The 144,179-nt window shown below is 43.8% G+C and overlaps 2 protein-coding genes across 5 annotated transcripts in view; both read right to left on the bottom strand.

Moving 5' to 3' along the window:
• TRAF5 (TNF receptor associated factor 5) overlaps positions 1-33,325 on the bottom strand; it is a 61,573-nt gene extending 28,248 nt beyond the window's left edge. Inside the window, exons 1-4 of the mRNA XM_083175860.1 lie at positions 33,026-33,325; positions 18,051-18,275; positions 5,045-5,102; positions 872-973 (exon numbers count right to left, since the gene is read on the bottom strand). Coding sequence (XP_083031986.1) covers positions 872-973; positions 5,045-5,102; positions 18,051-18,268 — 378 coding nt within the window. The 5' untranslated portion in view covers positions 18,269-18,275; positions 33,026-33,325. The remainder of the gene's footprint in view (positions 1-871; positions 974-5,044; positions 5,103-18,050; positions 18,276-33,025) is intronic.
• Positions 33,326-61,706: 28,381 nt separating this feature from the next.
• Positions 61,707-121,454, bottom strand: RCOR3 (REST corepressor 3). Of its 4 annotated transcripts, XM_083175858.1 has the most exons (13): positions 120,964-121,036; positions 120,785-120,841; positions 120,095-120,253; positions 110,716-110,793; positions 108,426-108,478; positions 106,199-106,360; positions 105,046-105,170; positions 100,834-100,912; positions 81,726-81,947; positions 76,518-76,595; positions 76,374-76,431; positions 63,574-63,815; positions 61,707-63,265 (listed from the first exon to the last, which is right to left on the bottom strand). In XM_083175858.1, the coding sequence occupies exons 4-13, from the start codon at positions 110,756-110,758 to the stop codon at positions 62,921-62,923; spliced, it is 1,407 nt and encodes a 468-aa protein (XP_083031984.1). In that variant the 5' UTR covers positions 110,759-110,793; positions 120,095-120,253; positions 120,785-120,841; positions 120,964-121,036; the 3' UTR covers positions 61,707-62,920. The 4 variants fall into 4 exon arrangements, with proteins under 4 accessions (XP_083031984.1, XP_083031982.1, XP_083031983.1 ...); XM_083175856.1 differs by lacking the exon at positions 120,095-120,253 and having other exon boundaries at positions 120,961-121,452; XM_083175857.1 differs by lacking the exon at positions 120,095-120,253 and having other exon boundaries at positions 120,964-121,451.
• Positions 121,455-144,179: the final 22,725 nt, after the last annotated feature.

The following is a 144,179-nucleotide window of genomic DNA, read 5'->3' as shown; positions in this document are numbered from 1 at the left end:
AAAGTGAGATCTATATTGCAGTGTAGAAATAAAGCAGCCAGTATTTACCCTGCACAGAAACAAAATGACTCACCCAAATCTAATTCTTTCTGCACATTTTACATCTGCCCTCCTGCAGTGCACATGGTTTTGTCCATCTAAGAAGGATTTTGTCAGAAAGAGTGAACTTGTTTTTTTAATCAGTTTCAGATCTAATCTAGATAAAGTTGTGTGAAGAGTTTAAGCTGTCTTTTCTTGAGTGTGGTTGCACGTATTTACTTATTAAAACACAGTTTTTGTACAATGTTAGGAGAACACTCAAAATATGATTACTTTTAAAGGATAGTACCACCAACCATGTTGAGACTGGTAGGGAACATGCCTGTTGAGCAGAAAGGGCCTCAAAAGTGCACTGGACAGTTCTCTGTAATATCACAGTTGTCAAGGCCCCTTCCGAGGCCTGGCACAAGGTTTTTATGCACCCTAGGCAAAACCTTAGCTTACTGATCACACTACCACCCACACACCAATACCGACTTTCCGGAACCTCAGGTGAACGTATGGAAGTGGCATCTTACAAGTTCAACAAGGATACTTCTCTCTGAGTCATCCTTAATTTTGTGATAGCTAAACTGTAGGGGATCCCCCAGATTCTGCAGCCCATAGGCAGCTGCCTATTGATAGAGCCGGCACGGTCTCTTCCCCATTAGCTTCCCCAAATAAGGCTAGCCAGATTTACAGAGCCCAGGCAAGGCATTTATTGTTCTCTCAACAATAAATGCCTTGCTTCGGGTAAAGTTGTCATTAATACCGTACAACCATCATGGTTAATATGTGAAACTGTTGGGGTTTAATTGGTAATTTGGTATTCTCAGGTGATAAAACCACTTACCTGGAACCTTCCCAGTGTTACCTTCACATCACAGTCAGGAGCATTTCTGCAATACACCAGTAAATTTAGGACTTCCCGTTTACAGCAATTGTCTTTAAATATCTGGAAAGGTCATAAATATTTTTACTCTTCAACAGTAGTACAATATGTAGCTTGGATACATTCATCAGATGTTATGTTTAACTGTATTATGTAGCAAAAATGGCTATGATTGTGGTATTATGTCCAGGAAGTCTGCAACACCTGCCGCTTGCAGCTGACAATGTTTCCAAGCACTGCCTCCTCCTCCATAGTCTGAATAGGACCAGGGCCGCCCATTCATACTGCACAGCAACTCAGTTCTGACCTAGAATTAACTCTTCTTTTAACCTGGGTCTGAATGCCGATTGCTGGACCCAGGTTATAGGTTTTGGTGCTTTTACACCGCACCATTGAGTACCAATGTTTCAAAGTACTAACCAATCAGCTCTGACCACAAACACAGCCTGTAAAATGACAGTTAGAAGCCAATTTATACATTAGCTCTCTCCACATCATCTCTCTTCAAGTTTTGACAAATTTCCCACCCAAAAATTTTGGGGAAACCAAATGCAACAAGCAATTCCAATGATCATTTTTAAACTTGTCCGGTAAAAAAAAAATAGATCTAGTAAAGCAAATAGATCAATATATAACAAATCCGTCTTAAGGCCGGTCCGACAGATGGGTGAAAGTTTGCAATGTTTGATCCACCTACCCTTCCCAACCACAGCAGGACAGAAGCTGCTGCAGCAGCCAGAGCAGGTCTCCAACTATCCACCTACCCTTCCAAACCACAGCAGGGCAGAAGCTGCTGCAGCAGCCAGAGCAGGTCTCCAACTATCCACCTTAGAGATGTGTCGTTCGCGAACGATCCGGTTCTTTTGAACGGATCCATCAAAAGAACGAACGAGCCGCCGATCCCAAAATGGTGATCCGGATCGGTTTCGCTTAGCAGTACATACAATACAATGCACATTGCATTGCTTGAGCTCAGCACTGCCCCCTTTGGCAGCTGAGATATTTTCTTCTAATTGGCTGCTTGTGCTGCTGCTGCTGCTGCTGCTGTGTCACGTGCAGATCTAGATTCTTCTGAATCTGGAAGCCCTGAGGGAGGTCTGGTGACTACACATCAACAGCAGAGCAGACTAAGCAGAGCAGAGGCATTGGCACTGGCAGGCATTTCAAGATTGCTTCACCTGAGTTCACCAGTAGTATCACAGAAAGGTGTGTAGTAGAAGTATGAACACACAGACACACAGACATAAATTAGGCAGTGCACATGTGTTTTTTTTTTTTTACTAGATCTGTGTTTGCTGGGCTGTGTAGTACATTTAACTTTAATTTGGAGGGGGAGGGGGCCTTCTTTTAACTTTCATTTGGGGGGGGGGAGGGGGGGCTCGGCAATGAGCAAATTTAGTCTCCCTTGGCAGCGAGCAAATTAATACCCCTTTTACACCGCTGCAAAACCCCGGGTCTTCAGCGGGTCAGACCCCTGTCAGCGGCAGTGTAAATGGGACACGCCGTGTCCCTTTACACGGGACTTCTACCCAGGTCCTGGGAACTGGATTGTTCGTCAGACAAGCGTTGGTCAGACAGTCACTAGGTCGACATGCAGAAAGGTCGACATGGGAAAAGGTTGACATGGGAAAAGGTAGACATGGACGTTAGGATGACATGAGGAAGGTCATAAGGTCGACATGGGGTTTTCGCTGTTTTTTGACCCGAATGTCAACACAGTTGACATGGACACAGTTGGAAGTGAGAATCGGACCCTCGCATCGCTCGCAATGCTTTGGGCACAGTGTCTCACTTCGCTCGCCACACTATTATAATCTCACTCCATGCCCTAGTGGAAGGTAGGGCATGAAATACCGCCTGTCGGCACATGTCGGCTCAAAAAACAGTGAAAATCCCCATGTCGACCTTATGACCTGTCGACCTTCCTCATGTTGACCTATAACCATGTCGATCTTGTTCCACGTCGACCTTTCAGCATGTCGATCTAGTGTTGTTGACCTAATGTCGACCTAGATCAGTCGACCAAACGACTATCTATGTTAAGTGCACCACCTAGGTCAGGGTTAGAGAACCTTTGGCCCCAGCTGTTGTTGGACTACACATCCCAGCATTCCCTGCAACAGTGTTATCATGGCCAAATAGCAAATTGTAGCAGGGCATGCTGGGATGTGTAGTCCAACAACAGCTGGAGGGCCAAAGGTTCCCCATCTCTGACCTACGACTTTGCTCTGTTTCTGGACTTCCCTCTTAACGAATGATTGCTATTACCTGTTCTAAACAGGTAAATGGATAAGAAAGGTGTTTCCACACAGGTAATAACAATCAAACATTAAGAGGGAAGTCCAGAAACAGAGCATTGTGTCCCTCCTGGAAAGGGTCATGTTGGGAGGTATGGTACACTAACTCAAACCATAAATAACTGTGTTTTTTACACAAACTGAGCCGCAGAGCCGCCCAAAGGATCTAGATCTTTTCACTGAACGACCCAGGTCGACCCGGGTCCGCGAAAAGATCCGTTTTGCCCATCTCTAATCCACCTACCATTCCAAACCACAGCAGGCAAGGAGCTGCTGCAGCAGCCAGAACAGGTCTCCAACTACTGTGTTTCCCCGATAATAAGCCCTACCCCGAAAATAAGCCTTACCCTTGGTTTTGGAAACTAGTCCAAAATAAGCCCTACCCCGAAAATAAGCCCTGTGGTGTTTTTGCTTGAAAAAAAAAAAAGACAGTGTCTTATTATCGGGGAAACACAGTATTCACCTTCCATTCCCAATCCCTGCAGGGCAGAAGTTGCTGAAGCAGCCAGAGCAGGTCTCCAACTATCCACCTACCCTACACAACCACAGTAGAGCAGAAGCTGCTGTAGCAAGTACAGCAAGTCTCAAACTATACACCTTCCCTTCCCAACCGCAGCAGGGCAGAAGCTGCTGCAGCAGCCAGAACAGGTCTCCAACTATCCACCTACCCTTTCCAACCACAGCAGAGCAGAAGCTGCTGTAGCAGGCTCAGCAGGTCTCCAACTATCCACCTACCCTTTCCAACCACAGCAGAGCAGAAGCTGCTGCAGCAGGCACAGCAGGTCTCCAACTATCCACCTTCCCTTCCCAACCACAGCAGGGCAGAACCTGCTACATCAGATACAGAAGATCCCGAAAACCCTAAATGAATAAGCAAATAATCTAGACAAAAGATAACTGACTGGGGACCGATCTCACATGGATTTCACAATGATATCTACAGTGTTCGATTCACAGACCACTCTGCTGCTTTTTCATTTCAGTTTGTCAAAAGTTTTGTAAAGTGAAAACATTTTTCATTAAATGGACCCTTATAGGCCTTTAAGGGTCCACCTAAGAGAGTCTGTTTATTATGTTGTATTCAGAAAGTCATACGCTTTCCAACAACATATCACAATGCATGAAAACTACAGAAATAGCAAGGACCTTTATGACAGCACCCTTAAGGGCTCGTCCGATTAAACCGAACTTAGATCGTCCCTTAAGATGATAAGGTAGTGTGCAGACAATAAGTTAAAGCATTCGAGAGTTATCGTGGAACATTCATACACACACACACACACACACACACACACACACACACACACAAACATCATTCAATTATACTTAGGTTTGTAGATGTAGCTGTAAAACAGAACTTTTATTTCCGCCCTGAAACAAAAATCTTTGAACTGAGGTTCCAAGAGGAAAACCCACACAGAAAAAAAATGACATAGATCACAAACGATATTCAGAAAAGAACACACATGAAAGAACGCCATAGGAAAATTGCACATGAAAAAAAAACACGCTCATAATGCAATTTCCCTGTGGGCTTAATTTTCAGGTTTTGTTTTTCTGGTTTCCTTGCAATAACAAGTATGGGTGTTTCAACCACTTGCCTTTGCCCAAATTGTTCTTTAAACCAATTTGTTTATATATATAAAAAAAGGAAAGGTTTAGCCATAATGAAGAATTGAAGCTGTTTAATGACAGATAAAATCTCTACACTGTATACTGTACTTCTTTAGATCTACAATAAATGAAATATACAGAAGCTACTTTCAAAAGATGTAATTTTATTTTATTACAGCAAAATGTTGATTTGCTTTTGAATAAAGGTACTTGTTTCACTTACCTCCTGTGGTTTAATGGTTTCCTTGTCTATGGGGCAGTGTGGTATCTCATACAATTCACTGCATAGAAGAATTTTATAAAGAATATTAGTCACATTCAAATTTCCACACTGTCATTAACATAGTTACAATGCAGTGCTGTACATTATTCTGGAAGCAGTAAGCCTTTCAGAACAAGAAAACCGCATTCTGCTAAAGTAAAAGCTACTGTACAGTAGTTCACACTATAGATGTGTCCTCACACATCTAGCCTCAATACTCCACCCTGCAGTGAGCCTGTTAGTGTCTGGTGTCTTTTTCTCCGATCTACATATCCGATACTATTCTTAACTGCTAATTAGTGACGCATTGGCTGCCATACATGGTGCCTCTTCTATCTTTCATCCAACACTCGTGATGAATGGGGAATTTGGTAGATTCTCTCGCAGCTCAAGGCTGAATAAACATGATATTCAGGATCTTGAACAGAGAATTCAAGATAATGAGGAAATGCTAACCCTTGCTTTCCTATTTGAACTTTACATATGGAAACTTGGGTATCTGATCTAGAGGATACAAAAAATGACTATGCAGATCTCTTAACCACCATGCAGGAACATTTTGATAACCAAGCTCATGAATTGAACAACACCTGGATGTGTGAAGTGTTAATAATAATTTGAGAATTTGCGGTATCCCTGAAGACGAAGTTTCTCCACAAGGCATTTTCGTATTCATAAAAATATTCAATGAATTGCTGGACTGCGATCCTGCCCATGAAAACGCTCAACAAAGGGCACCGGGCACTACACCATGCTGGGTTGCAATCATGCCTTTAAAATTTTCTTAAAAAGAGAATTTTATTGTCACCCTATCCAGATATTTCAGGAAGCAGAAGGTCAAAGTCAATTCAGTGTTCAGGTTCTTCATGATGGCACGATGGTCACGTTTTGCTCTATAGAAGACCCAAACACCTTCTTTAAGACTTCATCATAAAGTCTTAAAAATGATCATAAAGAAAGTCCTAATGCTGAATTGACTATCTTGTTTGCTTACCCTAGCCTTATGTAACAGGACAAGGCAGAGACATGGCAACGACTTCACCCCATTGGTGCCCCTGGTGTCATCATCAGCAGATGGGCTCTCCCAGCGTCACCAGTTACTGGTCACGTGATGGGCAGCGATCCCAGAAGTGGAGACGGGGGAGCTGTCAGACTTGTCTAATTGCTCAATCGCATGGCCAGATCATCAGGATAATGCAGGGAGTTCTTGGTTAAGTCATACTTGCCTACCTGACCCTCTCAATGAGAGAGAAAATGCTCTGTTCCTGGACTTCCCTGGTAATGTATGATTGCCATCACCTGTGGTGAGCTGGTTAAATGATAAGAAAGGTGTTTCACCACAGGTGATGGCAATCATACATTACCAGGGAAGTCCAGGAGCAGACACTTTCTCCCTCGTGGAGAGGGTCAGGTAGGCAAATATGGGTTAAGTTCTAAGGGGAATTACCATTATATAGACTTTAAGTATAGGTATGGGGAACATCATAAATTGTATATAGATATCTCGCCCCATATTCTGAGTCCTAGGGGCAGAAGTCACATGGATATGTTCTTGGGAAATGTAGTTCCTTTGAAAATCAGAATTAAATGGCGGAAATCACAAAAACATGTTTCCTGAGTTTCTAGGGAATTGTAGTTGTCTAATGGTGATGGTATATCTATAATATGTAAAAAAAAAAAAAAATCCCGTGTTGTCATACTACTGTATGAGATGAGCCTACTGCAATTCTACCAAACCATAAAATAAGAGAGAGGCAAATAATGAATTCATTACATCGGTTTTGCAATTTAATAGTAATTAAGATAACAGACTAAAATTAGATTATTTTCTTTCCTTTAAGGGAAGGCATACCAGATAAAAAATTTTTTTTATAGTACTTTAGCGCCCTATATTAATTGATAGGTAATATGTATAGATTTATACCTTCAAAAGATTGTCATAATAGAAGAGCTCATTATGATACAGAGGGAGAGTAATATACAAAGAAAAAGCATGATATATAATAATTCTAGAAGCTAACAGATAGCCATGTTCAGTTCAACCGTTTCATTTAGGCCTTCTGGATAGATAGAATTTATCAATTGCATCCAGAAGACCTCCTGTCTACAGAGTCTCCTGAACCTGTCCCACCCCCCCCCCCCCCTCCTTCTGAGTGGCTGTAACATGTTCCGACCAATTAGACTTAAACTTGGGTCACTGATGGTATTCGAGGAAATGCCAATATAAACTGTGGGTCATTAAACCGTTCTTGATATTTCTTCGGTGTTCCAAAAAGCGGATTCAGTATGAAATCCCGACAAGGGGGGGACGTGGATCGCCTCCCCTTGCGGGCTCGCTGTGCTCGCCACGCAGCGGGCCCAGTGCCTCGCTACGCTCGGCACGCTAATTTATTCTCCCTCCAGGGGTGTCGTGGACACGGAGGGAGAAAGTGTCGGGATTTCGGCGGTCGGGATTCTGAATGCCGGGATCCCGACCGCCGGAACTTTAACTGCATCCCCAAAAAGCTTATCCGTAATTTACTCGTCGTCCTCCCATCTCTCAGGGGTATACATAGGAACGGACTCTCCGGAACGTAACCAATTTGTGGGTACACTTGATTTTATTCATCATCATTATTTGTCATTGTATGTCATTTTTAATATATATATATATATATATATATATATATATATAAACACACAATTGTGGTATGGCGCCTAAATTGTGTTAGTTTAAAGTCCATAAATGGTGTTTATCCAAATTGACAATCAATGAAACTGCTGTTTTTCTCCAGATATTGTTTTATTGTTTCTTAGAAGTTCACAGGAAACAGGTAAAAAACTCCCGACGCGTTTCGTCTAGCAAGACTTCATCAGGGGAATACAATATACATCTAAAAATACATAAGTACTGAGTTTTAATACAATGTAAAAACCATTAAAAAACTGTTGTTTTTTTTTTTTTTTTTAACTTTTTTGCATATATTGTATACAGCGGTTTCACTTATCAGGTAAAAGATTATTACAAAAGAAAAGCTATTACCAAGAAGAAATGGAAAAAAGGAAAACGAGTGGTGGTGATGATGAAAAAGATCAAAAAAATTTATATAATAATTTATATAATAAAAGTGTGAAAAATTATATATATATATATATACATATATTTCTATTGTAGTTAAGGTAAGTGTACCTTCGTGGTGTTTAAAGGGTGTTTCCATATGTTAGTGCACTGTGGGGGTGTTTTTTTTTTTTTTTTATTTAAACTATTATTATTATACAGTCCATCGTGTGTCAAAACACAATAATAATAATACATACCGTTCTGAGTGTGTGTTTATTAATTAACACGTAGAAAAAAGATTTTTTTTAAAGTGCTTTGGTCACCTAAGTGCATGAGACCTACAAATATATACATATACAAATTAGAACTAGATAAGATGTACTCATAATTTAAAAATACATAAAATTAAAACGATATAAATTGATAAATATCCTACCATTAAAAATAATTGAAGACTAATTGTCTTCCCCAGTGGTATAATATCCAACAGAATCCTATAATGAGGTATTCACATGTAAATATAATTGTACTTTTTTACACGGTTGTAATTTATACATAACTGTAATGACACATACCCAAGAGAAGGTGTGGTGAATTCTCCTTTGCACTTGGGCTGGGATTATCGTCTACAATTATAATATCATCATATTAAAAATTATTGTTTTAAATTAAATACAAATATAATTAACTCATGCATATATGAACAAAGAAGAAGGAATATTTGGGTCTTTTTCCATAAGAACAAGTATACAGCTTTTAGTCCTACAGGTATAGAAATCCTGGAGTAGCATTATCCCTTACCTCTCTCTGGTGTGTCCTACTTCAACTGGGGAAGGCAGCTGAATGAGTGAGAGATCTGGAGGGGTATATATAGTGATTAGATGGTGACCTCACTTCCTCTGCAAATTGATTGGTTGGCAGTGTTAATGGTTAATTAGTAGCCATTTAGAGTGGTATTTATTCATTACTTTATATGCATCCTTCCTATTGTTAAAATTGTCATATCTAAATGGTCCCCCACTATATTATATTCTCTGCATATCCCTATTAAGTGTTAAATCTACCATTACCCATAATCCATCAGGTTTACCCATAATTCCCTACGTGGGACGGGTGTAAATAAATAATATCCAAAATCCCTGGAGGAAACTGTATTAGTATAAAAAGAAAAGCTCCATATGTAAAGGGGATGGCGGGGAACCTACTCCCCTGAGTTGATTGTGTACCTCACTCTCTGATCTTAGATCCGAGAGGAGCACAGTGTAGCGTTAAACCGCTATGCTAGCGGCCGCTTACTTCCGGCTTGCGTTTCACTTAGCCGGATATGCGGTCCAAACGGTGGCCATTTTAGGTCGCTACGTGACCGTCTCTTAGAAGCCGGCTGGAAGTTATCTTCAGGCTTGCGTTCCACCTCAATAGATATGCGGTTCATGCCTAATCCCTATTGGACAGCGGAAAAATTAGTGTTTCATAGGTACTGTGGTGCGTTCTACCCATTCTTAAAAAGCTGTAAATGGCTGTATCAATGATGTATAGCTGGAAAAAGGCTTCAACATGTTAAATTTAGGATGATAGGAAATATTAAGAGATAATAATTACTCTCATTCATACCTGTAGTACTTTACAAATTAATCATGTTATATCACTTTGCACATAATATACATATATATATATGGAGTACAGCATCAAGTAATAAAATAGTAGTGATTGAGTCTAAATCAATACAGAATCCATAAAGTCCTTTGATCTTAGTTTAGCACATTATAGTATATTGGCTAATTTTTGAAAACTACACAGTGGATCTAATAAAGGTTTTTCAATAGGCTATTTATATTATAATCTGAATTTTAAAGGAAGGCCGTCATTTCTATTGTCTCATTCAGACCATTCGGAATCAAAGAGTTTAGCGAATAGATCCAAAATGATTCCCTCCTAATAAGCCTTAAATCTCTATCCCCTCCTCTGGAGTCTTGTTTTACATGTTCTAAGGCGATAAACGTAAGGTCTTTAATATCGGAGTTATGTACTTTTTGAAAATGGCGGGGAACACTATGGTTATGTACTTTATTTTTAATGTTCCGCATATGCTCCTGAATTCTCAATTTGAGGTTCCTCTTGGTTTTTCCCACATACACTAGGTTACAGCTGCATCTCAGTAAATACACTATATGCGTGGATTCGCAGGTTACTATATCGGTACAGCTTGGAAGGTTCTTGAAGTTGGATTTGACCCAATTGTACAGTCCTCTGTCAATGTGCTTGCAGCATATGCACCTATTACAAGGGTAGATTCCAGTACGTTTACCCAGGAACTGCTGTTTAGGTGGTATCGTGGGTCCTGGTTGGGGTTTAAGTTTGCTAGGTGCCAACATATTTTTCAAATTGTTGGCCCTTTTAAAGATCACTGGTGGTTTCCCTGGTAGATGCGGCCCCAAAATAGGGTCCTTAAGTAGAAGATGCCAATGTGCATCTAAGCATTTTCTTATTTTTACATGTTCCTGATTGTATGTTGTTATGAATGGTTTATGCTCTGAGAAGACAGTTGATGAAGTTTTCACTTTATCAGCCAATAAAAATTCTCTTTCCTGGGTTGATGCCCTAAGTCTGTCCTTTTCTATTAGTGTCTTGTCATATCCTTTTTCTAAAAATTTGGTTAGTAATGAATAGGATTGTTCCCAATAAGAGTCTATAGTGCTACAATTCTTTCTTAAACGTAGAAATTGAGAATAAGGTACTGACTTCTTCCATTGGTTAAGGTGGCAGCTATCCACTGGGATGTAGCTGTTGGCATCTGTCGGTTTAAAAAATGTTCTCGTGATGATATTGTCCTCATTATTTGCTGTTAATACCAGATCCAAGTAATCAATTTCGATCTCATTCTGTTTATAAGTGAATTTGAGATTAAACTCATTGTTCTGGATCCCTTCCACGAATCGATCTGCGCTGGTCTTATCCCCATTCCAGATTAGAATGAGGTCGTCAATATACCGTTTGTAATAGACGATTTCAGGATATTTGAATCCACTATCTAAATAGAGGGACTCTTCCTCCCAACTGTTCATATATATATTAGCGTAGGAGGGGGCTACTTTAGTCCCCATAGCGGTTCCACAGCGCTGCAGGTAATAGTGACCTTCAAATTCAAAATAATTATGGTCAAGTATAAATTCTATTCCCTCCAAAATGAATCCACTTTCCACCTCTGTTATTTGGTCATCTTTCTTTAGAACATCATTGATTGCTCTTAGGCCATTTTTATGTGGGATGCAGGTATATAGGGCTTGTACGTCAATCGTCAACCATCTGAATGTGTCCCGCCACTGTAATTCTTTCATCTCCCTTAGGAGTTGGGTGGAATCCTTCAAGTGGGAGCGTTGATTCTTGACATATTTCTGTAGTTTCAGATCAAGGTAATGGGACAAATTGGAAGAAAGAGAATTGACTCCCGCCACAATGGGTCGTCCCGGTGGTTCTTCCCTATTTTTGTGGACTTTAGGGAGATGGTAAAACACTGGGATTTTCGGATTCGCTATGTAGATGTATAAAAATTCTTCTTTAAGGATTGCTTTATTCAAGTTGGCATTTTTCAGTAAATTTAGTAACTGGTTATTATAGTTGGACGTGGGGTCTCCCTCTAATTTAACATATGTTGTCTCATCTCCAATTAGTTTTTGGGCTTCGTTAATGTATTTGGTTTTGTCCTGTATGACCACTGCTCCTCCCTTGTCGGCCATCTTTATAATGATGTCATCGTTGTTTTTCAATTGTTTGAGTGCTTGCTTCTCTTGTGGATCCAGGTTACTGACATTTTGTTTACTAGGTTTGATTTTTCTGAAGTCGTCCTTCACCGACTCAAAGAAAATGTCTATGTGGCTACCTCTCGATTCTATTGGATAATACTTGGAGGGGGGAGCCACTAGAGGTTTTTTTCTTGTGGGATCTTGTTCGGAATTTTTTGGGGGGTTCTTCAAAAAGTGTCTTTTTAATGTTAAACTTCTAATATATCTGTTTAAATCAACGAATAAGTTGAATTTGTCCAGGTGCTGATCAGGGGCAAACTTTAAACCCCTGTTCAGTAGGTTTGCTTCTGATTTAGAAAGGTCCTTCTTGGATAGGTTAATGTAGTTAGTTCTGTTGAATCCATAGGGGCATGATTTGTTCTTTTCTTTTTTGGTGAGTTTACGATATTTTCCTCCTCTACATCCTCTGTTCTTATATATCGTTTCATTCCTTGAGGAGAATCTAGTCTTGTATGAAGGTGGTCCCTCCTTTCTATATTCCTGAAGCTTACTTTTTTTGACTCCCCTAAAAAAGATGTGGAGGGGCGATTTCTATCTGGAGTCGGTGACCTGTAAAATCTTTGACGTCTGGGTTGATAATCCCTATTGGGAGAGGAGTAATATCCATTAGATGATTTTCTTCTTCTTCTCATTTGTGGAGACTGTCTGCGATTTCTGGGTCTTGAATGATAGTGATCATCCTGGTTATTTCTGTAGACCGGTAGTTGAGATCTTACAAATACGTCATTGTCCATCCTTCTAGGTGGTCTCTCTCTTCGTTGTTCATATCTTTGCTCCCTTTTATCAAATCTCTGTGGTATATTTGATGTCCAGTCATGTATCCTTCCACTTACGTAATCATTCTTATCTCTCAAGAATTTTTTTTGTTTACGTATGATGATCTCATCCTCCAATGTGTCCAATTTACTTTGTAGGTCTTTGACATCTCTATGGAATTCTTCGCTTTTATCGAATTTAGTTAGGGACTTCTCCAATGTCGTAATTTGACCTTCCAATATTGTCAGTTCTTTCTTTCTTTCCTTGACTATTAAGTTGACCAAATTGTTACCGCAGTCCTCAAGGGCTTTATTCCAATTGGAGATGAATTCTTCGTTTTGGGAGATAAAAGTCGGTGTTTTATTAAGGCGAAGGCCCCTAGGGACTCTTCCTACCTCCAAATACTTCTCCAAGGTCACCATGTCGTACCAACATTTTAACTCTTTCGTCATGGATTTTTCCATGGAATTCAGGAGATTGTAGTAATCCAAATCATCATCACCATCCCGTTCAGTTAGTTCCATTTCTTCATCAAATATAATTTTATATTTTTGGGAACGATTAGTTCTATCCTTAAATAAGGGCATAGTAAAGCAGCGTGTAGGATTAACCCTCCTAGTTACAATACACACAGACCAATAATCCAATCGCGCTAGATACAGAAAGAATTAGACTATTGGCAGCCTTACCACAGTGTCCCTAGAGGGTTAGGGGACAAATACAACAATCTAAACACACAATTGTGGTATGGCGCCTAAATTGTGTTAGTTTAAAGTCCATAAATGGTGTTTATCCAAATTGACAATCAATGAAACTGCTGTTTTTCTCCAGATATTGTTTTATTGTTTCTTAGAAGTTCACAGGAAACAGGTAAAAAACTCCCGACGCGTTTCGTCTAGCAAGACTTCATCAGGGGAATACAATATACATCTAAAAATACATAAGTACTGAGTTTTAATACAATGTAAAAACCATTAAAAAACTGTTGTTTTTTTTTTTTTTTTTTTAACTTTTTTGCATATATTGTATACAGCGGTTTCACTTATCAGGTAAAAGATTATTACAAAAGAAAAGCTATTACCAAGAAGAAATGGAAAAAAGGAAAACGAGTGGTGGTGATGATGAAAAAGATCAAAAAAATTTATATAATAATTTATATAATAAAAGTGTGAAAAATTATATATATATATATATATACATATATTTCTATTGTAGTTAAGGTAAGTGTACCTTCGTGGTGTTTAAAGGGTGTTTCCATATGTTAGTGCACTGTGGGGGTGTTTTTTTTTTTTTTTTATTTAAACTATTATTATTATACAGTCCATCGTGTGTCAAAACACAATAATAATAATACATACCGTTCTGAGTGTGTGTTTATTAATTAACACGTAGAAAAAAGATTTTTTTTAAAGTGCTTTGGTCACCTAAGTGCATGAGACCTACAAATATATACATATACAAATTAGAACTAGATAAGATGTACTCATAATTTAAAAATACATAAAATTAAAACGATATAAATTGATAAATATCCTACCATTAAAAATAATTGAAGACTAATTGTCTTCCCCAGTGGTATAATATCCAACAGAATCCTATAATGAGGTATTCACATGTAAATATAATTGTACTTTTTTACACGGTTGTAATTTATACATAACTGTAATGACACATACCCAAGAGAAGGTGTGGTGAATTCTCCTTTGCACTTGGGCTGGGATTATCGTCTACAATTATAATATCATCATATTAAAAATTATTGTTTTAAATTAAATACAAATATAATTAACTCATGCATATATGAACAAAGAAGAAGGAATATTTGGGTCTTTTTCCATAAGAACAAGTATACAGCTTTTAGTCCTACAGGTATAGAAATCCTGGAGTAGCATTATCCCTTACCTCTCTCTGGTGTGTCCTACTTCAACTGGGGAAGGCAGCTGAATGAGTGAGAGATCTGGAGGGGTATATATAGTGATTAGATGGTGACCTCACTTCCTCTGCAAATTGATTGGTTGGCAGTGTTAATGGTTAATTAGTAGCCATTTAGAGTGGTATTTATTCATTACTTTATATGCATCCTTCCTATTGTTAAAATTGTCATATCTAAATGGTCCCCCACTATATTATATTCTCTGCATATCCCTATTAAGTGTTAAATCTACCATTACCCATAATCCATCAGGTTTACCCATAATTCCCTACGTGGGACGGGTGTAAATAAATAATATCCAAAATCCCTGGAGGAAACTGTATTAGTATAAAAAGAAAAGCTCCATATGTAAAGGGGATGGCGGGGAACCTACTCCCCTGAGTTGATTGTGTACCTCACTCTCTGATCTTAGATCCGAGAGGAGCACAGTGTAGCGTTAAACCGCTATGCTAGCGGCCGCTTACTTCCGGCTTGCGTTTCACTTAGCCGGATATGCGGTCCAAACGGTGGCCATTTTAGGTCGCTACGTGACCGTCTCTTAGAAGCCGGCTGGAAGTTATCTTCAGGCTTGCGTTCCACCTCAATAGATATGCGGTTCATGCCTAATCCCTACTTATGTATTTTTAGATGTATATTGTATTCCCCTGATGAAGTCTTGCTAGACGAAACGCGTCGGGAGTTTTTTACCTGTTTCCTGTGAACTTCTAAGAAACAATAAAACAATATCTGGAGAAAAACAGCAGTTTCATTGATTGTCAATTTGGATAAACACCATTTATGGACTTTAAACTAACACAATTTAGGCGCCATACCACAATTGTGTGTTTAGATTGTTGTATTTGTCCCCTAACCCTCTAGGGACACTGTGGTAAGGCTGCCAATAGTCTAATTCTTTCTGTATCTAGCGCGATTGGATTATTGGTCTGTGTATATATATATATATATATATATATATATTACACAATAGTGGAGTGGCGCCTTTCACACAAATGTAAGATAGTCCTGATATAATATCCAATTTTCAGATCCAAAGAAGCAAGAAGGGAATTCTTCCAATATTCATTTATTATTCTTCAGTGGATAAGAGTATAAAACAACAAGTAGATAACAGCCCAACGCGTTTCGTCTCACAGAGACTTCATCAGGGGAATACTTTGTATCAATCTTCTATAGGTGAATTCTACTGCTTAACTGCGTAACTCCTATTAAAGTATATGATAACGATGGTTTTAAGAGATAATCTCCTTGATCCTAAGTGTCCATTGAAAAAGGAAATTCTGATGGCCTCTCAGGTTGATCAGAAAATAGTGACCGGATTGTGATAAAATATCTTCCAGAAGAATAGAAATAAAATATGCCCTCCAGAGAGCTTCCTTTTCCTTCTGAAGAGACCAGCAGAATATCTGAGCATAGCGCGTGTTGGAATATTGGGAATATATATATATATATATATATATATATATATATACATACAGGTTCAATCTGCGCAAAGTCAGCTACTACGAATTTAGGAGAGAGATATCCGTCATCAGATGTATGGTGCTGCTCACTTCGATAAAGGCTTGTCTCAGCCTCAGGGTAAGGTGCATGTAAGAAGAAATGAGAAGGAGCGCACAATGAGTAAATCTTGAAACAATTTACTTAAAAAGCGTAATATCTCACATACATAGTAAAAAGAAACAATCAGCATGAAGATCACCGTGCGGGCACAGCACACTGCACTCTGGATGCGGGAGAGCGACTCGGGCAGATGGTAACCAGACGGACAGCGGCGTCAGCGTATTCCACCGGGAGAGCTAAGACGGGACAGCGTACTCAATCCTGTACGTCAGAAGACCCCGCCCCAACGCGTTTCGTCATAGGAGACTTCGTCGAAGTCTCCTATGACGAAACGCGTTGGGGCGGGGTCTTTTGACGTACAGGATTGAGTACGCTGTCCCGTCTTAGCTCTCCCGGTGGAATACGCTGACGCCGCTGTCCGTCTGGTTACCATCTGCCCGAGTCGCTCTCCCGCATCCAGAGTGCAGAGTGCTGTGCCCGCACGGTGATCTTCATGCTGATTGTTTCTTTTTACTATGTATGTGAGATATTACGCTTTTTAAGTAAATTGTTTCAAGATTTACTCATTGTGCGCTCCTTCTCATTTCATATATATATATATATATATATATATATATATGTTCGGAATAACGGGCGGCACTCGGAGACTGTGTAACACGTGAAGCAGTGAAGCTTTAATGGATCTACGTTTCGGAGCTCGTGGCTCCTTCGTCAGGATCACGACGCTCCGAAACGTAGATCCATTAAAGCTTCACTGCTTCACGTGTTACACAGTCTCCGAGTGCCGCCCGTTATTCCGAACATATCTAATAGGAGGCATTCCCCTCTCCGGGAAGGCAACGAGGCAGGAAACCCCTCCAGTGGGGGCATCAGGAGTGCCGGGGACCACACTACTCGTATATATATATATATATATATATATATATATATATATATATTTAGAAGCGGCCCGGCACTCTTCTGTCAGGGTACAAATAACCCAGGTGCCTTCTGGAGACAGAAAGTAGATTCGAACAAACCAAACAGCGGCACTCACGGGAAGTTTTTTTCAGCGTGTATTATAGAAAACCAATTCCAACGTTTTGGGGCTTGAAATGCCCTTTTGTCAAGGTGTGTGTTACCCACACCTTGACAAAGGGGCATTTCAAGCCCCGAAACGTTGGAATTGGTTTTCTATAATACACGCTGAAAAAACTTCCCGTGAGTGCCGCTGTTTGGTTTGCCACACTATATAAAATCAACTCCACGCCAACGTACTTGCATGAGTTTCCTTAGGGTACTCCGGTTTCCTCCCACATCCAAAAATATACTGGTAGGTTAATTGGCTCCTAACAAAAAAGTAACCCTAGAATGTCTGTGTTTGCGCATGTACATGTGGTAGGGAATATAGATTGTAAGCTCACTGGGCAGGGACAGATGTGAATGTTCAAATATTCTCTGTAAAGCGCTGCGGAATTTGTGTGCGCTCTATAAGAAACTATTAATAAAATAAATATATTTGATTATGCCCATCAGTCCTGTAATCCATCTCCAAGCTTCATACATTTACCCCTCAGTGTGACATGTATCATAACACTGGGGACTCATTACCAAAATAATTAATGAGTATGGTACAGTAACTGGGACATTTTCAACGCTGCAGTGACTATGTCAGGGCTAATGGCCGCTGTTCTGAGATATAGATCCTGCCATTGAAAAAAGGTGTAATCTCTTGTTTGGCTTGTCTGATGAGTGAATGGGTGTAGAAATTCTGGGCAAAGTTAGTTTATACCGCAAAACTCTTCCAAGAAGCAGAAGTTATCAAATGTGTAAAAGTGCTACCTGTAAAGACACATATAACGTAAAAGAGAGATTGATACTAGTCCTGGAATCACTCACTTCAGGCATAAAACACATTTCTCACAGAACCGGTGACCACATCCTGTTTGGTGAGGATTGTGAAGAACCAGATGGCAGCTCGCACACTTGTATCGATCTTGCAGATTTTCAACAAACACGTATTCCTGCTTTGGCTCAAAGTCCAGTGACATCACTGCTGTGCAGGAGCTCTGCCTAGCTAGCCCCGCTGGATGTAAGGTCGTATCCTCACATGCCATAGCCGAACTGTAAGAAGGCAAACAGGAACGCAGTGTTCATTTTAAATTTACATTTATCAATATATTCACAAGTACTACAGTGACCCAAGAAAAGATTATATATGGAGAACTTCAACTGATGCTTTGTTGGAACCTAGAGGTGCTTACCTAGAGGTAACTTGCAATGGAACCCAAACATTGAGTTTTCAATTCCCTCAGTTCACGTTATGCATTACAGTATTTGCATATTTAGAGTGTTGGAACAATCTGTATCCAATCAGATTTTCAGAATGTTTACAGCAGCATCTATGCTTACATTGTGGAATTCAGTGACCCGTCCACCAAAATTAGAGCATCACGGTGTGTGACATATGTAAAATAGAGCATCACGGTGTGTGGCATATGTATAATGGGCATCACGGTGTGCGGCATATTTATAATGAGCATCACGGTGTGCGGTATATGTATAATGAGCATATGCCACATACCATGATGCCCAATATACAGTACATATGTGGCTGTCTCTGTGTCCCTGCTGTCACTCTCTCTGTGTTCCCACTGTCTCTCTGATGTCACTCTCCCTGTACCTTTGTCCTTGAATTTTGTCTCATACTGTGTGGTACAATGTGTAAGGGCACTAGTACTACATAGTATAAGGAGTCCTACTAGTGTGGTGTATAAGTGGTATGTGGTGTGGTACACTTCACTTAAAGACACGCCCCTTTTCCCGTGGCCACACACCCTTTTGCAGAGTGCGCGCACAGAACTAAATCCTCTGGTTTGTTTCATACTCCGACTTTAAAATTCTCTCTCTCTCTCTCTCTCTCTCTCTTTATATATGTAGATTGCTGTAGAAAGCGTCACTCCAGAGCTTGTGATCAAGTGAAAATTTATTGTGTCAATGCAGTTTCGGGCCTCAGCCCGTCATCAGGAGGCCCGAAACGGCGTTGACCCAATGACCCAATAAATGTTGATCACAAGCACTGGAGTGACGCTTTCTACAGCAATCTACATTGGCGCACCTGAACACATGTACACTGAAGCAGGCACCCAGGCAAGCATATTGACCCAAACAGCAGAAACAGAGAGTGCCGGTCCACTGATCTCTATATATGTATGTATATAATGATGCTCGACGCTGCTCTCAGTGCATTTTGCTATCATCTAAAATGTCCCTCATTTTGCTTTTCAAGAGTAGGCAAGTATGACCTGGGGTATCACTTTATTATGGGGGGGACTGGCAGGGGACTAGGCCAGCGGTGGGTCTAGGGAAGCTGCTGGGGCCTCCTAGGGCAGAAGCCCCCTCACCTTGAGGGCCGCAGGTCACATCACGGCGGCCGCCACCAGGAGACGAGCAGCCGGGATTGTGGGCATCTGGTTGCTGAGCAACGGTCTGGCCTCCTGAGCCATTGTGTCGGCGTGTCGTCGTCATCCCGGGGGTGCTGGGAGCATGGAGCTCCTGGAACCGCCAGGAAACCAGAAATGACGCAGCCTGTGGGGGCCTCCACTGGGTCCTGCTCAGAGACCAACTGTCGGGATGCCAGGAGCAAGGGCGCTGGGTACCTGACAACGGCCGAGCTTTCTAAACCGTTGCGCCAGCGTGGCCTTATCCAGAGGGCGCCGGGAGCTTAGAGGTCTGGTGACAAGGATGCCGGAGATAACGCTAGGAGAAATGTATGCAGCTGTCAGTCTGCATGATAAAGCCACCAGCCGCGGCACCCCTGTGACAGCGCTGCGGCACCCCAGGGAGCCGCGGCGCACAGTTTGGGAACCGCTGGGCTAGTCTATGTTTTTGTTTTGTGACACAGGATATCTATTAACAAATATTCCTTTTTGCCTCTTCCTTAAACCACCCAACATTGCCTATAGGAAGGAGCAGCCATTTAGCGACCCGAGAATAAACTGAATGAAATGCAGCTTGTCAATTTAATTGGAACTAATTATATCAATACGATGAAAGAAAGATAAGACAGCTGCCATAGGAGACTTTACACAAAGTAACGGCGCTATAAATTCATATAGTACAAATTATGATAATGGAAGAGGAGAATAGGTATCACACAATATATAGACATTGTTTAATAAAGGAAGGTAATGGTAACTAAAGGCCCATACACACTGGGCGATATTGAGCTGAAAGCAGCTCAGTTTTGTCGTCTGAGCTGTTTTCAGCTTGAAAGCCGCCCAGTGTGTATGGCCTGACGATGAGCAGTGAGCGCTGATGAGCACTCCCGCATCATTGCCTGCCACCACCACACATCTGCTGGTATTACCAGTGGATGAGCGACGGGGTGGATTGTTTTCCATAGGGTCCTGCTATGGAAAGCCGCCCACCCCGAGGAAAATCGATTAGACGGGCAAAAATCGCTCAGTGTGTATGCACTGAGCGATTTTCAGCCCAGATATTTTCCGGGCAAAAACATCCATTGTGTACAGGTATATAGGGATTCAGTATTGAATCCCGGCGGTCGGGATCCCGGCGTTCAGAATCCCGACAGCCGAAATGGATCGCCCCCCCTTGCGGGCGCGCTGTGCTTGCCACGCAGCGGGCCCGGTGCCTCGCTACGCTCGGCACACTAATTTATTCTCCCTCCCTCCAGGGGTGTCGTGGACACCCACGGAGGGAGAATGTGTCGGCATTTCGGCGGTCGGGATTCCGGCGTCGGGATTCTGAACGCCGGGATCCCGTCGCCGGGATTGTAACTACATCCCCTCCATAGACATTGGAGGGAATGAGGTGATTGCAACTGAGAAGAGGTATTCTATAGTATACAGACAATTGGCGGTATTCAATATAGGATTCCCACAGTCGGAATCCCGGCTGTTTTTGCTTAACTTGCCTGAAACTGGGTGTGACGCCGAAAACAGCCGCAGATTGTCAAAAAAACAACAGTGATTTCGACACTCCGAGGCCGTTTCTGACAAAACAAATCCGACTTGTTTTACAGTTGGATCTGTTTTGTCGGAATTCGCCTTCAATGCTGTTCGATTCCGGTGGAAATAGCGACCGATATTGAATACCCACCAATGACGGAATGAAAATGATGGAAAGTGAGAAGAGACAGCATCCTGTATACAGGCATTTGAGATATAACGAAGATAGAATGGCTTTAAAAGGAAAGGACGTTTATTTTACAGATGACACAATGCAGCAGGAGGGGTAAAACAAATGACTAGAGGAATCATTAAGAAAGTGGCAAACTACAGTTCATGCCAGAAATGCAAAATTTGGCACATATTGTATTAACCCTTTGAGCGCCAAGTGAATATGTCAAAATTGGTGTGAAAAATGCCAAGCAAACATTTTTATTCAGCATAATGACCTGTAATGTTTAACTTATATAGGAAATAAAAAATGTTGTGTGTATTTGAATTTATATAACAAAAGTGAGTAAAGCTGGCAATTTTTAGCAGTTGTTTTGCACATCTCTCACAGAGATGTTGGCACTCAATGAGTTAAGGGGTACTATAATGCAAACTACAGAAGAGGGAAGGCATCTAAGATTCACTATTTCAGGTGACTTAAAGGCTCGTATTCGTAAGCAACTTAATAAAGCAATGGGGAAAGTAAGCCAGATGGTTGGTTACAAATTGGATTTCCCACATTATGCTCACTTACATGAAAGTCCTGAAAGGCCAATGGCCAGATGATTTTTTTTTTTTGTGATTACAATTTATTATTTTTATTTTTGAATTGGTTTGGGAGGAGAGGCATCGCTCAGATGTTGGTGGAAAGGGGAGGGGGTATAGTGATGCTTCAGCAGTCTGTAGGCCCCAACATGAAGAGGCAGTGACATGATGGTGGCAATTTAGAGCCAAATTTAGAGGTCAGACTGCCCGGACATGCCCTCTATATTCACCTCTAATGCCACTGTATAGGTCATTGTTAAGGCCTCATATAGGCCCTTATTCTGATCGGTGCGGTAATATCCGCGTGCGTTCGTGCCGCCGATGTTTTGTGTCTGCGCATGTGCAGAGGCGTCTCTGCGCATGTGCGAGCGGAACGCACGGCCACATTCCGCATGAAATGTGAACACTCCGAACAGGGGGTGGAGAGGGGTGTGAAGGGCTTTTTGGGCTCATTACCATATGTTTACACCCTGCGTTTCATGGGCGTTCCCATGAAAACGCTGGGCATACGTATGGTAATCCGGCCGTGACACACGTGTAGGGGGCGGACATATGACATCGCCGGATGTCAGCTGCCCGCCCAGATCCCTGCTTTTGCACAGAAAAATGTCTGTGTGGTCTGAGGTTGCGGGAGCTGGTGGACCACTCGGTCCTGCATTCGATGGTCTGCGACAATCGAATGATGGGGGAGGTTCCCTGAGATGGAGGAGGCGTATTCCGTGAAAAATACACGTGCGGTCCGTTCGGCCAGCTTCTTACCGCATACGGACGGAGTTGGCGATCCGTATGGAAGGCGGGGTTTCGCACGCACGGTCCTGGCCGCATATTCGGATCCGGCCGCACCGATCAGAATAAGGGCCATGGAGTATAGCTTCCAGTTTTGGAGGATAAAAACTCAAGGTACAGAAGCAAGTTATTTTTCAAAGGGAAAGAAGTATTAGAACAAATAGGGTAGAACAACGACATGCACAGGGTTGACCACTGAAGGCCAGCATGGCTTAGGTTGACCTAATGCTTGTATTGACCTTCCAGCCCTGTCAACCTTAGCCATGTCGACCTTCAGTGGTCGACCCAATGCATGTCAAGCTAATATGGGTCAACCGAATGACCGTATACCATAGGCATAAGGATATCCTTACAAAGAAGTGTGAGGTAGATGTATGAAACAGTGATAAGGGAGAAGAAAGGAGCCAGAGGAGAATTTCCCCTGGGAACCAATCAGCTGCTCTGTATAATTTTATATTATGCAAATTATAGATGTTACGTCAGTGTTGATTGGTTGCCATGGGCCACTTCTCCTCTGGCTCAATTCTCGTCCATTATCACTGCTTCATACATCCACCCCTAAGGGTTATATATCAAAGAACTAGATGTATGAAGCAGTGATAAGGGAGGAGTAGTGATAGTTACTAGTACTTTAAAAAGGGCCAGTTAGGAGCTGATTGGCCGGTTATAAACCCAGCCTGTAATTTCAGTCAGGAGCTGATTGGCCGGTGATAAAGTACCAGGAACTTTATCACTTCTCCCTTATCACTGCTTCATACATCTACCCCTCAGGATGAAATAATGTTGCAGTTACCAAAAGGATTAAAAAAAAAAAAAAAGGAGCAGACTAGATGGCCCAATTGGTTCTTATTCAAATTCTGTGTATCTGCTCAGTGTGCCCAGCCTATGAGATACATGTCACTGCGACAAGACTGCTATGAAATGATATACACATATACAATATACCAAACTCTGTGCTAGTATAACCTCACAAACTGAACTGAGAATACCACCACCTCCACAGCAACATATCCTGTCCCTAAAGTAGGAAACAATTATCAACTTGCTAATAGCACTAAACGGTTTCCTGTTGACATGTGAGGCTCTCCGTCCAAATTGCTCTGTGGTTGAAAGGTTAGAAGTGACAAATTCCACTGTGGAAAAGTGGAAACACGGCTGAATATCACTAATGTACGTTACATTGACAGATACCGTATGTGTAAATATTTCCATACGTCGCTGCTCTTCATATAGTGCTGCCACCGCTCAGCTTTGTGCAGGTGGAAATTCCAACTTCCTTCCCAAAGATTGGCTCAATAGCATTTTTATCCTCTATGCATATAATTGTTTATCATGGTAATATCACCAAGTGCACAGTTCAATTTATTTTTTACCATCACTTGTATTTTCAGTGCTGAACAAATTGATTGGAGCACTGTACTTCCAATAGGCAAAAACAAAACAATGTCATAATCCAACTCATGTAAAAGACAAATCCATCGAAAGTGAGGCGCTTCGTTCGGTTATATGTGTCCAGCTGCAATTTATTTTGGGACGTTTAACCCTTTGTAGAGCGTAAAAAACAAAGAAAAAGAAAAACGCTAGGAAGAATTTATTAAGCAATAAACATTAATTTAAACATTATTCAGTAATAAAATATATATAGACGGTGCAATTAGCACTAGACACTAAGGACAAACAACATGTAACATAACAGTCCTATATAATATTATTGGTATAGGTGGATTAGTAACACTGTTGGGATATTTCACATTAGTAGTCCTTCTGTTAATGGTCTTTAGTGTCACTGGGGCAGATGTATTACTCCTTAACAAGAGATAAATGCAAGGGTGATAAGGAGAGATAAACCTACCCTCCCGGAATGGCCGGGAGCCTCCCGGAATTCGGGTCCTTCTCCCGGCCCCCCGGGAAGGTGGGCAAGTCTCCCGCATTCTGGGATTTGCCCCGCTCGTCCCTTGCCCGCTGGTTAAAATTACATGAAATTGCGGGTCCGCGGAGAGGGGGCGGGGCTTAAATTACGCGATTGCGTCATTTTGCGTCATTTAAGGGCCAAGTGATGTCAGCATTTCTCCCGCCCCCCCTGATGTGTTGCCTCTCCGGGCTTCTCCCGGAGAGGTGAAGATGAAAGTAGGCAAGTATGGATAAACGTCCAACCAATCAGCTCCTTACTGATTTTTTTCATACACAGCCTGTAACATGGCAGTTAGCAAGTAATTGGCTGGATGTTTATCTCTCTTTATCACCCTTGCATTTATCTCTTGTTAAGGCTTAATACATCTGCACCACTATTAGGATCTCTTTTCAGTCCAGTAATTAATGGTCTTGTTTCTCTTTGATGTTAAAAAAAATTTTTTTGATCAATACTTGTTAGTGCAGTCCTTTTAAAGACAACTTCATAGACATAACTTACTGTCTGGCCAGACTTTTGTAGGAGGTCAAGAGGTCCAATATACAAGTGCTGGTACCTAAGATTGAAGAACTGAACAGTGAGCAGCGGCTCCTGGAGCGAGACGGTTCTTCCAATCACTGACAGTGAAGAACCGTCTCGCTCCAGGAACCACCGCTCACTGTAGTAACGATATTCAATGAGCCTGATTCGCCATGTTTTTATGGCGAATTTGTGCTGTTTGGCGAATTTTTGACAAAAACGGTGAATCACCCTATTCAATGACCACATGGCGAATACATTTGAAGGTTTTTTTCGCCATGATTCACCGAGTAGCAATCGCTATCTTTTTATGGAGAAGTGGAATGTGAACTTTTAAAATAAAGTGTTTTGTTTTTTACATTTGGTGTAAAAAAATCAGGAATTTTATTCTGAGGAGGGGCATGCTATTTTTATTCATGTGCTGTAAGCACATGAATATATATTTAATTTAAAAAAAAATATATATATATATTTTTTTTACACAGCAGCCAGCAGGGGGCGCCGGAGCCGAGCCGCTCATTACATATTCATATATTCACTGCACCCGATCGTTACGATCGGGTATAGTGAATATATGGTCCCCTGCTGGCACCCCCGGGGGGCAGCCTGTGCTGCCTGGCACCCGGGGAGCCCACCTCCCCCCCACAAACGTTCTGGGGCAGGCAGAGAGACTTCCATCTCTCTGCCTGCCACCGTCCTCAGGCTCCCTGCGGTATTCGCCGCAGGAGCTCATATTCGCCAGTCAGGGGCAGGGAGTTGAATACCAGAGCCCGCCGGCTCCGGAACGTGGCGAATGTGCAGCGAATCCTAAAAAGGATTCGCTGCACCTCGCAGGTATTCTCATTGAATACCGCCCTCACTGCTCGCTCAGTCACAGGCACAGCAGTCACACAGGCGCCGGGACGAAGTGCCGAATGAATCAATCTTAAAGAGCCATTTAAAAGAAGCTCTCAGAGCCGATCACGGAAAAGAGCAGCGTTGCCCATCTTTACTGTCACCTTCCAACTTGCCAGGTGTAAAGGACACCTCACTCGTCATAATAAACAGGCAGATGCTCACACGTATGCTTACGTTTACAATACAGGTACTGTGCACACAAAGGAAACTTTAATCCTCACTGTCCTCCACATAAGTAACAAGGGCAATGACTGAGTATCCAAACAATTATAATACAAATTCCTAAAACTTGGTGGCACACAGGATGGTATAATGGCACAAACGGAAAACACCTCAGACAGAACCCAGGTAATGGAACGCGTATAACTAAACATCAGCTGTGTTACCTCCAAGAACAGACACTATAATCAACGCGTTTTGACGATCTGCTGTGCCTTTTTCAAAATGAGTGTCCCAGTAATGATGCGTAGATGCTGACTGATGGCCTGTGCAGGCTCTCACTTATTATAGCCTCCCCCAGTCACGTGCCTATGGGAAATTCACCACTGATATAATATCTGTATGAGGCCAGTTTACAAAGCTGCAAATCATGTGCAAAAGCTGCAGACTGCAGTCCCCATTATTCTCAATAACAGCGAACACCAGCTGCTCTAACCTGAGAGAGAGTAATGCCGGAGAATCACCTTCAGATCCCTCCAGGAGAGCCTCCATATACTGTACCTCCTCTCTCTTTTAAATGCATGCAGTCAGTGGCGTAACTATAGTCCCGCAGCCCCCGCGGTGGCGGGGAGGCGCTAAGAAGGTGTGGGCGCCGGGGGGTCTGCGGGGCTATAGTTACCTGCTGGTGTCCGCCCACCGGCGCTTCTGGGTGCGGGGAGCCGGGCGGCTGGCTACTCCTGTGCCGGGTTTTCCGGCTAGCTGTCAGTGTGGCCAGGCCGCTCCCCCTGCTGCTGCCGGCCGCCGGGTAGGTGAGACGCGTCTCCTACTTTTAAACATGCTCCCCACACTGCCTGCCTGGCTTCCCGGCTGCCAGCGACGCGCACCCCGCCTGCTGTTACCTCCTGCCGCTGGCGCTTCTGTCCTGCCGGCTGCTAACAGAAAGTGACACACGGCAGCCATTTTCCGAGTGTCACTTTTTATTAGCAGCCAGAGCCGGGGACCCGTCAGAAGTGCCAGCGCTAGGAGGTACCGGCCGCGGAGGGTACGGGGGGGAGGGGCGCTGCCTCAATTTGTGGCAGGGGGGAGAAAAATTAGTAGTTACGCCACTGCATGCAGTATATGCACTGCACTAGCTGACAGGAAAGTGATAGCCATTGCTATATTGTAGAACTCTTATGTATAGGATTCTATCTGAGCTGTGTTTGATAAATATGGACAAAATATTATTTATTAGGACTAGGAATTGATACCGTCAGGACCTTCCCTCTGTTCAGAGCAAAAAAGCAGGCAACGAAGATAGTCAAGAACCAACTACATCCTGGCCATAGCTTGTGTAACCTGCTGCCATCAGGCAGATGCTACAGGGCCATTCCCACCAGAAGCCTAAAAAGTTTCTTCCCTCAAGCGGTTCACCTGGTGACATATGAACTCCTGAACATCTCGCTGTCTAGCCGCGCCATAACCCTCTGCACATAATCTAACACAGTGTCCCTGCGGAATATCTTTCTGTATGACATGTCCCCCCACCTGCTTATGGGTCATTGGGTCACCACCAAATGGTCGACACCACTAGGTCGACATGCAGAAAGGTCTACATAATGACCCTGTCGACCTAACCTATGTCGACCTTAAGTCATGTCGACCTAGTGCTTGTCCACTGATCCATACCCCTGTTTATACTGTATACTATTTAATTGTTACCCTCCTGGCTGCTGCACAGCAAACCAAAAACAAATTCCTAGTATATGCAAGTATACCTGGCCAATAAATGTGATTCTGATTCATTGCTAGGAACCACTTATAAATCCCACTGAGCAGTATGAATGATTAATACAGAGGGCGGGATGTTATAACATCCGCGGCCCCCCTTCGCCGGACATCGCATTTTTAATAACGGCATATGCTATAACATATGCCGTTATTCATGCAAGGGACAGCTCTTGCGGTAAGAGCTGTCCCTTGCGATGCGGTGCCGGCACTGGACTTCCGGGTCTGTGACCCGGGAGTCCATCTGCGCATGCGCAGACCCCGGCGCCGGCCGCAGGGCACGCTGGGAGGGATCCGTGACGGATCCCTCAAACAGCGCTGCGGTAAGAAGCCCATAGGCTTCTGCAGGGATTCGCCAGCTTTAGCTGGCGATTCCCTCCGCAGCGCTGACACTGCGGAGGCGCCATATAGCATATAGAAATGCGGTAGAAACCCCGAAAACGGGGTTTTTACCGCATTTCTGCTATATAGCATCCCGCCCAGAGAGTAAATAGAAGGTTAACCTATGGCCAACATCACAGTGCAATCACAGACTGACCTGTTACATAGCCATTAGTAACTGTGCCGTGCCATCTCTGTGACATAATCATAATACATAAAATACACATTGGATCAGAGACAGATGGGCTGCACATAAGATAAATCGTATGTGCAGCCGTCAGTGGCACATCACGGGGGCTTTTTAGCACCCACAATGCATCGCATCTAATCCCCGAGCAGAGAAGCACTGTGCAGAATAGGCGCTATGCCTGCTCTGCAGCTAATGGCAGGCGGCGGACAGCACGTGGCATTAGTTTTAAAAAACCCATTCAAAAGAATGGGCAGTCGCTGATTCGCTGAGAGACCTCTCTCAGCCAATCAGTGGCTGTCCATTCTTTTGAATGTGTATTTCTAAATTTTCTTGCCTCCCACCTTCAGCTCCCCAATATAAATCCCATGCAATTTATCACAAATAAAAATGGCACATCAAGTGCCAGATCCTACAGTATGTGAGCCTCCTGGGGAGCTGCCGGGGGAGCTTAGGGGAAATAGGGTCCAACTTGCCTTAGGACAAGTCTGACAAGTGTATTGGGGCCTTTAGGTTGACAGGAGTATTTCACGTTTTTTTGGGAGGTGTTTATATTGGCAGTTAGAGGCCGACTTAGGGACAGGATACCCACGTACAGTACAACGAACTTTCTTTAGGCTGGTAATTGTTCTATATTTGTGCTAAAATCTAGGGAGGGCAGCCTAAACCTCTTACTTATCTAGGGATTTTCCACTTCTTGGAACATGTTGTCATTTTATTCATGTTTATGTGTCAATATACTTAATCACTTTCCGTTCCTTTTTTGCCAAACTCAGTAACACTGTGAATGCTTTCCCACTTAAACACCTTTTACACCAGTGATTTTCAAATTTTTCCAACTCGAGTTACACCTAGAAGACTTTAAAATTGCCAAGGCACACCATCAGAACCCCACAGGGGAAAAACACACACAGTGGAACCCACAGTAATTAAACAAACAGTGCCCTCCACAGTAGTACAAATAAAAATAAGTACAAATACAAGTAATTCACTCAATGTGCATAATAAAAGGTTAATGCCAGGCCCTATGGTAGGTACAGTAGGTGGTGTCTTTAAAATGATGGGTCTATAAGCTTCTCCCCCAGTACAGGATAATGACAGTGCTGTTCTTTAAAAAAAAACAGTCCCCATGTAGCCAAGTGTACATATAGCGCTTACCCTTACCACTGGACCGGACTACACTTCCATGGTAAAAGCGCTGAATGCTTTTCTCATGTGTGGGTCCCAACTGCAGCAGCCTATCAGCTGGCTGAGCCAGGAGTTGCGGCTCCAGGTATTTGGTGTGTGCCACTGCCTCCTTCCTCGTTGGTGGAACACAAGTGGAGTGTACAAGCGGCTACTTTCCCCTCAATGTACAGCGGTATCCAGTTCCCACAGCAGCAGGAATCGTGTGTGGAAGGTTCCTCCAATGTATTTCGCTCTTTAGGCCCTGACCGGTCTTGCTGGTGGCAGCGGGTCTGTGCGGTGGTTGCGGATGGCGGCACACCTAGCAACTGCTCGCAGCACACTAGTGTGCCCCGGCACACCAGCTGAAAAGGGCTGTTTTACGCCATTGTTTAAACCTGTGCTATTGCTGGGTTGACCAGGCTGTGACTCAGTGTAAATGGTTTCACCTAAAAATAACCCAGGTTCAGTGATCCAGCAATCCAACTGGGGTAGCAAGCAGGTTTGCAACCGGGTTATAGGGCAATATAAATGGGTGACCGGGGTCATCCAACCTAGGACCTGTTACAGGCCTATAGAGAGCCAGCTTACCGGGGCTTGGAGATGATGTCAACTCCAAGTGCCTGCAGAGGGAAGATGTTAACCCTTTCAGTGGTGTTTTTTTTTTTTTTTTCAGGGAGCGCTCCCTACTGGGCGATGTTTTTCCTGGGGAGCAATCCCTATAAAAGCAGCGCTGCACGGCAAAAATACTGGCAATCCTGAGAATTTTCCGGGCTTGCCAGTCTGGGCATTAAGGCATAGACCTGAAAATTCTCGGGATTACCAGGGAAGGGGTTAATACGGTTTTAAGACGCTGTGGCTTGAAACCAGTGTTCATTAACCCGTACTGGATCCGGGTTGGTAGTGTAAAAAGTATTATTCATATAGATGGAACAATTGCCACTTTGTATATTTTAGGTTTGTAAATTTTAGGTTTGTAAGTCCAATCATTTTGGAGCATTTTCTATGTTATATTAATAGATGCGACAAAAGTTACGTTTAGGAATATCTGTCCCATTATAGGAACAGAGGTAGATTTCCAGATGTGATGTGTGATAAAATTGCCCCAATTCGCAATGAGATAATTCATTATATCACATGGATGTATCAATTATTGCACGCAGGGACAGAGCTTGTGAGAAACGCTGTCCCTTCATATGCACTCTGCAGACTTTTTATATATATTTATTTATTTTGTGAATGTATGTATTGTTCCCTCTAAGCTTCTTTTGCAGGGCATTATGGTGTGTGGTATAATGTGTAAGAGGCATTAGAGTGTGTGCCATAATGTGTAATTGTCATTACAACAGAATATGTAATGGGCATAGCAGAGTATGACAATGTTTAATGGGCGTAATCCTAGTGCAGTGTGCAATTTTTTATATCTGTTTTTGTTTTTTGTTTCTAATTTAAATTTTTAATATAAAAAGTGCCCTGCCCGGTGGTCATCAACCTGCCCTAAAAATATCCCAGAGTAAACACTAGTATGTGCTAAGCATATGCTGCTGCCAATTCTTACGTCCATCCCTGAAAGAGCCCCTTAATAAATTTCAGTAAAAAAAAAATAATGTTAATAAATATGTCCCTTAGAGAGTCAGAGCTTTGCCCTCATTCAAAAGATGTGTGTGTGCATGGAACTGCTGGCCCATAACTAGGAACCTTCAGTGGAGATGTACTGTATAAAGGTGACCAATCATCTTGTGAGTGGTATGTACCATTCTCCACTTACATTGCCGATACTAATCACATATGTACTAACAGTATCGCAAAGGGCAGCTCTCCTGATAAGAGCTGCCTTTTGTGATGTCTGCCGGTTCCTGGACTTCTGGGTTTATGACCCGTTAATGCATGGGCGCATGCACAGAGGGACGTCGTCGGGGATGCTGGGAGGAATCCGATCGGAAGTACTGATGCGGAAAGAAGCCCAAAGGGTTATGTAGGGTAACCCGGCATCTGGTTCTTAGTACATATGGAAAATGCTGCAAATCGCCGAAACAGGGTTTTTACAGCATTTTCTGGGTAGTACATCCCGCCCTGTGTCATTTGAAAGACACAAGCTCTCCAAGGCTTGATACATCTCTCCCACTGTCACCAGTTTTTTTTCTGTGGAGCTCACAGCATGTCAAGATCAGAGTTCTAGAGGAACAGTGTACAGGGCTCTGTGGTACAATGGGTGTGGATCATATTGTCTACAACAACTAGGTCGACAAGCAGTGGGTCGACACCACTAGGTCCACATACAGCAAGGTCGACATGGGTGTAGGTCGACATGGGACAAGGTCGACATGGGTTAAGTCGACAGGGTCATTAGGTCAACATGGGCAAGGTCGACAGTCAAAATGTCGACATGGGATTTTTCACAGTTTTTTGACCCGAATATCGAGACTGTCGACATGAACACATTTTAAAGTGCACCGCATCCCCTCACATCCCTCGGTACACTATTTTATTCTCCCACCATGCCCTAGTAGATGGTAGGGCATGAATTACCGCCTGTTAGGATGTCGGCTCAAAAAACTGTGAAAATGTCAACATTTTTTCCTGTTGACCTTGCCCATGTCGACCTAATGCTTGTGTCGACTTAATGACCTGTCGACCTAGACCCATGTCGACCAAGTTGTTGTAGACAATATGACTGTATCCCGGTACAGTGCCCTATAATGGTATCCTCTCTCAGAGGGGGACACATTTACATAAAGTACAGTAAGCAGTATCTCTACTCACAGTCGGTATAAGTACTATGGGAGAAATAAGACACATTTCATGGGACAACTTTGGGGATATATTTTTCTTTCACAATGCATGATTAGGAAGGAAGGCATACGTATAATAGTGAGGCGTACAATAGTAAGACGTATAATAGTTTCTGAATTTCCAAGCAAGTGATGAGCACAGCACCAGTACTGTACTGTACACCAAGAAGCGCCTGGCAAGGGGAAGCTGGTACATGGCAGTAGTGAACCATAGCAAGGATTAATGTACTGCACGGATTCATTGTTCTTGCCCAACCTGATAATATTTAGAGAAGAAGAGTAGTACTGTATAGTGGAAATACACATGAAATGTCTACATAATCATGTTCCAAATCAAACTTAGCTTATTATGTAAATAAAGGGTAACTGTGCATACTACAACGAGCAAACTTTGGTGCTGCAGTTTTTGGATGACTACAAGCCCCAGCATACTACAATGAGCAGTACTCTTGCTGTTGCATGTAGCTGGCACATAAATGAACAACAAACAAAATAAGCTTCTCTATAATATAAATGACGAGAGGGTTACATGTCCAGTTTAATCCCAGTCCTCACCAGGAGACAAGGGGTGTGGAGGGTAACCTTACCGTGTCGCTGTGTGGCTGGCTTGCACCCCGTTATTGGCTGTCAGGACTGATCAGCGTGTGTCACTCTGCGCTGCATTGTCGCACCAGCTGCGTGCGTCTAAGCGCAGCACTAACTAACTTTCCGACAGGTCTTATTTTCGCTTTCACCCTGATGAGGGCGGAGGATGGAAAGAAGCGCTCTGCTGCGATTGATTTGTAAGTAGGCTGCTCGGGGCGGGGGAAAGGCCATAGGAAAGGAAACAGAAATCGGCAGCAGCCTGGAAGCTATGTAAAGTACACCATCATCAGTGACAGTGTGCAACTCCTGACATGTACAACATGTACACGACAGTACAACTAGCCCACAGCAACTACCGAGTCACAGGGTCCAGTAACTGACTGCACCACTAGGGGGCACTAGTAACATGTTAGCTATTTTTATTGTATCTAGTTTGAATATGCTGAACCCATGTTATTTTTGTTTGTAGATGCTTAATAAGAGTACCACTGTGATATCGCTCATTATTATCTCTTATATATTTGGCTACATCTGTCAGTGTGTGAGTGTCTATAATGCTGGGTGGAGCCTCTGACTCCACCCACACACACTCACAAAGTGACAAAGAACCAGCCCACAGTGCCAGACACCCTCTGCCTCCTCATGCTGCCAGGACACTTCTACTCCACAGTCACCAGGTGAGCGGCAGGTCTGCCTGCACCCACCCCCCCCCCCCCTCTGCCAGCACCCCCCTCCCGCAACTCGCGTGCCCCCCGCGCCCCCCCTGACGATTCACGCCCCCCCCCACGACCCCCTCCCGCGATTCACGGCACTCCCTGCGACGCCCTCCCGCGATTCACGGCACCCCCTGCGACACCCCCTCCCGCGATTCACGGCACCCCCGCGACCCCCCCTCCCGCGAATTCGCGGGGCCACCGCCCGCGACCCCCTCACGCGATTCGCAGCACCTCCCCGCGACCCCCCTCCCGCGATTCACGGGCACCCCCGTGCCCCCCTCCCCGCAATTTGCGGACCCCTGCCCCCTCCCGCTATTCGTGCATCCCCCCTCCCGCGATTCACGGGCCCCCCCTCCTGCGATTTGCGGACCCCCCCTTCCGCGATTCACGGCACCCCTGCGGCCCCCCTCCCATGATTCGCGACCCCCCCTCACGCGATTCATGCCACCCCTGCGCCCCCTCTCCCGCGATTCTTTGATAAAGCTGCCTGGAGCAGCAAAACCGGTCAGGATTTCTGCCTCACCCACCCCACCACCTACCTAGGTGAACCACTCTGAGGATATTACTCCTTTACAGCCTGGAAGGTCCACCACCAGATTCACTGGCTTCCCACTCCGAGGAAATTATTCCAAATATTCTTTTTCCGGAAGTCCAACACCAGCTTCACTGGCCCTCCGCTCATTCCATTGGATTACAAATATCTCTGCACAAATAGTAGAGGTTGAGGACACCCGCCTATAACATCTGGCAACAGGAGTTGGTGATTCGTGCCATCTTTGGCCACTCCTGGCATCTACATCTCTGTGCCCTCCCTCCATACTGCAGCTTGGGGACCGTATCTACACCACCTCTTGGACATTCCGGTTCATCCCCACCACCAAGTGGGCGCCATCTGTGCACATCCTCTGGACATTTAGGACTTCCAGGGTCTTCCCCCCATGTGGTTCGGTATGGTGAGATGTTATTGATATTTTTATCGTTTACATTTATCATTGTTCATTGTTTTTAGCCTCTCTGGCTCCATATATTTTAGAAATTGTATTAAATTGTTATAGATCTAACCAATCTTCCATTTTTTCATTTTTAATTGCTCTTATTGCACATCAACAGTACCTCAATCAGCGCTGCCCACCCCCTTCTTTTTGTCTTTTTGTCTACCATTTTGTACAGGACTAACTACCCTGTCCTAGGGCAGCTGCTCAGAAAAACCACTCAGTCAGGCGCACCTGTTCCTGAATCACCCAGTGTGATCCAGGTTCACCCCCCCTTTTTTTCCAGATATAATGGATGACAACAATCGATGGTTATCCAAGTAATATTTTACTACTATCGATGGCAGGGTGCAAAATCAGCATCAATGCCAACCATCGATGGCGTCTGCACCAATGCCCATCCCTACTCTGCAACAGGCAAAAACCTTTACTACCCTCTCTGACTCAGGGCCACCGTCCTGTACTCCTGTGCTGCCACGCTGGACACTCACCCACTGGCAGAAGCTGCACAGTGTCCCCCACCCTCCTCTTTAGTCCCCCTTATGCCCACACACCCCTATCACTACCCAGCCTCCTGTTTTCCTGTGTCGTGACCTCCGCCAGTGGGGAGCAGCTGACTCAAAAACACCCTACTATACTATTGCACACACACACACACACATCTAAACAACACGCACCCCCCCACACCCACAAATGTCACTTTACCTTCCACACTATCAATGTACATCTTACTCTGTAACCGTTTTTTTATTAAACAAAACAATACACACCCCCTTCTAAATCATATGCTCTCTATTTAACACAATTCACCTATAACTCAAGTTGCAATACAGGCCATCTTTCAATTCTAACCATATTTCTCACAATACAAACGTTCTCAAATTAAGGGGGCGCAGTGACGGTGTGAAGAGCGCCCGTAGGGCGCGATGAATCACCTAGTTATAATATACCCTCCAACATGACCCATTGCATTCGGTACACAATGCTCTGTTCCCTCTTAATGTATGATTGCCATCACCTGTGTGGAACTAGGTAATTGACGAGAAGGGTGTTTCAACTCAGGTGACGGCACTCATATATTATGAGGGAAGTCCAGGAACAGAGCATTGTGTACGGAATGCAATGGGTCATGTTGGAGGGTATGTTATTATGGTACTTGTTTCCTAGAACGGCACCCAGATTTCCTACGTACGCAAACGTAGGGAAATCGCATTGCGTGGGCCATTTTAGTGCCGTGCGATGCGATTTTTTTCATGTAATTTATTCACTGCTCTGTGTGCCCCAGGGGATCGCATCGCATTGCACTCCCGCAAAATTGCATGCGATTTTAGAGGGTGTGCGATGCCATTACATTAGCTATACAATAATATCATTGTATGACATACAATGATGTTTTACACACCCCCCTACTATCCACGCCACCCCGAAGCGTGGCGAGTGTAGCGGAACGCGTCCTCCAACGTTTTCATACCCGCACTATCCACGTCGGCATGGAGTTGATTTTATATAGTGTCTGAAGCGTGGCGAGCGGATGCGGATTACTTTTACATGTATTCCGGGTGCGCTCGCTGCGCTCGCCACACTATGTAATATCAACTCCACGCCGACGTGGATAGTGGGGGTATGAAAAAGTCACAGGACGTGTTCCGCCGCCACTCACCACGCTTCAGGGTGGCGTGGATTGTGGGGGGTACGTAAAACCTCTTTTGGTACTTGTGGAGTATCACGGCTCCCACGATGGCCATCGCACGGGAAAAAATCGCATGCGATTTGATCGCATCGCATGCGATTGCATGCGATTTTTAACAGAAAAGCATCCAAATGCATTGAAATTAGTATGAAACATGTTCAATGGCCCCCAAATGTCATTTTTGAGGCTGTACCACCCCCACTATCAACGCGAACACGAAGCTTGGCAAGCGCAGCGAGCCCGCGAGGGTAGGCAGTACGCGTCCTATGACCTTTTCATACCCCCACTATCCACATCGGCGTGGAGTTGAGAATAGAAAGTGTGGCGAGCGCAGCGAGCCACCGAGCCCGAAGCGTGGCGAGCGGACACAGATACCTTCACAGGTATACGAGTCCCCTCGCCACGCTTCGGGCTCGGTGGCTCGCCACACTTTCTATTCTCAACTCCATGCCGACGTGGATAGTGGGGATATGAAAAGGTCGTAGGACGCGTACGGCCACCCCTCGCGGGCTCGCTGCGCTCGCCACGCTTCGGGTTCACGTTGATAGTGGGGGTGTTACAGCCTCAAAAATGACATTTGGGGGCCATTGAACATGTTTCATACTAATTGCAATGCATTTGGATGCTTTTCTGTTAAAAAACGTATGCGATCGCATGCGATGCGATCGCATCCGATGCGATCGTATGCGATTTGGTAAAAACCTGCAAAAATCGCATCCAATCGCATGCCACTATATATGGCATGCGATGACATGCAATGGGAGCCGTGATAATCCACAAGTACCCCTCTTTTTATTACATACAATCATATTATTGTTTTGCTAATGTGATGATCACATTGCTAATGCGATCGCATGCGATTTTGCAGGAGGTGCGATTCGATGCGATCCCCTGGGGCACACAGAGCAGTGAATAAATTACATTTAAAAATTGCATCATATCGCACGGCACTAAAATGGCCCATGCGATGCAATGCGATTTCCCTACGCAGAATAGTCCACTAAGCAAATAGCTTAGTAGGCGCCATTCTAGCAAACAAGTACCGTTATTATTATTATTTTTATGATAGGAAAGATAACCTACCACAATTTACACTGGTGGATTCAGACAGAAATCTTCTGGGGTGACAGCAGAAACGATACTTCCTCATCTTTGCGGCCACAGCTTACGCTACGGAACTTACGTAGGAATATTTGCGCACCACCAACCTGGGTCCACGCCACCACCATGGGTCCACGCCACTATCTATTATTACCTTTAGTAAAGTTGTGGCTTGCAAAGCGTGGCGAGGGAACGATGATGCTATTCTGAAAGCGGCTAACGTAACTGGCGTAAGCGGTGGCGGTAAAGATGAGGAAGTACCACAGAAACAAAGTACTTTTGACAGTAGGACAATAAATCAATATTCTTTTATTCTTCTTTCAACTACTGGATTTTCTATATTTTCATTGGAATAAAATGGATTCAGCATGATATTCCGCGGCCATGTTTGGCTGCACATGTTGCAACTTAACACAGTGGTGTGTGAGGGAAAATTATCGCTCGATATTACTGGCTGTGCAGTACAAAGCTTCGTCCGACCTTTTCAGTGGCACTTCATGGCCTGTGAATTTCCCCATTTTTAGGAAAGATCAGGGGCCAAATGTAATAGGGTGTGAGAATCAAAAAGTGAGAGATTTTGGGAGTTTTCCTACCTTTTTTTTAAAGCGGCAATCATTTACACTGAAAAAAACAACAACAGGTTGATATTGCCATGCAATTGATTGCCGGTTTAAACAAAAAAATGGAAAAACTAACAAAATCTCTTTCTGATTCTCACACCTTGGGCCTTATTTTGGTTCATTCTTTCTGACAAAATCCTTCTTAGATGGACAAAACCATGTGCACTGCAGGGGGGGCAGATGTAACATGTGCAGAGAGAATTAGATTTGGGTGAGTAATTTTGTTTCTGTGCAGGGAAAATACTGACTGCTTTATTTTTACACTGCAATATAGATCTCACTTTGAAGTAAAACCCCACCCAAATCTAATTCTCTCTGCACATGTTACATCTGCCCCACCTGCAGTGCACATGGTTTTGCCCATCTAAGAAGGATTTTGTCAAAAAGAATGAACCAAAATAAGGCCCCTTATTACATTTGGTCCTAGGATTCCATTAGGACTAATAATCATTTTAGAGTTTGGGTTAAGCTTATGATTATAAGGTTGGGTTAGGGCCCAAACTATGAATAGATTTAGAGTTGAATCTTGGGGCAGGGTTATATTTAGGGCTTAGGTTTATGGTAAGACTACAGAAAGGTCAGAAGATATTATTTTGTGCATGTTGCTATGTCAATGTGCATGGGGAACAATTTGCTACCCTCGAACCTAGTGGGTTCTTAAAAATAATAAAGCACTCACAGGGCTTTTGAATAATTTATTTTCTAAATCCCATTTCAGAGAAGGGTGAGACGTATTAGAAATATCTTTCAGCATAAAACAGCTATATATATATATATATATATATATATATATATATATATGAAATGCAAAAAAATAAAACAAATAATAAAATATAGACGACTGGACATACCCTTGACACTGCAATCTGTAAACAAACTTTTTCCACCTCAAGAACTAATACCTCTTTTTTCCATTAAAATCAGGATCTGATCCGGGTAACAATACGGTTTCAAGCCATGTCAAAGTGGCAGGTCTTCCTTTTGTTGGCACTTGGAGATGGCGTCATCTCTAGGTGCCAGTGGAAAAGGGGTGCCTTGATGTCGGTGGTATAGCAATACCACAACATACCAAGTGGTGGCTTGGTTGCACCGGCACCTGTTTAATGCAGATCCCATGTGTTCTGGCTGTCCACATAGTATCTGTTGAAAATCTACCTCTAACAATGTCCGCCACCTGTAAGGAGACAGATAGAGGTCCTATTTGACTGAGAAGACAGATGCTAGAGGTCCTCTAGCATGTCAACAAAGTGCAGTATGTGGAAGCACACATCTGTAGGGGTCAGATCGTAGTCCCTATTCATCTATACATGCCTCTAAGACAAATGGTTCTATGTACTAATTGTGCAAAGAGTTTTTGAAATCACAACCAGTGCGCACCCAGGTGTGCAGCAAATGTATAGAAGATACCTAGGAGGTAATTCCACAACCCCTCCAAAATAGAATAAATGGTACAATAGAGGTGATATCTTCAACACTTATGCGCACCACACTTTCATATGTGCAAAGTAAAAGCAAATTTTTCTGAATAGCTTATCTCAAATCAGGTGATCCCAATCTGATCTCTTCTTCAGATCTCTCAATTTAGTGCCATAAAAGAGAGAAGGATATAACAACCATAGCGTAAAACAGTTTAATACAATATTATACACATGGGTTAAAAAACATCAACACGGTCCTTGTAGTAGTTGCAATTACCATATAGGAAGAGAACTAACAGTGAGTTCTCTACATAAGCATAAAACACTTTAAAAGATGATCCACCCAGTCGCTTCAACAAGGAGAAAAGAAAGTCAACACAATTACCAGATCTTATTGAGAACTCAAGGTGGACTCGGTTCTCTGTATAGGCAAAATGTGCGGCTAAGCGCCGTTCCTGGAACTTTGCAGAAGTCCACAAGCGGTGTCAATTTCCTCCTGTCCTTGCTTCTGATGGTGGGTCACTGGGGTCCTTTGTAGGGCGACGCGTTTCGACCACGTCCGTGGTCTTTATCAAGGCAGTAAGAGGCGAGTGTCCATCAGTATCATAAGGCAGATTTTTATAGCACAGGAATACAATAGGCATCCTATCAGAGGCTTCCAAGTTGGACGCCAATGGTGCGTCGCTTCCGCCGTCACGTGATTCACGTCCGCGGGTCCGTCCGCCCATTGGTTAACCTGTGTGGGCATGTTCTGCCCTTCTTAAAGATGGCCGCTATGGTACTTCCTGAAATTACGTATTTTGATCCGCAATGTTATTAGGCTGTCCGTGACGCCCACAGTTGTAAGTCACATGACCGCGGCAGCGACCTCCGTCCTCCCTATTATATTTGTATATTTCAGTTGTTATAGCAACCTATAATCAACCCTCCGTATCTCTGTAAAAAACGTAATAAAAAACATGAATTACAAACACATAAAAACATAACATCTCAGCAGGTTTTACATAGAGTGATTTCTCCAAAAAAGCACACATAGAGAGTCCCAGGGAAATTATTGCAGGAACCATTTTAACTCGAAGTCCGAGTTTAGACCCCCAGGTGCCAGAGTACCATATTCATATATGTAATGCATTTCTTTCTTTGCAAGCATAGATACAGTATTTTTATATCTCATGTTCTTTTTAATGAGTTTGATGCCTGCAAAGCATTTGATGTGACTGGTGCAGCAATTGTGTTTCATTTTAAAATGATAAGATAATGAATGGGTCTCCAGACCCTTTTTAATATTTCTTAGGTGTTCCCCCAGGCGTGCTTTCAGCGGCCTGGAGGTTCTCCCTATGTACACCAAGTCACATGTACATTTTAGCATGTATACAATATTACTTGTATGGCAAGTAATAAAATCCCTGATGACCAATTCTTTCCCATTTATCTCAGTTTTTTCTATTTTGCTATTTCCATCTCCTCTTATTCCACGGCATCCCAAACAGATGCCGCATCGATGGAACCCTTTGGTTCTAATATTTCCCTCTCTCTGTTTTGGGAGGAAGGCACTACTGACTAGGTTATCCCTTAAATTCGGGGCCTTCCTATAGGTAAATGCTGGATTTTCTGGCAAGACTTTTTTAAGTATAGGATCTTTATGGAGGACCTTCCAATGTTTGCGAAACAATTTCTCAATTTCTTTGAATTGAACATTGTAACCTGTAATGAAGGCCCATTCATATTTGTTACTCGTAGATGGTTTCCCTATTTTCTTTGTATAATAGTTCCTGTCTATCTATCCCTTCCACTTGTAATGCAGCTTTTTCAATAATATCTTTACTATATCCACATTCTGAAAATTTCGTTACCAGATTCCCTGCTTGTTTTTCATAGGTCTCTTTGTTGGTACAATTCCTCTTAATTCTCTTCAATTGGCCACTCGGAATCGAGTTAAGCCAATTGAAGTGATGGCAGCTGTCATAGTTAATATATGACCCGGAGTCTGTGGGTTTGTGGAAAGTTTTTGTACATAACTTGTTATCTTCAGGAAAGATCGTAAGATCCAGAAAATCAACACTCATAGTACTCACATTGAACGTTAGTTCAATGTTCCAGGTGTTGTCATTTAGAGTGGTGCAAAAGGCATCCAGTGACTCCCTGTCACCGTGCCAAATAAAAAGCACATCGTCTATGTACCTTTTCCAGGCTACCAGGTTCGCCCTATGCCTCTCTTTTGGCCAAATACATTCGAGCTCCCAGCTGCCCATGAATATATTGGCATAGCTAGAGGCGAACCTGGTGCCCATAGCGGTGCCATTACATTGTAGAAAGAATGTGCCATTAAATAAAAAATAGTTGTTAGTTAGTATAAAAAGCACCCCTTCTTTGATGAGCTCCTGAGCTTGTGGATCTATGTCACTTTTGTCCAGAAAATCTGAAACTGCTTTTATGCCTTTTTCGTGTTCGATGATCGTATACAATGACCTCACATCGGCCGTCACGAGGAACATCCCCTCCTCCCACTGGACCGTGGGTAGGAACTTGAGGTCGTCCCTCGTGTCCTGCAGATGCGAGTCATTATGTACTAACTCTTGGAGTGAGATAAAGGCAGGGCCAGTGGAAGGCAACGGGGCGCCCCAGGCGGGGGGCGGGAGTGGGCTGCGTCGCTTCATGGGAGGGGGGGGGGGGTGTAAGATATGGTAATGCGCTCCACGGGGGTGGGGTGGTGCCAGGTGAGGTGATGCAGCGCATTGCTCCACAGGAGGGGGGGGGAGTTACCACTCACCTCCATTCAGGGGGGGACCTCCTGCTCCTATTTTCTGCCCTCCAGTGGCCGGCGCCCTAGGCAAATGCCTAAAGCTGCCTAGTGGTGGCGCTGGCCCTGGATAAAGGACCTCAATCCAATTCGCACAGCCAACTATAGAGGATCCATCATCATTTCCAGTATACTGCTCTACGTGTCACGGTCCATCAAATTGTGATGGGTCGCATTAAGCAATACAATGACAAATATCTCAGACAGGTGGCAGTCAAAGGTGTCAGGTAGGTTGTTCCAGAATGTTAAGCCCCGTAGGATTATTCTGTGTCATTTACCATGCATAAGGAGCTCTACAGTGACCGTTAGTTTCTATGGGGCCTATTTATAAAGAGGTTTTATTTTTCATGAAATTATGTAGAAACTGCACAATTTTAGGAATTGTTACTCTGTATTAATAAAAAATATTGTGAGCTAAAACATCACTGGGTTGGCAGCCTTATGTTGATTTCCAAGAAATCTATTCAGAAGGCTAATTATTATCAATTACAATGTGACCTCTATGTACCAAACTTTGAAAAGCAAAGGTTTTCCTATGGTGTAATCTGCTCTTTATGTACTAAGGGGGTTATTCTGGTTGACTCGCTCGGATGCGAAATTCGCAGCCTTGCGAGTCCATCAGACGCAGCCCGCAGTGCTGCGACCATTGAATGATTTCTCCAGCGCTCGCAGTTCATAGACACCTATATGGTGTCTCTTAACTGCGGGTGCCCTGTGCGAGGACAGGGTCGGGCAGCTGACATCCGGTGAGGTCAGCTGACCTCCCCCCGCACCCGCGTCACAGCCTCATTACCATGAGAACGCCCAGGAAATGATTGATGATTTGACAAGACATACTACCTTCGCTCAATTCTCTCAGATCCAAACAGATATGCAAAATAAGACCCTCACTGTAGGGCAATGGTTCCCAAACTGTGTGCCTAGGCACCATGGGGGGCCTCAGTATGCTTGCAGGGGTGCCTAGGGTTGATGGTCCGGAACCAATTATAATTAATTATGGTCAAAATTATAGGCAAAACCAGTGCTGGCAGCTGGCAATCATAAAAAATGTGGTCATACAGAAGCGAATCCTGTGCCTCGCCACATGATTACATTTGAGTATGATATAAACACAATCAACTTAATATATTTTTTACATTTCTCAATAAAGAAACTTTTGTCCTAGCAGTGCTGTGAAACAAATTCTGATACTCTAGGGTGCCGTGATTGAAAAAAGTTTGGGAACCACTGCTATAGGCTGAAATATCTCCTCACTAGCAGATCTCTTACCACCCTTGAGAACCCTATGTTTAAGACGTTCCGCTACGAAGGACCTAATTTATTTTCCTATACATGTTGCTGATGGAGGAGCTTTCTCCTCTGCAAGATTCCAACTCAATTGCCTGGGGCAGATTTGGGTATCAGAGGAAAGATCTAAGGTCTGAGATAATGCTTTCTCTAGCTCAGTCTGTGTCAGGGTCAAATAGAACACTTATAGATGGTATTATGTACCCTCCTGAGTTTGCTAAATTTTTCCACGTATGTCAGACAGATGTTGGAGGGGCTGGGCCGCTAAAGGCCTCTTTCTTCACAGATGACCCCAAGTATCGCCTCCTCCCCTTGGCAGGGCCGTTTCTAGAGACGGACAAGCCGTGCAGCAGCCCGGGGCGCCGCACGGCTTGTCCGTCTCTAATAAACAGCCGGGGCGCCCGGCAGCTCCCTCCAGCGCCGCCTCCCTTCCTCCCCCTCTCGGCTCGCCTCAGGCTCTCACCGTCCGCCGCCGGCGCCGCTGTTTAATTTCCCAGGGGAGGGGAGCGCATCGTTCGTCCCTCCTTCCCCTCTCTCACTATGTCACTGGGCTGTCAGCCAATCAGGAGACAGCCCGCGATGTATGAATGGCTGACAGCTCAGTGAAGGGGAAGGAGAGACATGCGATGCGCTCCCCTCACCAAGGAAGATGAAGAAGAGGCAGCAGCAGAGGCGATGGCAGCAGGGGGAGACGCAGAGAGTGAGACAGTGAGTCACTGTATGCTGCTTCCGGTACTGTGGGGCATATTTGGCACTGTGGGGCATATTTGGCACTGTGGGGCATATATCTGTGGCACTGTGGGGGCATATATCTGTGGCACTGTGGGGGCATATATCTGTGGCACTGTGGGGGCATATATCTGTGGCACTGTGGGGGGGGCATATTTGGCACTGTGGGGGGCATATATTTGTGGCACTGTGGGGGCATATTTGGCACTGTGGGGGGCATATATCTGTGGCAAAGTGGGGGCATATATCTGTGGCACTGTGGGGGCATATATCTGTGGCACTGTGGGGGCATATATCTGTGACACTGTGGGGGCATATATCTGTGGCACTGTGGGGGCATATATCTGTGGCACTGTGGGGCATATTTGGCACTGTTGGGGCATAGCTGTCACTGAGGGCATATATGTGTGGCACTGTTTGGGAATAGCTGTCACTGTGGGGGCATATATGTGTGGCGCTGTGGGGGGCATATCCAGCACTGTGGGGGCATATATGTGTGGCACTGTGGGGCATATTTGGCACTGTTGGGGCATAGCTGTCACTGTGGGGGGATATATGTGTGGCGCTGTGGGGGCATATGTGTGGCCTTTGGGGGAATAGCTGTCACTGTGGGGGCATATATGTGTGGCACTGTGGGGGGCATATCCAGCACTGTGGGGGCATATATGTGTGGCACTGTGGGGGCATATATGTGTGGCACTGTGGGGGCATATTTGGCACTGTGAGGGCATACCTGTGGGGCATATTTGGCACTGTGGGGCATATGTGTGGCACTGTGGGGGCATAGCTGTCACTGTGGGGGCATATATGTGTGGCACTGTGGGGGCATATCTGGCACTGTGGGGGCATATTAGTAAACGGCATCAGTTGTGCAGCAGCGGCTCGTGGGGCATAATGTGTAATGGGCATTACGGTGTGGGGAGTATTGCGTAATTGCCATCCCAGTGTGGGGTGTAATGGGCATCACAGTGTGGGGTCTAATGGGCATCATGGTGTGCGACATAATGTGTAATTGTCATCATGGTGTGCAACAAAAATGTGTAATTTTTATCACGGTGTGCGGCATAATATGTAACTGGCATCACAGTGTGCGGCATAATGTGTACTTGTCATCACGGTGTGCGATGTAATGTGTCTTTGTCATCACAGTGTGCGGCGTCACGTGTAATTGGCATCATGGATAAATAGTGTATAATGATTTAAGTAGCCTGTCATTGTTTGGCCTTGATCTGTGAGGCGTACTAGGTCACTGTGTGGGCCTTTATATTTTTTATGTCACTATGTGGCCTTCAGCCCGCCAACTTAAGTGCGGGAGGACAATGACAACTCCTGCAGTAACCAATGTCTGGTCATGCAGGTCGCAAAAGTGTGATGTAAGGTAATTATTTTTCTGCTAGGCCACGCCTTTATATTAAACCACACCCACTTTTAAATTAAGCCACACCCCCTATTTCGGAGGCGCGCGCAATTTCTTCTATTCCCTGTTATGTATTTGGGGGGGCGCATTTTTTTTTCTTCGCCCTGGGAGCTAAATTGTCTAGAAACGGCCCTGCCCCTTGGGAATACACTTGCTCTATCGACATCAAAATGAACAAATGCATCCTATAAATTGTAAGCTTGCAGCAGGGCCCTCTAACCCTCAAGTCAGTCTGTTGTTACCCAGTTTGTTTTATCACTGTCTACTATTGTAAAGCGCAACGGAATCTGCTGCGCTATATAAGAAACTGTAAATAAAATAAAAATAATCATATTGTTTCCACCACGACCTGCCAGATAGCAGCTGATTTTCTGTTCTTTCTTCTCGTCTTCCCTTCTCGTGCTAGTTCTCCCGTTCTCAGGTACGTTACCCCAGTCTGCGTGTGGGAGCTTTCCTTCCTCACTCGTTGTGTTATATATAAATTTGGATCAGTAATGTACCTGTAGTTTGATTATGTATGCTATCTTTGTAATTGCATTATTAACCTGTCATGGTCTATGTAATTCACTTTGATCTCTATAAAAAAAATGGGTAAAAAAAGAAAAATATATAGCTACAAAAAAAAAAAAACCCTGTAAAAATATGATTACTCTAAAGTTAGCAGATTTTTTTTTTTTGCTAATCCCAACAATTGGACGATTTTAAGGTAAACTGTAGGCACCAATATCTGAGATTATTTCTTTGGAACAATCAGTGCTATTTTTGTAGGAAAATAGGTTCAGGAACTGTGGGCGGGGGCAGAAAGTGGGCGGTGATGTGGGAGGAGCTACAAAAGGGGCGGGGCATTACATAAAAAAAGAGAGAGAGAAAAAAAAGAAAAACATAATTCCTCACTCCGTGATGCCCATTATACATATGCCCCACTCCGTGATGCCCATTATACATATGCCCCACTCCGTGATGCCCATTATACATATGCCCCACTCCGTGATGCCCATTATACATATGCCCCACTCTGTGATGCCCATTATACATATGCCCCACTCTGTGATGCCCATTATACATATGCCCCACTCCGTGATGCCCATTATACATATGCCACACACTGTAACGCTTATTATACATATGCCACACACAGAGATTTGCATTATACATATGCCACACACCGTGATGCCCATTATACACATGCCCCACACCGTGATGCCCATTACACATATGCCCCACACTGTAAGGCTTATTATACATATGCCGCACACAGAGATGCCTGTTATACATATGCCACTCACAGAGATGCCCGTTATACATATGCCACTCACAGAGATGCCCATTATACATATGCCCCACACCGTCAAGCCCATTATACATATGCCCCACACCGTGATGCCCATTATACATATGCCCCACACCGTCAAGCCCATTATACATATGCCCCACACTGTAACGCTTATTATACATATGCCCAACACTGTAACGCCCGTTATACATATGCCCCTCACAGAGATGCCCGTTATACATATGCCCCTCACAGAGATGCCCATTATACATATGCCCCACTCCGTGATGCCCATTATACATATGCCCCACACTGTAACGCTTATTATACATATGCCACACACCGTGATGCCCATTATACATATGCCCCACTCCACTCAGATGGAGGAATAGAAAAGCACTCTTACAAACAGAGGGACTCAATGAACACTGATGTTCCTCGGCTGGAGACAAAATGGCGCTGTCGGACACAAAATGGCGCTGTCCTCCTACAGATTAGGGCTCAACAAATACGGGCGCCCTTAGGCGGGATGGAGGCTATTACGTGGGCGACAAGCCCAGGTGGGGTGTCCTGAGGGCCTTAATGACTCTCCTGTGGGGAGGTGATGTTCAATTGGGCCTGGCACCCAGGTGGGGTATGGTAGTGGGACCGCTGGGGAGGATTCAGTGCTGGGAGCTCTGGTACTAGAGCGGGGTAGTGCCGGCAACAGTGGGCAAGGGGAACGATTGTGTGGGGTAGCAGGTCAGTACCTGGTGACTGGTCACAGTTGCAGGCTCCAGCCCGTCACGAACTCTGGCTCCTGACGTCCGGCTTCTGGACTGGGGTCCCTTGCTGGTCTTCCTCTTCCCTGGTGGGGCACACTAGTGCGGGCGCTGCAGCCGCAGTGTTGCCGCACTCAGTGACTCTCCCGCCCGCTTGGCAGGTACTGGCTGGGCGTATGGTGCGCACTCCGGTCCTTCAAAGGAAAGGGGGTGGGGGTGCGGCCTGCTGTGGCTGTCGGCCACCACGTCTCCCCTTGTGCTGGGCCCCGCTTCAGCGTGTCACTCCGAGTCCTCGCTCTCTACTCCGAAGCGCGAGAGGGGGTAAAAGGGAAGCTGCCTGTCGCCCGGCGCAGATCACGCTTTCCGGCTGTCGCGCGGTTCTCCTCCCAGTATCGGCACCTGTCGGCTCTCTTCCTCCGCTGCACGGTCCAATCACTGTCCTCCAGCCTTCACTCCCACCGCAGGTCTCGCCTCTCTCCCTCTTCAGCCGGTCACCGTTCCGCTCCTGCTGTCCGCCACACTCCACACCTTCCCCTCACGTGAGTCCTCTCTTCAGCCAATCCCGTCTGTGCCCTGCCAGGGCACCACACGTGCATCCATGATGTCGGAGGGCAGGGGGCGGGTCACAGGAAGCCGCAGCGCATCCACCCGGCCGCCGCAGGGATGCATACATTTGTGCTGGGCAGCCGGGCATAATTGAACTTCCGGAACACCGTTCCTGCTGAGGACATATTTGAACAGAACTGCAGGAATGGCGTTCCGGAGCGTTCCGGCCGAAAAATACCCCTGGGAACAATAGCTCGGAAAATCGTTACTTTTTGTGGGCAAGATTTTCCAGATTTATCGCCAAATGCTGAAACCGTCATTTAAAAATAAATAAAAAAATTGAGGTATATCACAGCGCTGGACTAGAAGTCTAAAATATACTTGGAACTCTTAGACTGTTTCATGTAATAATCCAGAAATTTAAACTTTATGATCTCCAAAAAATTAATCCAAAAGCAAAAAAGAAGAAAAAAGTCATAAAAAAACTTTTAAAAGTCACAAATGCATGTAAGCAGTGTAAAACGATTGTAACCTACCGGACCTTTGTGGTGATCTGTCTAAGCTGCCAATAATAACACCTGTGCTTCCAACCACTGGAATTCACTCCCTGCCTCCTATCATCCACTCCATGTACCTCTGAAATGGGCTCTCAAAGTCTAACTCAGCACTATTTTTTGTAAGTATTATCTGTATTTTCACAACTGTGGACTGCACGCTCTCACAGGCAGGGATCTCTTCCTTCGTGTACTCTTTTTTATTTTTCTTATGCAACTATCATCATCACTCTTACTAACAGTGTCTCTGGACTGGTTTATTGTAGCTATCACATAGAGTACAGCCAACACTGATCTTGTGATTAGAGTATGGTGACTGTATATGAATAAATGATTATCGGCTAAAGGCCCTCATACGGTACATCTTGCTCTGCGATGATCTATTGATCCGTGTTTCTGAATGGGTTTCCCCATTAAAAGCCGTGCACAGGAGCGGGGTAGACACTCTGGCGGGGCGGCATTTATCAGATCACTGGGCTCCAAAGATTCACAGTCCAGCGATTAGGCCTGAATCGGGCCCATAATAGAGGCTGAAAACACTTGGGACTTTTGCTACTGTAATATCATAAAATCTAGGGTACTCGTGTAGTTTCACGGCGGCACTGTGCCGCACTCCTTCCGGGCTCGCTGAGAATACCGTTAGCTACGCTGACAGTGTAGCCTTCCGGGTTCTCAGAGAAAACCGTTAGCTACGCTGTCAGTGGAAGCCGTCCATTCGCACTGTGCGTATGGACTGCTAGACTGCTATGTAGTGAAAAGCACCCATTTTGTAGCTACTACTTGTGTAGTTTCAAAGCGGCACTGTGCTGTGCTCCTTCCGGGTTCGCTGAGAATACCGTTAGCTACGCTATTTGCCAGTGCTCCATGTCACATACTGGCAAATGCCTCCATTTAAAACTACCACTATCCACGCCAGCTCGAATCATGGAGATTGCAGCAAGCCCTGCAAGGGGACGCAGTACGTGTCCGCCCGACCTGTTCCTACCCCCACTATCCACGTCGATGTGGAGTTGATTTTATAAAATGAGGAAAACGCTGAAAATAAGCCCCGCGAGGGAGCGCGGATTACTTCACGTGTATTCCGCATTCACTCGCCACGCTTCGGGCTCGTTTTTCGCATCCCCTCACCAAGCTTGTGGCTCGCTGCGCTTGCCACACTGTTTAAAAGCAACTCCACGCCGACGTGGATAGTGGGGATATGTTCAGGTTGGGAGGACGCGTACCGCATCCACTCGCAGGCTGACGTGGATAGTGGGGGTGTTTCGGGAACACATTCACACCCGTCATGCCATCCATCTGAAACAACGACGACACGTGTTAACTGGCAACTGGATTTTACTGAACATAAAGAAGAAAAAAAGAAAACACTGAAGAATGTTAAATAATAGCGTAGAACAACAAGTCCCAGAAAGTTCAAAAACACTTTTTCCTCAGGCACAGTAGCCCCTACAGATGCAGCTGATGTTGCGCAGCTGCGTCATCCTCTGCGACGGCTGCTTTGTCGGCAGTTGGGACAAGAGTCAGTGCATGTAATATGCGCAGGAAAGTGTCCTCCGCCCCTAGCGTTTTGCGCCACATGAATTCCCGCAAGTATGAGTCCAGGTACTGGCATGCAGTGCGTTCTGTCTCTTATTCCTCCACTTGCAGGAGCCCTAGAGCCTCTCGATATTCTGGGTATGGACCTTAGTGTCTGGGTCCACAAAGTTATAACAGTGGTTGACGCTTAGGTGTAGGTACCCCGCCTGCTCAAGTTCTTCCGTATTGTACGAATGCCAACAGTCCGAATAGATGGTGGTACCTGGCTTGATGTGTGTCTGGATGGCAGACGTCAGGGTCCTGGCATCACGGCTGGCCACTGGTGTGATGAAGCATTCACCGGTCTCATGCAATATCCCACCGAAGACCCACTGCTGTGGTAGGACGCGTCCAATGTGGCTCTTACGCTGGACAAACAGACTTTCGTCCACCTCAGCGATTTTGCCAGGTCCGCCAACGAAAATATGAACCGCAGAAGGGTCAAAAAAGCACCACATATGCTCCTTTACGTTGAGTATCATAGGATGCCCGTTGACACAGGTCTGTGTCTCCCGCAACAAGTGGTGGCCTTGGAAAAACTATACCGACTCCTCTGTGGCAGGTTGAAAATGGTTAATGCTTCTGCAGCCATAAGTCCGCATTTGTGTAGAAAAGTAGTAAAAGCTGACGCAAATAGCATGATAACAATACGGGACGTTGTAAACAGGGAAGACAGAGCCGGGTTTGCGGCTAAACAGGCAAGAAATAGCGTAAATTATCGAAAAACCAGCGCTACAAACATTACGTAAGCTTGTATTCCTGACAGGACCTACGCTGACGTAAGTACTAGTAAGCCCGGTCAGGAAACAAGCTTACGCAACGCTCGTACCATTTCAACGTAAGCTGGTGCTTGTGGTAAAAAAACAATGAGAACCGCACAAAAAAATAGCAAAACAAACGCTAAATAGCCGCAAATAGCTAAAATGAGCGTTACGAACATTGCATAAGCTCCACTTAGGTGCGAACCCAGAAGTATCATAGGCAGAGCGGGCGGCTGTGACACTACACAAGTACCAAATCTAGATACTTACCAAATGTGCATGTTTGCGCAGGGGAGCAATGGTGAATGACTTTGCATGTGCAGCCACTTGGTGCGAGCGGGCGGGGAAAACTGCTTGTTTGCCGTCCCGTATGCACCTAGCAATGGGGGTGGGACACACACACACACACCCATAGGAACACCCAGCATTTCATGGTCGGTCCCATGAAGATGACCATAAAACACTGGGTGTTACCATGCTAATGCGTCTGTGATGCAGGTGCAGGGGGCCTGCTTCCCGTACAAGGTCCCCGGAGACCTAAGACGGCTGTGTGCGCTTGCAAAATCATTCGATGGTTGGTGACCATGGGCGGCGTTTGAATGGCATGCAAAGCTGCGAATTTCACAGCTTTGCGTGTCATCCAGAATAAACTCCATACTGTAGTTCTTACTCAAAACAATGGCATCTAAAGAAGCTTCACATATTTGACAGGTATTGCCTGTTTACTTTGTCTTTAATATCAGTGTGGTGTGTGGAGCCTGCCTATGTAGCCCAGAGGGGAGCCTGACTATGTAGCCCAGTGGGGAGCCTGCCTATGTAGCCCAGAGGGGAGCTTGCCTATGTAGCCCAGAGTGGATGGAGCCGGTCTATGTAGCCCAGTGGGGAGCCGGCCTATGTAGCCCTAGATTGGAGCCTGCCTATGTAGCCCTATAGGGGAACCTGCCTATTTAGCCCAGTGGGGAGCCTGCCTATGTAGCCCAGAGGGGAGCCTGCCTATGTAGCCCAGAGGGGAGCCTGCCTATGTAGCCCAGTGGGGAGCCTGCCTATGTAGCCCAGAGGGGAGCCTGCCTATGTAGCCCAGAGTGGATGGAGCCTGCCTATGTAGCCCTAGAGTGGAGCCTGCCTATGTAGCCCAGAGGGGAGCCTGCCTATGTAGCCCGAGTGAAGTCTGCCTATGTAGCCCAGTGGGGAGCCTGCCTATGTAGCCTAGTTGGGAGCCTGCCTATGTAGCCTAGTTGGGAGCCTGCCTATGTAGCCCAGTGGTGAGCCTGCCTATGTAGCCCAGAGGAGAGCTGACTATGTAGCCCAGTGGGGAGCCTGCCTATGTAGCCCAGAGGGGAGCCTGCCTATGTAGCCCAGAGGGGAGCCTGCCTATGTAGCCCTATAAGGGAACCTGCCTATGTAGCCCAGTGGGGAGCCTGCCTATGTAGCCCAGAGGGGAGCCTGCCTATGTAACCCAGAGTGGATGGAGCCTGCCTATGTAGCCCAGTGGGGAGCCTGCCTATGTAACCCAGAGGGGAGCCTGCCTATGTAGCCCTAGAGTGAAGCCTGCCTATGTAGCCCAGTGGGGAGCCTGCCTATGTAGCCTAGTTGGGAGCCTGCCTATGTAGCCCAGTGGTGAGCCTGCCTATGTAGCCCCATGGGGAGCCTGCCTATGTAGCCCTAGAGTGGAGCCTGCCTATGTAGCCAAGTGGGGAGCTTGCCTATGTAGCCCTAGAGTGGAGCCTGCCTATGTAGCCCAGTGGGGCGCCTGCCTATGTAGCCCAGTGGTGAGCCTGCCTATGTAGCCCTGTGGGGAGCCTGCCTATGTAGCCCAGTGGGGAGCTTGCCTATGTAGCCCTAGAGTGGAGCCTGCCTATGTAGCCCAGTGGGGCGCCTGCCTATGTAGCCCAGTGGGGCACCTGCCTATGTAGCCCTACAGTAGGATCCAGTTTCCAGGTTATTGTCTCTTCATCATGTCATGAATACATGTATCCAAGTCTCTTACCAGACTCACATTTTAACTTATCACTATTCCTATCATATGATCTCAATATTTTTAACACTGCATAGTCAACAAAAACTAATTTCTCAGACTGTGTATGACAGAAATCTTTATGACCAGGTGTGGGGTATTTTTGCTTCCAACACACCTTTAAGTTGGTGGGGAAGCTGGTAAAATGGGCCTGCATAAGGATCTGAGCAACTTTGAAAAGGGCCAAATTATAAAGGCTAGATCTCCAACATGGCAGATTGTGTTGGGTGTTTCAGTATGCAGTGGTTAGTACCTACCAAGAGTGGTCCAAAGAAGAACAAGTGGTGAATCAGTGACTGGATCATGGGAGCACAAGGCTCATTGATATGCACTGCGGAGCAAAGCCTATCCGGTCTATGCGTAAAGACCAGAAAGGAAACGGGAGAAGAGGTGCTTTATACACCATCAGGGATGACCATCATTCAATAATGAATCTTCTTTCTGTACTGTAATGGGGCATAGACACGGGATGGTGGTTGGGGGGTATTTTTAAGCGATCTGACTAGATTTCTTAGAAATGATGCACGGATCACTCCATGTGTATACCCCCGGGTGACGACGATGCGCGGTCCCGTGCATCGCCAGACTAGATTAATACTGCATGTGGTATGATAGGACAAATACACGTTTGTTTGATTTACAAAATCCGTGAGAGCCGCCTATCCTTTTCTCCATTGTATGCAATTACTAGGAAGGCAACATGGTAATGGGACATTGCCAATCAGAGTGCTGACCTACCCACCTGCGTTACTACATGCAGTATAAATCTATAAATCTCCCACCAGAGAACACTGGGCGTGACAAGTTGATCAGCACACATCGCTGGTGCATCGCTGTGTGCGTAGTGATCGCTGTTCAGCTTGATTGCTCAGCACAAAGAAAAGACACAAAAGATGGTGCACTCACTGGCGAAACAGAATTTTAACTTACACAATTGATATCATGAGGGTCAGAGTATTTGATCTGAAAAACTCAAAACACAAAAAGAACCGTAGTGTAATACTGTAAATCACTGAAAATGATTTTTAATTTTCCACAGGCCACTCACATGAAGGAGATTAAAATGTGCATGTCACAGATCTTTTATATCGGGTTCATGGATTGGTCAATCATACCTATATGGGCTCAATAGAAAATAAAATAGTGCAATCCTGTAGCATAAAAGGTTTAAAACAATTTATTCTTGCACTCACAATAAAGAAGATAATAAAAGCATATCACCCGTTCAAGGGTATATGGATCCCGGATCAGGAGTTGTTCCTTAGATGAGAGCATCCAGTTGTCAGCACAAGTGTCTGGTCCGTTTGGTGGTGATAGTTCTGCTTGAGCACGCTTTCGGGCCACATGAGCCCTTCCTCAGAAGCATAATGATCACCATCGAACGGGGCGGCTCTTAAATACCCCGTTCAATAAAATAACAATGTAAAACAGCTGATCTTCCGGCTAACTATAGCCGTATATGACATAACGTCCCACATAGTCTTTCTTCCGGCTGTTAAAAGGGAGGATCCAAGTTAGCGTCTCTGGCCAGATGTGATGCGGCGTCTCTAGACGAAAATGCCGAATGCGTTACCGTCTTGCGTCTCACGAGGACTTCCTTCCATCAAGATAAACAAACCAAAACTAATGATATTGGGGCACATTGGTCTTTTATCAGCCAATACCACTGCCAATATAAAGAGGTGGAAGGGATTTTCAGAAAAAAATTGGAAAATCCTTCTTAAAGATCCAATCTTGGGACATGAACTTCCTCCTTTTCCCCGCTTAATTTATAGACGCTCCAAAACCATCAAGGATACCATAGTCCGTAGTGCAATGGAAGTCCCCAAAAGGAGCAGTATCCGAAGTGTGGGTTTCCATCGTTGTGGTCTTCATTACTTGTAATACACGGAACGTTGTCTATGGTATAGAGTGTAAGTCTATGGTATAGAGTGTAAATGTGGGTTAGTATACGTAGGCAAAACCACTATGTGCCTGAGGATTAGACTGGCTGAACACGTATACAATATTAAGAAGGGTTTGGAGAGACATACACTATCTGCACATCTGCACATTTCAAAATAGTTACCAATTATAAGGATGTAAACTGCGGAGGATTCCTGTGGAACGCAAACAGGAAGTCCTCGTGAGACGCAAGACGGTAACGCATTCGTCATTTCCGTCTAGAGACGCCGCATCACATCTAGCCAGAGGCGCTAAATTGGATCCTCCCTTAAACAGCTGGAAGAAAGACTATGTGGGACGTTATGTCATATCCGGCTATAGTTAGCCGGAAGATCAGCTGTTTTACATTTTTATTTGATTGAGCGGGGTATTTAAGAGCCGCCCCGTTCGATGGTGATCATAATGCTTCTGAGGAAGGGCTCATTTGGCCCGAAAGCGCGCTCAAGCAGAACTATCACCACCAAACGGACCGGACACTTGTGCTGACCTCTGGATGCTCTCATCTGAGGAACAACTCCTGATCCGGGATCCATATACCCTTGAACGGGTGATATGCTTTTATTATCTTCTTTATTGTGAGTGCAAGAATAAATTGTTTTAAACCTTTTATGCTACAGGATTGCACTATTTTATTTTCTATTGAGCCCATATAGGTATGATTGACCAATCCATGAACCCGATATAAAAGATCTGTGACATGCGCATTTTAATCTCCTTCATGTGAGTGGCCTGTGGAAAATTAAAATCATTTTCAGTGGTTTACAGTATTACACTATGGTTCTTTTTGTGTTTTGAGGTTTTCAGATCAAATACTATGACCCTCTGGATATATAAGATACCAATTGTGTAAGTTAAAATTCTGTTTCGCCAGTGGGTGCACCATCTTTTGTGTCTTTTCTCTGTATATCAAAGCTATTTGTGGTGGAAGCTTTTTTGGTGTGACCCTGGGCAGAGACTTTATTGCGCTGTGGTTATCAGAATTTTCAAATCTCTAGATGCTCAGCACAAAGGCACAGTCACCCCGTGTGTGTGGGGTATTCCAAGTGCCTCGTAATTTGCATGACACATGAACAAACAAAATCTTCAATTACTGATTGAATAAAAAAGAAATACGATCAAATCTGTGTCTTACATGTAACATAGCAATATATTAAGGAAACAAAACTCTTTTTTTACAATTGAGCCAACTTTTAATTTCAAAAATAGTTTTACGATAAAACAAAGGGAAAAAAAAACACAAAAAGACAAGAAGCTGCAAACCTTTTAAGGAACTGGATAGGGCACACAAGGAGATTTTTACAGATCTTTGATTTTGTTGATGAGCACAGACCTAAAATACAGAACACAACACAAATGCATATTATATATATATATATATATATATATATATATATATATATATATATATGAAAAGGAAAATAAAAAGATAAACAAATGAAAACACTAAAACCAGACAAAGAACTATAGGTATGATGTAACGGCACATAAATAGGACAACTCATTTGTAAGCACTACTCTTGCTATACGTCGTTATTCTAAGGGAGTCATAAAAGTACAGCAAGTTTGCAAATTACCACATGGAACACAATTAAATACATTTATAAAACATCAAATAGTTTTACACCGTGTCATACATTCCGCGTTTACCAAGTTGAAGTCAAATGGCAAAATACATAATGAATTCAATTAGTAGCAATTAAACACAGAAGCCACTAATGGCATGAATTGACTGTTACACTATCTAACTATATGGCAGAAAATACAGAGGCTGCAATATCATTTTTATAAGGTATTTTATTTCGGCAAATTTTCTTTTACATAATCCGACTGGTTTGAAAATGATTTTCCTCAATAGGAATTGACAATACTGTCTGTATGAACACATTACACACTGCAAAGAATTGTGCTTTATGCATTTTCTGTAACTTAAGTCTTAGCGCCAACAGCTCTGGAGCTTCTTTTGAATGTTGGAAGATGATAAAGTTGCAGACATTCAGAAAGTGCACTGGGCGCCTGCACAACTCAGAGGCGGCCATTGTGTGATCTAATCCAATATTCATTAGATTATAGGCTATATATTGTCTCTGAACTAGTGACAGCATTGAGGCACACTTTAAAATTTCAATAAAAAGGACCACTAAATATATAAAAAAAAAAAGCCACTTATAACATTCATAAATATATATGTAAAAGTTGCACATGTTCAACAATAGGAGGTTAAGGGGCTTATGTAATAAGATGGGAGTTCTATTGATGAAATGTTGCCCATGGCAACCAATTAGATTCTATTTATTATCATCATCTAGAAGCTGCTAAATAAATAAAAAGTAGATTCTGATTGGTTGCTATGGGCAACATCCCATCTTCAATAGCACTCCTCCATCTTCGTAAATAAACCCCTAAGAGTCTGTGCTCAGGGGATGTTTTTTCCTGTGCATAACAGACTTCCTTCCAGTGATTATGGAACCACGATAAATGCAGTCATCCACTGACTATGGTTATGTCCAAACAGCACCAAGTAGGCTATATCCAATCCTGTTTTAATGTTATACAGTTTAAATCTAAACCATGTAGAAGCTGCTAAACACAGATCAAGTCATTATACTCTCATACTGTATTTAACAACTTGATCTTTTAGTGTTATGGCAGTTTTAACAGGGTTATGTCCAATCTCAAAACATATAGGGGGGTATTCAATCTGTTACGCCATTGGAGTTATTGGCAGTTCAGTATCCAATCCAGGCCGGGTACACGCCAGCAACAGACTTGCCTCCCTATAGAGGGGAGTCTGTGTTGTTAGAAACGACTGTGGATCTAGGAATCCTTGGACTTTCCTACAGTTGGAACATTAAAAACCAACTGCTGAGATCATGTCGGAAGCTGGAAAAATCCGGGATTGCGACTGTCCCCCCCATAATCTGCTAGGCAAACACAATCAAACCATTGCACTTGTCTTAAATATTGTAAAAGTCAGGGTGGAAACAGGAATAATTAAATAAAACATAGTATCTCTGTTGCATAGGTCTAAATTCCATTGGTTTAAGATTTCTATAAAACAGAAGCTCAACTCCAAACCTGATGTGCCACCAGCAGATCATGTTGTGGGAAGCTCTCTAATCACGAACAGGTGAGTTAATCAACGTTGCTGGCTAATGCTGGCCACACATCAGACCAACTTTCCTCCAACCATCCAACTAGTTGGTTGGACTGAAAATCTGGTACTGTATGGGGGAAAATGCCAATAAGCAATTTGCTCACAAACTCAGGACAATGGACAAAAACATTCAGTGAAAAAGTTTCAATCAAATAGGTCCAACTACAGTACATTTTCTGAGTGACAGAAATTTATACATAGCTTTGTTCAGGCGCTAATTAGTTCAAAAAAATCTTGCAGTCCTCCAATCAACTATATTATGATGGTACCATGTGAAGAAAAATTCCAATATAGTGAAGTACAGTATGAAAACGCTTTAATACATACAATCACTGATAAATCACACTTGGATTTCCAGTGTATACACTACATAAAAATGACAAACAGAATTTCACACAGGGCATTCCTTGTAAACAGCAGAATTTGCTACAATCTTCAGGTGTATATAAGGAGGTTAAGATCACAATTACCGGATCGGGTAGAACTGGTGTCAGCAGTTCTTAAGAGCATAAGTGAAATTGTCCCGGGGCAAAGTCACTCCCAGCAGTCTTCCACCCTCCGGCACTGCGACTTCAGGTCCTCCTGTTCACACACTGGTAAATGACCAACGCGTTTCAACTATATCATTAGTCTTTTTCAAGGTCCAAAGTGATACCTCACTTTGGACCTTGAAAAAGACTAATGATATAGTCGAAACGCGTTGGTAATTTACCAGTGTGTGAACAGGAGGACCTGAAGTCGCAGTGCCAGAGGGTGGAAGACTGCTGGCAGTGACTTTGCCCCGGGACAATTTCACTTATGCTCTTAAGAACTGCTGACACCAGTTCTACCCGATCCGGTAATTGTGATCTTAACCTCCTTATATATACCTGAAGATTGTAGCAAATTCTGCTGTTTACAGGGAATGCCCTGTGTGAAATTCGGTTTGTCATTTTTATGTAGTGTATACACTGGAAATCCAAGTGTGATTTATCAGTGATTGTATGTAGTAAAGCGTTTTCATACTGTACTTCACTATATTGGAATTTTTCTTCACATGGTACCATCATAATATAATTGATTGGAGGACTGCAAGATTTTTTTGAACCAATCAGCGCCTGAACAAAGCTATGTATAAATTTCTGTTGTGCACTGTTGTTTTGTAAAGGGTTAAGGGAACACCCCATATACATAGCGAGGAAGGCTGCTGTGCACACTGGTGGAGGAACACATTCTTTGTCTGTGTCTGAGTGACAGTCTATATCAACGGCTAGTCAGGCCGATGCGCATTTCGCTGGATATCCGGCTTCATCAGAGCAAAAACTCTGATGAAGCCGGATATCCGGTGAAATTCGCATCGGCCTGACTAGCCGTTGATATAGACTGTTTTTGACATGTGGTGTTAGACACTAAAATATTAAAGAGGACCGTGCTATTAGCAGAAAATATCACAAATGTAATAAATTGTCTGTTGAACTTGTACCGCTAAATGACTATGAGGATAGTGAGGGGATACCTATGACACTATCGATGTATTGGTGAATCTATTAATACTAGCCTGAGGGACACGACCACATATGTAGTGGCGACTGGTTTAGAAACTATTAGGAATGACCTACATTACCTATGGTTGGTACACATGTGAATTGACATATATATTGGAAGGGACGATCTGCCATGCATACATGCATCACCAAACACGTTTTGTTAACAGGTGTGCGTGTCATGTTAGATATGTACTATATAAAACAGTGATTGAACATCTGAGAATATTACTTTTAGGGATATCGCTATAATATAGCAACCCCAGCACAGCAGTGAATATTGGCAACCCAGACAGGAATAATCCGCGGTATACAGTATATATGATATATTTAAAAAATTTACAATAAATTGGTGTATGTGTCAGGCTAAATATATACAATAAAGACCAGTGAATGACCATCTGGAAATATGCGGCAGATGTGTCACAAGTGATATCAATAGATACTACATATTAAGGAATAATACCATTCACTCGGTCACATTTAAAAGGACCCTCCGCGGCAGATCTGTGGACACAGATCTGCTTATGAGTATTAGACAATAGGATCATTTGAATACATCCCTTTAAGCCACTCACAGGCAATGTAGATTACTACAGGCTGTGTTTAATATTTTGATACAATTCCAAGAGAACATTCACAGTTGTTGCAGATTGTATAAACTGTTACGAGATTACTCACTATACTTCAAGCGGATACAAGTCTACTCATGTACCAACCATGGTCACTGTGTGAATCACACCTATTAAGGTCCTCATTTGCAACAATAGCAATATATAGCTAATTAAACATTCACAGTCTTTTATATCACGGCTCCACGGTTATCAAACCGTTTGTAAACACATTTTTTCTGTTCTTTATTCACTTGCTTTTCATTATTCTGTATTTTAATTGTGACACCTCCCACATAATTTGTGGGTGGGTACCACACTTCTAATATTTTCCTATGGGATATAATAAAAGTTAATTTTTATTGTAAATACATTAGTCGAACCTTTAAGCAACCATAGAGTCTCTTTCTTTTTTCTTTCTTTTGATTGTTGCTCCTATGCAGTACCAGATTTCTGTTCCATCGAACCAACTAGTTGGATGAATGTTGGTCTGATGTGTGGCCAGCATAATTAATCATCCAACACACAGAAATCCTTAAAACATGACCTGTTGGAAAACTTTAGGGTTTAAGTAGGGAACTCCTGCTGTAAAGTAACTTTTACATACAGAACTGTGAATGTTACAATCCTCATTTTAATTTTAAAGGTTAGAAAGTATATGAAATAATGACACTAATTAGGAAATCACTACAATAGTTATATAGCCATTCCTTTTTGACTGTACAGCACCGTATTTTATCTATTTCCAAATTAGCAACTTGTTTTTTGCCAGAAGCCATTTCAGATTTTACTTTTGCCATATTTGAATACATGTCAGAAAATCAAGTTAACCTTACAGTTACTTACACAGCAATTAATACATTTTTAATGGTTTGGAAACAGATATAGATATAAAATAGTATGGAAATTACATTGCCAATATTACAGTTTAAAAATCACAGTACACAAACTAGGAATATTTTACAAAGCTTGCAGACTAATGGTGTGATCATACAGTATGTTAAAGATTTGTGGCTTATAAATACTGAAGGGAAATCATTGATTTGTAACACTTTGCAACACTTAAAATGAGCAAAACGTCACATAAGAGCACTTTCTAAGAAATAATATGTGAAAAAACACAAACAAAACAAAAAACATAACAAGCAACTGCCAGTTGTTCAATGACCAGGCAAAGTATATGAGAAGTCTAGTATCTAAATGTTCATGTAATAAATAATTTATTTAAAAAAATAATTGGATGATGGGAATGAGGGGGGGGGGGGGGTAGATCCCTTGTCAAAAAGGGAGACAGAAGTCAATCATTACACGCGATTGTGTAAACAGGAAACACAGCGGACAATTTATATGCGACATCACATAAGACATTTTCCATCAGATCACATACAGTACAGTAAATAAATAGACAGTAACATGACAAATCTAGCATATCTTCATCTACATAAGTGTTAAGGTCTGTTCTACAAATGTCCGGTGATTTGTGCAAGCTGAATAGAAACAAATAAAAACTCTCCATAAACAGCGATGGGAGAGATATTTTGTAGCAGTTAAACATATAACAGAATTACAATGTACGCCAACAGCTAATACAGAGCCGACTCACTTAATGAAGATGGTGCAGAACAACTGCAGGACCATGAAAATGCTAATCGTTTTGATCAAATAAAATATAAACAAACCATAATATGAAACAATACATTTAAAGCTATTTACACTGACCTGTTGAAAATCTACATTAGGACAAATAGGAGCAAACAAAAAGATGAATACCTGTGATTTATTAAGGTTGGCCTGTCACCCACATATGGTGAGGGTTTGCTATTTTGTGGGCTTAACCAACATTGGGGCAGATGTATAAAGCCTGGTGAACAGATAAAGTGAAGGTGATAACGTACCAGCCAATCAACTTCCAACTGTCATTTTTTCAAATAAAGCTGATTGGCTGGTACGTTATAACCTTCCACTTTAGCTCACCACCAGGATTAATATATCTGTCCCATTGAGTATAGGTGATTGGTTCACTGGTTGACAAAAATGATACTGCACATCATTAAATGCTTACAATGATTGGACATTGGGGATTTATTGCATATGGTCAGCATACGAGACCTGAAACATGACACACAATAACACATAACCAATGAATTTTGACTTGGAAAAACACTTTGGTTTACAGAACGTTTATGCTTTTATGTATATAAAAGAGGCTACATTACATTCTGGATCAGTTTAGTGTATAGTACATAAAAGAAAACAAATATGTTTTAATGTATAAATGTGATGACCTTTTTTTTAGAAGTAGCATGTATCAAAACATTGCCTTGTAAATGGGGGGGAATGGCTCCAAAACTTCTCTCTCAAGAATTTAAGACAAAGTTTCTGATTCCATTCTGGGGATTTAGGTCCTTGAGTCAATGCATTGTGGGCTGCATTTCAGTCTGAATCCCGATAAGAGATGATGGCTGCTGACCAGTGCTTGCGGTCACTACTGGCCTTGGATTTAGACGAGGCGGCAAAGAGCTAGCTGGGCGAATTAAAGGTGGTGGGGGTTGGTTGAGAGTGGGTCTTGGCTGAACGAACCGTGCCTGCTGCTGAAGAGGAGGCGGCTGCCGGTGGAATGCTGGGGCAGCTGGCAGTGTCGGCCGAAGTAGTGGTGGAGGCAGGTTCAATGCTGTTACTGAGGCTGCCGGAGCTGGGGCAGAAGACTGTGTTGGAGGAGACTGTCCTGCTGGGGGAACTGTCTGGCTGGTCTGTGTCTAAAGTGAAAAAAGGAAAAGTGTATTTTAAGTGAACATTGTTACAACAAAGAAACTGTTCCTTTACAAACTGAAAAAAACCCAAAACAGTTTCTATGCATTATTAAAGTACGAAAGGTATACAGCAATATACAATGTTTTTGTATCTATTAACATAATGTTCATACACAGCTATAGACATATACTATACATTGGGCAGTAGGCAGTTACCAGATTAGCTGTTTACACTGCTGAATACTACCTTTTTATCTGTAATTTATCAGAAACTGGAAAAAAAGAAAAACTTCTCTGTGGATACACAAACACACCTCATCCTCTTCATCAGTGCTCTTTCCTGATGGCACATGAGAAGTGTTTTTTGTGTCATCCCCTAAAGTAGAAGCATCACCATTAGAGGTCTGGGTTCCTTGTTCTGCTTCCCATTCCTGCAATACCTCCTCTAAGTTAAACCGACGCCTGTAGTTTACAAAGAAGTTCTTCACTTGACCAACAGTCTTGTTGCCAATTACATCTGCAATAGCTTGAAAATCTTTACCATATTTGCGGACACCTGGAAGGCAAAGTACAATATTCACCAAAGACGATAGACTCATTCGGTGCTTTGTATGTCAACAAATGTGCAAGGATGATCTCTTGGCCTCTACAAATTACATATCTAGACGGTGGCAGTCATTATTCCTACGTGTTCCGTCAATCCTATGCAAAAAATGGTGCTATTACATATGCAGATGTTTAATTTATCTTCAAGTTTTACAAGGAGTAATAAATTCTCTAGGTAGTAGGGGAAGCCACAGCAGATAGGTATACCCCAAAATAATAGGTATAGGTTAAAAAAAGCTGATACAAGTTTACTGGAATTGAAAAATAAATAAAATCTTTAGTACACCCATTGCTGATGTTTAAAATACTGCAGGACTTCTAAAACCACAAATCTAATGGTAAAAGTAAAAATGAGAAAATTCACACTTTTTTATGCGCATCACGATGGTGTGAAAATGTAGGGAAAAATCTTGGAACTTAACATAGTAATTAAGGCCGAAAGTCCATCGAGTTCAACCTATCTGACTTGTAACTACTGACTTGAGTAGAAGTCATATCTATAGGATTCCCCTAGTGGCCAAAAATGTATCCAGTTTTGATTAAAATTCATTATTTGCTGTAACCACCCCCACCGGCAATGAGTTCCACAATTTTACTGCTCTAATGGTTAAGAATCAGAAGGCCTTTAAATAAACTGTTCTAAATAGCTTTCCATTACATCATGAAACAACCTAATAATTGTGGGAGAAAGAAACCCATAACAAGTATTTAACTTTGGTCAAATTAAGTTTTAGAGAACAATTCCTAATCCCAGACACATAACATGCATTAATCTAGTGGCTCAGCATTTCTGAGAACCAGTTTATTTTAAATAGTTGCTAGAACTAATAGACATTAGTTCACCTACAGTATGCAATTAAAAAGGCTGCAAGTCACATCATAGTGAAGACAAAAGCAAGCAGACATGAGGGCATTAAGGAAGGTACAGTAGATCTAAATGGTCTGGAGAGCAGTTGTGGATGAGTAGACAAATGGTCTGGAGAGCAGTTGTGGATGAGTAGAACCTTTCTTACTGTCCCACAGTGCTAATGTTCACTTATTGAGGCTATGAAATGGGATGTCTAATGTGGTGCATAGACTTACAGACATAGTCCCTATTTCTGAAGAAATGTCAGTATAAAATATTGAATTAAAATAAATTTATTATTGCAGAAACAGAATTTACTGCTGTGCATTACTGCTACTGATGTAACTACAGTACATATCAGGAATCGCTACAATAGCAACAGATACATTACCAACCCATATGCACCTGTGCCAGAGTTTAACTGTGCTGATTATGAGAGCACATCCTTACTGTTTAGTCAGCAGCTTCCCTCCAGTTATAGAAGTTGGAAATCTATGTACAGATTAGAGATGTGAGGATTCGTTTTATTGAAATACAAACATACCCGGAACTTACGGGTTCATTGTTGGCTCAATTTAGGGGTTTAATTCCAAGTCCAGAATCACACACAGACACATAGATTTTGACAGCCTATGTGTATACACACACACACTAAGGGGGTATGCAATCTCCCGCCGCTATTCTTGATGAGGGAAATAGTGGCGGGGCCCTATTCAATGCTGTCTTTACCGACAGCATTGAAGAGTGAACACAGCAGAACGAGCCCGACTTTAGAAGCTGGCTGACCCCTTCTGCCGGTAAAGGCCGTGGTATGTTGTGATCCCAGCCGTTTAATCGGACACGCCCACTTTTGCAGATCGGCAGGCGGGACATTGTATCCCGTCTGGCGAGTTACTGTTGGGCAAAACGCAAACGGGCCTGGATTACGGCTCTCAGGAGGGATCGACAGCCGTGATTGCATACCCCCCTTAGACACTAGTTATTTTTGTTGGAAATCAATTTTGGACTGTGGGAGGAAACAGAGCTCAGAACTTGATTGTAAACATTTTTTATTTTATTTTTTTAACGTTTATCGATTTTAATGGTATCCATAATTATACCAAAAACCGAACTAAAACCAATGACAGTGGTTTTTCCAAAGCACAATGATGAATTAGAACCAAAATGTGTGCATTTTCTGCTGCATCTAATATTGGAATGCATACAGTAGGTTGCATTAATATAAGACATTAGACCCAGTTGGCACTTATCAATATAGAATAGAGGAAGACGCGTTGTGAATGCAGCTTTTGTGCAAATGTGGTAGCAACCAGTTTTTAATACACTGATAGTGTGAATTCTACACAGTACTGGTTTGGTCTAAAAAAATGTCTGCCTTCTGAGGGTATAGACAACTGTTACTAGCATTATTATTTGAGGAGTTAAAATGTCACAATAATTTGGTTACTAGACACCACTGCTGTATGGAGGGCTGCGGAGACATTACCCCATTACCACAGTATATTCTGTAAACTTACTAGAGCAATCACTAGAAATGAAGAGACCATATAAAATATGGTAAATCCCCACTTCCACATACAACACTTAAGAATGGACCCACTAAGAAATAATGCAGGAAACAGCTCAAATGTGTAGCCAATGGATGCATGAAAATAATTTTACCAATAATAAACATTTCTTATAATGAGGAGACATTTTCTTGGCAAATGTTTACGAAAATGTGAATGTTTAGATGTTTACACATTATTAAAACTAATGGGAAAGGAAAACCTCAAATAGAATTGTAAACACATACAAATGTTTAATACACCATTCCGTAAATTTAGTTTATAATGTAATTCAAATAATGTTTTTAGTAGGGCATTTTGATAACACATGTATCATAATGCGGGTGATGACGCACGCGTCGCCTCTGAACGCCACTCAATGTGATCAAGCCTTTCATAGGCGAAACGCACGTCATCATCCACTACCTGCTGGCGGGACTGCGACAGAGACTGCACGGCACTTAGCCGCTTTAGCGAGGAGACTGCAAGGCAATCGACTACTTTCCCCAGAATACGCAGCTGCCTCAGCAAGGTATTCCATTGCTCTCTCATTGGCGACTTGCACACGTTGTCCCTGCACTGTTCTCTACAACAGGGCAGCGTGTGTCACTTAACGCCAACAGCAGAGGCGATTTTATATTGTAATTTCCGCCTGGCAGTTGTGAACTTACCCTTCTCATCATTAAATACTCTGCGGGAGCACGACTCTATGAAAGTAGAAGGTAATTTTCATACTTACTAAAAGGCGATCTGCACCTTTTTTCAACGGCAAGTTGTATAAATTCTATTCTTATAATTTCTGGCACTCTCTCATTGACAACTGGACAGTCTGTCACCCTGCAATGTTTTTTCAAACAACAGGGCACAACTGCAATCTGTTGGCCAACAGCAGAAGTGTCTACTCTTTTCTGTCTCGATCTGACCCAGAAACCTAGCCAAATCCTCTCATCCAGAGTCCACTGCACGTATGTATGACTCAGAGAAAGCAGAAACTTAGCTGTAAGGTCTAAAGGTCAGGCTTTGATATAGACAGGTTTATCACTGAACTCACAAGAATATCCATGTCTTATACTGCACTAATACTTAAAGTCTGAGGTTACAGTCAAATACTTGTGAGGAATACTCCAATTATACGATACATAGTATTATTTTGTGTCATTTTTTAGTATCAGTGTTAACTTAGAATACAAATCTGTAAAGAACAGATAGCCAAGAAGTTATTTTGTTGCCAGTTGCAAGATACTAAATACAGGTCTGTGCAAATTTCTGAGATCACTCTGTGCCACTTTGCCAGATGTTAGTGACGGAATATTTGACAGGAATATACTCTGCTGCAATTTGACTATTATTTATATTTTATGCATAATGCTAAGTACACTGTGACCTGATCACAAGCAGTGTCCACCACCAACCCTGCTCTTCTCCCTGTACACCAATGACTGCACCTCAGGAGGTGCAATCGGTAAAGATAATCAAATTTGCCAATGACAAAACTGGCCTTATCAAGGACAGGGAAAAACCGGCCTACATACAAGAAGTGGACCGATTGGCCCGGTGGTGCAGCAGCAACCATCTAGAGCTCAACACAATCAAAACCGTTGAGATGGTAGTGGACATTAGGAAGTAGGCTGTTGGTGTTCCTCCACTAACAATGGCTGACAGTGTGGTGTTGCTAGTGGACTCCTTCAAGTTCCTAGGAACCACAATCTCCCGGGACCTTAAATGGGGGCCCAACACTGATACTATTGTTGGAAAAGCGCAGCAGAAGCTATTCTTCCTTAGGCAACTGAGGAAGTTCAACATCCCACAGAACCTTTTGCTCCTCTTCTACTCCGCAATTGTGGAGTCTGTACTGTGCTCCTCAATACTGGTCTGGTACGGCTCCACCAGCAAGAGAGACAAAAGCAGACTCCAAAAGATAGTCAGAACGGCAGAGAAGATAATCGGGACAGACCTTCCCTCTGTCCAGGACCTGTATCTGTCCAGAGCAAGAAAGCAGGCAACGAAGATAGTCAAGGACCAACTACATCCTGGCCATGGCTTGTTTAACCTGCTGCCATCAGGCAGACTCTACAGGGCTATTCCCACCAGAAGCCTAAAAAGTTTCTTTCCTCAAGCGGTTCACCTGTTGACATGGGATCTCATGAACACCTCACTGTCTAGTCGCGCCATAACCCTTTGCACATAATCTAACAGAGTCCCCTCGAAATAAACTTTCTATATGACTGTACATGTTCCCCACCTGTTTATATTGTTTATACTGTATGCGGTTTACTTGTTACCAACCTGGCTGCTGCACAGCAAACGAAAAAAAAAATCCTAGTATACGCAAGTATACCTGGTCAATAAAGCCGATTCTGATTAGGGGATTTAACCCTTATATAAAATACCTAATTTTTAATCACCATCTGCCTCAAACGAGCCCTAGTTCAATAAAACTATTTGCATCACTAGGAAAAATCAATTTATTGGTTCTATTTCTGAACCAAATCTCCAGTGCATAGCATATATATTGAAAGCTCACTGCAAGACTGGAAATCAAACTTTAAACAAATAATATAGGCCACATCATCCCAAATTTTCTTAAATTAATTTAATAAAAGTTATGCTTTATTCCAATTACATAATACAATTTTCAAGAGTGCCCCACAAAAATAGTCCTCTTTTCTCTCTTTTGTATTTCTATTATTAGTATTCTGGTGAATTACATGCTGTTCACTGGTATCCTTGGAGGTGCTTCCAGCAATATTAAATACAAAACAGGAGAGAAAAAATAATTCCTATTATGGGGCACTCATAGGACTAATATTGAGTTGTTTTTTTTAATTATTATACAACTTCAAGGTTTATCTTCTTGGGGATTGGTTGCAAACGAAGACACAAATAAAATTACAATTTTATTGTAACTGTTCTAAAATTACTTGAAGCCAGCGAGATATAAACATTAATTTGAAGTAAATAAGAATGTGTGAAAAGTGTTGAAAAACAAGTGAAAAAATATTACAATTTTGTGCACTGTAAAGAGTTGTACTGTATACAAGTCCACTCTGTCCTCAATAACCTCTTTTCAACGTAATTATTTATGTTTGTAATAAAGTACTTCCACTAGTAGTTCAGTTCATGTGTGTAATTTGCTGATTCTGGTTATATCATTGATAGTATAACACTATATCAAGGTACAGTGGATAGCCTTTAGATCAGGGGTGGCCGGACTTTTGTAACCCGGGATCTACTTTTTGTGAACTTACTTACCAGTGATCTACCGGTGATTCCCACTTTGTAGAATAATCCCCCCCCCCCCCCGTGTAATTCCACCCTGTGTAGAATACCCTCAATATGCACCAGCATCATCCGCAGTAATAATGGACAGGCTTTAATAATGGTAATGGTGGTCAGGCAATTCTAGACTTTGGCGCCCCAAAACTTTAAAGAGACAGCGTGCACTGAAGGTACCACAGAAAAGGGGTTGTGGTCTTGCATGGAAGCGGGCAAGCGGCGGGTGTGTGGCGAGGCTGGGGTGACAGATAGCGGGTGACTGGGGAGGCTTGGGGGATGGAGATAGAGGGTGACTGAGGAAGCTGGGGTGATGTAAAGGAATATACAAATTTAAAAATATGTATATTATAAAAAATGGCAGTTTTGGCACTTCCATGGACAGGTAAATACCTGCAGCATAATTATACACATACACACACTATGTTTAAAAAGACTGCTCCTCCAGCCCCTGCCCCCTCACCTTGCCAATTGTCTCTGCTCAATCCGTGTTCAGTGCCCAAGCAGCAGATACCTAATCCAGGTCTGACTTTTCCCTCCTGATCTGTCGCAGCTGTATTGCTCTGGGAGGCGCTAGCTAGCAGGTGGCCACAAAGTGGGAGGCATCGGCGGAAGGGCAGATGACTGGAGGTACAGGCTGGCTGGTGGACTGAATAGGCGGACATCACGAGCAACAGGTAAGCGAGTGGGCAGCATAGGCGGGCGGCAGAAGGCACCAACCAGCGTGGCGGCGCCATACGCGACTGTGTAACCTGCTGGCCCTGCTACCGCCGTCCTGTCCCGACTCCTCTGCTGAGTGATCAACATGCAGTGCCGTCACCCGCACACTGCCTCACTGGGAACCCTAATTAAGGCTGCAGCTGGCTACAAGTGTTGGTCACAATCTACCGGCCAGAGGTCCACGATCTACCGGTAGATCACGATCGACTTTTGGCCACCCCTGCTTTAGATCGTTCCAAGTGGTTTCCATCATATATTTTTATATAGTAATTTGGAGCGTCCCCTAATTTATTTAATTCTCTGGGATGAAATCTATAGTGTAATTATATTACAAAAATCTTCTATCTTCTTTATTTTAATTGACCAATATATATCATATAACACACTTCTATTAATCTAGATGGATAGAGATTGTATGTGCTCTATTATAAATATTAGGTTGATTTATTCATAATTTAAATTGATTTAAATAGTTGTGAAGACTCAGCAGACAGCACAGCATTTGCACAGATCATCAAATTATTTCTCAATTCAATTGGTAACACATTGATATGGATGTGTGCTCTATACTTCCACAATGTCCAATACTCATAGAATGTGTGGCTATATTTATATACTATACAACTGTATCTTCATACAGTGTTGTCAATTGTTGCAGGTTATAGTACATCCACACTCGGCTGCACCATTTTGGGGTGCCCTGTGCCCTAAATTTGTACCCCCCAAAATGTTAGGGACTTGCCCGACTAATGAGGTCACCTGGACGCGGTGGGCAAGCCGTTACTTATGGCCATAAATAAGCGAAGAACCTCGCTAAAAATGCAAACTTTTATTGCAACATTTTTAATTTGGGAGTTTAATTTGTGCACCTGCACCTTTGACTTTGTATGCAGTTCTACTGAAAGGTCTCTGCAGGGTCGCACCTCTCAATTGGTGTGCACCCCAGGACCCCACCCCTGTATATCTAATGCCGTGTATTTCCATACACATTAGAAGGCCAGAGACCCCTTCTGCGCCTGGTGGTAGCACCCACGCCCACCTGTCCTATATATTGGTTTTAATTAGGTTCCTGACATTTCTTAGACTGCATGCAGAGCAAGGTGAGACCTGCACAAATGTTTAATGGATTTTAGTTGTATTATTTACAGTCACCAGGTTCTGCACTGGCATTTGATTTATATATTTACTTTGTAATATTCGAAAAAAATAATATGTAGTATGGAAATTGGTCTGGTTACCCAGGACTGTCTCCCTGGCTGCTGCTGCCTTGCCAGCAGCCATGCAGACATAGAGGGCAACATTTAGTTACACTTGGAAGGCGGGTCAGCTACTGCCAGCCAATCAACTCGGCAAACCAGGCCACTGTGCATCCTGTTTGTTTATAGTCTAAAGCCGGCTGCCAGGTTCCCAATGATGCTTATGTTATTTATTGATAAGGTCTGAAATGTGGACCATAAGGACTCTATCAGGATAATCCCAAATGATCTAAAACCTTCTTGGAAATTGTCAAACATTATTTATTATATGAAATGAAATGGATGTAGCTTTCTTGGGCTGAGTAAAATCTTGCAAATCTGACAGATCATCTGTGCTACTCTCTTCCGGTCTACAGATCTGAACTGAGGCAGAGATCCATTCTGCATGATAGATTATTGCAGGGTCAGTAGCTCAAATTAGGAGAACAATAGCAATAGTACAGTATATAAAAGATTACTAGAGCTGCCACCATAACATCTAATTTAAGGGACAGAGCTTCTGCACATGTGATGTTAGCTACTTCTAAGTTTGCTATGTTTGTGGATCTGAGCCCATAATCAGTGCACAGGAGGAGAGAGCAGCTAGTTCGAAGAAGAAACAGGGGCCTTACCATGAGGTGAAAAAATGTGTACTTAGTAAGTACAGGGCGTCTGTGGATAGGGTGAACACTGGAGCACACAACGTAGGATGTGAAAGGGGACAGGTGAAAACTCAATCATTAAAACGCCCACTACCTCTCCCTAATCACCCTCTTCCATCCCTGTCCCCCTCTGCCATACCCATCACCCATGCTATCATCCATTACCACCAGGTCATCTTATGTTACCCACTGCCATCCTGTGCCTCTCCCTAGTCTGCCTCTGCCAGCTACGTGTCATCCTCCGCCTTTCCCAGTCATTCTCTGAATCTTTATGCAGCCACTGCCTCAACCTCTCCCACTGTCTCTCCCATCACCCGTCAGTCTCTACCACCATGTCTCTCTGCCATCCCAGTCACCTTCTACCAGTCTGCCTCTCCCTGACAGCCACTGCCACTAACTGCCTCTCCCTGTCATCCACCCGCTTACACTCTTTGCCTTTTTGCCATCCACAGAGCCTTCATCGAAGGTATAAATTAGAACATTCATATGAATATTAAAAAAAAAACATATGCAATAAGTTGATCAGAGTGAATAATTCCTTCCCCCACAATGGCCTGATCAATGTACTCACTTATCAAAAACCCATGGGCAAATCAGGACAAAGGGCCTACAGTAATTCATGCTTGCACAAAAAGCTGATGTTCACACAACTAATCGATTATCTGAAGACTGCACATGCAGCACGATCACACTGTGCATGTGCCATGGTACATTTGTGGTGCCACGTGCAGTGAGATCTTCGGGATAAGATAAGAACATTCAGGGGAGGTAATGGGGAGTGGCTGCAAAAACGCAGAATCGTCGCAGCCATTTTCAAGGCGTGCACCTGCGATCATGTAAGTAGGGAGACAAGGTGCCAGTATCGCTGACATGTCCAGTCTGTGTGACCATAAACGTTGGTGCTGCGTATGTGCACACAATGGCTAAGGACTCTGCAATAGCTTCACGGGCATCTATCTTTTCTGGGACGGAAACATCACCTGCGATGTTTAGCGATTCAGTAACCTAGAAATGTGCAGCTGTGTAAGCTGAATATACTGATATGAATTAGGCACAAAGTTTTGTTTATTTGTTTCACTGGTATCTTGATAACATTTCTGACTTTATACAAAACATTAGGGCAGGGGTGGCCAAACCTGTCCTCCAGATCTACCAACGGTGCATGTTTCCAGGCAACCTGTGGATCTATAGTAGGAATGAATGCAGCATGTTTTAAAATGTGACAGATAGTAATGACTACAGCTGTGCACCAGCTGGGTAACCTGGAAAACATGGACCGTTGGTAGATCTCAAGGACCGGTTTGGCCACTCCTGCATTAGGGCATATCCAATTAGCTGCAAACTTTTTGCGGCACAAATTTTTGTACTTGTGTAGTTTCATGGCACCTGATATATCGATGTGATCCTATGCGATTTTTTGCCTGTTCATAACCCCACTATCCACTACGCATGGATTTGATTTTATATACCGAAGCGTGGCGAGCCCCGCAAGGGGACGTGGATTACTGTGCTCGCCACACTATATAAAATCAACTCCATGCGTAATACTTGTGAAGTAATGCGCTTCCCCTCGCCACGCTTTGGGCTCGGTGGCTCGCTGCGCTCACCACACTATATAAAATCAACTCCACGCCGATGTGGATAGTGGGGGTATGAAAAGGTTGGAGGACGCGTACCGCTGCGCTCGCCGCGCTTCGGGTTGGCGTTGATAGTGGGGTGGCGTTAACAATAGGGGGGCATTTAACATAGTCATTACCCATCAGGGTGGGGATACAATTAAAAATCGGGTCTGGGTGGGCATTTAACATGGAAATCGCGTCGCATCGCATGCCATTATAATGGCATGCGATGCGACGCGATATTAAAATTGTACACTCATCCCGGGGAAAGCCTCAAATCGGTCCCATCGCATACCTTAATTAGTGGTATGCGATGCGACGCGATGGGCGCCATGATAATACACAAGTACCTCTTTTTTTACTCAAAAAAAATGTTAATTAAATTAAATTAGAATTTATTTAACAAATGTGAGCGATGCTGGTATTTTTTTTAGCAGAATTCTACCTCAATGACATGTAATATTAACTAAGATAGTTACTGAAAAACTTAATTAAGCATTAGGGAGGGTGTTCCTAAATCCTGACATTTTTAGCTAAAAATACAGATAACTTTGTACCTGTGAGGAAAAAAAAAAGGTAAATCCTAGTGAAATTACCATGTTTAATGATATAGAAATTCTCAGGTCTGACCACAATTTTGTGTGCGGCGCGAAGAAAATAAATTACTATGGCAAATTGGATATGCCCCTTTATGTACTCATAAATTTTGACACCACAACAAATAAGAAAACATTTGTGAAAAGGTCTCTTGACTGTTAAAAGTACAGGTTGAGTATCCCTTATCCAAATTATCCTGATTTTGCTAATAACACTACTTTCCCTTTCTGTCCTGCTCTAGCTGGAGTTGCCTTTATGGTGTCTTCAGGTTGAATTATTGGTGTTAGATCTACAGAAAGAGGCGTCCAGTATCGCCAGCCCCCGCTAGCGGCCGGCTCCCACCAGGGAAGAGCGCGCACGAGTCGCTCGCGTGCCCCCGCTGCCTCACCCGTCGGTCCCCCTCTGAACCCTGCCGTCGTGATACTGGCATGGGCGTGCGTGAGGAGAGGATCTGGCGGGCGCCGGCATTGAATGAGGCCGGCTCCATCTGTATGAGCTTTCTGAGTGATGCTAGATCGCTCAGCACATAGCGCTGCACAGCGATGTGCCAGTGCTGTGTTCTGAGCAATCTGTCAGGGCCAGTGTTGTCCGGTGAGAACACTGGCCCATACCAATTAATAACCAGTGTGCTAGTTATTAATTGCCGGGAGATAGCGACACGTGGGGCTACATGGGCACATTTTATATTCAAAAGTTACATTACAAACAAACAAACGATATATATTAAAAAATTGCACACTGCACTAGGATTACGCCCATCAAACATTGTCATATTCTGCTATGCCCATTACATATTCTGTCGTAATGACACATTATTGGGCACACTGTAATGCCTATAACACATTATACCACACACCATAATGCCCATTACACATGATGGCACACACACCGAAAGTTCTCAGCAGCATGTCAGCGTGGTGGGGGTGCACAGTGCCACACATAAAAGGGCAGGGTGCATTCTGAGGTTTTTAAAACGGCCAGGGTGCGCCACCCTGCAATAGAAGCTTAGAGAGAACACTATTTTACGCAGTCCACTGTTATAGTGAATTAAACAGTAATGAGGGAAAAGAAAACATTCTCTGGGAATACTAGAGATACATGTCCTGGTGGTTCTTTTGTTAACTGTTGGTTTAAATACAGGCAAGTATGCCAATGATCTATGAATTCAATAGATTTCTACTGCATAGAGTAAGGGGGTAAATGGAACCCATTTGATTGCAATGCATCAAAATGCAAGTTTATTTCACTGAACAGGATTTTAGTGAATTAAGAACATAATAGGCAGGAAACCAACTCTGCAAATAAATAAAATTTAATTAACTGGATTTTCAAAGCAGTTGCATTTACTACATATTGCTAAAGCCCCATACATACTAGACGAGTCGATGTGGGAGCAATATCGTTAATAATATCATCGGAGCTCCTGAGCGACCAATATAGCGCATACACACGGAATGATTTAGTTAATGATATCATTCAGTGATGTCAAACACCTCCCTGCTCCTAGCATGCGTCATTGACGATATAGTCAACATTAAGCATGCAGCACAGATGATGGAGGGAGTGGTTAACTATGCACGGGAGCGCACATCGTTAACGATAATGAGCATACACACTAAGCGATATTATAAATCATTTCAATCAGAAGGGCCAAGTGAGTAATAACGTTTATAATATCGCCTACTGTGTATGAGGCTTAAAGTTGTGTTCAATGTTATCTAGATATGACAGACTCTCATGCCTGTTTAGTTATTATGGTGCTGGTTAACAATAGGCATTTGATTTATTCCTACTTAGCTGCCAGTACTTGCCACAGTACAGCGTGGAGCAGCCAGCCCCCTTGAGTCAATGGATCAAAAGTTTTCTACCGTCACATAAGCAAGAGGTGCTGTAAAAAGAATATATATGGGGCAAACTACCATTTAAAAATAATTTAGCAAAAAAACATGAACTTGGCCTATAACAGCAAATATATTTCTCACCATAGGGTCATTTAGTAACCACTTACCTTGTACTGCAAGAAGCTGTTCTTCCGTGGTCCAACGGGCATTTATTTTCTGATTTAACTGTAAAATACATATTAAAAAAAAAGTGAAGAGAGAAAAAGCTACAGTTTCAGAGAAATCAAGCCTTAAATGATTCTCCACTTTACCTCAGGTGGTTTAAACTCCTCTATGCCGCCATCCAGCTTCTGCTTAAGTGCACTGTTAATTTGCTTAGCATTCTGAACCTTTAAATGTAAGAAAAGGCTTTGCTTAGACATTGATATAACAGAAACATGAAAACTACATAACAACAGATCTGTGACAAGAGGGGGATGCAAGAAGATTTTTTTTTTGCGCTGTCTATCTTGCCAGAAGAAAAATGTCACAATGCAGTGTGACTAGGATGCACCGGGAGACTGCGCTAATTAATTTGATGTGTGTGACTGAGTCTCTGAATCTGTATATGTAGTGCCAGGATTCAGCGGCTGCAGGCTTTTTCCATGCCAAGTTTATTTGCGCAACATATACAGACTTAGGGCGGTATTCAATGTCCAACGCTATTTCCGACAGGGGAAATAGCACCCGCCACCTATTCAATACTGCTATTTCCGACAACATTGAAGGTGGATTTCAACAAAACAGATCTGAAGTTAAAACAAGTCGGATCTGTTTTGTCAGAAACGTCCGCAAATTGCCGAATTCACAGCCGTTTCTCGACCATCCACAGCCGTTTTCGCCGACACGCCCACTTTGTCTCCACTCAACGTGCAGAAAATTGATTTCCACCTGTGAAGTCTCTGTTGAGCAGAGTGACAACGGCCCAGGATTGAAGATTGAATACCCCCTTTAGTGGGCCAGATACACAATAAATCGGAGAGTGATAAACAACCGGCTAACTGTCATTTTTCATGGCTGGTAGTTGATCACTTATCACTTTTGGTGCATCTGGCCCTGTAAATGTTATAATATTAGAAGGAAAGCGTAAAAAAGATTGTTTTATAGGACGTTGCACAGTGTGTTCAATCTAACAGCTAGAAAATGTCAAGTTGACATTTTTTAGTTTGTCTGACTTGTAATCTGTCCGAAACCCATTGTGTTTCGATGAGAGATTAATCTGATCAGGCCAAGTTAATTGAAAGAACTACAGTATTACTGGCCTGTAAAATGCATTAATAGGCCTTGGATCCAGATGGAACTTGTGTTCTTTACACATGTATTTATTCTTCCTACTGGTTGCACATAGTAAAAACTAACTACAGCGAAGTGCAGTATGTTTTACACAGCAGCAATGGGTGATTATAGATTTAATCTGTCAGATTCTACCAATAATTGCAATGGAGAGCTTTTAGGGATATACTGTACTTTATTTATTTATAGTGTTATCCTGTAACAATATTTGACACAAAAAAATATTGCTCGTTTCAAAATGGGTCAGAAAATGATAGAAATGTCCTGGAATTTGATTTAATATACCCTCCTCCTCCTCCTATCCCCTTCTCAGGATATTTGTTAAGTCTCCTTAACCAGGCAACTCCAACTTTCTAAATGGCTTAGCTGCCAGTACCACCAACTTCATCTGATGACTGTCTGCTGCAACAAAAGTCATGGATCCAACTTAGCACTTGAACCACTACCACAGCTCCACCCTGTCCTTCCTAATTCTGACCTAAACCTCCCATAAACCAACTGCACCACTACAGCCGACCTGCCCTTTTTGTTCTAGCAGCACTTCTATAATCAACGACCAGTCACTGGAATTATTCTTCTCCTGGGTCACTGACCTCTTGGCTTTTCTGTCACCAAATGCTATACGGTATGTTGTTTTGTTTGCTCTGTCTTTATTCACATCCTATATTCTACTCTCGCTTTTCTCACCATTGCGATCGTCTTCAGTATGACCAATCCTGATTTATCCTGCCTGCCTCAGCTTTGCTTTCTCGTTTATGACTTCTCCTCACTCTTGGGGGACTTTAACATTACAAACTTCTCTCCCTTGTTTGACCTCTATCAATTATCCAATTATAGCCACTCATTTTACCTGATTTTTTTCTACCAGCTTCACTCTCTCATCAGCTTTCTTTCTTCTGCTTCCCCCTATCAGAAGGCTTAACCCCACCAGTTCAACCTCCTCACTGAAAATCTTTGTCTATCTACCCTTCATAGTCCACCTGCCTTGTACCAAGCTGTTGCTCTCTAGTAACACACTGTCACCTCTATCCTCAACTCCGTTACCCCAGTTGTTACCAAGAGCCTACATCTATCATCCCCTCAACAATCTCATGACATTTTAGACCACTATCACTAATAGGGGTCTTTCTCGGTAGAACGCCTCTTCAGGCAATCTTCCTCCCTTAGCCACTTCTGCCTTTCAAATGAGTGTTGCATTTTCTGTTATTATAGCTGGTTTCTTGGGAATCGGTATGATACATTTAGGAGATATTATATGGGGCTGCTGGTGATGGCTTCATATTTTTTTCCGGTACTTGTGTATTATCGCGGCGCCCAAGTTTCTTACATACGGCACCGTAGGAAAATCGCATCGCATGGGCCTTTTTAAGGGCCCTGCGATGCGATTTTCCTATGTAATTTATCACTGCTCTCTTAGCCCCGGGGGATCGCATCACACCTCCCGCAAAATCGCATGCGATTGTATAGGGTGTGCGATGCCATTACATTAGCTATACAATAACATCATTGTATGACATACAATAATATCATTGTACGACATAACATGAGGTTTAAGGCCCCCCCCACTATAAACGCCACCCTGAAGCGAGGGGGCGGTGGAACGCGTCCTCCGACCTTTTCATACCCCCACTATCCACGTCGGCGTTGAGTTGATTTTATATAGTGTGGCGAGCGCAGCGAGCCCGAAGCGTGGCGAGCCCCGCTAGGGGACGTGGATTACTTTACATGTATTCCGCGTCCGCTTGCCACGCTTCGGGCTCGGTGGCTCGCTGCGCTTGCCACACTATATAAAATCAACTCCACGCCAGCGTGGATATGAAAAGGTCGGAGGCCGCGTTCCGGCGCTGCTCGCCACGCTTCGGTGTGGCGTGGATAGCGGGGGGGCCTAAAAACTCATTGTATGTCATACAATGATATTATTGTATAGCTAATCTCATGGCATCGCACACCCTATAAAATCGCATGCGATCGCATGCGATTTTGCGGGAGGTGCGATGCGATCCGATCTCCCGGGGCTAAGAGAGCAGTGAATAAATTACATAGGAAAATCGCATCGCATGGCCCTTAAAATGGCCCATGCGATGCGATTTTCCTACGCAGAATAGCCCACTAAGCAAATTGCTTAGTGGGCGCCGTGATAATACACAAGTACCTTTTTCTTTTTAAATCGTAGTCTCCATCATCTCCTCTTTATGGTTATAGATGTGGAGTTTCATATTTAATGTTCTTACTTGATATAGGTCCTGGCAGTGGCCAGTCTTGGACTTATATTATATTACCTGAAATGTCTGAGGTCTGAGTAAAAAGATCAAGAGATGTTCTTAAATAACTTCAGTCCCTGGGGATATTTGGATAAGAAAAAAAACCAGATCGACTCATGTGGCTGCTATGCAGTTTAGATTCCACCTCAGTATATTAATTCTTTAAAGAAAAAAAAAAAACACTGAGGGGCAAATTTATTAAGCTCAGAGAAGTGATAAAGTGTCTGGTTTTTATCACCGTCCAATCAGGTCCTACCTGTCATTTTTCAAACCAAGCCTGTAACTTAACAGTTAGGAGCGGATTAGTCGGTGATAAAAAAACAGACAATTTATCACTTCACCGAGTTTAATAAATCTGCCCCTGAATGTATTGGTTTATCTGAAAATACCCCAGTATTTTGTTTGGGCCAATAGTTATCAATGTGTAGTCCTCAATCACCCGCTGAATTAATCCACTTTTACTGGGTCAGTGATTGTCCAGACATAAATTCGTAAAACATGACCGATTGTGGATACTTACAGTTAAAAGAACTGGTTTAGGAGATTTAAATAATGTTTTCGATTTTTTTTATGGATAGACAGCAAGACTAGTAATCGACTGATAAAGTTGGTTGTGATCTTGCATGTCTTGTGGAGGAGCTGGGACTGATTGAAACCTGGAGCTTAAGACATACTCTTGTTAAACAATATTCATGCTTTCTCACTCTCATTCTCTTGGATTAACCTCGTCCTTGTTTCCGGTAATCTTGTTCTCCAGGTGCTCTTGGAATATTACATTCAGAGATGAACCCAATTTGTTGGATGTGCAGATCTGTGTCTGCGACAATGGATGGCCATCCTTACAGAAAGCAGGGGCTTGTTGGCATGAAAACACTGGCCATCCCGAGCAGTGTGACGGTTATTCAGATGACCGATTTTCACACAAATGATCTGATGCTATGCCTACAAATGCAACAGTTGAACAAGATCTGTGCAGGATTAGCATATTTTCACACAGCAGCTTTAACAGCAGCAAAGAAGCACCGGAATGTGTCTTTGGCATCAATCTCTGAATCAGACCCTGTGTTGCCATCAAGGTGACATAGCCAAAGTCTTTTTATTTTACATGCAGATGCCTGTTTATGTACATCAGAGGTACATCTTATTCATTTTATATATGCTACATTGCTCAAGACATGACAGATGTTTACATAAATAGATGTTGGCATATTTGTTTCTTAATTTATTTTCTATTTTTTATTTTTCTTGTACATGCAAAATTAAAATAAACTAATTTGAATATAATAAATAAAGATAAAGTATCACCCACACCCAGTGCTGTTGAGTGGGGGCGGCTACTTTTTACCCGGGCCTGGGTCTGCTGGAGGGGCCTAAGTCCTGCTCCCCCTTTGCAGGGAGCTGGTCAGTGGGGAAAGAGATGACAGGCTGCCACAGCAGCACAGCTCCCCAGCTCAGCACATGCTGCTCAGTGCCATGTGCTGAGCTGTGGAGAGAGGCAGGGTCAGCGGCAGCCTGCCCTCTCTCTCCCTCAAGTTTAGTTTTTTCACAGTCTCTCCATTTTACAGGGGCCTGGCTGACCTTTCAGCGGCCCTGTCCACACCCTTACTATCACCTATGCATTTTCCTCTTTGCATGACCACCACTGCTGCTGTTCTCACAGTTCCTTCACTGGCTGGCTTTCTTACCAAAGAACAAAATTAATTCTCCCAGCACTCACCTACAACGCCTTTAACTACTATCCTCCACATAGATTTCCAACCTCATCAGCGCATAAACACTTCCACTTACCAAATAAATGTGTATTAGGGACTTTGTGTATCATCACCTTTATGCCATGGGCTAAAATTATTTTTCTCATGATATACATTTCACATTAACATACAAGCCGATAGAAAAGTGTACAATATCAATAAAAACAAGTACTACCTGACGCTTCAATGATATTAATTCAGAGTCCAACTGACGCAGTATTGTATTGGCAGCGCTGGGACTACAAGACACGGCTACAACATCCTCCTTACTTATAAACATGCCCTTCGGGGGCCGGCATTTAGATCTCTGAGAGTGATGACGATGTTGTAAACTTTGGAATTCTCTTCTACTACCAAGAGCAACCTTGACAGGCTGAATACAGGTTTCTGCAGTAGTCTGAAAAGAAAAGAATTAATACAGAAATAAAGGCTGAACATAAAATATACTATGTGTATGTATATATCTAGATTTTTATTTCTATTATTATTAGTCTAAAGGGGCACACACACGGGGTGATTTTAACCCCTGTTATCTGATTAGATTGCTTGGAAAAGAAGCATGGATCACACAGTGCGTTTGCCAGGCGTTGGCTATGCGTGGTCCCGCATGTCGCCATGGCACTCGCAGAGATAGACAGTGTTTGCATTGTCTTTCCTGGTAGATCGCAGGCTAAACCCTGCTCAGCATACATCGCGTGTGCATCTCTTGTGTGCCGTGATGTGTGCTTAGGCCAGCTCACTCAGTGTTGGACACGGGGGAAGGTAAATACAAAGAAAGAAGCTGAAAACACATTGCTAAACAAATGAAGCACTTCATGTAAAGGGGCTCAGGTACTATAAATCAGAAAAGGGTACAATGGGATGGGGGTGAGGGATGCATTCTAGGGACATATATTTCTGCTATAGCAGGAAGCTACACTAACATGATCTTTGCCAGAGAACACAGTTCAACAGTCGAGCGCGAGCATGGCCAGTAAAGTCACAAGATCTCTGATGCAGCCCGAAGGCTGCCGCAGCCAGGGTCAGGCACAGGGGCGGATTGGGAACTGAAAATGGCCCTGGAAAATCTTGTAGGTGGCCCGACATGTGTAGCACCAGAGATATAACATGTATAGCAATGGTAACATTACAATATGGCAGAGTTACTGTGCTGCAGAGATGGAATAACAGAATGAATGGGGACAAGGCAGTAAAAGGAGTATGGTGGACTGTCTTGTGGGAGGTGAGGCCGCATGTCAGCAAACAAAACAGGCCTTGGGTATGCAATTATCGGGAAAAAGGACATCAATCAGCACCTAAAATGAAATAAGAATTCTGGACATGATATCCCCAGGGACTTCCCTAGGCCACACCCATTATAATAGGACACACTGTTTTCTGATAGACACACATTCTGCACATGGGAATACATTTAGTGCGCCTATCAGGTGTCACCAGGCCCAGAGACGCCACTGTTAGGAGTTGGCCAAAGTGGTAGTACAGCAGGCATTTGGGTACTTATGTATTATCTGGGCTCCCATGTTAAATGCACCCCATTTTTTCATACCCCTACTATCCAACTACGCATGGAGTTGATTTTATATAGTGTGGCGAGCGCAGCGAGCCACCGTGCCCGAAGCGTGGCGAGCTCAGCGAGCCCCGTGAGGGGACGCGGTCTCATAAGAAAAATGGGAGTCCAGATATTACATAAGTACCGGCATTTGAATTATCCAAATTATATCAACAACTAAAAAATATATATATATATATATATATATATATATATATATATATATTGACTTTTGGTTTGCAGGATGGCACTCTAAATGGAAAAAAATCCCGGTGCCAGGAACATAAAGTTTTAGGACATGAAAAGCACTTACCCCCTTGGTTGTAGAAGGATAGGAACCGGCACACGGGTGGATGGTGAAGAAAAGTTGATTTATTGTACAAACATGATTGCACACAACGACAGCTGTACACCTGACAGCTGTTTCAACCGAAATAAACGGTTTTCATCAGTACAGGGCTATTTTTCAGCAGGCTCCAGCAGGAACTGAGGCCCTTATTCTAGTTCACTCTTTCTGTCAAAATCCTTCTTAGATGGACAAAACCATGTGCACTGCAGGTGGGGCAGGTGTTACTTGTGCAGAGATAATTAGACTTGGGTGGGGTTTTACTTCAAAGTGAGATCTATATTGCAGTGTAAAAATAAAGCAGCCAGTATTTACCCTGCAGAGAAACAAAATGACTCACCCAAATCTAATTCTCTTTGCACATTTTAAATCTGCCCCCTTCAGTGCACATTTCTAAGAAAGATTTTGTCAGAAAAAGTAAACTAGAATAAGGGCCTCAGTTCCTGCTGGAGCCTGCTGAAAAATAGCCCTGTATATATATATATATATATATATACTGGCACGATCTGTCCGGCAACTCCTGGGTGCAACCTGGGGCAACAGGGAATACCTGCCCGGGTGCTCGCTTGAGGGGTTAACAAACCCTAATACAGAATATGGCAATGAAGACAGCGTCACTCCGGGACTTCAGTGAAAACAACAACTTTACTGCATCACGTCTACGGCGTTTCGGGCATCGCCCGTCATCAGGACAGTTGCCCGAAACGCCGTAGACGTGATGCAGTAAAGTTGTTGTTTTCACTGAAGTCCCGGAGTGACGCTGTCTTCATTGCCATATTCTATATATATATATATATATACACACACACACACACATAAATACATACATACATACATATATACACACACACACACATGAAGAGGCAAAACTACCATTGATGCGTCAGGTGCAGTGCACTGGGGACCCTGAGGACTAAGGGGCCCACTGCTTCCCCGTCACCCACTGTTTTTCCCTGTCACACTCTACCTCCCACGGTCACTGCCTGTCACTCACTGCCATGTTGCATGTGAACTTGTGTTGTGGTGGAGTACAAATTTTTTTTTTGCACCTGGGCCCACCACCCACAAGTTCCGCCACTGAACATAGTCCACTGGTACTGATGTAGTAATAGGTCACATCGATGTTAATGTACTGATTTCATATAGATATGATATATAGGAGGCTTGCATTATAAAGCTAAGGAATTAGCCTTGTGGACAAGTCCCAGGATACAAATCACTGAATAGATACAAGCGTCTGTTTTGACGAAGGACATTCAGGACGGGCAAAATCATATTAAAACAAACAAAGCATCCTATTTTTGCAGCAAAGCGGTCTTGTCAGCATAGATTCGGAGTGCCCAAACCACAGAGATCTAGATGAATACAAAGCTTCCAAAAGAATCGGCACCACCAGAGGTAGGTTCAAATGAAAACCCAAAACTACTTTAGGAAAGAAGGAAATACGCATACAAAGCTCAGTTCTTTTTTTTTTAAATTGTGTAATTTTTTATTTAGTACATTTTCATAGAAAAAAAAACACATTACATTACATTTAACATTTAACAAAAGACATACAATGTACATGCGACGTGATTGCTTCATAATACAGCTTTTCTTGCATTATTTACTTTACCCTGTGTTACCTATACTTTTCCGAATCAGTAACCCTATTGGAGGAAATAGTGAGAGTAGGAAGAGGTAGATGAATTAATCCCATATATAGTGATACGAGTGCTTATTTTGTGTCTCCCTTTTTTTTTTTCCCTTCCCTTTTTCTTTTTCTTTCTTTTTTTTTTTTTTTTTTTTTTTCCCCCTTTCTTTCTCTCTCCTTTCTTCCCTTTTTCTTTCCCCAATTGTGTATTCACTATCTTGTGGTTAAGTATTACTTTCTTTTGTAATAATATGAAAGAGACCTATATTGTAGTCCTCTTATATGTGATCCGGTACATTATTTGTACTATTTTAATAAAGCTCCACTCATTGTGTGTCGTTGTATCTATATATATAATATTCTTATACGTGAGAGCAAAAAAGAAAAAACAAACAAAAATTAAGTGCGTGATTACTTTAGGCCTTCCATCCATCGATTCCCCCTTTTCACCACTTTCTCCCTTGTTACCAGCCTATCTATTTAATCATTTGTTACGGTCGTTTTTACTCCCCTCGCCGATAGGTTCCCATAGCCGATGTATTCCATCTATCCCATATCTCCCTATATTTCTGGATTGTTTCTCTAGATTTGTGCGTAAATTTTTCATGTCCTGATGTCTCATTTACTAGTGCTCTCCATTGAAAAATAGAAGGTGATTCTGGGGCCAGCCATTTTCTGGCTATTAGCACCTTTGCTAGAGTTGTAAGGCAGAGTATATATCGGTAAATTGATAGAGAATGTGTTTCTCCTAAGTCTAATCCGAACAAGCCCAGGTGAGGCGTCAATTCTGGAATGGTGGGTTCTGTATGTACTATATCTTTCCATATCTCCTTCCAGAATCTATATATTTGGGGGCATAACCATAGCATATGAAAAAAGTCTGCATTTTCTGCTCTGCATTTTGGGCACATAGAGTGAGTTCTTAAGTTTGCTTTATGTAGGAAAGCTGGGGTTCGATACGTTCTATGTACGATGTAAAAATGTATTTGCTGAAATTTAATAGATGATGTGGCATATTTAGTGGAGCTTAATATTTGATTCCATTGTTCATCAGCCATGTTGCCCAGATTTAATTCCCATTTTCCTTTTAGTTGATCAAATATCTGCGAGTCTATTTTTGTATTTAGATTATTATATATTTCAGAGATTTGTCCTTCTGGTTTTATTGTTAAGAGAAGTTTTTTAATTGGTGATGACATAATGTGTATCCATTCCTTCCCAAACTGTGTCTGCGATGCGCATCTCAACTGCAGATATCTGAACAGCGCAGTATTAGGGAGATCAAACTCTATTTTTAACTGGTCAAACGATTTTAGTATGCCTTCCACATATATCTGCTGTAAGCTGCTTACTCCCTTTCTCGCCCAGAATCCCTCCTGTGATAATGGCAAAAATTCTTTAAGTGATGGGTTGTGCCATAAGGGGGTATCTTCCTCAAGATTCTGCCACTCAATTAATTTATGTGTGGTACGCCATATCACTATAGTTTGTTTAAGGAGAGGCGGGAGTCCGCTAACTGCTCTTCCAGACATTAAAAATTGTATTGGTGTATATGCCCTGTTCTGCCATTTCTCAAAGAGGCTCTGGAAAGTAGATGTGTCTCTACCCATCAGCCAATTGGAAATATGTACCAATTGCGCAGCTAAATAGTATTGGCGAATATCCGAGAGGGCCAGTCCTCCATCCATCTTAGTTTTTACCAGAGCCCTTATAGCCACTCTCGGAGTTCCACCCCCCCAAACAAAAGAAGATATAATACTATTGATGGATGAGAACACCTTTTTGGGTATATATATAGGCGAGTGCTGTAATAAATATAAGTACTTAGGTTGAATAACCATCTTGATTAAATTAATTCGGCCAGTCATTGATAGTGGTAATTTCTTCCACACATGGATCCTAGATTTAAATTTTTGCGTTATTGGTTCGATATTTTGGGCAACGAAGTCACTTGAGTTGGGAGTAATCCATACTCCTAGGTATTTAAACCTAAGAGTCCACTTTAATGGGCAACGCAGGTCTATCTCCTTCGGAATTATTCCAGATATTGGAAGGATATTGGATTTTGACCAATTTATGCTTAGCCCAGAATACATCCCAAATGACTCAATTATCCCCAAGACCGAAGGCAACATTGACCCTGCATCTCGGAGGAGTAACAGTATGTCATCCGCATATAGAGATATAGTATCTATGGTGTCACCCATTAGTAGACCCCCAATACTCGGAGACGTACGCATATAACTCGCGAGAGGCTCAATTGCCAAAGCAAACAGGGCAGGGGAAAGAGGACACCCCTGCCGTGTCCCTCTTTTTAGAGGAAAGGGCTCGGATGTACATCCATTAATTGATACACGTGCTACTGGATCAGAGTATAATATCTTAATCCATTGTCTGAATCTTGGGCCAAAAGCAAATTTATCCAGCACCTTCGCCAAATATTTCCATTCTACTGAATCGAAGGCTTTGGTGGCATCCAAGGATACCACCGCCGCCCCCGATCCAGCACTTTTCCCACTCTGTAAATGGCAGAACAGCCTTCTTAGGTTTTGTAATGTGCTTCTGCCTGGTATAAACCCCGACTGATCTGTATGTATAATTGATGTAATGACAGAGTTTAACCTGGTCGAGAGAATTTTAGCTAAAATTTTAACATCTGTTGATAACAGTGAGATGGGTCTATACGATTCAGTGGAGGTGGGATCCTTATCTGGTTTTAAGATGACAATAATAATAGCCTCTAACATGGAGGGGGGCATAGTTTCGCAATAAAATTGTGTATTAAACAAATTTAGTAAATATGGACAAAAATAATCTTTAAATTTTTTATATAATTCTATGGGTATTCCGTCACTACCTGGAGCCTTATTATTTGGAATTGCTATTATAGCATTTTCCACCTCTTGTAGTGTAAATGGAGATTCCAGCGTTGCTACTGAATCCATAGATAGGGTGGGTAGCGTAATCTGTTGGAGATAACTGTCCAGTTGTTCTCCACTGTATGTCGCCCTTGAGGCATATAGATTTTTATAATATGTAACAAACACCTCAAGAATTTCCGATGTTGTATTGCATAGGTCTCCTTCTAAATCATAGATTTGTTTAACCGTTGTATTATTTCTATCCTCCCTCGAAAGATAGGCAAGATAGCTTCCCCCCACATCATTTTGTGAGTATAAATTGTGTCTAGAGAATAGCAGCCTTCTCCTGGATTTCTCCAGGAGATAGTCTGTCCATCTCCTCCTAGCCTCACTCCACAGCTCTTGATCTATCGGGGATCTAGACCTCAAAAATGCTGTTTCTAATTGGCGACACTCCTTCTCCATTTTAAGCTCCTCCCTTCTGCTTTCTTCCTTAATTCGAGCTACCCTCTTAATTAAAGTGCCTCGGACTATTGCTTTAAAGGTATCATGTTTCACGGCGGAATCGGGATAAGACATGTTATGTACGTGAAATTTGTCCCATTCAGATATTAAATCATCCCCTTCCCCCATTAATGACAGCCAGAAGGGGTTCAATTTCCAAAATCTCACTCCTTGGGGAATTAAACTTTCCAAAATTAATGTTAATGGTGAATGATCGGAAATTCCCTTTCCTAGATATTTCACCTCTATTATTTTGGGAATCAAATCAGGTGATACGAGAGCCATGTCTATACGAGAGAATGCCTTAAAAGATGTTGAATAGCAAGAATATTGGATGTCCTGTGGGAATCGGAATCTCCATATGTCTATTAGCCCTAATTCTAATATCGTTTTTGCAAAAGGTGTTGGAGAAGTTCCCTTCATATTAGCTTGAGTATTGGGTCTCCATCTGTCCATTGCAGCATCTAAAATATTATTATAGTCTCCAAGACAGATAGTAGGTGTTGTAGGTGACAAGGCTATAGAGGCCAGTGCTTTTCTCAAGACATCATTATTATAAGGGGGAGGGATGTATATGGCAAGTATATGTACCAGAGTCGAGTCAATAAATGCCCTCAGAAACACATATCTGCCATACTGGTCTATTTGGCTATAGTCAAGACTGAAAGGAACAGTCTTCTTGATCAGGACTGAGACTCCTCTTGAGTTCTGAGAGAATGTAGAATGAAACTGCCATCCTACCCACGGCTTCTTTAGGGCTAGTACTTTACTACCAGTTAAGTGGGTCTCAGATAGGCATGCAATATCTACTTTATGCGTTTTGATTTGTGTGAGAAAGCTCAGTTCTAAATGCGTAAAACACCAAATAAGGTGGGCGACAGGACAGAACACCTCATTTCGATACTCACCTGGCAGAAGCCAGTGCTAGTAGAATCACAACCTTCCAGGACAAGAATTTAAGGTCCACCGTCTCCAACAGCTCAATGGAGCTTGTGCTTTAATTTTTGCAATTGTCTTGAAGTCCGGTGGGGCAGTGGGTGGGACAAAACACGGTTGCAAACATACTACCCACTGTAAAAATGTCTGCATGTCTGGCAACAAATCCAACCTCTTGTTGAAGAAGACAGACAAAGCAGAGACCTGACCAAGGAGTGGACCAGTAGACAAGCTTGCCTGAAGGAGAAGTTGAGACATCTTGAATAAGAAAGGAGATACCCCTGATGTTCACACCAAGAAACGTAAGCTTTTCATATGCAGTGATAGTGCTTTGAACTAAACTCCTTGCGAGCAGTTAGCATGGCAGGAATAACCGCCAGAGGAATTTCCCTTTGTTTCAGCAGGCCCATTCATCAACCACGCCATAGACATTGGCTGCTTTAGGTCCGGGAAGATGAAAGGACCTTGTTGTAACAGATCCTCGAGAAGCCTTCGACTTTCTAAATACCAAGCCGTGCAAGGCCAATCCGAAGCCACCAAGGGAACGGAACCTTCACCCTTTCTCTCTTTATGCTTTACATAAGACGAGGTAGAAGAGGAATTGTCGGAAACAGGTAAATTATCTAAAAGCTCCAGGGAGTTACCAGCGTATCCACTGCCATCTCCGCTGTCTGGATCTCTTGTTCGCACGCAATACAGTGGTAAAAAGTGATTGCGTCGAGATGACATGATACTTACCCGTGGATGGCCCCACCTCTGAAACACCTGAGGATTTAACGCCCACTCCCCTGACTCTATGTCCTGCCGATTAAATTAGTCGGCCTCAAAATTTTCCACGCCGGAGATGAATATTGCAGACAGTGCCTCGGCATGTTCCACTGCCCAAACCAGGAATCACCTCTTGCATTGCTGCGTGGGTTTTGGTGTCACACTGGCGATCTATATACCCCACAGCAGTGGCGTTGTACGACTGCATTTTGATGGTGTAACCCCAAAACAGCTGGTGAGCCAGTTAAAACCCCACCCGCAGCTTCAAGATGTTTATCGGTAATTTTGTTTCCTGTTCAGTCCAAAGGCTCTGAAACTGGGATCTGCAGGTCACTGTTTACTGGTGAGGAGAGTCCAATCCTCTGAACCTTTTGCCCACCAATAGGTGCAAGGAACCAACCACCAAAAGGAGAGACATTCGTGTCTTTGGCGCAAGAGACACTCTTCTGAGAAGGAAGAGGTGGGATCCACTGCGACGAGAGTTAGCTGAAAAGACCTGGAGTGAAAGCGGGTATAAGGGTCTGCCTTGAAGGTCGCCAACATCCAACCCAAAAGTCTGAGGCACAGGTGTGCAGACACCTTCTTGTGGTGCACCAACTGGACCATATCCTGAAGGGCAGATATTTCTTCCTCAGGAGAAAGTATCTGTTCTTGTCTAGTATCCATTACCATGCCTAGAAGACTCTGTGTCAGCTGTGTGACTTGGAAAAATTCAGAATCCAACCAATCAGACTAACAGAGTCGGTACTTGTGTACTTTCACGGCTCCCATCGCATGCCATCGCATGCCATATGTAGTGGCATGCGATGTGATTTTCCCGTGTTTTTATGCATTTTTGATAAAATCGCATGCGATCGCATCGCATGAGATCTGATGAGATGCAATGTAATTTTTCACAGAAATTATGGACATGAGTTGACATCATGTAAAATGCACCCCAAATGTCATTTTTCACACTGTACCACCCCTACTATCAACGCCAACCCGAAGCGTCGGCGTGGAGCTGAGAATAGAAAGTGTGGCGAGCGCAGCGAGCCACCGAGTCCGAAGCGTGGCGAGCGCAGCGAGGGGACGCGGATACCTTCACAGGTATCCGTGTCCCCTCGCGGGCTTCACAGGTATCCATGTCCGCTCGCCACGCTGCGCTCGCCACACTTTCTATTCTCAACTCCACGCCGACGTGGATAGTGGGGGTATGAAAAGGTCGTAGGACGCGTACCGCCGCCCCTCGCGGGCTCGCTGCGCTCACCATGCTTCGGGTTGGCGTTGATAGTGGGGGTGGTACAGTGTGAAAAATTACATTTGGGGTGCATTTTACATGAGGTCAACTCATGTCCATAATTTCTGTGAAAAATGACATTGCATCGCAATAGATCGCATGCGATTTTTCTCTGTATGATGGGAGCTGTGAAAGTACACAAGTACCACAGAGTCTGAGTGACTTATATGGTCCAAAGCAATTGTTCCCTTGACGGAGATTTTAATAAAAGGTAATCAAGCTAAGGGATCACCAAAATGCCTTGCGGACAAAGAAGAGCCATAACCGCCATGACCTTCGTAAAGACCCTGAGCGCTGATGACATGCTGAAGGGTAAGGTCCAGAACTGGTAATGAATTTCCTTTAGAGCGAATCTGAGATACATCTGGAGGGCCGGCCATATGGGAATATGCAGGTACGCAGCCTTCCATTTCCAAGGAGAGAATGTGTCCTGCTCCAAAACCACAACCATGGAACAAAGTGATTCCATCTTAAATTTGAACTTTCTCAAATATGGGTTGAGATGTTTCAAATTCAGAATGGGTCTTACCCAGCTGTCTGGTCGGTACCAAGAGGCTGGAATAAAACCCTTTTCTCCCTTGATTCGCAATTTTCCACAGCCACCATTAGAATGACACACCTGTCCTTGGAAACTGGCAAACCTGTAGTAAAAAATGTTGAGAAAACTACATCAGATGAGACTTAAGTTGCAATTACACTGGAGGGACAGCAGGCGGTGCTGTCACATTTGTGTTTGTGTGTCTTACAGTCTGTGATGTATGTATATACTTGTTTGTTGTTTCCTGTGTCTGAAGGTTACATGAAGGAGAAAGACAGATGCAGCATGCAGTGATTCATGTACAGTTACCTTGTTCTCATTACAAGTTCATGTTATGACCAGTTCCAGTTTATATAAAACCAATCATACCACAAAGACCTTTCCAGTGTGTGTCTACTGAATGAAGCTTGATACAGAAGGTGATCCTGACTGCGTGGGTAAAACTCAATTGCCAACAGGTTATGGGCCCAGACACAGACAAGAGGATCCCAGTTACCAGGAGTAAAGCTTACAAGGATTAAGGCACCAGAAACATCTCTGAGAGATCTGCAAAGCAACTGTGAGTAAACCCAGTATTACAGTATAACTCAAGGGGAATAGCAGATAAGCAGAAGAGATGGCAAGCAGCACAGATCTTAGACTTGCAGTAACCAAGCTGTCTAATGATAACTACCAACTGTGGAAATTTAAAGTTGAAATGCTGCTGACTAAAGATGATTTGTGGGAAGTCATAACTACAGACAGACCAAGTGATAATTACCAGGAATGGGACAAGAAGAACAGACAAGCACGTGCAACTATAGGCTTATTAGTTGAGGATGATCAATTAGTCCATTTAAATGGAGAAAACACTGCAAAGGGCATGTGGGAGACATTGCAGAAGCTACATGAAAGAAGCAGTTTAAACAGCAAATTATTCCTGCTAAGAAAACTGTACCAGATGAGACTTGGCAAAGGGCAGACTATGCAAGAGCATATAAGTAAATTGCTGGAAATGGTAGCAAAGCTCAGATCTATAGGAGAAGAGCTGAAATGCAGTCACATAGTAGCCATACTCCTGTGCAGTCTACCAGACACATACAGTGCACTGATAAATGCCTTGGAAACAAGACCTGAAACAGAACTCACACTAGACTTTGTGAAAAATAGGCTTATAGATGAATATCAGCGCAGGAAAGAAATCACACAGGATTGTATGGACAGTGACTCTGAAAAATCTCTCAAAGTTACAGACATCAGGGTGCATAACAAAGAAACAAGAGCATGTTTTAGATGTAAGAAAATCGGGCATTTAAAAAGACAGTGTTCCATATGGAAAGAAGAACAGCAGAAACTACTTTTAAAAGGGTCCAAGCAGAAAGTGAAAGCTGCACTCACAGATATATGCACAGATAAGTGGAATGGAACTTTTAAAGCGACAGTAACACATACAAACTTTAGTTGGTTCATAGATTCAGGAGCAACAAGTCACATGACAAGCGACAGAGATTTCTTCACCGAGATTGACACAAGTCATAGAGAAGCAATCTATCTTGCAGATGGTACCAATATCACTGCAGAAGGTAAAGGGCATGGTATGCTCATATGCTCCAGTACTAATGAAAGTGACAAAACAATACCAATTAAAGATGTACTATATGTTCCCAGATTGGAAGGCGGATTAATATCTGTAAAGTGCTTAACGGATAAAGGACTTACTGTTAAATTCCAAGACAAGATGTGTCTTATCCAGAATGGAACAGAAACAGTAGCCACAGCCAAAGCAGAGAAACACCTGTATCGCTTAGACACGACAGTACAACAGGTGAGATTAAGCACACACGAACACAACGACTGTATTCACATGTGGCACAGACGACTAGGACACAGGCATCCAGACAGCATTAAGGAACTACAAAAGAGAGGTCTAACGAAGGATCTCACAGTATCAGACTGTTCAACAACCATGAGGTGTGAATGCTGTATAAAAGCCAAAGCCACAAGAATGACAGTTCCAAAACAAAGTGAGAACAGAGCCCAGAGACCTCTAGATCTCATACACAGCGACGTGTGTGGCCCAATGCAAGTACATACACCAAGCGGTAACAGATATATAGTGACTTTCACTGATGACTACTCCAGATACACAGTTACTTATCTCATCAAAAGCAAAGATGAAGTACTGGACAAGTTAAAGGATTATATAACAATGGCTACAAATAAATTTCAAAGAAATCCACTAGTGTTTCGTAGCGACAATGGAGGTGAATTCACAGGTCACAGAATAGAACACTTCCTGAGACAGCTCGGTATAGAGCACCACAAGACCGTACCCTATTCACCGGAACAGAATGGGGTAGCTGAAAGGAAGAATAGGACTCTGACAGAAATGATCAGATGCATGTTAACAGATTCAGGACTACCTGACAAATACTGGGGTGAAGCCGTAATGACAGCCACGTACTTACAAAACAGATTATTCTCAAGAACAGTGGAGAAAACACCATATGAGTTGTGGCATGGCAAGAAACCAAATGTGAAACACATAAGAGTCTTTGGATGTAAAGCATTTATGTACATTCCAGCAGAAAAACGAAGTAAACTGCAGAATCGCGCAGTAGAAGGAATCTTCGTTGGATACAGTGAATGTTCCAAAGGATACAGAATTCTGAACCCAAAGACAGATAAGATAACCATAAGCAACAGCGTGACCTTTGTGGAGGAGCTAAGAAATGAAGTAATGATTCCAGCCGATCTGGATAAAGGAGACAACGCTGACTCTAGTGACACCACCACAACAGATACCATCAAAGAGGTTGAAGTCGGTCTGGAACCAATTACCAAAGGTATGGAAGAGTGCACAACAGGTGAAGTAAGGCGCTCGAGCAGAGAGAACAAAGGCAAACCACCAGTGCGTCTCTCATATAAAGCTAGCACCACTAGTATATGTGAACCCACATCCTGGGAAGAAATATCCAACTTACCAGAAAGGGAAGCTGAGAAATGGATAGAAGCAGCAAAAGAAGAAATTAAATCCATGCATGACAATCAGACATGGATACTAACAGAACTGCCATCAGGAAGGAAAACCATAGGCAGCAAATGGACATTCAAAGTTAAATACAACACAGATGGAAAAGTGGAGCGATACAAGGCCAGACTAGTAGCCAAAGGATACTCACAAAAATATGGAGAGGACTATGATGAGACATTTGCTCCAGTAGTAAAGCACACAACCATCAGGACATTGCTTACAGTAGCAGCCGCAAAGGATATGCAAGTAAGACACTTCGATGTAAAGACAGCGTTCTTACATGGCGAGCTAAAAGAGGATATTTACATGGAACAGCCACCGGGTTTCAAAGACCCTGAAAGTCCAGACCTAGTGTGCAAGCTCCAGAAAAGTATATATGGTCTGAAGCAGGCGGCAAGAGCCTGGAACACAAAATTAAATGAAATCCTCATACAGGAAGACTTCGTGAGAAGCAAAGCAGATCCCTGCCTATATGTCAAGAAGATAACTGACAGGTGGATCTACCTGTTAATCTATGTGGACGATCTTCTAGTATGTTTCGAGCAAGAAGGGGATAAAGTGGAATTACTGCAGATCCTGAATAAGGAATTTGAAACAAAAGACCTAGGAAATATAACACACTATTTAGGTATTCAAATATCAAGAGAAGAAAACGGCGACTTTACCTTAAACCAGAAACAAAAGATACAGGAAGCCATTGAAGAGTTTGGGATGCAAGATGCAAAACCGGCAAGTACTCCCATGGAGACCAACTACATAAAGGAAATGTACAATGAAGGTACATCATTACCAGATAATCACCAATACAGAAAGGCAATAGGAAAATTGCTGTACATTGCCACTATTACCAGACCTGACATCGCTACAGCAGTATCAACTCTAAGCAGAAAGGTCTCCAAGCCAAGTCAGATGGACTGGAATGCTGTGAAAAGGGTAATACGTTATTTAAAGGGAACCATTAACTTAGTGCTTAATCTTCCAGCAAGCAGAAATTGTGATCTGATTGGATACGTGGATGCAGATTGGGCTGGAGACTCTAATGACAGAAAGTCTACAAGTGGACACATATTTCTACTTGGTGAAGGACCGATCAGTTGGACAAGTAGGAAGCAATCATGCGTTGCACTTTCTTCAACAGAAGCAGAGTATGTTTCAGCAGCTCAAGCAAGTCAAGAGCTAATATGGCTGAGACAATTGTTAGCTGATTTGGGACAGAAACAAGTAGAATCTACAAAAATCTTTGAAGATAATCAAGGATGTCTCGCATTAGCTCAAACAGAACGGGTAAATCCAAGGACCAAGCACATCGATGTGAAATACCATTTCTTGAAGGATCTACAGGAACAAGGTCTTCTTAACTTGGAATATTGCCCAACAGAAGAGATGACTGCGGACATTCTCACCAAGCCATTGGTTGGAGAAAGACATCACAGACTATCCAGAAAGATGGGTCTCGTGGATCAAGCCTCATCTGTTGAGAAGGGGTGTTGAGAAAACTACATCAGATGAGACTTAAGTTGCAATTACACTGGAGGGACAGCAGGCGGTGCTGTCACATTTGTGTTTGTGTGTCTTACAGTCTGTGATGTATGTATATACTTGTTTGTTGTTTCCTGTGTCTGAAGGTTACATGAAGGAGAAAGACAGATGCAGCATGCAGTGATTCATGTACAGTTACCTTGTTCTCATTACAAGTTCATGTTATGACCAGTTCCAGTTTATATAAAACCAATCATACCACAAAGACCTTTCCAGTGTGTGTCTACTGAATGAAGCTTGATACAGAAGGTGATCCTGACTGCGTGGGTAAAACTCAATTGCCAACAAAAAAAACCTTGAGGGCAAACTGATTAAATCCCACACCCAAGCATCCGGGCAGGTTTTGGTCCAGACTGCCTGAAAACCTGTAGACGGGCTCCCACATGGGATGCCCCAGGTGAGAAGGGAACCAGTCATTCGCTGGACTTCCGGTTGGGCTTTGGGTCCTGGTGGGAGGCAGTTGCGGTGGCTCTGCAGTGTCCTCTGAAACCATGAGAAAGAGTTGATCCTTCTCTGGAGTGGCCCGGGAAAATACCCTGAGGCCCGAAAGGAACATTTTGGAGCCGGTTAAGAAGATGGAAGAAATGTGGATTAACCCCCAGCTGCCTTGGATACCCATTTGTCCAATTCTGGCCCAAAAATTACAAGAACAAAGCTTCCACCGCCTTTTTAGATTCAGCGTTTGCTTGCCACTGGTGTAGCCAAAGATCCCTATGAGCTGATATTGGCAGCACAGAGGATCTAGACGCCAGAGTACAAACATCCTTAGAGGCTTCCCTTATATAAAGCCACTGATTCCTGTATACTGTATATATTCAGCCAGGGAAATAATCTCTTCAACCAGTTTACCAGCATAAAGGGCCTCAGCTATCTGAGATGTTTAAGACTCAATAGCTTTGTTCACCCCAACAGCAACCATTGCTGGTTGCAGCATAACACCCGCCACTGATTTTAGGGTGTTTTCTAACTTCCTTTCAGAAACCTCTTTCAACGAGTTGGCTCCCGGAACTGTGAGTACCATCTTTCTGGAGTGACAGGACATCGAAGAATCCACTGGAAGTCGAGTCTCACAAGTCTTCCTGCTGTCAGAAAGAAAGTGGTATGTCACCAGAAAGCAACGGGACACCTGAAACCTTTTATCAGGATGTTGCCAGGCCGAATTGAGAATATCATCCAATTCCTCTGAATTTGGAAAAACAGCAGCAGATTTTTTTCTTAGATAACAGAGGGGCCACTACAGGCAAAGGTGGTACCACATATTTAGACAGACTAGCCACTGACCTAGCCAATACATGGACCCAGGTCAGTTTGAAGTCATATGGAGAGGCTGCCTGTCTGAAAGATTCCCTCTGTTTACGAGAGACTTCCAGCTCAGCAGATAGATTAGACATAACCATGGTGAATAACGACCCCCATGCAGAGGTGTCTTGGCTTAAAAGGTACTGTCTGCTTATTGGGATCACGTCACACAGTATAAGGAGCTGTTAGACTGATCCTGCTATTAGAATTAGATTTTTTTTTTTTTTTTTTGACGGCAGATAAGAACCACTTGGCCCATCTAGTCTGCCCCCTTTTTTTAAATATGTTACCTCAAAGCATATTTGATCCTTATTTTTTTGTAAGGATATCAATATGCTTATCCCAAGCATGTTTAAATTGTACTACTGTATTTGCGTCTACCACCTCTGATGGTAGGCTATTCCACTTATCTACTACTCTTTCTGTGAAAAAATTCTTCCTCACATTTCCCCTGAATCTTCCTCCCTCTAGTTTCAGTGCTATTGGAAGTATGATGATAAGGATCCATTCCTATTTATACCGCCAGAATATATATATATATATATATATATATATATATATATAGAACTCCAGAAGGGCCGTCACTCTGGACTTAAGTGAGCTGCAGACGGTAGCTTGCCCCGGTGCCAACTTGCAGAGGGCAGCAGCGGAGCACTGCCCACAGAATATAGGGAAGAAATAACTGGGCACTCGAGGACTCACAGATGCAGGTAAAACAAGACCAGTTTAATCCATAGTAGGTCTTACAGGCGTCATCAACGTTTCGGGGGCCGTACCCCCGTCGTCAGGACCAAGTGTAGACAGTGTGAAGTACAAAGTAAAGTGCAAGTGCATCGATATTTAAGGAACATGTTAACGACTACACTGGACGGCTACAGGGAGGAGGTAAGTTAGCGCTGATTCGTTAACATGTTCCTTAAATATCGATGCACTTGCACTTTACTTTGTACTTCACACTGTCTACACTTGGTCCTGACGACGGGGGTACGGCCCCCGAAACGTTGATGACGCCTGTAAGACCTACTATGGATTAAACTGGTCTTGTTTTACCTGCATCTGTGAGTCCTCGAGTGCCCAGTTATTATATATATATATATATATATATATATATATATATATATATATACTGCTAACACTGCCACACAGCTGTCTACAGCCTGCATATGGATGGGTGAATATATCAAGTGTCCCACTATTCCAAAAACGCTGTTACCTGACTGTTACCTTTTTAAATGAAGAAAAAGTTCCTTATTTATTGGATTTCTAGCCACCAGCGTGACGCTGGTGGCTAGAAATCCAATAAATAAGGAACTTTTTCTTCATTTAAAAAGGAGTGCTGCCCTATTTGCTCCCTGAAGGTTACACAGTTTTCTTGTATATATTATCCGGAAAAAAATCTCTAGGAACGGATCCTTATCATCATACTTCCAATAGCAAAGTGCACTAGGTGCTTCAAGGTTTACTACATTTTATTACTTTTATTACTGTGCATCACTGTTTACTAATGTCAATTTATTAAATTGTATGTTTTTCTTAATTCAGTAATGTTTCACGATACTATTTTTCTTTTCTTGTACCATTGTTAAAAACGGACCTATCGCTCCCTTTTTTAGTAGCAGCTTCGCGACACACCCACTATAGCGCCCAATTGTGTGGTCTCGACAACTACACCCAACTGTGATGTAGCTAGGTCAGCCTCAGCACTGTTTAAAAGGAGAAGCCATCCCCAGCAGTGGTATTTCTCCCATAAAATGAACAGCAGCATGTGAATTAAAATGTCCACCAGCCTTTACTGAAGAGCTAGGACTGCTGGGTCTTCAGTAGTAGGCTAGGGGTGGGAGGTCTAATCCCATACCTCTGCCCCAGTCATGGTGCCGTTTTCAAATGTGCGCATATAAACCGCTCGGGGCTATCCCTAATGACCACCTTGGTAAAACATGGCTGCCCGCTAACCAGGCTGTACTTACGGGTTGCTTGCTGGCCGGTGAGGTCAATGGATGGGGGTCCGTGATGCGCTTCGAGTGTGGTGATGTCTGGGAGCCCCTGAGACAGTGGTCTCAATGCAACGGCCCCTATGCAAACCGCAAGCAGGACAGGCAGTGCAGCAGATGCCTTTCCTCCTCTTGCTGCTAGAAGATGTGTGTCCAGCTCACGAGGGCACTAAACTAAGACTGGCTTGGGGAGGGGTATAGATGGAGAGGAGACGAAACACTACTAAAAAATATAAAGTGCCAGCTTCTATACCCACTATAAGGTACATTCCAGTGTCCCCTGCTTTATTCATATTGAATATTTAAACTCTTCTATAACGAGTCACATATGATCAGCAGCATTGACACCCTACTTCTTACTAAATTTAGTCCTAAGATTCTTTATGCATTTCCCAGAGCAGTAGCTCAGTCACTTATGTTCCCAATGTCCATTGTTTTCAAACTCTAGAATAAATTCTCTGTGCACTACTGTCTGCCTACCTCGCATTATTACACTATTCACCACATACACATTATTTCAATAATTGTATTTTTTAAATAAATTTATATTTCAAACTATTCTATTAAGGTTTGCCTGGCTGACATGATTTGTTTCAACTGGGCAAAGGATTGCTGGTTAGAAAATTTTACCCCCTTAGGTGGCTTTAAATACCGGTCACAGCAGGTCAAATGTTGTAGGTCACAAGGAGAGTTCACCAACTGTCACATTTTCCTGAGCACAGTGGTAAAATAGGTATCCGGCAGACACTTTGCCACATTACTCGAAGCAACCAATTCCAACGTTCATTTTGCACATCTATGGCCCAGGAGCTTTAATTGGGTATATGATGTGCCCTAACAATGGCATCCTAAAAATATGTCATTTATAAATGTAGAATTTCTGCTTTTGATATAGATATTAGTTTAGAATATAAAGAAGCTGCATTTATTTTAGTTTATGCTAAATTTGATTCAGAACTCAAACTCAGAACAGCCCTGCATGCACTTTAAAGGGTCATTATACTGAAAAAATACAAAGTTTGCTCACCTCTTTTTTTGTTTCTTTTTTCGGATCATAATCGCTGTCATTTCCATCTTTAGGATTTGCTTCTTCAACGTCCTCATCACTGAGTATAAACACAACAAGCTGAGTTCAGTTCAGTTGCTGCTAGGACAGGTTTCTAGAAGACCACATTACCATTTAACAAAGTGATACTTAATTAAACATGGTTTGTTTTGATAAAAGAAAAAATATATAGGTTCCAAAATTATTTTTTTTCTATATTGTGACACAATTTGATTTAAATAATCTATGATCTAGCTTAAGTTATGCGTGACATTACTATATTTTATTCAGACAACTGTCCATATCCATTATCTAAAATCGGTTAGCTTTGTGAGGAATGATGCAGCCCCTTGACTTGACTAGTCATCCTTGTCGTTGTCAGCATCAACCCAATTATTTAACCAAAGGCGTGTCCACACGGTACGATTTTTGCTAGTGGACGATTACGAGTAAGCTATTTTGACTATATGCACTGGCGATTTTGTCTATGTTCATGCCTTTTGTCTATGGAAGGAGCACAAGGTGGGAATATAGTCTGCAATCTAGTCAAATTTTCCTTGCCTGCAGTCTATTTCGCTAAGTGATAATGACTCAGAGGCGCCGCGCATTGGTATCGGCTGCATGTTTAACACTGTGTGATTTTGGATAACCTTCCAGGCGATTTAGACTATCTAGTCAAAATTGCCTACCAAAATCGCATCATGTGTACACCCCTTAAGACTTTACGGTAACACCTATGTTTTAAACATCACTGCCACTTGAATTTTAACGGTTGAATGCTTTTTACTTGTATGCCGTAACCGAAAGGATATTTCATGTTACTAACAATTAAGTGCATTAAAAATGAATGTATATATTGAATGATTACTATTTACGCTTCATGAAAAATACTGTTGTATTTCTGTAATAACCAGTAGTCCTCTGACATTTGTAAATCTAGAAGTCTCAACACATCCTGCCAAAGCGATTCGCTGCAATTCTTACAGTATCTATAAAGAGTTATTGTTTCCGTGAATAATTCACTTTACACTACATTGCTGCAGAAGACTTAGGCAATATTTTGTGCTCTAGCATTGCTGGCATCACTTTGCTAGGCAGAGGACGGTGTAAGATTTATAATTCAGGTTTTCTAAACCTACAGTATTGCAGGAATACACAAGCATTATAAATAAATGTTACAGTAGTGTTTTGTTTTTTGCTGCAGTTTGACTGTCAGGTGTCATTAGATCCTTTTTTTAATTATTATTTATCAGAATTATTAGTTATGCCCACAAAAAGACTACTTCCACAATGAGTTCAAAACAAATCCATCTTTATAATGCAACACTTTTATACCCCTAATTCCACAATAAAATGCTTTAGCCAAGGTGCAAAACTCCTATTACTACTCCTGTCCATAGCAGTCACTGAGAGCCAATGCAGCTTCTTAAGGTGGAAGAGTTCCCCTCTGTGGCATAACAGACGGGGTACACCATACAGATTGACGCAGGGTAAACCATCATGCTGATTGACGAAGGGGAAAACAATCCGATTGAAGTGGCAGTGTGTAATTAGTACTGAAACTAAATGGATCCCCAATTAGTGGAATCTGGAAAATTACAGTATGGGCAGATTTTGGTGGATACGAAGATACCTGAGCAGAGCAGACAAATTCAGTTCAGAGACCTAAACAGAGTGAATGGTGGTTGGCCCAGGGAAGTGAAGCTAGTTTGATACTATGTGCATGCACTCTTTCAGAAGACAGTCCACCTCACATTCCACATTAAAGCACACACTGGTTACCAATGCACCCGGAGTAAAAAAATGAATATTTATAGAATATGACCAAGTAAGGAACAGAGACCATGGGAAGCTATGTCCAGTAGATCAACGTGGACTTTGTGGGTACACGGACGGTGTGTCCTGTTTGAGACGCTTGTAAAGAGAAGATACTAAAAACCAATGTCAACAATCCTATAAGCAGAAATGTGAGGCCAGGAAAGATTCCTTGTATACTCAGCTGTGGGACTTGGCATGCACACAATGACACACCCCTTTCTTCACAGACTCATGCACACAATACAAAAAACAATACAACATACTGTATACACAACTTGTATACTGGAAACTTTTAATAGAAAACTGCCCACCTCTGACGGAATACTAATATTACATTGGCATATATTCAATGCCGTGGGCGAGCGGTGACTGCGAGCAGGACTTTTTGCTCGCAGTCACCGCTCACCCTGTCAGTATTCAACTGACCCCCCTCATACGCAAATTCCCCCTCACTCCGTTTTTTGAGCGAGGGAGAATTGGCGTATGTGCCTCCAAAAGCTGCGAGAATCGAGGATAATTACAGCGAGTTTGCTGCACTAGCCGCAGCTCTCGCAGTTTAGGGGAATCCTCGCCGTTCTGTGACGGCGAGGATTCCCCCGGAACGTTGCATAGTGCGAGCGGCCGGCGCGGGGGTTAAACTTCGAGGATCACTGGTTTTCTGCGATCCTCGCAGTTTAACCCCCTCGCCGGCCGCTCGCACCGGCATTGAATACATGCCATAGTATTGACAGGTTATTCTACACATTTTAATATTGAAAAATTTAATTGTATTTACACATCACACAAGTCAATCTTCACTTGTTTTGTTTAGGATACTAAAAGCTATATATTGGTGAGAGTGAAAAAAAAAAACATTTAAAAAGATTTTATTTCCCACAATGCTGGACTGGATAGGTTTGGCTGTTATAAAAGACTGAACCCCGGTGTATGCTGTGTTGTGATTTCTGAAAACAATAACTGGTGCAAAGTTGCGTCTGAAATGTTATTAAAATGTAATAGTGATGGAGAGCCGAGAACACTCATTTATCTGTATTATTCTACAACAGGCATGGCCAAACTGTGGTCCCCAGCTGCTGGGAAACTACACTTCCCAGCATGCCTTGCCATAGTTTAAGCATTCTCTAATAGCAAAACTGTGGCAAGGCATGATGGAGCTGGAGGGCCATAGTTTGGACTGTTCTACAAAGTACTCTCTGTAAAATAACACATTGCTAAAAGAAATATAAAACACGGACATCGCTCTCACGCTTATTATTAAGCTTTCAGAAGTAGGACCCTGTGTATCCCTAATTGCGCATCTATGCTTCTGCCTCATATATTCTCGTTCTGCTTTAGGTACTATTTGTGATACTTGTACAACAGTGTTACAATACTGGTTTCCCTAAACAACAGTGTTTTGCCCTTCTGCTCCACACAATGGGCCTTATTCTGGTCGGTGCGGCCGGAGCCGAATATGCGGCCAGGACCGTGCGTCCTAAACCCCGCCTTTCGTACGGATCGCTCACTCCGTCCGAAAACGGTAATTCGCTGACCGCACGGAGCACGAGTGAATTTCTTACGGATACACCTCCTCCATCTCTTGGAACCTCCCCCATCATTCGATGGTCGCAGAGCATCGAATGCAGGGCCGAGTGGTCCGCCAGCTCCCGCAACCTCAGACCACACGGGCATTTCTCCGTGCAAAAGCAGGGATCTGGGCGGGCAGCTGACATCCGGCAATGTCAAATGTCCGCCCCCTACACGTGCGTCACGGCCGCATTACCATACGTACGCCCAGCGTTTTCATGGGAACGCCCATGAAACGCGGGGTGTAAACATATGGTAATGAGCCCAAACAGCCCTTCACGCCCCTCTCCACCCCCTGTTCGTAGTGTACACATTTCATGCGGAATTTGGCCGTGCGTCCCGTTCGCACATGCGCAGAGACGCCTCTGCACATGCGCAGACACAAAACATCGGCGGCACGAACGCACGCGGACATTACCGCACCAACCAGAAAAAGGGCCAATGTTTCTGTGCTCCCATTAGGACAATGCCATAACAGACAATGATCTTATTCTCACCCAAACAACTGTAAAAACAGTGATAAGGTGCAGGGATTTACTGTCGGTGAAAAAGGGTGTTCGCCTCAGGCTTTAGAGACCCTTTTTCTAACCCGGTAAATTAATGTATTGAAGGACGTTAAACCATAGAAGCCGAGATAAATTCCAAAACTTATGGGGTAACACTGCTATTTAACAAAGATTTATTTTCAATCCCTGTTACCTGCACTGTGCCTTTGGGACTAATGGAATAGCCCCACTGCCTTAATTACATTTTCCTTAGTAAGCATTGCTACTTCCCCTAAATAAAAAAATAAATAGAGACATACAATACCTTTCTCCAGTGTTGTTTTTGGTTGCTAGCTTCCGCGCCTGTCTGTCCATCAAACTTGTCCGAGATCGTGTTTTTTTCCAAGAGTAATAATATTTTACAAGGCTTGCTATGGTCTTATCTGGGAGCTAGAAAAAAAAAAAGGGGCGGGGTAGCCTTATTTTATTATACTGCTAACTTAAATGTATCTAAATTCTGGACGATAACAAAAAATAAAATTGGAAATGGAAAGTTTAGTGTAAATGTACTAGTACAATGAAAAGACATAATATACAGACAATATCATGGTTATTGGTACCCTGCTGCTTTCCCAGTGACAACTGTCTGTACACTAGTGGTTCCCAAACTTTAATCCTAAAGGCAGCCTAAAGGGGCATCCAAACGGGCCGATTTAAACCCCATTTCTAAGCAATCCGACTACATCGCTTAGAAATGAAGCACAGATGTCAGATTACACCCTATAGCAATGGCGAAGCGCGGTCCCACGCATCGCCATCTCCCGCAGAGATAGACAGTTTATGTACTGTCTATCCTGCTTAGATTGCAGTATTCTGCCTATAAGTATAGGCAAAACCCTGCTCAGCAGACGGCTCAGCACACATCGCGGGTGCATAGCATGTGTGCCGACTGATCTGTGCTTAGGCAGCTCATTCAGCTGGGGGCATCCGTTGCCCCCTGTGTACAGGGCTTTACAGTCCAGGTTTTAATGATATCCATCATTGATCGCATGTGGCTTAATTAGCTCAGTCAAGCTGACAATCATCTATGCACAAGCACAGTTAACCTTACATCTTAAAACCTGGATTTTAAGGTTTGATTTAAGCATTTGTGCTCAAGCATGTATATTCTTAAAATCTGGACTGTTATTGTGGGAGACACTTTAAGGAACATTTGATATTAAGAGTTGTATAAATGTCAATTTCTACATTGATTTATTAATATATAACTGCCCTCCTGAATGAATACAGTTCTACCCTTATGCCTTTTGCCCATGCATTTATACCACAAGTCAATTCTGTTGTGTTTATTGCCTCGAGTGATAGCCTGGGCAAACAAAATAAAACAGCCCTGATGGGTGCTAGGATTGCAGGACTAAAAGCAAAAAATATATTGGACAATAGTAAAAATCTATTTAAGAAGCGAAAGTATAGCTTACCATTTGCTGAATTCTGTGGAAACTTTTCCCATGGAAACTAAATGCTTGCTCAAAAAGAACTTTATCTTCAACCGTCCATTCGTCGGGGAAAGGCGTAAAATTGGGCAAATCAGCGAGGGATTTCTCAATGTTGTGTTTGTGCCAAAACAGCATGCCAAGCGCCTTGGGAGAAGAAAGACATGTCCTTTAGCTCTACAGCCCAGAAGCTGCTTTTCACAAGTCTTATGGACATACACACGGGGCAATTTAAGCCCCATATCTAAGTGATCGGACTAGATAGCTTAGAAATGAAGCACAAATCGCTTTGTGTGTGTGTGTGTGTATGGTTTATGGAGTTGCACGGCCCCACGTGTCGCTATCGCCGGGCTAGCTATTTCAAGCATGCTTGAAATATCTAGTCATCGCCCGTGTTCTCTCTATTGAGAACACGGCAGTGAAAGATCGCTCAGCACAAAGCACAGGTGCAACACTGTGTGCTGAGCGATCTGTGCTTAACTAGATTACTCAGACAGGCTCCCCAGTCGCTACGTGTGTACGGGGCATAACACTACAAAACTGACTCATAGGTCTTTTACCTAGTGTCTAATCAACGAGCGCACAGTTCAGCCCCTACCACTTATGTTCACTAATGTCTGTGGCCACTGCTTTCTAAGTATTTATATTCAGGTCACTGCTGAAACACTCACAATACGCTGAAAGATGTGCATGCTCTGTTAAATGCACCATGCTTAGCCTTGCAGGAATTGTTCACTTCTTTAACCCTTTGAGAAAATTGCCAAGCAAACATTTTTATTCATAATGACCGGTAATGTTTACCTTATAAAAGGAAATATAATCTATTTTTACACAACATTTTTTATTTGAATTTATATAACAAATGTGAGATGCTGGCACAGGATACCTTTGCACATCTCTGACAAAGATGTTGGCACTCAAAGGGTTAAAGCACATGGTAAGGACATGTATATACAGTAATGTCCATTAATAAACAAAAAATATACAGAGACCAGCAGCAAGTTAACTTAGCAGAGATTTTTCGATCTGATCTCCCTGGGTGTACAGTATTATATTCCCCCCTTAGTACAACTACTCATTCATTTCAAAAGACACCCCCTACTGGTATTTTAGACAGATCAACTGCCGACAACTCTGGGTCCTGTAAAAGTCAGCTAAATAATGACTAAGGGGGTATATAATTATCCACAGTAATTTACAGTGGGTAATTGTATTCCTGGAGGCAAACCAATTAGCCCCAATAAGCAGGCACAAGCCGTCGCTTATCAGAGATTTTGTTTCACTGGCCTCAGGCAGGCAAAACCACATCCCCAAAAGCAACCGCTGTGGCAGTCGAAAACACACAGGTTCCACTGAACATATGTGTTTTCGTGATTTTTTCTTTTTCTCTCCAAATTGGATGCTAGGAGTGGCCATATGTGTTCTCCACCACACAGATTACCTAAAACCTCAGAGTAAGATTATATAGGTCTCTGACTTTTTATTTCCCTGAAGTCAATCTGCACATCTCATAATTGTATGTATGTCATTTACATTTGTTTTTCTTCGTAACATACAGTAACCCTGCAGATATTTTATCAATAAATCCAAAATAATCAGCGTTATGTCCTATGAATTCAAGTGCTGATATAAATTCTTATACATGTGTGATGTCAGTATATCTTGGTATATGCAACATGGCAAAACGTAGCAAAACTTCACCTATGCTGCTTTCAGACAGTGGCGGACGAATAACCCAGCAATTATCTGCCATTTGAAGCGCCAGGTTATTTGGCTGCCGCTGTCAGACCCCCTTCACAGAGGAGAGCAAATCTTAGATCCAGAGATTTGCTCTATTACGCAGGGTTTTTCACCTGTGTGAAAGGGTCAACCTGGATCTTAAACTCCGGGTTTCCGACCCTAGTCATTTGCAGGGTCGGTGATCCGAAGTTTTAGATCCGGATTGACCCTTTCACACAGAAAAAGGACATGTGTATTTCATGAAATTCTGCAAACTGCTCTGTGTGTAACCCCAAAATGATCTTGGTGCCCAATGATACTGCGATTATATAGTTTTAGGGTAAGGTGGTAAATGTCTGTGTTTCTATACAATAGGAGGTTGGACTTTATAAAATGAGTCTCTGGAGACACCAAAGCATACATAATCGTGGAGCGAAGATCTTTACAATGCAAATAGTCACATAAAAATAGGTACATAATAAATACTACATACCTGCTCGACATTGTAACCATGTTTTTCTTTTGCAATTGCAATATATTCATCCACTGTAATAGATGGTGTACAGAGACGTGTTTAGGTCATACATTAGTTTCAGACTTCTGTGCACAAGTAACTTTGTATGTTTATTATCATGAAATGATATATCATTAGGACTAGCGGGATATTATTCTTTGTAAAACCCTTTTTTCTGAGTCCATGGTGGACAATGGGACATGGAGATGTGGAGCGCTGGACTGGGCACCAAGGAGTTAACTGCAGAACAGGCCCCGCCTGCCCCAGAGTCTGCCTGTATCCCCAGACACCAGTTTGGCTAAACAAGCCCCAAGGATGAGGCAGAAAGGAGAGGTTAGAAATGGCTCAAACAGACAAAACCATGCACACATGAACAATGGCGCTCAGTGCCAAAGCCTAGAAACCCCCAGCACACTCGGTGCGCGAGCGCAGGTGCCCAATGTCCACCATGGATTCAGAAAAGACAGATTTTACAGGTAAAACAAATAGCCAATGTTTTCTTTCATTTGCATGGAGGACACAGGCATACTGGGATGTGCCAAGCTGTCCTATTAAGGGAGACCCACCCTGATGATTGAGTTAAGCCACAGCAATCATGTGGTCTGCCTGAACCTTCACCGCTCTGTGTTGTACTAGTGGCTGAGCCTTGCAAAGAGCATGGTAAACCATACAGTTCTAGAATGTTTATGCCAAGGCTTCCCTCCTGCTGGGACCACCTGCCTTGAAACAAGTGACTCCCTGTAACAGCTACCAAGCCTCCGAGGCTGACATCTGTTGTCAGAAGAATCAAAAAGGTTTGACCCTTTTCTAGGGAAGAGGATTGGCGCAAAACAAAAGAGAGATGTATTTCCCTCGGCAGGAGAAACATTTTGAATTTGCGGTGGTTCCACTGACGGAGAAGTTCCAGCTGTAATGGCTGGAGTAGAACTACACATAATCGACCAAAATGAAGCTGGAGACCAGCTTTCCTGAGAACCTGCATAAAAAAGGTGTAAAGACACCCTGGGCGAAATGTAATAGGGTGCTATTTTTTAGACGTCCGATTTTTGGTCAAAAACGGCCAAATTCGCACATTTGTAATAGGGTGCGAATTGTGGTAAAAATCACACCTTTTGCCATGAAATCCGCACATTTTACTACTCGCAAATGTACTAGGGTTCGATTTTTAGTAAATGTAACCAAAAATCGGGAAAAAAAAATAGACCAGGTTCTAACTAGCAAATTTGACAGAAGCATGCACAGATCATTGAGATTTGTGAATGGTTCTGTCTTAAAAAATGTGTAAAACTAAAAAAAAAAAAAAAAAAAATGAAGTGTGGGGTCCCCCCTCCAGAACATAACCAGCCCTGGGCTCATTAAGTCGGACATGGTTCCAAAAGTATGGGGGACAAAAAGCATAGGGGTCCCCCATATTTCTGAAACCAGCCCCGGACTATTTTAGAACCAGCACTGGGCTCCAACAGCCCGCGGTGTCATGCCACAGATGGGGGACACTTTTTACGCAAGGTCTCCCGGCCTTACCATGCGCACTGCGGCTAGTCAGCCCTGGACGGGGTACCTAGGAGAGTGGGGACCTCCCTCAATAAAGGGGTCCCCCCCCCAGGCTTCATTAATCCAGGGTTGAAGCCCGGTGCTGTCCCCAGCGTCCCTAGGCGGGGGGACGCCGGGCTGATACGTGTCAAATTAAATGAAAAAACATTGCTTTTTACAGGCAAACTACAAGTCCCATCAGGCCTACCCCACATGCTGGGACTTGGCAAACCACAAGTCCCATCATGCGGGGCATTAATGGGCCCCCTTGGACTTGTAGTTCACCTGTAAAAAGAATGTTGAAATAAAAACACACACACACACACACACAGAACAGTATAACTTAAATACATACATTTGACACCAGCATACATACCATTCCAGCGGTGACTCTCTCCTCAGCACCTCACCCACACTGACTGCGGGGTGAGATGGCTTCCTCCGCAGTAATGACAGCAGGGATCCCCGCTGTCATACTGCTATAGAAGCACTCAGCCCTGATTGGCTGAAAGCAGTACAATAATTCCTATTATTCTCATTGTTTTCCTTGTTATGGTGTAAACTGTCTATTATACTGTTCTAGAACACTATTTTAGATTGCAATTATCAATAGTTACTGGGACTTATAATACCAAATGTATATAACAACTAGGCATTTGCAACAAAACACAGCAGTAGCAAATTACGCATTACAGAAATAGTTGTTTTGTAATAAATAATAAACTGAATCAACACTTACATTTTGGATCTGGTATAGTATGATATGGAGACCACACCAACATCCCTCCATTGTCCTTATCGGTGTACTTGGTAGCACCTTAAATGCAAAGTCATTTGTTAGTGGCACAGTAATAAAAGCTCACTAAATTACTAGTCAGAAAACTAGAAAATTACTATATGTAATCCTAATGTTCCAAGAGTACCGACTAGTAAGCTAGTAAATGGAGGTCTTGTTATTAAGCCAACTATGCAGCACAGAAAAATAGAAGAATAGAACATGTAACATATTTAACCCTTCCAGGTCCAACGTCTAGCCAGGCTCAACAGCCCTAGCGCTAGTAGCAGATCCAATGGTGAGCCACTTTAAAATAAGAACATTAAAAATTGTCAGCATTCAAGCTAGACCATTTTTGAATAAAAAAAAGGTACTTGTGAGTTATCTGGGCGCCCGATTTCTAAATCGGGTCGGATCGGGCACATCGCATCGCATGCGACCATCGGATGCGATGCGATGACCCGATTTTTCCATAGGAATCAATGTTAAAATGGACTGAGTCCATTTTAACATGGAATTCAATGGGAAAAAGGGGTCCTTTTCATACCCCTACTATCCAAGTGGGCATGGAGTTGGATATAAACCTGTGGCGAGCGTAGCGAGCCACCGAGCCCGAAGCGTGGCGAGCGCAGCGAGCCCCGCGAGGGGACACGGAATACCGTCCCCTCGCCACGCTTCGGGCTCGGTGGCTCGCTACAGGTTTATATCCAACTCCATGCCCACTTGGATAGTAGGGGTATGAAAAGGACCCCTTTTTCCCATTGAATTCCATGTTAAAATGGACTCAGTCCATTTTAACATTGATTCCTATGGAAAAATCGGGTCATCGCATCCGATGGTCGCATGCGATGCGATATCGCATCGCATCTGATTGTATGCCTTAACTTAAGGCATACAATCAAAAAATCGGGCGCCCAGATAACTCACAAGTACCAAAAAAAAAATACAATTAATTTAAACCAAAATTTGAATTGCAAAAACAAAAATTGCACTGCAAAAGGTTAATAGGCATAGCTTTGGATCATGAGGATACAGTCACTAGGTTGACAGAGCTTAGGTCAACACCTGAAATAGGTCGACGTGGTTAAGGTCAAAAGGTGGACATGAGTTTTTCACTTTTTTTTTTAGCCGACAGGCGGCATTTCATGCTCTACCATCCACTACGGTGGGGTAGAAGAACATAGTGTGCCGAAGCATGGTATGCGCAGCAAGCCATGTGAGGGGGCGTGGCACACTTCTACGGTGTCCATGACGACTATGTCGACATTCAGGACAATAATAAACAAACAAACCTCATGTTGATCTTGGTATTCTCGACTTAATCCTTGTGTCGACCTTCCAACCCGGTCGACCTTTAGCGGTCGACCCAATGCATGTCCACCTAAATAGAGTCGACCCATACCCGGCTCATGAATGTAGTCCAACACAATAGGATTGTTTTTGTGGCAGAGAAGTGAAAGTTTCCTGCTGGATGTGAAGATGGCCATCTGTGTAGGGGTCAACTAATATGCTCTTACATGCTATGCTTAGGTGATCTGTGCCATAAAGAGAACTAAAGCAGGCATCCTGCACATTTCTATGTCACACATTCTGCAAGTTTGTTCCAGTACAATCAGTATTTTGCCTTAGGAATGTGACGTTTCCCACCTCTTCATGCTTTCATTTTACAGAACCGTGTAACTTTCTCCTTCACAGTCTGAATTAATACCTTCTTTTCATTGCTCACACCAGCAATACTGTAAAGGAGTTGTACCACATAAATGATAAAAAAAAAGCATTTTTCCCTCTAACACCTTATTAATAAAGCAATCACCAGCAGAGGTGTTCAGTTCCAGAGGTATAGCTCCCACAACACATAAGCCTGTAGTCATTAATATCTGCGACCTCCGCCTAAGAGGGAACGTGTCTTGTCCTAAGTTTACGCACCCTTCCCTCCTCTGTCCTGACCCTCCAGATGTCAGGTTACACTTCATTGGCACATGCAGCCTAATAATAATTCTTCTTACCAAGAATACAGAATTATGATGAGTACTATCTAAATGAGATATGATTGTTAAATGAATACAACATTCTCCAGCCACTTCAAAGTGAAATTCAGGAAATGAGCAAACTAGTGACCTTTGACCTGAGAAAAAAAAAACCCACAATGAAGGCTGAGAGACTAGGGGTCGATTCTATTGGGTGCGGTTGATTCGTCACGGCACTGGGCACACTTTACTGCGGGCTGAATTCGCTTAAAAGTGTTCGCACCTCCATAGGGGTGCGAGCAATTTTAAATCTAAATTGGTCCAGCGAAGGGTGTGAAATCGGGCGCCGTTTCCAGCCTTTAAACGCTTGAAAACTGCACCCGAATGGCACCTTTCGGACCTAACAGGATCGACCCAAAGGAAGGATGATATTGGCAGATAATTGCATCCAGCAAAATAGATGATCTTCCAGGATAGAAGGTGGAGAGAAACGCCATGGATCTCACCATGTCAGAGATCCATGGTATGTTTGTAGATGTGCCAGCCTATGGAGGAATATGTGTTTGAAATTAAAGGCCCCCATCCACTAGTGCGTGGTATCACATGGGATACCACACCAACTAGCCTGGCAGCTGCGGAGGAGCTGCAGGTTGTGAATGGGTGGGCGTAATCCATCCTTTTTGGACAATTTGAAATACCAGAATAGTAACCTTTTCTGTAATAACTACTTGCTAATTCAGAGTAGAGTGTGTGGGCTGGAGATGAGAATTCAATTAGGTAAAAGGGTACAAAATGTTACTTTTACATTCCAAACACCACATTACAAGCAGGGTTAGATAACTCTGAAATTTTGACCTTATGAACAGATTCTAGTTTTCTACAGTATAGTCAATTTTAGTCGCTTGCTAGTGTCAAAATACAGAATAATCTCATACCTGTCAAATACAAACGATGCCCATGCACAGGCTGATGTGTCAAATGAGTATATGCACAAACTGATAAGGGTATTAGGGCACAGCCCAAACTTTGTTCTAAAAGGTGCTGTACAAATGAACATGAAGTGAAGGGACTGAAGGTGTTTGCTGTTGAGATAATGGAATCATAATAATTTTATGTAGTACTTTTCTTTCAAAAGGAATCAAAGCAGTTTTAATTTCGAAAATCAAAACCACATGGCCTTTTGCACATTATCTTCACACTAGGCATGAAAGCAGCTCAGTTTTGTCGTTTGAGCTGCTTCTGCTCAAAAGCCACCAAGTGTGTATGGCCCAGAAATGAGTGCTGATGCACACTCCCGCATCAATTGCCGGCGGCCGCTGCTCATCTAATGGTATTACCAGCAGATAAGCAATGGGGTGGATGGCTTTCCATAGTGTCCTGTTATGGAAAGTCATCCAACACGGGGAAAATCGTTTAAAAGGGCAAAAATCGCTGTGTATATGCACTGAGCAATTTTCATGCCAGCGATTTTCCCCATCATCGGTCAAATGCCCAGTGCGTGTGCACCTTTACTGCGTTGTTATTGCGACTTTGTACACAGTGATTGTCACAGGAGGAGTCTTGAGTTAAAAGACATTCACTGCTGCATCCGAGGACGCACTGCAGATGTATCACCATCGGAATCATTCTCAGTTTTTTTGGATACATTTTTTTTTTTATTGATTTTGCAAGACACAAGTAAAATTAACATACAAAAAAAATTCAACTTTTACATATTTGAGTGCACTTGTGTAAACATTGTCCGTCACAATAACACACACTTGTGTTGAGTCATTCTCAGTTTACTTTCTATGTTCAGTGAAATAAAGCCAATGAAGCAGCGTCCGATAACGCAGGCACTGGCTTCAGCTTCCCACAAAATAGGGCTGACACACCCGTTCTCTGGAAAGCTGCTTGTCATCGCTACCAAATGCCAGCAGCATGTCAATCATATAGTAGTGGTATTTAGGACACCGTGAGCTACAATGCAGCCCTAGATCTGCACATGATAAAGTGGCTTTTGCACATTTGTATATATATATATATATATATATATATATATATATAGTTTCCGGTGATTCCGCACTCACGACCACCTTTATAGAGTTCGCTGGGGTGCACCACTAGGGTGACAAGTATATGTCCCAATAATATACAAGTTTAGGAAGTAAATCCAATGAGGGCACTCACCATATTCTTATAATGAAAGAGATTTAATTAAAGTACATCACCATTTAGTAGTCAGTCTACGTTTCGGCCAGCAAGTGGCCTTTCTCAAGACAGGGCATTAATTGACGTCTTAACAGCTCAGGCATCAGTATCCTGATGCCTGAGCTGTTAAGACGTCAATTGATGCCCTGTCTTGAGAAAGGCCACTTGCTGGCCGAAACGTAGACTGACTACTAAATGGTGATGTACTTTAATTAAATCTCTTTCATTATAAGAATATGGTGAGTGCCCTCATTGGATTTACTTCCTAAACTTGTATATATATATATATATATATATATATATAAAAGCATTTGGTTTTCATACATCACTGAATTAGGCACAATGAGCGAAATCCAATATGCCACCAGAAATCACTGCAATGCTACGCACTGATACAGGTTGAGTATCCCTTATCCAAATTATTCCGAAAACCAGTTTACAAGATGTACTTTTATTTTTTCCTAAAAACCTACTGGGTACATCTGTAACTGGCATTACTGGGAAAATAACGTGGAACTCGCACTAATTATGTGCAGCCCAGTGTTCAGTTAGCCGCCTCCCCGTCAAGAGTGAAAACCTGCCCCAGTGCATGGCTGCAAATGCGATTGCAGCCATGCAAATGTGAAAATCCATTAGAAATGTCTCACCATTGATTGGATTCTCCACCCCACCCAGTGTGTGTAGCAGCTGCCTAGGTCAATATTTACTCGGTGGATGTGAGGATCATGGTGCCTTCAGGTCCAGCGCTGACGTCAGAGGTCCTTCCCTGCCGCAGTCTGGTCTGCCTCTCTATTTCTCGTCACTCCCAGGAAATGTCCGCCCCAAAACACTGGCAGCTGTCAATCAACTTGCAAAAGGACAGTGATGATATGCCATCGCTGAATTTGTTTGCAGGGGGCCCCAAGCATGTGGTGGGTAAATTGCTGGGGTCCTATAATATTTTGTGGCCTATTGTGTGGTAACTTGCTGGGGTCCTGTACTATTTTTTATTGTCTGGAGGTGTTCCAGAGAAAAAAGTTTGAGAAGCCCTGTGCTAGACCTAGTTTTGCAGGTTATGAGTTAGGTGGGTGTGTGCTACCATTTTGGATGCCATCACTCATTAGATGTTATCTTGGTTGTGCTTGCAATCATTTAGTACATAACCCTTGCTGAAAAGCCAAGACTGCGTAGTGTTCATTCTAGCACCCGCCATCTTTGAAAACCCATGCAGTTCCTGTTCCCTGTCTGGAGTGTCTCTGTCTGCTGTGGTGCTTCTAGCACAGGTCTGATTTGCATATCAGTGCTGATATACAGACCACATTGTGCTAGAAGCACTACAGCAGACAGCGGCACCCCAGGCAGGGAAGAGAAACTACATGGGTTTTCAAAGATAGCGGGTGCTAGAATGAACACTAATGCGCATGCACTGCAAAAAGCAATTGCAGTCTGTGCATGGTCCGTACCATGCATACAAGTCCTGTGAGAATCACTGGCATATAACCAAACTTCTGTGCTAGTCCAAAGCATTTCAATGCATATGGGATGCAGATTTTCTTAGGATATCCCCGAGTAAAGAGTATATGTAATCTGCAATACATGATGTTAATTCAGGACTGAAAAACAGCAGGTTGACCACATGCATGATGACTGACAAGTACTCGCTTTAACAAGGTATGTGCCACGGGTACCCCTTCTCCCCAAGTATTAATGTAGCCCTGCCAAATAATGGTACATTATTATTGTTTATTTATATGGCGCTACAAGGGTTCCACAGCACCTACCAATACATAAATGAGCAAAAAACAATAAAAAAAAATGAATTACAGTACAAGACAATTTAGGACAAGTACATGGTAAACAAAGGCAGTTGGATGAGGGGACAGGACACTGAAGCATATTATGTGTCTGTGTGTGTGTATATATATATATATATATATATATATATATATATATATATATATATATATATATATAAGGCAGGGGGGGGGGAACAGCAGCACTCCAGGCGTCTTGTCACAAACACACGATCAGGCCATCCAATATGGACAACGTTTCATTGCTTTTATTTCAGCAATTTCATCAGGTCATGGCGCCATGACCTGACGAAATTGCCGAAATAAAAGCAATGAAACGTTGTCCATATTGGATGGCCTGATCGTGTGTTTGTGACAAGACGCCTGGAGTGCTGCTGTTTCCCCCCCCCCCCTGCCTTCTATTCATTTACTGGAGCGGGCACCCGGCACAGACCAGCCTAATACAGGGAGAGCCGGATCAATCCTATTGAACTATATATATATATATATATATATATATATATATATATATATATAGAGCAGTATAGGGACCGGCACTCCTGATTCTTCCGTGGTCGACAGCCGGGGTGCTCACTTGATAAAATAAATGTATGCACCTCTATCATATATATATATATATATATATATATATATATATATATATTCATGAGTAGAGAGGGCTCTGCTCGTGAGAGCTTACATTCTATATACATTTTCTTCATACATCTCCCCCGCTGAACAGCAATTCAGTGAACATACTGTAAATGCCTAGTTAATGAGATATTAATATTATATTGGCCTGACTGTTTTAAGCTGAAGAGATGGCAAATATAACTCAAATAACAATGCATTACATCAGTATTATACAGAGGGGCACCTTAGAGCACACAGCACTTTCAATATTAAAGTTAATACGCTTAAAGGATTGTACACACTGGGAAATCCCTACTGCAGCAGACATCGGCGGCAGCGGGGACCCGGCATCAGCAAGTGCATGCATACTTTCTGATACTGCTGGGTGAGGAAAGTTGTGTGTGTGGCCCTCATTAATGATCCACTCTCTCATCTGTTCATACACAAACAATAGAGGCGGTCAGTAACAACCCACGGGAGCGCCTATTGGCCATCGTATGCACTGGACAATAAAATAAGCGATAGCGGTATTGTTATTGGCCAGAGTGTACAGGGCTTTAGTATGAAAAATATATCTGACTCCACTCCTGTCAGTTCAGGACATGATACTGGGGCTAAAACGGGCACAGATGCCCCAAAACTGGACAACTGCAATAAATGGAAAAATATCGCTTGGTCTGACTAATCTTGACTTCTGCTGCAAATTGCATAAGTCAGGTTCAGAATTTGGTGCAAGGAGTATTAATCCATGGATTGTGCCAACTGTTTATGTTGCACTTATATAAATTGATCATCGGCAGTTTCCTTCTTTGTATATATAACTCATCATACAGCACTTTATAATGACCAGATTTATTAATGATATAGGGGTAGCACAAATGCATTTTAGAATGCAGAGTGGCCTAATAGACTGTTGGTTTGGTTTCTTGACAAGCAACTTTAACTATTTATTATTTGTGTAGCCGAATATGGGATTAACCCATTGGTAATTAATGTTTAGGGATATTGACCTGCTACAAAATATCACATTGGGACAACATTAGGACATAGAGCCTGATCCAAATCTGATCGTACGGCTGTTAATCTTTAGAGCCCAGCGATCAGGTATACGCTGCCCCACCAGAGTTAATTTCTGCCCATTGGAAGCCTGTGAATGGATGAGCATGACTTGCAGAAAGTAGCTGGATCAAGGATTTGCCTTCAAATCCATTCACAAGCCACTTACCATGGAATGATTTCCCCCATGTGAGCAGACAGCACATAGGCCAGGACTTGCTCAGGCTGATCGTGGCCGGAGCTGAAGTTACACACCCTCCCACCAAACGCCTGCATTTTCCCAGACACTCCCAGATAACAGCTGGTTATCAGTCCCCAAACGCCTGCTTCATGTCAATCACCTTGCGAATGGCCAGCGCCAAAGAGTAGCAGGCTTTCTCTGCAGGAGAGCCGCAAGCATGCATACTACGGGCCATATGCGTAAGGCAGTCTATCGATAATCGCCCTGCCAGTGAATTTGCAGCCGTGCGATCAGGTCTGAATCAGCTTAATTGCGATCAAAAATAAGAAGCACTCATTCTAGAAGGAAACTGGGCAGTAGTGTTTCTAGGGGATACATATGGATGCCAGTTGTCAAGACGTCGGTGATCAGAATACTGACGTGGCATCCTTAAGGAGGGAAACCCTACAGGGATCAGGTAAGTATAGTTACCCTCCCTCTGCCCCGACAAACCCTCCCGCCTATTCCTTATCCTTGTACCCTGCAGCCAAAACCTCCTCTGGCCTGCTGCCTGACCCTAACCACTCCTTTTTAAGTGCCTAACCCCCCCCAGCCTAACTCGAAGTCCCCCACTAGTGCCTAAACTCCCCATCCCCAACCTGACCCTAAAGGGGTGTACACACGGAGCAAATTTGTGCTATTTTCTAAGCAATCTGACTAGATTGCTTAGAAAGTAAGCACAGATCTCTCCGTGTGTATGCTCCGAGAGATTAAATATCTCTTGCTAACTAGATCAGTGCATGCAGTCCCAATCTAGTTAGATTGCTTAGCAAATTACTGCAAATCTCTCTGTCTGTACAGAATGAGAGATACTGATCGCAATCTCTCATTCTGAACAATTACCCGGCCTTTTTTCGCTTAAGCAAAATTGCTAAGAAAAATTGCTTAGCAAAATTGTTTAGCACAAATCTCTTTGTGTATATGTGCTCTGCATGGGAGATCTTTACACCAGCAAAATTGCTTAGCACAGATCTCTACGTGTGTGTGCCCCTTAACCTTCACTGCATACCAGTTGGGATACCGGCGTTGGGATACTGACCTCTTCGACATTCAGGGACCGGCCTTCTAGCGGTTTCTAGACACCTGAGTAGAAAACACTTTGATTTAGGGGGGCCTAATTCAGAGATGTATGCAAACCCAATGGTTTACATACATCTCCGATGTTTATTCGATCCGGGCATTCGATCCTAGATTATTTTACTTGTAAAACTTACGAAAAATGGAGCACGACTCCCAGATAAATGGGTCATATTGGAAGGTAAGGAAGATTTAATAAAAAAAAAAAAAAAAAAAGAAGTCATTACCATATGCACATCATTCAACGATCAGCCAATTGTGTATGAAAATAAAACAGTATTTATATGTTTGAAATTATTTTGCAACATAATTAACATTTTAGTCATAAAAGGCTATGGCCCATACAATCAGCGCAGAAATGGCTTCTAGTATTCTAGTATATTGGAACAAATTACGCACAAGTAGTGCACCTATCGGCTACCACTCACATAGGACATCTCAACTCCAATTCCTCCTGAAAACATTCCTGGATCTGCCATTACACTACCAGCTACCAGACGGATCCAGGTCACAGGAACTAACTGAACCACTCCTGATAAACCATTAAGCTTCCAGAGCAGCCTGGCATATGGACACCTCCGTTTTGCCTGCAAAGAGAATATTGTTCAGACCAAAAAAAAAAAAAAAATTAAATGTAAAAACAAAAATAGCAACCAAGCTGGATCAATGTAACCGGTGACCTGGACCCCGTCTGCAGCAGATGACTCCCCGCAGCGCGCTATATAGAGCATACTGTGTGGCAGAATTTACACATGCAATTAGAAATAAGAAAACATATATATCACAGTGCATGTCGCAGGAGCTGTCATGACCATGCATTATGCTGTGTGCAGCAGCCTGAGCATACCAGCCCTAGAGGGACACAAATCATTGGCTCATTATTACATATAAAATGGAGGCTAGCCCCACAGACACAATGCTGCATGGAACACTATTATAGAGGATCATATTGGGATAAAGGGCTTTATTTCTCAGCTCACGGGCCATCTGGGAGGCATAATATATAGAATATTAGGATAGAGGGACCCTCAGGCTGGACAGGGACCCTCCCACCATACCGAGGCTACCACCACGGCCGCAGCCCAGGGAAGAGAAATACAGTACAACGGGGTACGTACCAGGCTCGAACTCGGGGATCCGGGCCTGGAAGTCTGCTCCCACCCTCATGCCCACATCTGCAAAGGAAAACAGGAGACGGCTATAGCGGAGAAGGCCGGCCAGACCCGGCCACACACTCACACTCAGGCGGGAGAAGGGGGGACGGGGGAGGCTCATTCACTCAGTCCGAGGCTACCACCGTGCTCGTCGTCGCTGCCGCTCTCCTCCGAGCAGTGTCCGTTCGAGGCGCTGGACGGACTCTTCGTGCCGTTCGAGCGGCTCTTGGTCAGGAATTCGGTGCTTCTTTCCATCATGCCCGGCATGGCGGCTCCCGGGGCAGTCGTCGGGGACTCGTTGGTAGTAGGGTAGATGGAGGCTACGGGTTGCCTACAGCGCACTCACACGCAGCCTCAGCACTCCGCCAGGCGAGGGGTATCACTGCGCCGGCCAAGCGGGTCCTGCCTACACCTCACAAGGGTGGCCCGGCCTGATCGGAAGGGGGATCGTGGTTGCGGGAGCCGGCGAGGCGTGACCGTGTGACAGGCGGCGATGCTGGCCGTGCCCGGGCGTTCCAGTTCTACGGCCACTGAACTCTTTGACCTGGTGGAAGCGGCCGCCGTGAGGTGTCCTGGTGCGGTGTGACACGGCTACGAGTGACGTGCCAGGCGGTGCTGCTGCTACACTGCTGGTGGGAGAGGGGAGCTGGGCACTGCCATCATCATTATATTATATATCATTGTTACATACATAGTGGTGCTGGACTATCCTCATTATTATTTATAATTTATTATATATATTGTATATATACACAATGGATTGGTGGGTGCTGGGAGAGGGGAGCTGGTCACTGCTACTGGGCTATCCTAATTGTTATATATAATTATTACACTGCTGATGCTGGTCTATCCCCATTATTATCAATATCCATTATTATACACATTGTATGTATACACACTGCTGCTGAGAGAGTGGAGCTGGGCACGGCTGTGCTATCATCATTAATATATATCATTGTTATAGATTGTAAGCCTGCAGCAGGGCCCTCCTACCTCAAGTCTGTCTGTTGTTGCCCAGTTTGTCTTATCACTGTTTACTATTGTAAAGCACAACGGAATCTGCTGCGCTATATAAGAAACTGTAAATAAATATACATACTGGTATTATACACATTGTAGATATACACTGCTGATGCTAGCTATTCCCATTATTATGATATATCCTTATTATACACATTGTAAATATACACACTGGTGGGTGCTGGGATTGGGGCACTGCATCTGCTGGGCTTTCCTTATTATTATCATATATTCTGATTATACACATTGGACCTTATTCTAGTTTGTTCGCACGGGGACAGATGTTTGCGCATGCGCAGCCGCATCTCTTTGTATGCGCCAGGTGCGTGCGGCCACGGCGAACAGACTGTTCGCTGGGTGGCTGTGGATAGCCACGCCCATGAGAACTCCCAGCATTTCATGGGTGTTCCCATATGTTGGGTGTTCCTATGGTAATCGGGCCAGGGGTGGGTAGCTGACATCACCGGATGTCAGCTGCCCACCTGCTTCCTCCCGAGGGTGCATGCAAATTTAAGTGGCCCGAGAGTCACTTAGTTATGCGTGCACGTTGCACATCATTTGATGGTCGGTTGCCATCGCATGATGTGGGTGTTCACCCACAGGCTGCAAATGGATGTCTACCACCATTCGTAGGGCAAGGGTGCGAATTTGCGTCCGAGCAAATCAACCAGAATAACCCCCGTTGTGTGTGTGTGTGTGTGTGTGTGTATATATATATATATATATATATACACACTATGTCTGAGTTGATGAGAATAGGTTGATAGCTTTGGGGACAAGAGGAACAAGAAAGATTGAGAGGGACCTTCATGGAAAAAGAGGGAATGAGAGAGAGTGGAGCAAGAGCGAAAGGGAGGGGTGCACGCAGCAGTGAGAGTGTTGGAAAGGGGAGAGAGAGAGTGTGTCAGGGCGAGAAAGGAGACAGAGAGGGATAGGAGAATGAGAGAGAGAATGTCAGAGATGGGTGGGAGAGAGGGGTGTAGGGTGAGATATTGGGAGATAAGTCAGACAGAAAGATTGAGTGAGAGATGAAATGGAGAGAGAGAGGCATAGGGAGAAATAGTGAGACAGGGAGGAGGGATAGTGAGACGGGAGAGAGAGGAAGGCATAGGGTGAGAGATGAGACGGGGAGGGAGAGGCATAAGGAGAGATGAGACAATCAGGGGATCAGGGAGATAGCAAGAGAGAGAGAAAAAGAGGAAATGCAAGAGAGAGGTCACAGTTGCGTCTCCTCACCAGCGGGTCTCTCTTTGAAGAGGGCTGGATCTCCCTCTAACCACAGCATCGGTTTTTAGCATCGGTCTGGTCACTACCTTGCGATGTCAAGCTCCGTCAAAAACAGCTTTGGAGATGGGTAGGAGAGATTCTGGGTCAGCTGGACCTCTTCCTGCTGCTAGCTGAAAGAGTCACTTCCACTGCAGGCCCTTCCTTTGCAAACCACCACTTTAAAAAAACTTCCTGCGTAACACTGATTTAAAGAAAAATTATAAAAAAGAAGTGCAGAGCAGGGATGGATCTGGCACTTTTGGCAAATATACCAAAGAATGGTCAGACGCTGCAACCTAATATTCAGGATTATATTAACCCCTTACCGACGCAGCCTGTTTTTGCCTTCCTGACAGAGGCCTTTTTTTCAAATCTGACATGTATCACTTAAGTGGGGATAACTTTTTTTTGCTTTTACTTATCCCAGTGATTTTGAGATTGTTTTCTCGTGACACATTGTACTTTACGTTAGTGGTAAATTTTGGTCGATACAGTCTGTTAAATTTTCTGCTTGTGAGACAAATAATCATACCACTCAAAATAGTTAATAACTAACATAGACCATATGTATACTTTATTATGACATCATTATTTCAACCTGCTTTTAATTTTTTTGGACACTAGGGGGCAGCAGAGTCAAAATTATGCACATAACACCGTAAACGCTGCTTTTGGCTGTTCACGTTTGAACAGCCAATCGCAGCGATGGATGAGGGGGGGGGCATCGGTGCCCCCCCTGGGCAATGAGGGAAGATGTCTGCTGTCAGGGACAGCAGACATCGTCCCTCTGTCACCGCGTCTATAGACGCGGTGACAGTTACAAGTCATGACGTACATTTATGCCATGTGTCGGGAAGTACATCCCGACCATGACGTAAATGTACGTCAAATGTCGGGAAGGGGTTAAAAATTCTATTGCTATTAACTATTATTCCCTGCTGCTGTGATATTATGAGGTGCTCAAACATAGAAAACAGTTAATATATTATAATTTAAACAATATATATGTGCACCCAAAAAAATTAGTGTATACATTCTCTCTGAGGAAGCCACTGATGCTAACAGTAGGCGGGGAAACGCGTTAGTTGACTTTTAAAAGCACCCGGGAGGTCATTCATCAAGACCTAACTGCACTCAATTAAGTGGCTGTACACCCATCAAAGAAAAAAAAATGGAGAATAAGAACTATAGACTCTGGAGAAAGCTTCAAATACTGGGCACCAGCGCCAGCAGCTGGGAGTCACGGAGGGCAAGAGGTCTGATGGTTGTGTGAGACGGGTGGGTATGACTAGCAGACAATCGGGATCCTACAGTCAGTATACTGACATCGGAATCCCGACTGCCGGTGATCCGACAGGGAGGCAAAAACATAGAAGCCACGCTGCAGACTTGGTGGCTCAGTTTGCTCACCACAGGTTTTATTCTCCCTCTATACAAGTACAGTTGGTATTCACCACAGTGCGCAGAAAAACAACAAGCTGCTAGGATGGGCACACTCAGGGCCTATTGTTTATTCTCCCTCTATAGGGGTCGTGGACCCTAACAAGGGAGAATAGCCCCTGTTAGTCGGGGTCCCCCCTGTCTGAGCTCCGGCAGTCAGGATAACGATTGTCACGCAGTCATCCTGGCACCTGCGACAGACATCTACAGGTACTCCTTATTCTGTCTGGCCAGACTGGAAGTCTGCACCATTGCATGCATTATTACCTACCAACAGGAGACTGAACTGACTATAAATCATACTAACCCTGGACAGTGAACCAAATTAACCATACTAACTGCAGGGCTCCATCTGTACCTATTAACAGTATACTAATGAAGGGGAAATGGGAAGCATCTGAGCCTCATATTAATGATGGTAGCATCCTAATCATGGACTGTTCCAGCAAATCTAACATTTCTTTTTTAATAAGAGTCGACTCTTATTAACATTATTACATTTTTTTTCAATATTTTATTTATTATCTTCAATCATTTTTTTTTTTTTTTTTTGGGTGCGCATATATATTTTTTAAATTATTATATATTAACTGTGCTCTATGTATTGTCTGTTGTGTCATTAAACAACTTCTGGCAAATGCCAGAGGGGCCGATGGCCAGGTGGCCCAATTTGTCCATCCAGATTGGAAGCACCGCCTCCCAATCAGAGCACAGAGAGAGCAGCTGAGTCGCGGCAGCTCTCTCTGTGCACCAATCGGGTCCAGGATAGATGGGGGCATCACATGCTGCTATGCCCCTCACTCCTGCACGCCAAGATCAGCAGTGCATGTGTACACAATGCCAGGGCCAATTCATAGGCCCAGTCCTTCCCTGGTGTAGTGGATTACCTGCTGGGCCATTATGGCAGGGCTCCATGTGGTGGCTTTGGTTATAGATCCACCTGCACATAGGTGAGCATCCACTGGCAGGGCAGGGCTGCACACAGATCACTGGACCCAGCCAATGTGGGGGGTATGGCCTAATCATGGATCCCATGGCCAGGCCCCTCTTTTTATATATATATATATATATATATATATATATATATATATCAGAAAAGAATGATGTGCGCAAACACCTTAAAAGAAATGTCCACTGATGGGAAGTTTCTTTGCCCCAAATTTGGGGATACAGTTCTTTGTACAAGCACTCTGGGTTCTTCTTCAACCCGGCAGCTCCACACAACCTGGTTTCCACAGGTGACAAATTTGTTCTATAAAAGAAATGAACAGGAGCGCTCCATAGTGCAGATAAAAGATGGTACAATTTTTATTTCCTTTAAAACACTGAATCACAAAGTACAGAATCACGTACCACAGGCGTACCACAGGCGTACCACAGGCATACCATATAGGCATAAGATGAACAGCTTGCCAACAGTTGTCCCAAGCCACACGCCGGGGTAGGGGGAAGTGGATACCACTCGTCAGGATTTCACGTCACCGCTTGGCCACGCCCAACGCATTTCGTCACTCTGTAAGGACTTCGTCAGGGGGTGTGGTCTCATCCTTCTAGTAATCCTTTTTATAGCACTCTCCCTAAGCATATGCTCAGATGGAAATTGCTTGCTTACTTAGATCACATGTTTGAAGGTTTGCATATACTGAATCTTATTCTAAACTGGCATGTTCTTTTTAAACATATGGACTAAATGAAAATTACGACATCACTCCGTCCATCTGAGCAAATGCTAAGTGAGAGTGCTGACTAGAAAGATGAGACCACACCCCCTGAAGAAGTCCTTACAGAGTAACGAAACGCGTTGGGAGTGGCCAAGCGGTGACGTGAAATCCAATGAGCAATAGACTGCCAATTTGGTATATCCCTTCAGGTGCCTTCCTACCTGTACAGGAAAATGCAGAAAAAGAAAAATAGGGATAAAGCCACTATCGGTGCCACATATGGTTAAAAGAAGTGTGAACGGAAATGTGCATCCCTTTTATGGAAATACCGTTCCTCTTCTCCTTATTAGTCAATCAGGGATTAACCGAGATGACAACTGATATTAGGCTGTATTCAAGAGTGTTGTTATGTTCTCCAGAAAGTTCCATCCAGTGTATATGAAAGAAATGTGCAAAAGGAAATGCATATAGTGCAATTATCCTTTTTATTTACATAAAACACATATAGACATATACAAAATAACAAGTGGGCAGTGGTATGGAGGGTGAGCATAAGAGGTGGTCTGTAATTACCAGATGTATATGAGAGTTCTGTTTGGGGAAATTTTCATATAAAGCGTGTTTTCAAGTTGGGCAACTGGTTCTATCTGGATTTAGTCCCAAAACTGTCCCCTCCGCTGGCAATGACGACCTCTCCCCTCCTCAGTCTCCTCCACAGTCCGATACACCAACGCGTTTCAATCACTAACTGTGATCTTTTTCAAGGTGTCAGTCCTAATGTTCAGTGCGGGTTTAAATCCCCCTCTAAATTATCATATTGCGTGGTCCACCCACGCCGGGCCCGCCTCCTGGCATCCCCACTTGGTGTGGCGTCCTGTGATGGCGCTGTGTATATGGCACGGCGCCGTGCATCTGTTGCTAGGAGACCGCTTTCTCTACAGGGTGGTCCGCCCACCCTGGGCCCGCCTCCTGGCATCCCCCACGTGATGTGGCGTCCTGTGATGCGTCACGGTGCTGTGCATTTGTTGCTAGGAGACCATTTTCCCTCGGCATCCTCTATGACGTCCCCTATCACGTGTCCACATCTATGTGACCGCGTCACCCGGTTTTCTTTGGTTTTTGCTTTGTTGCCGGGACGCTTGATGTTTGTTTGTCCTTGCCACTTTATTATTTAGTATTTAGTCCCAGCCTCAGTTTTTCATGTCTGGGACCCTTCTTTTTGATATAAATAGTTGCCAGTTCTGGTCACGCTCCAAAAAATATATAAATAGACAAAAGCATTATAATATGATAAAAGCGCACTTATGTGATAAAAGCATTAATATAGTGAAAAATGGTGGTTGATTGTTATAAAAATTGTATATAATTCATATAGATTCACCCCTTACATTGCAAATATCAATGGGGGAATTATACATCATTTTTAAAAAGGCATAAATATATCTTACAGAAAAAATACAAAACAATACAAAGTTTTCTAATAAATTCATGAATATTGATGAACGTGTCAAACTTATTGATGGTTATGGTCGGTGCATATTTAAGGCCCTTACCTAAAACCGATTCTTCATAGAGTGTCCGGACATGTGAACTAATATTAAATATTTTTACTCTTTCACTATTAAGTTTTGCCTAGAGTTCATATCCTCTACAATTTCATTTGATTTTCTTTTTCTTCTTCGGTTTTAGGTAAGGGCCTTAAATATGCACCGACCATAACCATCAATAAGTTTGACACATTCATCGATATTCATAAATTTACTAGAAAACTTTGTATAAGGAAGTTTTTCCAGCTAAATGAAAATGAGGATACAGACACTGAGGAAGAAGTCCATAATTTAAAGTTTAAGCCTAAATTGATCTTTTATCCAGCACATATAAAGGGCAACTTTATAGAAACGTTCAGTGCCCTGGTACAGGAGGACATTAAAAATATCCCCCAACAGAATGTAAAACATAACTTAACCATAAAAGAAAGGTCAGCTTTAAAAGATTTGAAAATGAACAACAACATAATTATCAAACCCGCAGATAAAGGGGGGGGGGGGATAGTTATAATGGACAAGGAGTGGTATGTGGAAGAGGTCTTCAAACAAGTAAATTACACCACCACATATCAAAAACTTAGGATGGATCCAACTTTTAATACTATGGAAAAGTATAATAACTTTTTAGGTAAATATAAACTAAACAACACCATAAATGAAAAGGAATATAAATTCCTTCTGATCTCGAAACCCACAACATCAGTAATCTATCTTTTACCAAAGGTTCATAAAAATCCTGTCCACCCCCACGGCAGACCCATCATGTCGGGCATAAATTCCATCACATCAAACTTTTCCGAATATATTGATTATTATCTTCAACCTTTAGTGCTCACTAATAAATCTCACATAAGAGACACCATGGACCTACTCAATTCTTTACTCACAGTCCTGTGGGAGAGTGAGTATCTGATTGTGTGTGCGGATGTACGAGCACTTTATACCATAATTAACCATGCAGACAGAGTAAAGGCATGTGAACACTTCCTAAAAGAGAGCACTATAGAGAAAGGTACACAAGATCTCTTATTGGAAGGAATACATTTTATTTTATCAAATAATTTATTCACCTTTGAAGGAAATTACTACATTCAAAAGGTAGGAAAAGCCATGGGCACCAGATGTGCTCCTAGTTATGCCAATATTTGTATGGGATATTGGGAATTAAATTACATCTGGCACAATAGCCCATTTGGAGCGAATCTGGTGTCCTGGTTTAGGTATATAGACAATATCCTCTTCTTTTGGAAGGGGGGGTGGGGATACACTTAAAGCATTCGGTACTTGTTTCCTAGCAGGGTGCCCAGTTTCCTTACGGACACTACTGTAGTGAAATCACATCGCATGACGTTATAGTGGCATGCAATGGGATTTCAGTACCACTCCCGTTCCCGCTCCCTGTCATTCCCGTCCCCTGTCAGATCCCACAACATCAGTAATCTATCTTTTACCAAAGGTTCATAAAAATCCTGTCCACCCCCACGGCAGACCCATCATGTCGGGCATAAATTCCATCACATCAAACTTTTCCGAATATATTGATTATTATCTTCAACCTTTAGTGCTCACTAATAAATCTCACATAAGAGACACCATGGACCTACTCAATTCTTTACTCACAGTCCTGTGGGAGAGTGAGTATCTGATTGTGTGTGCGGATGTACGAGCACTTTATACCATAATTAACCATGCAGACAGAGTAAAGGCATGTGAACACTTCCTAAAAGAGAGCACTATAGAGAAAGGTACACAAGATCTCTTATTGGAAGGAATACATTTTATTTTATCAAATAATTTATTCACCTTTGAAGGAAATTACTACATTCAAAAGGTAGGAAAAGCCATGGGCACCAGATGTGCTCCTAGTTATGCCAATATTTGTATGGGATATTGGGAATTAAATTACATCTGGCACAATAGCCCATTTGGAGCGAATCTGGTGTCCTGGTTTAGGTATATAGACAATATCCTCTTCTTTTGGAAGGGGGGGTGGGGATACACTTAAAGCATTCGGTACTTGTTTCCTAGCAGGGTGCTTACGGACACTACCGTAGTGAAATCACATCGCATGACGTTATAGTGGCATGCAATGGGATTTCAGTACCGCTCCCGTTCCCGCTCCCTGTCATTCCCGTCCCCTGTCAGATCCTCTCAGAAATCATTCTGAGGTGATTTTCTGACGGGGGTTAAACTCCGACTTTGACCTAAAATGGTTCTTATAGATCAGTTTAGAATTGTTTAAACCAGGGGTGGGGAACCTTTTTTGTGTCAAGGGCCGTTTGTAAAAAAAATCCTTTGGGGGCCATATGGAAAAATTTCTCTTACAAATTGTGCTGCTGCAGCCGTCCCTCGCTCCGGTGGCTGCTGCAGAATAGGACTGAAAGTCTCCGGCTGCTGTTGATTAAGAGCAATCTTGTGAGAACTACCGACCTCTGGTGAGAATTCCCCTGTACTTGACTCCCAGCAAAGCCGCCGGGCAATCGGGCCACTCAGAACGGCTATCTTAGGTTCCCCACCCCTGGTTTAAACATAAGAAAACAATCCCCCCTCTTCCTTTTACCATTGTTATTCTTCAACTGGCTTTTACTCATCTTCTGACATTTGTTGTGTATATCTTGATGTTTTTGAGGTATGCTTTCTCTAATTAGGAGCAATATAAAAAATATATATATATAATGTTTAAAAATTTTGTGTGGGTCTCCTGTAAAGCAAACGACTGCAAATATCTCATGGTGAATGGGAGCTTTTTAAATACGACAGCCAGGGGTGGGAGGTCTGGTATATCCCTGACCCACCTAGTTTGGAGTTGTTGGAGATGTGTCTCTATCCCTGTCGCTATAAGAGTCGAGTATAGATATCTGATTCTATATCCCAGCACACATTCTGGCCTCAGCAGACTTACAATGGGGTCTAAGTCCGCCTCTCTTTCCATAGGTGTCGGTTGAGTTTGTGCGAAGTGTCTCGACTGGAGGTACATAAAAAACTGACGGTGTGGTATCTCATATTTCTCCTGTATAGCGGAGAATGGAAGTAATGTTCCTCCTGGATCGAATATTTTACGGACATTTGTAATGCCCATGTCTCTCCAGCCGAGAAACTCCGCATTTTCTAGGCCAGGGAGGAACTGGGGGTTTCCCCAGAATGTGGTGAATGGTGAAGAGGAGAATCGTCTGTGCAGAGTCCTATTGATCTGTCTCCAGGACCTGTAAGTTGCTTTGAATAAAATAGAATCTCTGATCAACTTAGGTATTAGTCGTATTGGGGCGCGTAATAGGGCTGCCGGGGAGTACTGTTTGAATATTTGTTTTTCTAAGGCGGGGATGGTATATTCCGACCTAGTAGTGAACCAGTCTGTGATATATCGGAAGTGTGCTGCCTGGGAGAATGCTTGTATGTCAGGCATGCCAAATCCACCGTCAGATTTACTGAGTTTGAGTCTATTAAATGGTATGCGAGCCCTCTTCCCTGCCCAAGCGAATCTAAGGTATAGCGTTTTAAATTTCTGTAGGTCCGCTCTGTGGAGCTGTAGCGGCAACATCTGCAGAAGATAAGACAACTTGGGGAAGGCTATGGATTTAATTACTGTGATTCTACCCGCCAGAGATAAGGGCAAGTCCATCCATCCAGTCAACAGCTTGTCAACCGATGCGAAGGAGGGGGGAATATTAACTCTATACAAGTCTTTTAGTTTTTTAGGTATCAGAACTCCCAGGTACTTGAGTGTGTGTGGGCATATTGTGAACTGTGAGGTGAGGTGAAACATTTCAGGTGTTGTAGGGGGGGCTGATAGGGGCAAGAGGCGAGATTTATCATAATTTACTCGAAATCCTGAAAAATGGGAGAAGTGTAGTATGATTCGTTGAATAGCTGGAATGGAAGTATTGGGTTTGGATATGAATAATAATATGTCATCTGCAAAGAGACTTAGCTTAACCTCGGAAGAGTCCATCCGCATACCCACAAAGTCCTTTGAGACTCTCAATGCTATCGCCAGTGGTTCCACCGCTAAGGCGAATAGAAGGTGGGACAGGGGGCAACCCTGTCTAGTTCCTCTGAATAGTGGTATAGAGTTGGACATATAGTTGTTTGTTAAGATTTGGGAGGACGATCCCGCATATAGTAGCTTAATTGTGCGGATGAACCCTCCCGGAAGCCCAAACCTTTCCATAGTGAAGAATAAGTGGTCCCATGTGACGAGGTCAAAAGCCTTCTCGGCGTCCAGCGAGAGCAGAGCATAAGGCTCCGAACTCTCTGTAGATTCTACCCATTGCATGGCTGTTAGGGCTTTACGTACATTAAGGACCGAGTGTCTGCCCCATACAAAACTCGTTTGGTCAGAATGGACCAGGGAGGGGAGTTTGAACTTAAGTCTGTCCGCTAAAATTTTTGTAAAGATTTTATAATCTGTGTTGAGAAGTGAGATTGGACGGTAAGATCCCGGGAGGAGGGGGTCTCTACCAGGCTTATGTATAATTTTGAGAATGGCCGAATTGAAATATAAAGGAGGAGGGGTGCCTCGTAGAATGGAATTGTAGAGGGCCGAAAGGGGTTTGATAAGCTTGGGGGCTAGTAATTTATAATATTCATTTGAAAGGCCGTCCGGTCCCGGGGATTTGCCTGTCTTAAGCGCCTTTATCGTGGCCAGGACCTCCTCTTCAGTGATAGGCGTTATCAGGGTATCAGAGGAATCTGCGTCTAGTGTGGGGTGAGGGAGGGGTTCCCAAAACTTTGCCTTTTGTTGCTCATCTATAAGGGGAGGGGAATAAAGCGTCTCGTAGAAGCCACGTAAGGTTTCAGTGATTTGCTGTCCAGAATGGACCACTTTGCCATCCGCTCTGCGCAAAGCCTGGATAGCTGAGGGGGGGTGTTGGCCCCGCAGTAGGTTAGACATCAGTCGGTTAGACCTGTTGCCATATCTATGAAACCTGGCCTGTGTGAGAAAAGTGAGTTTGGTCTCCAGTTGGACCAATAGAGCATCAAAAAGGGTTTTTTGCTCATTATATATAGTTTTATTTGTTAGCGTGGGGGAGGTTTGGAAGTTCTGGTATGCCTCAGTGAGGCGTGTCTGGGCTTCAATGTAGAGCTTCTGAGAGTCCTTTCTATGTTTGGAAGTGTAAGATATAATGTTACCTCTTAGTACTGGCTTGGAAGCTTGCCAGAACATAGGGGGGGAGTCCTCTTCTGTTTGTAGGTTATTATGTGCATAGTCCATCCAGGACGCCTCCAGCATGTTACGAAAAGATTGAGTTTCTGTCAACTGGGATGGGAATCTCCACTGCCTAATTGGTCCCCTATCTACAGATGTTGCCACATCCACCCAACAGACGCCATGATCTGATATTGTGATAGGTTCCAATGCTGATCCCTCCACTTTTGGGAACAGGGAAGAGGACATTAGAATATAATCGATTCTAGAAAGGGTCCCGTGCGCTGCCGAGAGGCATGTGTATTCCCTTTCGATAGGATGGCATGCCCTCCATACATCTATTAGCTGCAGCTGTGTGAGGAGGTATTGGATACCATATTTAGGATTGGGGCGTCTGGTAGAGGGTGTAGTGTTTCTGTCTAGAGCCGTGGATGCTACCAGGTTGAAGTCGCCTGCTAAGATTATGTTTTGGTGGGCATAAGGGAGCAATTTAGCGGCTATAGTGATGAGAAATTGACTTTGGTTGGCATTAGGAGCGTAGACATTAGCTATGATGTATCGGGTGTTGTATATAGTTACGTCAAGTATGCAGAATCGGTCCTCAGGGTCCGTTTGGACTGAGTGGGTTGTTACGGGGATATTTCGTCTAATCAGCGTGACCACTCCTCTAGCTTTGGAGTTATATGGGGCTGAGGATAGCACGGCCCAACCCAGGGTATTTAATTTCAGGATCTCTGCAGGGACTAAATGGGCCTCCTGTATCAATGCAATTTGAAGGCCTAACTTGGATAAATATAGCAATATTTTTTTGCGTTTAGCTGGGGAGTGGAAACCCCCCACATTAATTGTACCTACCCTGAGGGATGTCATTTATTAGTCAAGAGAGTTGGTAACTCACAGGTCCTGGAGCTTGAGATGACTTCTGTGCTTAACAACAGTAGCCTAGCAGTAATCATAAAAGATCTAAGGATAGAGAATATGACATTAGACAGGTTCTGACACATAAGGGGAAAAAACACGAGGGAAGAATGGGTAACTAGCAACAATATTGCAATGGCTAGGCGGCCAGTTAGGGGCCTCCCCACCATTCCAATCCACTATAAACAAACAAATGAACAAATAAAAAATAAAACAAAACAAAAAAACAAAAAAAAGTGAATGAAAAAGTAAATTCCGGCAAATGGCAGGTGTGGCAAGATCAGGCAGGTGCCCCAAGATCCGAGCCAGCGGTCCGTGGGTCTCCCCTGCCTCACTTGAGAGGTATGTTATAGCACCCATAAGGGGCCAGTTTGGGCAGTGCCCGCCATTCCAGACCCGATTAATAAACAGTATAGTAACTTGTATACACTCTAAACAAATCAGACCCGCTTCCAACTTAAAGTGGGAGTTCCACCATTGTAAGAGGTGTCAGACGAGAAGAGGGCGGGAGGGGGGGTGTCCCCGTCCCCCATCTCCCACATCCACCACCCCAATCATGGTCTAGAATTATTTAAGTTTACAGCTACCTAATTTTAACTTATAATTATACGTAGCAATATGTGGTAAAAGACGACTAGATTCCCTTAGACAATATTATCGTCAGGTTGATTGGTCCCGTGTGAACAGAGACGGGGAGGCCGGCACGGTGTCCTCTTCTTGCAGGTAAAGCTCAGCATCCCTTACAGTGGAGAAGTCCGTAAATGATGAGCCCGAGAAAAGGCGAAGGCACGCTGGATATAACAGGGCAAATTTTCGGTTACTTCTCGCCAAGCGTGAGCAGAGAGAGGCAAACTCCTTCCTTGCCCTGGCCACCTCGGCTGAGTAGTCCTGAAATATAAACATATATTCTTGTATCGTTCCAGGTGAGGTCTCTTTTGCGGCGAGATGCAGACCACAGCGCCTACTTGTGTATGTAGTTCAAACACCGGAATATTACAGGGCGAGGGCGGGCATCTGTGGTGGTTTTCTGTGGGCCTATTCTGTGTGCTCTCTCCACTATCATCCCTGAGCATTCCTCCGAAATTCTCAGGAGCTCCGGGAGTGTGGATTGAATAAAGATAAAGAGGGCTGTGCCCTTCAGGGATTTGGGCAGGCCCACCACCCACAGGTTGTTCCTACGGGAACGGTTTTCAAGGTCGTCTATTTTGGATTGCATCTGGTACTGCGTTTTCTGCATGGCTGCTGTTTTATCTTTAAGTTCAGCTACATCTTGGAAGACATCTCTCACAACCTGCTCAGTGGTGGTTAACCTTTTAGAGATTTGCTTGTATTGTGATTTAATATCTTGAATTGCCTGTGTGACTTTGTTCGCATGGGCCTCCATTATGGGGCTGATAGAATCACCATATCAGAATATGTTATAGGGCCCTCCGGTGAGTGGTGGGGTGAGGGTATGGAAGATTTTGCTTCTGCTGGGGAGGTAGTAAGTGTGCCAGAGCCCAGTACAGGGAAAGGGTCGTCACTTACAGTTTGAGGGTCAAGCAGCAGTGTCTCTGGGGTCTCAGTACCTCTTCTCCCTCTTCCAGAAGTCTGTGGGTGTTTAGTCTGTGTTTGTGGGGCAGGGGGGGCCGCCATCTTGTCTTTATTACTGCGGCTGGAGGAGCGATGCCTAGGGGTGTCCTCTGTGGTCTGTAGCTTCTCCATCCTATTATTTGCCAGGGTGTTTGAGGGACTATCTTCCCCAGGCAGTTGCTGTATGTATAATGTAGTGCTGCTGCGTGATCCACAGCAGCAGTCAGGGGCTCACTCCCAGCAGGGGTCTTCTCTGTGCCTCAGTCTCGCCTGCCCCGGGAGTCGCAGGCGGGCAGTGGTGTTGTCTGCTTTCCACAGAGTGTGGGGAGAAGCGTGAGAGGCTGTGTGCTGTGTGCGGGGAGCGTCCGAGGCCCATCCGACACCAGCAGGAGGAGAAGAAGCCGCCGCGCCACAGGTCACGTGGTCGCGCTCGGCTATGTGCAATGGCGGCTGGCTGCGTGGAGCGGGGATCCCTGGCAGCGGGACGTCTGAGGCGGGTCCCAGCACGGAGGTAGGGGTAGCGGGGGGTGCCACGCAGGGTTCAGCAGCGGATCAGGCGGGTCTGTGGCTGTATTTCGGGTCCGGTCAGTCTAGTGTGAGGCTGGGGATCACGGAGCTCTAACCCTGAGCAGCTTCCTCCTTCAGTTCCGGAACCGGAAGTCAAATATATATTTTTTATGTAAAATATATATATGCCTTTTTAAAAATGATATATAATTCCCCCATTGATATTTGCAACGTAAGTGATGAATCTATATGAATTATATACAATTTTTATAACAGTCAACCACCATTTTAATATTTTTTACTATATTAATGCTTTTGTCACATAAGTGCGCTTTTATCATATTATAATGCTTTTGTCTATTTATATATTTTTTTGAGCGTGACCTGAACTGGCAACTATTTATATCAAAAATATGGGTCCCCGACATGAAAAACTAAGGCTGGGACTTCGAATCCTAAATAATAAAGTGGCAAGGACAAACAAACATCAAGCGACTAAGCAACAACCAAAGAAAACTGGGTGACACCTTGAAAACCACGCTTTATATGAGAATTTCCCCAAACGGAACTCTCATATACATCTGGTAATTACAGACCACCTCTTATCCTCACCTTCCATACCACTGCCCACTTGTTATTTTTGTATATGTCTATATGTGTTTTATGAAAATAAAAAGGATCATTGCACTATATGCATTTCCTTTTGCACATTTCTTTCATATACACTGGATGGAACTTTCTGGAGAATTCAACACTCTTCAAGACAGCCTAATATCAGTTGTCATCTCGGTTAATCCCTGATTGACTAATACGGAGAAGAGGAATGGTATTTTCTTAAAAGGGATGCACATTTCCATTCACACTTCTTTTCACCATTTGTGGCACCGATAGTGGCTTTATCCCTAGGCAAAAATATAGTGCTATGAATTGCCTGAGGGAGGAGGGCCCCAAACCGATATCTTGTCTAGGGTCCCATTAAGCCTAAATCCACCTCTGATGCTGGGGTACAGGGGGAGTGGGTATCCCCCCCAATAAAGGAGTCCACCATCCAAGCACCCAAGGACAGAGCTGAAGTCCCGACACCCCTGGCTGTGGGTGCTGAGTTGATTGCTTTGAAGTGGTCAAACTAAGATTTAACAAAGGTGCATCTACAGATCCCAGTAATCCTCTCCTGGCATTAGGGGCCACTGCTAACTGTAGTCCCACTGTTAAAGAAATCTGCAGATAGAAATAGGTAAGGAGTAGGTGGGAGAGGTTAGGGTACAGAAATAGCAAGGTCAGGAGGAGGTAGGTTGACATTAATGTGCAGAGATAGATAGATCAGGAGGAGGTGGGTGCAGATATAAAGAGATCAGGCAGAGGTGAGTGAGGTTAAAGCACAGAGGTAAAGAGGAGTTGGATGACATTAGGGTGCAGAGATGCATCTGGAGGAGGTGGGTGTTATAGTCTGTCCTGTCTGTCTGGCCGTCTGCTAGTAGCAAGCAGCCAGGAGTGTGTGCTTCATGTTGCTCTCAGCTGCATCCACTGATTACCTCGGCTGATGGTATAAAGGGGAATCAGTAGGACTCTGCCCTGCTGGTCATAGTTTCTGTTCCTGCTCCATGTGTGCAGGGCCTGTACTCCAGCTCCTTCAGGAAAGAAGCCTTGGATATTGCCTGTTATCAGCATTGCCGGTTATCAACCTTGCCTGGATATTGCCTTGCCAGTTATCAGAAGGACTTTCCAGTTAAGTCAGGGCTGGGCAATTGCGGCCCTACAGATGTTGATGAAATGCACATCCCAGGATGCTTTGCATTAGTTTTGCTACGTGGCCATGCTGAAACTGATGCAAGGCATGCTGGGATGTGTAGTTCATCAACATCTGGAGGGCCGGTGTTGCCCAGCCCTAAATTAAGTACTTGCTATTACTTACCATATACGGAACAGCTGGCCTGCATTCTTCCACTACTCTGCATCCTGCAATTATCCATATTACTTTGCATTATCTACCTGCATTTCTTGTACCTTGGAAGTTACTATGGGCCTTATTCTGATCGGTGCGGCCGGATCCGAATATGCGGCCAGGACCGTGCGTGCGAAACCCCGCCTTCCATACGGATTGCCAACTCCGTCCGTACGCGGTAAGAAGCTGGCCGAACAGACCGCACGTGTATTTTTCATGGAATACGCCTCCTCCATCTCAGGGAACCTCCCCCATCATTCGATGGTCGCAGACCATTGAATGCAGGACCGAGTGGTCCACCAGCTCCCGCAACCTCAGACCACACGGACATTTTTCCGTGCAAAAGCAGGGATCTGGGCGGGCAGCTGACATCCGGCGATGTCATATGTCCGCCCCCTACACGTGCGTCACGGCCGCATTAACATGCGTACGCCCAGCGTTTGCACGGGAACGCCCATGAAACGCGGGGTGTATGCATATGGTAATGAGCCCAAATAGCCCTTCACGCCCCTCTCCACCCCCTGTTCGAGTGTTCACATTTCATGCGGGATTTGGCTGTACGCCCCGCTCGCACATGCGCAGAGACGCCTCTGCACATGCCCAGACACAAAACATCGGCGGCACGAACGAACGCGGATATTACCGCACCAACCAGAATAAGGGCCTATGTTTGCTATGGAATATTTCTTTATTCTTTGCTGCATGAATAAAGTAGTTCATCTTTATTTCTGTGGACATAAATTTAAGCTGCATCCAGGTCCTGGCTAGATTAATGTCATTGCTAGCTGCTGCTTTCCCCTGTTCCCAGGCATTGGGTTGTTCTCAGACTTTCTGCACAGAAGAGGTTAATCTCACATCCCTGGTCATTACTCATCAAGTACCTTTCCACACCTGGTCCAAAATCCTGAACTCCTCTACAGCCACAGTCTAGTCTCTCTATGCCAGCCCGTCGCTTACTCCAGATACTGACGTATGGGGCGAAATGTAATAGGGTGTGATTTTTGGACGAGTTCCAAACTCGCCAGAAATCGCACCTTTAAAAATCGCGTTTTTTGCCGCGAATTCGCATATGTAATGAGATGCGAATTAGCGGCAAAAAATGCGATTTGCCGCGATTTCGGGCGATTTTTTAGTCATGAAAATGTGCGCATTTTCTGTCATGAAAATGTGCGCATTTTCATAAATGCGATTTTGTGCAAAAAAAAAAACAACGGCGTGGGGTCCCCCCTCCTAAGCATAACCAGCCCCGGGCTCATTGAGCCGGACCTGGTTCCAAAAATACGGGGGGACAAAAAGCATAGGGGTCCCCCGTATTTCTGAAACCAGCCCCGGACTTTTGGACCGGTCCTGGTTCCAAAAATACGGGGGACAAAAAATCTGGGGGTCCCCCGTATTTTGAAACCAGCACCGGGCTCCAACAGCCCACGGTGTCATGCCACAGCCGGGGGACACTTTTTATACAAGGTCCCCCGGCCAAAACATGAGCACCGTGGCTGGTCAGCCTTGGACGGGGTACCTGGAGGAGTGGGGACCCCCCCAATAAAGGGGTCCCCCCCCCAGGCTTCACTCGTCCAGGGCTGAAGCCCGGGGCTGTCACCGGCGTCCGTGGCCAGTGGACGCCGGCCTGATAGGGTTAAGTCGATCATACATATCATTACATTGCTTTATACCGGAGAACTACAAGTGCCAGCAGACCTCCCCCGCATGCTGGGACTTGGAGAACCACAAGTCCCAGCATGCGGGGCATTAATGGGCCCGCTGGGACTTGTAGTCCACCTGTAAAAAGAATGTTTATAAAAACCCACACAGAGAGAAGTAAAAGTTTATTACACACACACACCTCACTTTTACACCAGCGTTACTTACCATTCCTGGATCCAGCGCTGGTCTGGCTGCTTTACAGCCGGCTCCCCCCGCACTGACAGGCAGCGGGGAGAACCGGCTTTCTCCGTTGCCTCTAACAGCTTCTGTAGCGCTGTCCGAGTGCTACAGAGGCTGAGAGCGCGATTGGCTGAGCTATGCGTCTCCATGGAGACGCATAGCTCAGCCAATCAGGACTGAGCTATGCGTCTCCATGGAGACGTATCGGCCAATCGCGCTCTCAGCCTCTGTAGCGCTGGAACAGCGCTACAGAAGCTGTTAGAGGCAACGGAGAAAGCCGGTTCTCCCCGCTGCCTGTCAGTCTCTGTGTGTGTTTTTTATAAACATTCTTTTTACAGGTGGACTACAAGTCCCAGCGGGCCCATTAATGCCCCGCATGCTGGGACTTGTGGTTCTCCAAGTCCCAGCATGCGGGGGAGGTCTGCTGGCACTTGTAGTTCTCCGGTATAAAGCAATGTAATGATATGTATGATCGATTTAACCCTATCAGGCCGGCGTCCACTGGCCACGGACGCCGGTGACAGCCCCGGGCTTCAGCCCTGGACGGGTGAAGCCTGGGGGGGACCCCTTTATTGGGGGGGTCCCCACTCCTCCTGGTACCCCGTCCAAGGCTGACCAGCCACGGTGCTCATGTTTTGGCCGGGGGACCTTGTATAAAAAGTGTCCCCCGGCTGTGGCATGACACCGTGGGCTGTTGGAGCCCGGTGCTGGTTTCAAAATACGGGGGACCCCCAGATTTTTTGTCCCCCGTATTTTTGGAACCAGGACCGGTCCAAGAGTCCGGGGCTGGTTTCAGAAATACGGGGGTCCCCTATGCTTTTTGTCCCCCCGTATTTTTGGAACCAGGTCCGGCTCAATGAGCCCGGGGCTGGTTATGCTTAGGAGGGGGGACCCTACGCCGTTTTTTTTTTATAAAAACACTTTTACACATTTTTATTAACAGGACCATGCACAGATCTCAATGATCTGTGCATGGTTCTGTCAAATTCGCCTGTCAGAACCTGGTCTATTTTTTTTGCGATTTTTGGTAACATTTACCAAAAATCACACCCTATTACATTTGCGAGTTGTATACTTTATAATGGGAAAACATCTGGATGCGAATTGAAATGTGACTAAAAATCGCACTTCTAAAAGTGCGATTTCGCGGTAAAAAGTGTGATTTTTTACCGCGATTTCAACCTATTAAATGTGCGATTTTCGGAAAATGTGCGATTTCGGACGTTTTTGACCCAAAATCGCACATGTCCAAAAATCACACCCTATTACATTTCGCCCATGGTTTCCAGTCTGCCAGATCCTAACAGAGGCTGAGGTTTGGGCATAGAGATAGAGAGGTAAGGAGGAGGTGGGTGAGGTTATGCTGCAGAGATAGCTCAGCAGTAGGGGGGAGAGGTTAGGGCACATAGCTAGCAAGGTCAGGAGGAGGTGAGTTGATGTTAAGGTTCAGAGGATGTCAAGGTGGAGGTGGGCGAGGTTAGGGGGCAGAGATAGGTCAGGAGGAGGTGGGTGAAGTTAGGGCGTAGAGATAGGTCAGGAGGTGGGTGAGGTTAGGGCACAGATATAGGGCGAGATGTGACTTGAAAAGTGATAAAATCGAGAGTGATAAACCACCAACCAATCAGCTCCTAACTGACATTTTTATTACATTCATTAATTATTTTCATCTGTTAAGGTGCCTAAGGACTGAAAAATAGTAGAAGTAATACCAATATTCAAGAAAGGAAAAAGGGATCACCCAGCAATTTTTAGACCTGTGAGCTTAACAACAATAGTGGGAAAATTATTTGAGGGTATTTTAAGGAATGGTATCCAAAAACATTAAGAGATGCAGAGTATAATCCATAATAACCAACATGGGTTTGTTAAAAATCGCTTGTGCCAAACAAATTTAATAAGCTTTTATGAGGAAGTCAGCAACAACCTAGACAATGGAAATGCTGCAGAGGTGGTCTTCCTATATTTTGCTAAGGCTTTTCATACTATGGGCGGGATGTATTAAAATACATCGCCGCCCTTCGCCCCCCCCCCCCCGCCGCGATGCTGCCGCATATGTACATATGGCATCGCGGTGCGGTGACGGAGGCCCTCTGCGATACCTGTACACTGGTGTGCGGGGGGTCTCCGTCACCTCCCTGCCGCCACGCTCTCCCCTCACGCCGGGGACAGCTAAGCATGCTGTCCCCGGCACTTCCTCCTCCCCCCTGCAGCCGGAAGGATGTCCGGCTGCTTCACTAGGGGGAGGCAGGGCTTACCTTCCGGGGTCCAGTCCGGGGTTTTACCGCATTTTCCATTTGATACATCTCGCCCCATGTCACATAAGAGGTCGATAAATAAAATTGAGGAATTGGGACTAGGGGTAAATATTTGTAGATAGGTAGGAAACTGCCTGTGGGATAGAGATTAGAGAACAAACAGTGGCTGTGAATGGTGCAGTCTCGGGTTAGATATGAGTACTAAGTGGAGTGCCACAAGGTTTGGTGATAGGGCTTCTTTTATCTCTTATATATTTAGCCAGATCTGTCACTCATCCCCTGTGTATATAATGTTCCTGCCCAGCGGGATACACAAACCCGCCCCCCTAAGGAAAAGACCAGTGTTCTACTCACCCCACCCCTTTGACATCACCTCCCCCCACACCCAGCCAGGGCTGCAGTACACGCCCACCATCCACCATTTCTCCACAGCCACCATCCACCATTACTCCCGCACCCCCCCCTCTGCCAGCACCCCCCAAGACACCCGCATCCCCTTCTCCCGCGATTCACAGCACCCCCGCGCCCCCCCCCCTCCCGCGATTCACCATGCCCCCCTCCACAATTCGCCGCGCCCCCCTCCTGCGATTTGCGAACCCCAGCCCCCACCCGCGATTTACGGCACCCCCCTCCTGCGATTTGCGGCCCCCCACGACCCCCCTCCCACAATTCACGGCAACCCCCGCGGCACCCCCCACGCCCCCCTCCCGCGATTTGTGGACACCCTCCCACAAATTCACGCCCCCCCTCCTGTGATTCACGGCACCCCCCACACCCCCCCTCCCGCAAATTGCGGCCCCCACGACCCCCCCTCCCGCGATTCATGCCCCCCTGCGCCCCCCTCCCGCAATTCGCGCCTCCCCTCCATTGATTCACGGCACCCCCGCGCCCCTCCCGCGATTCACAGACCCCCACAACCCCCCCTCCCGCAATTCACTGACCCCCACAACCCCCCTCCCGCAATTTGCGGACCCCCCCTTCCCGCGATTCAAGCACCCCCCATGCCCCCTCCCGCGATTTGCTGACCCCCGCCCCCTCCCACTAATTGCAGATCCCCGCACCCCACTCCCTCCCGTAATTTGCAGACCCCCCTGGCCCCTTTTCGGCAATCCCCCCCCCCAGCGGACCCCCGCGACCCCGCTCCCGCATTTCACATACCCCCGTGACAATGGAAGATCCTGTACCGCCACAAGCATGTGCCGCCCCTAGGTGGGAAATCTGGCCCTAGCTGCCGCGCTGCAGGTTCCCCCACTGCCAGAAGTGTCCTCTGCACCAGCACCACAACTTTTATCAATGTCTTGCGCACATACCACTATTATACAGCCTCCTGCTCTCATGCACACTCACTCCCTCCCAGTGGGAGGAGACGCTCACCCACTGCCGGGAGCTGCATACTGTCCCCCACCCTCTTCCACTTCTAGGGATGCCCATCGACCATCAATGATTTCAAATCATCGATGGTTTAGGGCCGATGTTGAATACTTTTGCCATCGATGTGGGAGGACCAGATGGTTTCCCTACATCAATGGCAAAGGAGAACCGATCAAGTTTCAAATTTTTTTAAGGTGCCGGGACACGGAGCATAGCTCCGCCCCCCACACCCAGAAGTCCCGCCACCGAGTTCTGATTGACCCACGGCCTATTCAGTCAGATATAATGGATGACCATAGATAGCTACAACAATTGATGGTTATCCAAGTAATATGTTACTACTATTGATGGCAGGGTGCAAAATCGCCATCAATGCCAACCATCGATGGCGTCTGCACCAATGCCCATCCCTACTCTGCAACTTTCAAAAACCTTTACTACCCCTCATGCCCACACACCTCTATCACTGCCCTGCCTCCTGCCCCGTAACTTCCACCAGTGGGGACCCGCTCACCCTGTGTTGCCCACATTCCCCTATCATGCTTTACCACCCAGCCTCCTGCTCTCATGCCCCGTAACTTCCGCCAGTGGGGACCCGCTCACCCTGTGTTGCCCACATTCCCCTATCATGCTTTACTCCAGTAGGAGGAGACACTGACTCAGGGGCACCGTTCTGTACTCCTGTGCTGACACGCTGGACCCTCACCCACTGGCAGAAGCTGCACAGTGTCCCCCACCCTTCTCTTTAGTCCCCTGTATGCCCCCACACCCCAATCACTACCCAGCTTCCTGCTCTCCTGAACCGTAACTTCCAACCACTGGGGAGTCACTGA

This window comes from Crinia signifera, chromosome 3 (genome assembly GCF_055691185.1).
Source record: "Crinia signifera chromosome 3, ASM5569118v1, whole genome shotgun sequence".
Taxonomy (NCBI): domain Eukaryota; kingdom Metazoa; phylum Chordata; class Amphibia; order Anura; family Myobatrachidae; genus Crinia; species Crinia signifera.
The sequence above is the reverse complement of the archived record's forward strand: the minus strand, read 5'-3'. Positions and strand labels throughout refer to the sequence as shown.

What these genes read in the sequence shown, in the direction of transcription:
- RCOR3 (XM_083175856.1), bottom strand. Translation starts at nt 121,087, where the DNA reads ATGCCGGGCATGATGGAAAGAAGCACCGAATTCCTGACCAAGAGCCGC. An exon ending in TACTATACCAGATCCAAAAT is followed by an intron (nt 108,479 to 110,715) that starts GTAAGTGTTGAT and finishes CATCTATTACAG; the next exon opens with TGGATGAATATATTGCAATT. An exon ending in TAATATCATTGAAGCGTCAG is followed by an intron (nt 76,596 to 81,725) that starts GTAGTACTTGTT and finishes TTACATTTAAAG; the next exon opens with GTTCAGAATGCTAAGCAAAT.